Raw genomic sequence first — 121,896 nt, 5'->3', positions numbered from 1 at the left:
AAACAATTTAAGGTTATTGGCCAGCCCCATAATGTGTTTCTCAGGAGTCACTTCCTGCCAGATATGGTACATCCCTGTAATCTACGCACTTGGAAGACAGAGGCCGGAGAATTAATTCAAGCACATCCTTGGCTAGACAGTGACTCTGAGGTCAGCCTGAGGTACATGAGACTCTGTCTCAAAACACACACAAAAGTAAAATGTTTCTACCTGGAAAGAGCTTGTTTGTCTGAACTTCCTGTCAGTCCAGCCTCTGCTTCAGTGTTTAAATATTAATCCAGTTCAACAATTCTAACGTTCAGGGTGCAACAAAAATCTTGCAGTAAGGATGAGGCAGAAGGCAAGCACTCACAGTGTGCAAGTGTGCAAGGACTCACAGTGAGCAGCAGTGCACGAGCACTCAGTGTGCAACAGTGCGCGAGCACTCACAGTGTGCAACAGTGCGCGAGCACTCACAGTGTGCAACAGTGCACAGCACTCACAGTGTGCAACAGTGCGTGAGCACTCACAGTGTGCAAGTGTGCAAGGACTCACAGTGAGCAGCAGTGCACGAGCACTCAGTGTGCAACAGTGCGCGAGCACTCACAGTGTGCAAGTGTGCAAGGACTCACAGTGTGCAACAGTGCGCGAGCACTCAGTGTGCAACAGTGCACGAGCACTCAGTGTGCAACAGTGCGCGAGCACTCAGTGTGCAACAGTGCGCGAGCACTCAAAGTGTGCAACAGTGCGCGAGCACTCAGTGAGCAGCAGTGCGCGAGCACTCAGTGTGCAACAGTGCGCGAGCACTCACAGTGTGCAACAGTGCGCGAGCACTCAGTGTGCAACAGTGCGCGAGCACTCACAGTGTGCAACAGTGCGCGAGCACTCAGTGTGCAGCAGTGCGCGAGCACTCAGTGTGCAGCAGTGCACGAGCACTCACAGTGTGCAACAGTGCGCGAGCACTCACAGTGTTCAACAGTGCGCGAGCACTCACAGTGTTCAACAGTGCGCGAGCACTCACATTGTTCAACAGTGCGCGAGCACTCACATTGTTCAACAGTGCGCGAGCACTCACAGTGTGCAACAGTGCACGAGCACTCACAGTGAGCAGCAGTGCACGAGCACTCAGTGTGCAACAGCGCACGAGCACTCACAGTGAGCAGCAGTGCACGAGCACTCACAGTGTTCAACAGTGCGCGAGCACTCAGTGTGCAACAGTGCACGAGCACTCACAGTGTGCAACAGTGCGCGAGCACTCAGTGTGCAGCAGTGCGCGAGCACTCAGTGTGCAGCAGTGCGCGAGCACTCAGTGTGCAGCAGTGCGCGAGCACTCACAGTGTACAGCAGTGCGCGAGCACTCTGTGTGCAACCGTGCGCGAGCACTCAGTGTGCAGCAGTGCGCGAGCACTCACAGTGTGCAACAGTGCGCGAGCACTCACAGTGTGAAACAGTGCGCGAGCACTCAGTGTGCAACAGTGCGCGAGCACTCAGTGTGCAGCAGTGCGCGAGCACTCAGTGTGCAACAGTGCGCGAGCACTCACAGTGTCCAACAGTGCGCGAGCACTCAGTGTGCAGCAGTGCGCGAGCACTCACAGTGTGCAACAGTGCGCGAGCACTCAGTGTGCAACAGTGCGCGAGCACTCAGTGTGCAACAGTGCGCGAGCACTCACAGTGTGCAACAGTGCGCGAGCACTCAGTGTGCAGCAGTGCACGAGCACTCACAGTGTTCAACAGTGCGCGAGCACTCACAGTGTTCAACAGTGCGCGAGCACTCACAGTGTTCAACAGTGCGCGAGCACTCACAGTGTTCAACAGTGCGCGAGCACTCACAGTGTTCAACAGTGCGCGAGCACTCACAGTGTTCAACAGTGCGCGAGCACTCACAGTGTGCAGCAGTGCACGAGCACTCACAGTGTTCAACAGTGCGCGAGCACTCACAGTGTTCAACAGTGCGCGAGCACTCACAGTGTTCAACAGTGCGCGAGCACTCACATTGTTCAACAGTGCGCGAGCACTCACAGTGTGCAACAGTGCACGAGCACTCACAGTGAGCAGCAGTGCACGAGCACTCACAGTGTGCAACAGTGCACGAGCACTCAGTGTGCAACAGCGCACGAGCACTCACAGTGAGCAGCAGTGCACGAGCACTCACAGTGTTCAACAGTGCGCGAGCACTCAGTGTGCAACAGTGCACGAGCACTCAGTGTGCAACAGTGCGTGAACACTCAGTGTGCAGCAGTGCGCGAGCACTCAGTGTGCAGCAGTGCGCGAGCACTCAGTGTGCAGCAGTGCGCGAGCACTCACAGTGTACAGCAGTGCGCGAGCACTCTGTGTGCAACCGTGCGCGAGCACTCAGAGTGCAACAGTGCGCGAGCACTCACAGTGTGCAACAGTGCGCAAGGACTCAGTGTGCAGCAGTGCGCGAGCACTCAGTGTGCAACTGTGCGCGAGCACTCACAGTGAGCAGCAGTGCACGAGCACTCAGTGTTCAACAGTGCACGAGCACTCACAGTGTGCAACAGTGCGCGAGCACTCACAGTGTGCAACAGTGCACGAGCACTCAGTGTGCAACAGTGCGCGAGCACTCAGTGTGAAACACTATGCTTTCAGGCTTCCTATGCTGGGAAAGAACCCGATGGTCTGGGCACTGTCTGTGCACTCTAACCCAGCGTGTCTACACACCCTAAATGCTTCAAGGGTCTGACCTGGTGTCTACACACTTAGGACTCTAAAGGACACAATGGACATTTCAGTAGCACTTTCTATAAAAAGAATGCTTTATTCAAAAATAGGGTCTTTTCAAAAAAGAGAAAACTCTTATGTACAGTTCCTCGGCTTAGAAACAGTCAACAATACAGTAAGAGAGATGGGGATTCTAAAATTATGATTCTGAACATGCGGTACTGCAGTCTTTCCCCACCACACTCCAGTCATTCGCGTTTTTAAGGTCGTGGATTCCTTCCTCCCATATGCCACCCTTCCCGGGAGATACAGACATGGCGATGGTTTGGCAGTGCAAAGTTCACGATGTGACTTAAAGAAAACAACATGGTTACTGCCTCTTAAATTGGGGACTCTAGGTATTTTCTTACAGAGTCAATGTTTTTACAAAGATCTGAAAGGAAGTTTAATATTTTCTAACATTCAAAAGTTTTACTGTTTGTATTCACAAGCAAAATCAGAGTAATTAAAAAAACAAAACCAAAACGTGACTTCAAATAAATTGCAAGGCAGTATTTTGGACCATGCCTTCATGCTCGGCCAGAGGGGAGTCGTTGGTAGGGTGGTGGAGGAGAGCCCTCGGACCCTGGCTTCTGGGAGCGCAGCCAGGTCCGTACTGACAGTGATTTCAGGAAAATCCAAAGCCTTGGCTCCTTCACCAGAGTTCCACCTTCAGAGACACCTCACTTTCTGCTTTCATTTATACAGTCCTGGCCACCCTGATCAGGAAGAGAGCCAAGGGAGGAACTGCGGGCTGCTTTTTAATTTTACATTGCTTAATAATCAGAGAAATGCTGCAGCCAATAAAGGTCACTCATTTACAAGTAAAACTATACAACACAGGCCGTAAAAATAATGGAACTTGTGAAGCAGAAAGCCTTGAACTTGATTCAATGAAAATGATAGGAGCAGTAATTCTGAGTGTTTCCCGCCTTCTTGAGTAATCAAACTGCACCAGTCCTTTCTTTCCTTCCATTCCGGGTGGACTGGTAAGGGCTGGTACCTGAGTCATCAGCTACGTCATTTCCTCTAGGGTCCCCTATCCAGTAGGCCCCGAAATGGTCCTTTCAGTGATACCTCAGGGACAAATGCAAACTGCCTGCCAAGAGTAACTATCTGTCATTCTTCACATAAATAGCATCTGTAAAGAATAAAATGAAGTTGCCAACGGACTTATATGAGGCAAATTTACAGCGCTCTTAACAAAAACCATTGGCCAACTTCATAAGGCCATATATGGAAAGATTACCTATAAATCAAATTGTCATCCAACACATTTTAATAATTAAATAGTTAAATATGACACTGGATCAAAAATGATCCCAGACTGTGAAAGGACTAATCCCATTAGTCCCACAGTTTGATGAGGCCATCCCAGCCACACGTGATGACCTTGGACGTCTCATGGGGGTGCCACACCGCACCTATGCACACTTTATCGTGGGCTTTAAACCGACTGTAGAGTTTTGTGGTCTTCCAGTCCCAAATGTTTAGTTTTCCATTTCCGTCTCCTGAAATCACATAGCTGCAACAGAACGAAAACAAATCACAATTATTCGCCCACCTTAACCCGGTGAAACGATGGAGAGACACAGAGCCCGTGTTTTCACCCTAAGAAATGTGAAGGTACAGAGCTCAGGAGAACAAGCACACTCGCAGTCTGCCGCTGGCCATCTCCAGTCCCTCCCTCCGACAAGCTGCCAGCCTAAGAGCTAGGAAGTTATTTTTCACCAAGGAGACAGGGCGAGCGCACAGAGGAACGTGTTTCTCAGGCAGCCAGTGAGCATGTTAGGTACACTGTGCTGCAGTGGATTCTCAACAGTCTGAGCTTCAATATGCTCTGAACATGTCGGAGGCTGAGTCGGAAATAGGAATCTGAGGCCTAATTACCAAGCTAAATATAGAAAGTCACAGGATATCTCAATTCCTCTACCTATATATTTTTAACTAAGAGGAGGAAAGCGAATGCAGAAATTTCACTCTTGTGACCTAGAAATATCCAAAAGCTACATTTCTGTTTTCAGTGTAGTCAAATTGAAGTCTGTCCAACACTAATGGGGAATTCTCCTGGTATCCACTCAACCACAGTGACACAGAAAAACAGAGAGAAAATCACGGTGACGCAGGCAGGAATGGATTAGGTAACAGTTAAAGGCATAGGCCTAAGCAGTATTATAGACTGATGAAGACCCTGCAGAAAAGTCAAAATGTAATTTCCATAGCTTGTTCTTCCCTTTATGACTGCCCTGTCAGTTTGAAAGAGTACCCAGTCCTCGAGCACTGACGCAGGTCCCAGTGGTCTGTGAAGTATTGCTACTGAACAGCACTGTACCATCCTATCACATGTGAACAGGAAGGCTTAACTTACCTCATGTCCGGCGAGAAGTCGACCTGACAAGCATAGCCTGCTACCATGTGACCTTTGAAAATTTTCTTCTTATTTAATCTGAATCTGTTCTGGGCTCCAAAAATTAAGATTTGGTTATCCATTGACTGGCATGCGAGCCATTTCCCTGTAAAATGCAGTAAGTGGCATATTTTAGAGGAAGATTTAACTATTTTTTAAAGTTTATTTTACATATATTAGCTTTCATTACTTTTGTGCTCAAGTGCTTTCTAATAGCAGAAAAGCAATTTCTCTGGCACCGGGAGAGTGCACCAGTCAGGTATTGGCAAGAGGCATTTTTACCTACAGCACTGGACCCCACTCCCGTGTTCCCACTGTCTCGGAGAACTCCTCACATGGAGCTTCGACTGCTTAAGAACAAGGAAACAATTCCAGAGCTTGGTGCCAACAGAACTAAGTTACTAATAAAACATGCTAAGTGGAATTATTTTATAATAACTTCAGACAACAGAACTACAGAATAGAATACATCTATGGGAAGCATCAAATCAAAGAGGGTTAGCAAGACCGCAGTGACTGTTTCTCAGAGGGTGTGCTGCCTTATCTACCCTGGAGTCTGGAGCCCCAGGCCCTAAATACCATTTCCTAGCATCTCAGACACTTGTAAGGATTACCCAGGGGACAGTCCCAGCACTGCCTATGTGAGGGGAAGACTTGTCCAAGACTGGAATCCTAACGACAAACGTACATACGGGGACTGACAAAGTGCTATGTAGGGCTTGTTGTGTCTCTAAGAATGACAGGGTTCTTGCCAACCGTCACCAAAGAGGGGCAGACAGAGGGGCAGGTTCTTCCTGTCCTGGGTCTGCCCCCAGAATAGCTCTGAAAACACTCACTTTACATCCCCATCAGAGCTAGACAGTATCAGTATGCCTGCAGCACAATTACCTGCTACTTAAAAGACAATGGATTATCCAATAGGAAACTGTATTAATTTTTTGTTTTGTTTTGCTGAAGAAAATCTTTTGGAGATGCAGTTTTCCCTCCCACAATCCCCTGTATCCTTTCTTTTCAACTTGGGCCCTGCAAAATGGCTCCCACAAAGAGGAGTGGAGAGAAGGGCCTCTGCCATCAACAAGAATCCATCATTAGGGCTGGAGAGACCACTTGGTGGTCAAGAGCACTGCATGCTAAAGGCCCCGGTTCATTTCCCAGCACCCACATGGCAGCTCACAGCTGTCTGCAATTCCAGTTTCAGACATCCTCACACAGACATACATGTAGACAAAACACTAATACACACACACACACACGAACACACCATCAACACCCCCAAGTGCATCCATGCAGTGAGTGGGCTGCATCAAGTGTGAGCCCCTGGGCAGTCAAAGACAGAAACTTGCCATGAAGGAGACGGGGTTCCAGATGTGAGCCCCGACAGACACCAGCTCAACAAGGCCGTCTGAGCCAGAGGGATGAAGTTCTGTATCATATCTGCGCATGTTTATCCAGAGTGGAATGAGGACAAGGGCTCAGACAAGCTATCTACTGTGATAACCTATTTCTGCTACCCCAGTCAAACCCTAAAGGAAATGAGCTTGAGAACCAACCCTGAGTGTCAAACAGGGCTGTAAAACTGCTTTAAAAGCCCTATTATAGGATAATCACTAAAATGTTCTCATTTTGAAGAATCAGACCAAAATTTCCTATTCCCTTGAAAGAAAAGTTCTTATTAAATGATTTATTGAACCTGATTTGTGTTGGAAGGAAAATTATTAAAAACTAACAAACAAAAAACAACTGTCAGAAATCCTTAATGTTAACTGTAAATCACTGACTCTTTCATTTTTTTCAAAACAAGAGAGTGGGTGATGTGATTCACATATGAAAACCAGTAATTACTCCTGCTACAGAAAAGGTTTCCTTACACAAGTACGGCAACATCCTGATTCCCTGCACGGAGTTCTCCAGTTCCTATGAATCCAGCAATTACTCCGTGTCTTAGAAGCTCATTTTAGAACGCATTCTGTGTTCCAACTCACCATTTGGAGACAAAGTCACTGCAGGCATTGAGTGCATGCTGGGCTCTGCTATGTACTTAAAATCCACAGGGATATCCCTAAAAATTGAAAATAGCATACATGTTAGAATGAGTAATTCACCAAAGCACATTTAGAAGAATTACCCAAATGTACCCAAATACAAGCAACTTGCTTTTCATTGAACTTCCAGGATGGAGTTTATTATGAAAAAGTTTTTATTTTACAAATGACTTTCCATGAAAATTATAATGCTGTCAGTTCTAGTTTCTAGTAATGAGACTTAAACTTTGGCCCTTATTACTAAATATCTCTGAGTGATGAAGTCATCTTAGAAGGTACCACGGGAGGCAGAAGAGGGTGTCTGAGCAAGCCTATGAGGAGCGCTTTCATCTGCCAGCCGACCTCACCTCATTACCTCGTGAGCAGGTGGGAGTGAGTGTGGAGGACAGACAGAGCTGTAGGGACCCATGTGCTACCTTCATCCACCCAGAAAAATGACCCAGGCCGCAGAGATTAAGTGCTTGGTACCAAGCCTCTTTTCAGTTTACATGTAAAGTATTTCTAAAGTGTACAGTCCAGAGTATAGAACAGTGAAAACCTCATCTGATAAAAATGCCCCAATATAAAACAAAATTCTCAAGTATTCACTTAAATTGAGAACCAAATTGTACTAAGTACCTTTTCACTTTCATTATTTTTTTTAATAAAAATGACTTGGAAATTCTGAAAGGGGTTTTGGCATGCGGCTCCCTCTGCGTGTGGAGGAAAGCGACTGGGACATGGAGTCTGACAAGCAGCAAGGTGAAGAGCGAGGGCAGTCTTAGTACCGATCCAATACTGCCAATACTTTGCTTAACTGGGAAATAATCACACTTCACTTCATGTATGAATTTCTCTGCCATTTACCCAACATCCAGAAGGAACAGATGGCCAGAGGAAAAGGCTCTCCTGTAACCACGGAAGGACGGGAAGTGACATCACGTTTCTAAGCGCAGTGAGAAGCGACTTTCAGAATGATCCTCCAAGTTTTTAAAGACAATTCATGTCCCCCACCTTTGTATTTATCACTAGTATGTAGTGACTTTTATAAGATGGATTGAAAGAACACTTTCTAAATTAATCAACCATATTTTAGGTCCACATCTTTAGTAAATACAGCAAAAGTACTCATGCCCTATTTCAGGGACCCCAGGTACAATCAGCTCTAGAGCAGCGGCTCCTAAGGGTCAGAGAGCAAGTGACCCTTCACAGGGCCACATATCAGATATTTACATTATGATTCATATCAGCGGCAGAACTGCAGTGATGGAGTGGCAATGAAATAATTTTATGGTTGGGTCAGCACCACATGAGGAGCTGGGTTAAAGGGTCACAGCATTAGGAAGGTTGAGAACCACTGCTCAAGAACAGAACTGAATCTATACTACCCTTGGAACTTCATATTTCTGCAAAAATTCCTGCTAGGCATAGTTAAATGTCATAAACACAGAATCGCTTTCCTACTAGATACTGTGACTCAACTGTAACAAAGATGGAGCTGATTTCAGATCATCTGGTTTGGAAATGAACGGCTCAATACAGCTAACAAGTCTGGCATTTTAAAACTAAAAGATAAACAGCAATACAAAACATTTAACCAAAATAAATACTTTTCATTAAAGACAAAAACAAAACCGCCGTGCCTACTATCAGGCTTTCAACTGATTCTCAGGCCACAGTTGCTGGTATCTACCGTACCCCCAATTCTCCTTCTCAAGGACATTAGCGGTTGTTTGTATAGCACTGTGAAAGAAAGCCCAGCTTCCTTTGGTTGTTTTCTTTTAGGTCTTTATTTTTATGTGTGTGGGCGTCTTGTCTGCATGTATGTCTGAGCACCACATGTGTGCTTGCTGCTTATGGAAGACAGAAGAGGGCATCCAATCCCCTGGATCTAGATACAGACTATTCTGAGCTGCCATGTAGGCAGTGGGAATTGAACCTGGGTCCTCTGGAAGAGCAGCTGGTGCTCTCAACCACTGACCCATCCATCTGGTTCTTATACTCTATTATGGTGCTGTTCTACAATGAGGTGGAGGACATGTAAGTTTGGGAAAATGCCTCTTGTATAGAAAGCCCCAGTGCTGGGAACTTCCTGTGCCTGGGCTCAGTCCTGCTGTGAGCTTAAGGCCCTTTCTCCTGTGCTAGCGCCAGAATCCCCTGCGATTACTGCAGCAGAGGCTGCAGGAGATCCCGAGAGCCCCGAGTTGTTTGCTCTCTGTAGGCAGAGGCAAGTTACTCCTCTCCGCAAGTCTCCCCAGTCACTCTCCCAGCCACAGAGCCACACATCCAAGTTCTGGAATCAGTCTGGCCCGTCGTTTGAGTTTTCACGTCCTGTACCACCTTAGGCAGATCACTTAAACCATCTTAGTGTCCTTATACAGAAGGAAGGAGAAAAAGGCTCCCACCCCACATAAACACACCCATGAGACGGCTTTGCACAGGAAAGAGGTTGTATGACATGCGTATCCTAGTGACTGACACATAGGAAGTGCTAGCTCCACACCTGCATTGTCACCAATGATAATAACATTAATGTATAGTCAATATGATAACAGCTGGTGCCACGGCATCACTGGCAACAAGAGAGCAGTGTGCCTTTCAGCAGAGCTTCCTAGGACTTCAGAGGGAAACAAGATGCTAACATGGCCACCTTAAGTTAATCAAAGCATTTTGAGAAAATACAAGTACCCAAAGCCCTCTAACTGGTACAGCACCTCAATATTAACCACCTTCTTACACCACTCTGCTTTCAATGATGGAGCTGGAACAGCATTTAGAGATACAAATGTCTGGTTTTGTATCTGTTATTATTGTTATTAAATGTTTGTTTAAGCAAACTCAAACCACTGACATCTCCCTGTCTCTGTCTCTGTCTCTGTCTCTCTCTCTCTCTCTCTCACACACACACACACACACACACACACGCACACATACACACACACAATTTGATATCAGGCTGGGGAGACTGTTACTAAGAGTGCTTGCTGTACAGTGTGAGGACCTGAGTTCAAATCCCCAGCACCCATGTAACACAAGGCGTGACTGAGAGGAAGACAACCTGCCATCCTTCTCTGACCTCTGCACACAAGTGGACAGGATGTGCAAGTGCGCACACACCACGTGCATCTGCCCCAAACCAAGCTAAACCATCCAAACAAGAACACTGGTGTTTACATCATATTTTCTGTAGAAAACAGCCTCCCTCCTCCTTTCTTTCATTGTGGGTGTTACACTCTCCCACTGAGAGCTAAATCTCTTAAAAAGCACCATTTCCGATGACAGACTTTAGCTTCAAACCATGACCCCTAAGGATGAAGCTGAAGGTTAAGATTAGATACAAAGTAGTCAATGTCCTTGGGGGTAATCTTGAAGGATATACTGCTGGTGTGCAAGTTGCATTAAATCTGAAATTACCTCGATTGTCTTAACAATGCCGAGGGCCTACTCAGCCCACTCCGGTTTCCATGGGAGTCAGTCTGAACAGGAAACCCTGGCTGGGGCTCAAGGCTGCTGGCTTTCTCTTAAATCACAACTTCTAGGGGTGGGTGGGAAGGTGCACTTTTGAGTCCTTGAAAGGCTGTGGTCTCCACTGAGCTGTGCTTTGTGTCTATAAAGACAAGCCGGGTTCTACCCAAGGACTTTCTTATTAAAAGAAAGATTACCACTTACTTATTTGCAACTAAATCATAAAACAAACATAATACTTAATGAAATCAGCTTAAGTATTTTTTTTTTAATTAAGACAAACTTTTTTTTGGATAAAAGGAAAAAGTATTCAATACATTCTGATTATATTCAATAATCCAGAGGCCTGTTTAAAGCTGGTGAAAGGGGGCAACTTACAGCATGAATGATTACATGGCAGGCGGTAAAGCTTGGGTTTCTTCGGAGGCCAGGAGATTGTGTGACCCTCATATCATACACCTGCCTGTCATTCTGCAAAGACCAGTACGCTACCTCATAAAGAGTGTGAGGCCAGCGAGAAGACCTGGCAGGAAAGGCTGCTCTGCAAGCCTGAGCGTGAGCTCTAGACCCACCAGGGAAGAAGCCTCCGCAGAGCTGCCCTTGACCTGCAATGGATGCAGGGAAACAAAGCCAACACTCACACACACACACACACACACACACACACACACACACACACACAAGAAATAAGAAATAAAACGAAAAAAGAATGTGTAAAGCCATGCTAAGACAGTTATCACGACCACAAAACCGGCAGTTCAAATCCATGCACTTTGAAGGATTCTCCAAAGACTGTGAAGGACAGTATGTTTAGATTTCAATTTCCAAATTGTTGGTACTTAAATAATCAAAACACTTTGGCTGGAAAAATAAGCAAATAGCTGCATATTATCAGGCTTTGACTTCGGCTATAAATTTTATTTTTTTATGTATTTATTTATTTGTTTTATGAAAGTTAGACATTTTACCGATGGAAACTCACCATTCCCAAACTCTTAGGCTCTTATCGTCTGACGTACTCACAAATCTTCGATTCTCATCAACAAACACAATGGTGTTGACAGCTCCCAAATGCCGGTCGTACTCCTGGACAATCTCTCCGCTGCGGATGTCCCACTGTGCAGCGACAGCAGAGAAGGTACAGACAGGTGAGGACTCGTAACAACAGCAGACTATACTTGGGAACCTGAAGACTCTAGTGCCCCATGTTCATGAACTGACTGCTTCCTTCTAGGCACATGCGAGGACCCTCAAAGTAGCAAGCATCAGTGGTGGATGCTCTGTTCTCTTCACCAGTCCTAACAGATACACTAGAGAGAGGCGTACCTACCTGCACGATCTTTTTGTCAGACATCCCAGCTACAAAGAGATTTTGCTTGTCTTCATCAGGATTGAACTTGACACAATAGGGTACTTTTCGGTTTGTAAATCTTGATATACACTGCCCTAAACCAAAGAGTCAAATTAAACAAGAAAAATAAATTTCACTCCTAAAGGATGACAATGGCGTGAAGATCTACTTAGAAGTCATGACGTACTGAATTTTGAGGAAGGGCAGCTTGCTTGCTCTTAAAACCACTACAATGGTAGTTTTCATAGATTTTTAATGGTTAAAATTTCTTTTTTCAGGAGTTGGGGAATGGCTCAATCGGTAAGAATACTTTCTGTACAAGTGTAAGCGCTTGAGTTTTGATCACCAGCATCCTGTAAAGGGGCAGGCACGGCTCTGCACGTCTGTAAACCCAACACTGGGAGGCAAGGACACATGGATCCTGGGAGCTTGCCGGCCAGCCAGTGCGGCAAAACTGGTCAGCCCTCAGTTCAATTGAAAGAAATCAAAGAAATAAGGTGAACACACACATACACACACACACACACACACACACACACACTAGCATATACAATTTTCCCCAAAGTAATGTATCACTAGTTACAGAGATAGATCTAATTATATCAATGCATGGACTATTATGAGCAGCAGAAAACATTAAGGTATAAGCCAGGAGAGTGTGTATCAGATGTGAAGTTGGGTGAAGAGTTAGAAATGAAGAGAGATTATGGTGTGATCCTATCTACAAGGTTAAGAACAGGCATGGGGCCTGTGGTGACAGACACTCTGTGGTTGCTGGAAGTGGGTGCACACTAGGAAAGGGCATAAGACTCCACCACACGCTGCAGTGTTCTATGTCTTGATCTTGACGTGTCTAAAACAAATTTGCACAAGTTTATTATTTTAAAAAATTGCTGAACACCTGTGCACTTAACACTTTACGTGTATCTTAATTTTTAAGAGCTGTAGGATGGTTGCCTTTTAGCCGTGAGGTCACTAGCTCGGTCTACACACTGACGCGAGGGTGGAGCCCAGGCAGGAGCAGCTCCAGAGGATGGCAATGTGAAGTCAGAACTGAGAACCGCGACAAGCAAGGTGAGGAACCTGAGCTGGAGTCAGTACGACCTTGGATTGAACCAATTCTGCCACTTACTAGACCTGCTTCTGAGAAGCCTATGTTCATGGGCAGTTCCTCACCTGTAATGCAAGACTAGTACATACCTCGTAGGGGCATGCTAAAGTCAAATTACAGATACCAGCATATGCTCAGCACAGTCAGTGTCCAGTAAACATTATTTCTTATGATTAACTTGGCAAAAACCACAGGTTTTTTTTTTTTTAAATTTTCAGACTGGGTCATGCTCTGTAGCCCAGGCTGGTCTCTAGCTCAAGGTCTTCCAGCCTTAGCCTCCTGAATGCTGGGATTGTAGCTATGCACCTTCATTCCTGGTTCTACAAGATGTTTCCTAGTAATATACAATTACACCACCACAAAATACCGACATAATTAATATCACTGTATTAAGTAAAACCGGCCCATATGAGTTCAGATCTACATTATCAATTTGGGCAATTAAATTAAATTTGCTCCTGATCTATGCAATGCCTATACGAGGAGATGTGGGGGAATAAGGAGATCATTAGACAGTGGACAGAACTGTGTTTGTCCATCAACATGTCTGCAGGTGAAGATAATGCCTCCCAGGGAAAGCACCGGTTATACGGACGAGCCTCAATCTATACACACACTTGTGCTATCAGCTGACTTCTCAATAATGAGAGGCAGCAGCTGGAGAAGGCACCATTTCACCAGAGGACCAGTCGGCCGAGTCCACGGACTGTTAGCTCAGGAGAGTAAGCCGTGCGCACTTACCCGTCTCGGTGTCCCAGAGCTTCAGGTACCGGTCATAGGCCGCGCTGAGGAACTGGGTGCCTGCGGTGTTGAAGCAGATGTCTCTCACAGCCTTACTGTGACCTAGAAGCAGAGCCACAGAAGCTGTGGTGAGATCAGTGCTCCTGGCATAAGCACCACCGAGGAGCACGAGGCAGTGACCTCACGGAAGCTGCCAGCCTGCACCCCAGCCCCGTCTGTGCGCACAGGCTCTGGGGTGACAGTTCGTCTTCCATCACGAGGCTCTGCAGGTGGTTCTCACAGGTTACATTTTGCTAAGAACTCAGGGGAAAGTTGCAATTTTTAAAAATTTGTCGTGGCATCTTTTAATATGCAGTGCACACACTGACGACTAACCAGCAAACGATTTATTGAGATCTAAAGTTCTAATTACTGCCAGTGAAAGAAATAGCTAAGATTTTTTTTGGGGGGGGGGGTCCCTTCCATATTGCTCACCATGTTAGAAGTAAAAACAAAGTGTTCCAAACCTCAAGTGCAGGAGGTTGCAGCCCTTATCCAGTAACTGCCTATTTCTGAGATCACATTACTTAATTCCATAAAAATTGATCCCAAACCATGATGTTACCTCTATTTTTAAAAGACGTTATCCTGGCACTAAATTAATTTCAGGGCCCTAATTATGCTTTCTCTGGACGTCAAACCTTGCCAGACAAATGAATCTTTTCAAAGTTTTTGAGAGAACTAAGATGTCGTTAAGCAAAAGCAGAAACATGCCCGTTTCTCACTATGACCAAGACACAAATGATTTCACACAATGTACGAGACTCAAACTGTCACCTGAGGGCTGCCTCCCAGAACCACCCCTTCCACAGAACTCCAGCTAGGCGGGTGCAGCGGAAGCGCCATGGCAACAAGCAAGTGTGAGCATGGCAACGAGCAGTCCCCCCCCACCCCCCCACCCCCCCGCAGAGGGGCTGTCTGAAGAGAATCCCAGTTTCCCCCTGAATTCTGGCAGTATGGGTGAGGCAGAGGAGAGGAAACCCACTGCATCTGAGGGGCATTTTATTCCCCTGGACACAAGTGACGGTTTCCCTCAAAGTCCTGGGTGCTGGCGCGGTGTCTTGGTATCTGTTTGCACAGAGAGCCCACACCGTAGCAGAGCATGGGAGAAGAGACTCCCACTTTAATCTAAAAACAGAGCCACTGTGGCCCACAGCACTTCAGTGTGGTACAGTTAAATCTGGAAAAAGTAACAAGAGGCGACAAGGACAGAAGAGTTTGCCAGGCTCTGCTGGCACAGCTTGGCCTCCCTTTGGTCCACTTCTCCTCCTCAGTCCCACTGTTCCTCATGCTTCCGCTGCTAGCTCCCAACATCCTTCTAAAGCGTCAGCTATGGTACTGCGTACTGGACATCTTCACAGCTGCTCAGACTCAACAGTCCCAAACCTTATGTTCCCTTCCTTGCTGGACGGCACTACCGCTCATCTGGCCGGCCGCGAGGTGTCTCAGGTCCCCGCCGTCTATCACCATATCCTGCTGCTGAATCTTACTACATTCTTTCTTCTGTCTCGTGCTTTAGTTCAAACTCTCGCCATTTTGAAGAGAGACTAATAAAATAACTGTATAAATTTATTTTCTTACTTCTAGGCTTGCCTATCAAAGTCTACTCCAGATTGCCACATCATCTTTGTATAGTTCTGATCGCATTACTTTCCAGAAAGGGCTGTCCCATGCTCTTCCCTGCGGTCAGGATTCGGTCTCCTTCATTATCAGTTCAGCTGGTTCTCCACAGCCAGGTCCGCTGGAACAGTTACCGCACGCTCCCACACAATGCAGAACACGCTCTCATACCACTCTCACTTGCTCGTCCTCTCTGCCTACCTAAGAGTTTACGCCTTCGTGACTCAGCTCAGTAGACCTGAGAATGTTCGCCTTCACGTCAGGGCAGTAAAACTGCTGCTACTGATGTTATCTCTCTTGCAAAAGCTTTCCTAAACAGATTTATAGACAGGGAGAAAAAGAAATATTACCGATAAATGTTCTTAGACAGCGCCGGTCTCCATAAACTTCCCATAGCTGGAGAAAATAAAAAACACATGAAAATGTAAATATTTTCTATACGATGTTAGAAATGGAACCTATGACCTCATGTACTCTAAGCCACTAGCCCTAGGGTAGGGATATCAGTCTTAATGCAAGTTTTTATCAATAACAACAGTCCTGTGCTAGCTATGTGTGTATATACATCTTTTGTAGGCACAATGGATTTAATTACTAAATATTGACTAGTTTGCCATTTTGAGTTATACTTTTGGGATACACACACACTTTATACTTGAAGAGGTATTTACATCAAAGTATCAAGAGGATTTAGCTATATATGGAGTTTATCTGGGTATTTTTATTTTCTTACTTTTTTCTGTACTTTACATATTTTTCTATGAAGAATAGCTTTTACTTTTGTAACAAACTAATTGTAAAGGAATTAAGTGTTATAAGAACTGCTGTTATGTACCATTTTCATACTGAAGTATTTAAAAAGTACTATTCTGAAATGACATATAGAATCTATATGAAAATATTATCTATGGCTCATAATCCTCATCATATCTAAAGCAGAGAAATACAAAGACTTCAAAACTAGTATCACTCTTGTCTCCCTCAGTTCACCAATGCTGCTAGTGCTCTAAGATCGAAAGCATTTTCTGGTCCCCCAATGCCTCAGGTCCTGAACATGGCAGACAAGGACCTCTGGGACCTGCTCCCTTGCCTGGGACTGGAATTATTTTTTCCTCGTATATTTTATGCTCTGGTAACCACAACCCTGCTGTAGGTTTCAGAATTTATCATGCTGACTCCTTCTATTCATTTTCCCCAAGCAGACTCAACTCTCCCTGGCCCCTCCCTTCCTGGCCTTCCTGCTCAGGCATGCTTCCACTGAAGCCGGAATGTGCGCCTGTGCCTGCCTGCGTCAGGGTTACTTACATCAACGTGAGACAGTCGGGACTTTCAAACCTTCTACATTATAACCCCCCTGCATATCATAGGTACCTACTAAATGCCTACAGGTGTGAGCTACATTCAATTTTGCTTTGTTTCTTGATCCAAGGGATGATCATAATCTCAATGAAAGTTAAAGAAAATTAGGAGTTTTCTGAGAAACTGCTTTAGTCAGAGACAAAGCGTTTCTATTACAGACAAATGTCTAAATGACTGCTCCCAACAAATGCAGCGACTTTATATACTGGTAATACTTATCACTGTTTAAAAAGGATAAATAAAGCCTTAACAATTTGACGCTCCAAGCTACAAGAATACTACAGGGCTGGGATTTACTGAACCAGCACAATGATCCACAAAGATACCAACTATTCTTTAAACCGTAAGGTTTCAGAGAAGTTGACAAGAGGGGCAGCTTGTTGTTCCTGCCGTGCACTCCACAGCAGGGAAGAGGCTAAGATGGACGCCCGAGAACAGGGCGGGAGAGGCTGAGGGCGGTCGGGAGAAAAGGATAAATGACACTGTCTACTCTCTGGACATGGGGTTTCCATCGCAGCCTTTCTTTCCTCAGTCAGGCTGAGGAACAAACTCAGTTACATATCCATAACCTCGATAAAAAATGCATTATTCCTGATTCAATATTTATGTGCCCAGTGCCAAAGTGATTGGATTACATCCTAATCAGCTGTCTGAGCTTTAAAAAGAGCCCAGCCAATTGGACCACAGAGCCATGTCTGACTCTACAAGTTTGGAAGCAGGCCATAAACAGCTACATACATACATACATACATAGGGCTTAACAGAAAACAATTAGCTTCTAATTGCCTAACAATCCCAATTTATTTCTGATTACTCAGACAGACCTCCCCAAAGTTCTGGCTCTGCAGCATTCCCACTGGGTTCCTGAAAACTCACCTTAATTTTACAGTCCATGGAGCAAGACAGCAACAAATGTCCAGAAAGAGGAAACAGCCTGACCGCACTGACACCCTGGAAAAGAGACCTCATTACTGCCCTGAAGCATTCAAAGAGACAAGATAGTGCAAGTAACCTAATTTGTTATTTTTCTTTATTCCAAACATCATGTTCTGGAATAGCCTTTATCAGTGTTCCAAGAGGCCCTATCTTGACACTAAATTATTGAGGTCTTTTTATTTTAAACTTTAAATTTCACTTCCTTATGGTGAGCCAGTCAAAAATGCTACCTGCCCCACTTCTTGCCCTTCTCTGAGGCTCCTTGCTCTCGGCAAAGCTCTGGAAACCGACACCTGGGACCCTGCAGCTGACAAACAGTATCAGCCTCTAGAGTGTGCGAATATCCCACTTTGTGTTGTTCTAAAATAATTTAAATAAAATAATTTAAAATACAAACATTGCCTTGGATTAGGAAGCAAGGAGCACCTCCGGTCTGGTGCGGAGTCACTGGGGCTAAGCAGCAGACTCGCTGCCATCTGCCCTTCACTCACCGTGTGGTGCCAAGAGGAGGCAGATGGCACAGGAAGCTGGGGGAAGGAACAAGCAACAGGGTGGAGGACGGACACTGACCCACAGAGCTCACGTCACGAGCAACCTGGATGGCCTTGAAGACCGCTGGGTGGCCAATCCACGGAGGACTCTGCCAAGCCAATCTCACATTGACCCTGAGTTTGAGGCTCCTGTCCTGACTTTCCTGACTGACAGCTGAAGTTCCACATCGGCTTCCGTTTGTATTTTATTGTGGGAACACTCAGTTGCCTTACCTTTGTGTGTCCAGACCACACGTGAATTTGTTTTTTGGGAAGGTAACATTTTTCAGGTGGCACAGACGACCGTAGATTAACACCAACATCCTGAGGTATGTGAAGGTAGGACCTGCCTTGATAGTCATACATTTCTTTAACTAAAACAAAAAAAGTCAAAAGACAGCCATAAATAAACGTAAGTCATAGTCATGCAATCTGTACTCTTAAAGCAGTAGCAAATGCCAAGATCTAGCATTCTACTGAGACAGAGGGAATGCCACGCTGATGACGGTAAACACTAAGATCATGGGTTGGCGAAATCAAGCTCCTATATTCCCTGCTATCATTACCATGAAAGGCAGTGTATGAGGACCAGGAGGTATGAGACCGCTAATAAGATCTATAGCTCTCTCGCTTGGCTACACATTGCAGTAACAGAGACTTCACGGCAACACAATCACCACGAGGGATGGAAAGATAACCCTTAGGTCTTCAGAGTCACTGTTAAAGAACTGGAGCGAAAAAAGCCAAGGCAAAGCCAACAGAGAACAAGTGTTAGCTCTCCGTTCTCCACCTTCCCACTTTACCATCTGCTTCTATTCTATCTGCCTTTCTCCATTTTCACAGCAAACTTTACAAGAAAAGTTGCATGGGCGGCTTAGACCACTCATGGCCTGTTGTAAGGAGGGAAGCTGGGGTGTTTGCAGCGGAGCCTCCTGAGCTGCACTGTAGCACTCCAGCAGGTCCACTGCAGCCTGGGATGCACCACATGTGCGCTCTGCACTGTGCATGCTGTCTCCCCGGACATCACCGCGGCTGCCAGGACTCTCGGCTCTGCACTGTGCGTGCTGTCTCCCCGGACATCACCGCGGCTGCCAGGACTCTCGGCTCTGCACTGTGCGTGCTGTCTCCCCGGACATCACCGCGGCTGCCAGGCCTCTCGGCTCTGCACTGTGCGTGCTGTCTCCCCGGACATCACCGCGGCTGCCAGGACTCTCGGCTCTGCACTGTGCGTGCTGTCTCCCCGGACATCACCGCGGCTGCCAGGACTCTCGGCTCTGCACTGTGCGTGCTGTCTCCCCGGACATCACCGCAGCTGCCAGGACTCTCGGCTCCGATTTAACACTATCATATGCTATCATTGCAGTGTTTTTACTGCACAGAGCTTTGTGAGATTCTAGACACACAATAGTTTAATTTGGAAAACAAAGCTTTTCATTTTCCCTATGATCATCCTTACCGTGTATGCATCCAATTAGTATACCTTTGGACCATGTTTGTCTGGTTTAAAAAGCTGCTTTTCTGGTGGTTGGTTTGAGCGTCATTGGAAATTATTAAGTGACTTCTGGCTTAGAATTAGGACAGAATTTCAAATAATCTCTGCAATTGTCCTAAATATTCGCCTGTCATTTTGTACTAGGTATTCATGCAGAGTGGTGTTCTCAGCATTGATGACTATAAAGTTAAATATTGACCAAGTCTGAAAAACATTAAAATGCGTTCTACCTCCTGCAGTATCATTCAACCAAGATTTATTTCTTATGTAAAAATAAAGGAGAACATTGATTTCATTACTACGAAAACTTGTTTTCATCTTAAAAGAATGGTAAAATTTATATATCAAAATTTTAAATTTTCTGTAATGATCAGGTAAATGTTTCCTTTGTACGGCAGTCTCACATAACGACTGTATACACCACGGGTCACAGAGGGAGTTCTCAGGGGAAAAGGAGCCAGGAGTGGAACCAAATTTAAGTAGCCAACTTAAATTACAGAGTGTACCTACAGAAGCTGGCGGCGCGCCTGCACAGGCTAGGTGCTCAACAGCGCTGCCAGGCACTGCTTATGGCGGTCGTGGGATAAACACACAACGCTACCAGACTCCTTAGACATAAAACCCAAGTTTGTGAAGCTAAATGCGGCCTCCTGAACCCTAAGCACTTGGTGTGGCAAAGCAGCATGGCCAGGACTGAATCGTTCTCTAAGCTGGTCACCATGATGGAATTCCCCAACTGAAACTAATTCTTAATGAACAGATACATTAGGGGACATTCCTAAGTCTAGTGATCTCACATCTACTCCTATGGAAAACAGTTGGTTCTATGACAGTGATGATACAGGGACATTTATTTGGCTTGGGTTAAACGACTGGTGCATCTAAGGCATTATTTTAGGAAAAAACTGATGAACCATTCAAGTTTCTTCTTTACTCTTTTTTTTAAAATACCCACTGAGGGGCTGGAGAGATGGCTCAGAGTTTAAGAGCACTGACTGCTCTTCCAGAGGTCCTGAGTTCGATTCCCAGCAACCACGTGGTGGCTCACAGCCATCTGTAATGAGATCTGGTGCCCTCTTCTGGCCAGCAAGCATACAGACAGACAGAACACTGTATATATAATATATAAATAAAATGTTTAAAAAAATAAAAGTAAAATAAAATACCCACTGATACTTATACAAAAATTATCTTTGTTTATCTTTAATCATACTACATTTCCTCTTTCATTCATATAAAGTCTATGTTAATTTCTGTAGGATGCAAATTATTCTTAATATAATAGTCACATAATAGCAGCCAACAGTGAGAAGAACTGGCATTATACGGAACAAAAATAAACACAGTAGATTTTCATGACAGTACAGACGTGAGAACTTCATTACCATGTAAGATTGTCTTCTCCTCCCCAGGTTTCTCCTCTTCCTGTTTGCCTTTCTTCTGCCTCTTCGCTGTGATTTCATCCAATTCCTTTTGTTCCTCCTAAGGAAACAAAGATGAGAACTTTCGAATGAATGCCTGAATATGACTGTTGGTCATACACTCCCTATAAGGAGGTTTACAAATACTTCTAGGATAGAGATGGATTACCTCTTATACTGATCACAAGCTGACATTAGACACATGCCTAGCAATATTTTTAAACTGATTTTATACACATGTACATGTAAAGTTCATACTTCTGGAACACCCAGAAATAAATTTAATGTGTTATGCTAATTATGCAAATGAAAAGCCAAGCCATCAGAAAATCTGGTATCAGAGGTCATTGAGTTTAAGAAGACAGGGTTGTTTGCAGCGAGTTGCTTTTACATCGTCATGAGGACATAAGCAACATTACAGATTTCAGATCAACTTTTTTGGGGAGAGCTGGGAAGGGGAAGACAGGCAAACAGCAAATCCTATCTACATAAACAAGTCAAGATAAGGCACCTAAAGTAAGCTGGAAGCATACCCATGCTACTAATTTATATACGGGCGTAAGCAACAGCCAGAATACAAAGTCCTAAGGACAAGAGTTCCTTTATCTTGTCCATCACTGTGCTCCAGAACCAAGAACAGAGCCCAGCTCTCAGAGACTGGGCTATGGGCTAATTTTATTAAAAACTGGTTCCATAATCTATGTTAGTCAAAAGAGCACCGGGGAAAATACAGCAGGAAAAAAAAAAGGCAGATACAAATATTGTTGCAAAGAAAAGCAAAGAAATTTTATATTTTCTCAGTCAGCTAAGGCTGAGAAATTTTGATGAGTCATGGCTCCTCTAGGGAAATCTCACATTTACCAATACAGGTATGACTAACAAAAACAGAGCACACACTGGAACTGACGCTGAAAACATCAACGCTTACTTCTGAAGGTTTGGCCACATCTTTTTCATCCACATATTTTGCCCACGGTCCCAAGAAACCATCAATGTTAGATGCATCATTTTCTTTGAACTTTTTCCTCTTTTCTGTTTTCTTCTGACCAGTTTCAAATACAGTTAGACCTACATTAACAATAAACATGAACAGTAAGTGAGCAAGTCTATGTTCTTTAGACATACCAGTATATAAGATTTTACTTGGCTAAAGTAATTATGAGCAACCCAAACCAAACTCTGTCTGAAACTGCCATAGAGACCCACTCTTGCTGACAAGAAGAAATTCAGTATTTTGGGAAAAGATGTTGGGATGCCTTTCAAATTCTAACACTCTTTAAAGGACTTACAATGGCATAGCGACTCTGGTTTTGGTTTTAGTTTCAGAGAGAAGTTTATCATCATTTAGCTTAAGAAGTGCAGAGAACAGCTCCTGCTTGGCAGGAGAGGTCCCAGGCGGTAGGGGACCACCAGCTGGTCTTGGGCTTTTAAAGACTCATGACAGATCTGGGGAGAGTGATGTGTGGGGGAATTGGGAAGTTGGGGAGTTGCTGGGTCCAAAACCCTTTTTTTTTTCTTTTTGGTTTTTTTCAAGACATAGTTTCTCTGTAGTTTTTGGAGCCTGCCTTGGAACTAGCTCTTGTAGACCAGGCAGGTCTCGAACTCAAGAGATCCACTTGGCTCAGCCTCCCGAGTGCTGGGATTAAAAGAGTGTGCCACCACCACCTGGCTCAGGCACCTTCTTAATAAAAAAATAAAAAAAGAACAATATTTTTTTCAGTTTTGTTTTGTTAATGATCCAGTATTGTTTCGTTTTGTTCTCATGTAGCCCAGGATAGCCTTAACTGGAATTATAAGTGTGCATCATTACGCCCAGCAACTCTAAAAACAAAAATAAACTTTGATTTATCATTTTAAAATGGAATTAAACTACCATAGACATTTAATACTTTACTTTTATTTCATGTGTATACAACAATACAAATAAAACAATGCTTCATAGAATCTGGTATTCTTGGCCTCTAATGTCATCAACCTTAAACAGACTTACAAAAGATGATGCTTTTGATTTCATCAGTAGGTGAAGGCTGCATACTGTTTGTACCCACGTTTGAGTGTCGTGATCAAAAGCTGACTAAGAATCTAATTGTGTGTGCATGTGTGCACAGGGAGTAAAGGTCTAACTGAAGAAAAAGGTCCATCCATATGAACTCAAAGCAGTTTCCATTGGGCTTTGTGTTACAACAAAGCAAATTAAAATTCGACTACAGTACTAATTATCCCATACTAAGAAAGCAGCTTCATAATATAGGGTTATCCTCATGCAATGAGCACATTTTGTAAATAAGATATCAATAGTCTGATGAACTTTGTACTAAGGTGTCATTTAGGTTATGATGTTTGTCATGCTTACTAAGTGAATAGAAACATAAATATATTTTAAAAGACATTAAAAATCTGCTATCACAGCAATTTGTCAAAAATTATTTCAACAAACACTTAGTATGGAATTTTCCTGTTAAAAAGTAGCTTGACAGCTGAGAGGCCAGTTGCCAAGTTTACCTATGCATTAATTGTAATAGAATGATTTCTAGTGGTTGGCATGGTGCCAAGCACTTAAAATAACCAAAAAAGGTAAGTACTGTCATATTCCTGACAAGACGACACAACCAATGAGTGGCCAGCGTGAGCGGTGAACAGTAGCGGTTCTGAACTAGTGCTCTATCTAACCCTACAGCTCTGCTACTTCCACCTTAAAAAAAATCAGGAACTAAACAAAATACTAGTTTTCCCTACTGTTTGGTGACTGCAAGACACTCGTTATAATTACTACTTCAAATATATTACCTTGATTTTTTTCAGCTTCTTCTACAGACCCGATGTATTTAGCGGACACTTGGTGGCTATCCAGTGAAGGGTCCAGTGCGTAGCCTGAAAGCAGAAAGTGCAAATGGCCAACTCCCCTTTCATAGCTCGTTCACTGTAAGCACCCACTTCCTAGTTCCTTTCCCTAAGGACCAGGCCTTCCTTTCTGAGCTCCACTTCCATTTCCAACCCTTCCCCCACATGTCGGGCTGGATCACGAGAGACTAGAGCGAGCAGTATTTCACAGGGTGAATCTAGCAAGCAATCATTGCAGAACTAAGAGCTTTCCTAGCTGTGAACCCATAGTTCCGTTCACAATCTCGCAGAGGTTAAATTACAGTGCATTCTGTGTCCAGAAAGTTAGAAGCTATTTCCTTCTCCTTCTTGATAGTGGACACTACCGTTAGAACATTACTTATTAAACAGAAAAGAAACAGGATAAGATGCTATATATAAGCTACAGCTATTATTTGGAAGATATCCTTCTTAGTAAGGGCAGTTTCCAATCTTAAAACACTACTGTTAAAAGCAATTCCTGACGTTCCTGGTGAGAGCAGTAAGGCTATCTGCTGGCATAGGAATACGACCCTTCACTCAGTTACACCGTACACAGTTGCATGTATCTGCGTTCTTCATTGGTCAAAGGGGACCAAAAAAATATACACACTCAAATTAGAATTTTCGTGAGTGGATGTGTTATTACAAAAAGTGTTTGATAAAAATTGGTCTTCCTAATAATCCAGCATATTCATAAGGCCGAGCAAGATCATCAGGCTATGGCCTCCAACCACGTCGGCAGCCATGAAAAAGCACCACCGCACTTCTGAAAGGGCACAGACTGGTGGATGGATTTAATATTTATTTTTAACTTTGCAGCTGAAGACTAAATTTCTTTGGGGAAATATAAAAAAGAATTGTTATGAAGTATAACTTTAAAACAGGCCAAGGATGTAGGAGTTCAAATCATCCTTACAATATACCAGAATAGAACCAACCATCTGGCTATTAGCTCATTTGCATATAGTTTTCTTCTTCCACCATTATAGTCACAGGAGAGAGCTTGACGTCTCAAGAGTAGCTTTGGAGTTGAATCTCTGAAACCACAGGCTCAAACGCCATAAGTGACTTCAGGTTTTTAAGGGCATAAGGATAACATCAGTGTTATATCCATTTCAAGAATGACTACCAATGGGAAAAAAGTAAACTCCATTGAAAACTCAAGGAGAAAAAGAAGCTTCAAGACCTATGAGAATACTAGAGAACTTCAATGTTTGTGTAATAATTTATTTGAACTATGGGATAATAGAAGATGTTTTTGTAATCTTTGATATATAAAATGACTGTGAACACAGACTGATGATCTGGAATCTCCTGTGAATAAGCTGGACTATTATGAAGACTGATTAGACCAAGCGTTTACTGTAGTAGTGAACTTGGGAAAACTAATGTGAGCGCGTTTGGGTAGACCTCTTTTCCTGGGTCCCACCGGACCACGGAAGGCCATGGTACATGTAGTACATCAAGCATAAACTAAACGCACTATGGAGTAGAAACCTACCCCAGACATTCACTGAGATGGTAGGCCTGATACTGTTCTATATCCCAGTAGTAGCACTTCCTGTTTACTCAAGTAATATTGTTTCCCTTCTCAGATCTTTGATGGAGTTGAAGATTAGATAATTATAGTTACCTTCCTCATGATTTAGCCAAGCTTAATTTCAATACACTACTTAGACTCCTTGAAATAGAAAGTTTAGTAAAACTTTTGTTATGTGCTCCTTGCTTAATATTGTTTACTGTTTTTAATTTTATATTTGGTATCTGTTCCTATTGTATATAGTTATATTGGGTTTGGATCCATCTTGTTTAGACAAAAGGGGGAGATGATGGGGGAAACTCTGTTAACCAATCACAGCTAATTGGGGTGTGGTGAACTGGACTAGGAAGAAAAACTGAGAGATCCAGGTGCATGCTCTCTCTGCACGGTGCCCGCTGGACCGATTGGAAGTCGGACCTCCCACTCTTATAGTGTGAGTTTCCCCTCTTTAACCACTAAAGTATAACTGTTATTCTTGAGCTAGCCTGGTTTTTTATCGTACTGACCTAATTCCCTACACCTATCTGCTGTCTTAGTTTCCAGGCTCTTCCTATATTACAGCTGCACACCTCTTATGTCTTCAATGCTCTCACTAGCACAGTCTTTGACTTAATCCACTGCCTTCTCCACACAGAAGAAACTTAATGCCCTCCCCGTTTTGAGACAGTGTTTCTCTCTATAGTGCTGGCTGTCCCGTCCTCACTCTGTAGACCAGGCTACCCTTGAACTCAGAGAGATCCGCCTGCCTCTACTTCCCAAGTGCTGGGATTAAAGGCATGAACACACCACAATGGCTGTTTATTTTCAAACAAGTTCATTTCCAAACTAGGCAAACTTAATGGCTGCAAATGCTTATGCTTCCTATAAAGAAACTTGAAAAGTAGATGTTAATAAAAGCATAATTTATTATTATTTTTAATCCTGCTTTACTTTAAGGAGACTAAGCTATTTAAATTATTGAAATGGCCCCTTCTAAAATTTATGAAAACAAAAACTTTAAGTCTGTCTTAGTATAGGCTAGAATATATAAATTCCTAAGTTTTTGGGTTGTGTGTGTGTGTGTGTATGTGTGCGCGTGTGTGGGTATTTTGCCTGCATGTATGTTTACGCACCATGTGAGTGCCTGGTGCACAAAGGCAACAAGAGGGTTGTGGATCTAGACTTACAGACAACTGTGAACCACCATGTGGGCGCTGGGAATTGAACCCAGGTCCTCTGGGAGAACAGCCAGTGCTCTTAGCTGAGCCATATCCCCATCTCTCATGACTTAGTTTTTAGGGCGCACACATTACTGTAGACAAAGGGTACGAAGTGAATTTGTAACCCTTTACTGATACTAGAAGTATCAACGAAATCTTCTAGGTGATTATAGTAGTGTGCAGTCTTTTTGTTATTTTCTTGTTTGTTTTTGAGGCAGGATCTCATGGAACCCAGGTTGGCCTACACTCACTATGGGCCCAAGGATGACCTTGAACTGCAGATTCTTAGGCCTTGTACTTCTCGGGGCCTAAGTCACCACCACGTCTGAGTTGCGCTGCACTGGTGATTGAACCCAGAGCCTATAGGCTCAGCCAGTAACCTATCACCTGAGCTACATCCCCAGCTAGTGGCAGTTTTCACTGACTGCATCCCTGGCATGGTGATACATAACCCAACAATATAGGACAAATCCTTTTCACAACTATCTCTGTAACTGCTTAATTTTAAAAAATTCTATTACTGAGAGAATGAAGATATTTTATTCTATGGCTTTGTTACTATTCTACAGGCCTTTAGTAACTAAGAGAAAATATTTAAGAAATAAGATTTGAGAAACAGAATAAAGTTAAGTAGTATATAAGATAATGAATATAATTTTTCATACTATATTTTTACTTATCAACTTAATAATCATCTGCATGTGATAGACATTTAATAACAAATGTTCATCTCCAAGTACAATAACAAGGAACATCCTAGTCTTAGGACCACATACAATAGTATGAAAAAAATCATAGAGGATTAAAAATAAGAGTTCAATATTCAAAGTCACTTCCCATTCAGTATTTATAGGTGTGCATAAGAAAGTACACTACCTCTTTGGTGAAATCCAGATCCGTAAACTTAAAAAGCCAGAAGACAAAATGAATGATGGCATACACTACTCATGCTTTTTGTAAAGCCGAACTACAACTGCTGAAGTTTTATCCCCACCTTACCGTATGTGGCAAATGTTCTTCTCTGCTGTTCAAACATGAAGTCATTGATATGCGCCGGCTCGGCATATCCAGAAAGCATATTTCTAGGAGCAGCCATTTGCTGTGTTCTAAAGGGATTTTCTGGTCCAAACTGCAATGTTATAAGGAAGGGAGAGACAGTTACTGAAGTCACCTTATAACGCATTTTCAACTCTAAACCATCAGGGGCCATGCCAGCCTCACAGGCCAGGGGAATGAGGCAATGACTGATTAGCACTGTCTGTTAGCCCCTGGGACAGGAGGAGAGCGCAGCTCCCAGAAGTCCACATGTGTCTATTTATTTCAAGAGCTAGATGTTGGCACTGCAGGAAGTCTAACCTGAAGGCACATCTCTGGGTAACTGAGAATCACTATCGATTTTTCTAAATTGTGACTTGGGGTTTGGGGTGATCTTTTGTCAATGACTGCACTGGAAAACAATTTTTTTCTTTTAAAAGCATGTTTTTTCACTAATTATGAGTTCCTCAAAGGTAGAGACTCAGAATCCTCTACATTCGCCACCGTGCGTGGCAAACAGAAAATACAGATATCATTAATCAAATAAAGATCAATTAGAATCCTAGTGGAGGCACAGGATGGGAAACAAACTAAAAATGAAGTATTTGAAAGAGTCCCCCAGAAGACACACCACAAATGTAAATAGAACTTCTCCACTCAGAGAATTAACATTCTCAAACAAAACGGTGGCACTGTGACCTATTGGTTTAAAAGGCTGTTTCCAGAATGATTTTCCAAATGTTGATTTGTTTTTGAAAAGTCCGGCACTCTGCTCAGCTATACAACAGAAGCCTACAGTGGGGTCCATGCTTATCAACCGACTAGACCCAAGGCTAGACCAAGCCTGAGGCAATGCCTCACTACCTTAAAACTTTCCCTACCCGTGCAACTGTAAAGTCTAACTGTAAAATAGTTAAGAAATGCTACAATCTGTAGTGTTAACCCCTACTAAGTCATGCTATTATAAAAGATCCAGGAATATCAAACTCTGACACAAGTTTCACTCTATAGCCCAAGATGCTCTGGAACTCTTGCCAATCTTTTCAAAGTTCTTACTTTTTGCTTGTTTTTACGAAGAGTCAAATGAGTATTCACACTTAGGGAAGAATGAGTTTAATACTTTTCTCTTTATTATTCTTTTATTTGTTGCACAATATAGCCCAGGTTGACTTAGAACTTGCATGGAGCCCCACATTGACCTCAAATTAGCAATAATCCTGCCTTCACCTCCCGATTGCTGGGATTACCAGCACACACTATCACTCTCGGCACATAAAGGCATTTATCTGAACACTGGAACACTCAATTGATCCTGATGAAATATTTTGACATTAGAACATCAAGTTACTATCTTTAGAACCATCTTTTTCTATGATACATTTTCAAAGCCACAAATACAAATTCCTGCTTCTCCTTAACCAACACTGTGTCTTCTCTATACACCATGCATGAAAAACTATGAATTTAGCTGTCAGATTATTTGTCTAGTATATTTTTTTGCATTAGAGGAAAATAAACCAACACAAGTTTGCCACAGAATGAAAACTTTCATTTCTGCTTAAAATACCCAAATTTTCAACCAAGTTTTAAATTGTACTCATTGCAAACTATAAAGAACAATTATATGCACAACACAGGACTTTGTAGCCACATCTGCAGATCGGCAGAACCACAGGGAAGACAATGCAGTCTGCCGGAAGTTGCTGATAACTCCATTTACTCATGAAATTATTATAATGCACAGAAATAGCCATAAAATTAGAGATAATGAAACGATTAAGAGCTCCGAAGAGGTACCACCTGGACATTCCAGATACACCTCAAAGCGGCATGTGTGGGACAAGGGAATCTAAGACAGAATCCCACTGCCCTTGGTCCTCCGAGCATGTGATGAACAGGGGCTTACAGGTGCTCCCATTAGAAAAGGAGCACCTACTTTATAATAAGTGGGCTGAACTCAGTCCACTATATTTACAGACTGGCCTCAGCATCAATGACAGGGATTTATTAAACATGGTGGTTCCTCAAAAAATGGGAATCGATTACTTCAAGATCCAGCTATACCACTCTTGGGCATATACCCAAAGGATGCTCCATCCTATCCCAAGGACACTTGCTCAACTATGTTCATAGTGGCTTTATTCATAATAGCCAGAAACTGGAAACAACCTAGATGTCCCTCAACCAAAGACTAGATAAAGAAAATGTGGTACGTTTACACAATGGAGTATTACTCAGCAGTTAAAATAACAACATCATCAACAACAACAAAACAAAACCCCTTGACATCATGAAATTTGCAGCCAAATGGATGGAAGTAGAAAAAAAATCACCCTGAGGTAACCCAGATCCAGAAACACAAACATGTGTGCACTCACTTGTAAGTGGATATTAGCTGTTAAGTAACTGATAATCATGCTACAGTCCACAGATCCAGAAAGGCTAAGTAACAAGGAGGGCTCAAAGGGGCATGCATGGCTCTCCCTGGGAAGGAAAGCAGGATAGACACAGGTGGAGGGGCACGCAGAGGTGGGGACAGGAGGGGTCAGGCGGGGAAGGGGGACCACAGGGAGAGACTAGAATCGGAGGGCATTTGGAGGGTGATGTGGAACCTAATGCGGTGGAAACTACTGGAGTCTACAGGGTGACTTTAACAAAGACTCCTAGTAACGGAGGGTAAGGAGCCTGAGCCAGCCGTCCTCTTGGGACTGGGACACTAACTCAGCCACAAAACCTTCGACTTACAATCTGTCCTGCCTGCAAGATGTGCTGGGGCAACGGTGGCATAGAACTTGTAGGAGTGGCCAACCAATGACTAGACTAATTTGAGGCCCATGCCCTGAGAGGAAGTCCATGCCCAACACTGCCTGGATGACTAGAAATGAGAAGCTAGATATCCCAGAGACTTAGGGAAGGACCAAATAGGACTGGCAAAAATAGGTAGGTAGGTAGACAGACAGATTCACTGAATGATTCCTAATGATGCCCTGCTATACTCAGAGCTCAGTCCAGTCATCCTCCAGAAATAGATGGGAGCAGAGGCAGATACCCATAGCCAAACATTAGGTGGACAGAGAGCCCAGGCTGGAGATCTCTGTCAGGTCCCTCCCCTTGGGGTTCCTGGAGCCCCATGGAACTGTGGGAGCCAGAGGGGTCGAGGACACTGGGGAAGCATGGCCTACGGAATCAACTAAGCAGGGTTTATGGGGGTTCACAGAGACCGAAGTGGCAATCACAGAGCTTGCATTGGTCTGCATTAGGTCCTCTCCATGTTATGGTTGTCGAGTTGGTGTTCTGGGGGAACTCCTGACAGTGGGGGCGGGGCTGTCTCTGACTCTTTCCCCTTTTCTTGGGGCCCTTTCCCTCCTACTGACTAGCCTCACCCAGCCTTGATGTGAAAGTTTGTGTCTGGTCTTATTGTGTCTTGTTTAGTTGTTTCTGTAACTTTGTTTGTTTATTTGACACAGGGTTTCACTGTGTAGCCTTAGCTGTCCTCAAACTCAAGAGATCCAAGTGCTTCTACCTCCTGAGTTCTGGAATTAAGGGCATGGACCACCACTGCCTGGGACCGTCACTGGCTCAGTTGATGACCCTGGGAGACCTGCTCTTTTCTGGGGAGAGACAGGGATGTTGGTAGTGTTGGTAGACAGTCTGGGAAAGGGGGGAGGTAGGGAGAACTCGAAGGAGTGGAGGGAAGGAAAGCACCAGTGGGGATGAACTGTATGAGAGGATAAATAAATTTTTTTAAAAGACTTAATATATTCAATTGACTTACAGTAATATATACTAGTGAATGTACAATAAACATCTGTACATGAATATGTAATAAATTCACACATCAGGTTAATTAACAACGAGGGTTAAGTTTTCAGTTAAAATTATTGGAGTACACTATAGTTAGCTACAACTGTACTCTCCCTATATAACATTTATAGATGTAGGCAAGATACTACTCATATCTGCAAACATACAGTGATAAGGTTTTAATATCCCAAATATATAGAGATTTCAAACAGATCAACAGCAAGAAAACAAGTGATTAAAGCAACGGACTATAACAGCCATTTTAAAAAAAGACATAGCCAATAGGTAGATGAAAAAGTGTTCATCATCAGTAATCAGAGAAACGTAAATTAAAATCTCAATAAGAACCACCTCAGCGCTCTTTGCATCAAAAAGGCAGGAGTTCCTGCATGTTGGAAGATATGGGGAAAGGAATCCATGCACACGGAAGGAAGTACACATCAGCACCGATCCCATGCAATGCAACAAGGAGGGGCCTCAGACACCGAAAACTACAACTGTGAAGCGCTCTAGCAGAACTACTACTGGGCATGTATTCAAGAAAACGAATGAAATATGTCTCCCATGTTCACTGCAGGGTCACGCACAACAGCCAAAACATGGAATCAACTTAAGGGACCATCAGCTAGGCAGCACAAGAAAAAGGCTGTAGGCCAGAGAGTCGGGAGACAGAGGCAGAAGAATTAGAAGACTGGGGCCACACTCTCATCTGTGTAGTGAGTTCCAGGCCAGGCAGGGTTACACAGTAAAACTCCCCCATCTAACCTCCCCACAAACAAAACAAAAGAAGAAAAGGTATTTATAAACAATAGAAAACAATCCAACCTTAAAAATATAATTGTGACAACACAGATGAACCTGGAGAATACTGTGTTAAATGAGATAAACCTGAGCCAGAAAAATACATACTGTATATCGCTAATGTGTGAAACTGCAGAGTTGAATATTATGCCAGAGTTCTCTAGAGGAACAGAACTTATAGAATGAACACACACACACACATGAATTATTAGGATGGCTTACAGGCTGTGGTCAAGCTAGTACAACAATGGCTTTCCATCGAAAGAAGGTCAAAGAATAAAAGAGTTGTCTCAATGTCACCAGTATGCACAACAATCCCACAAAGGTAGGCTCTAATGACAATGAAGGAATGGACTTGCCAGCCAGAGTGTGCACATACAGGAAAAGAGAGCAAGTTAAGAAAAGCAAAAAACCCTGACAGCCACTTGTGTTTTAGTTAATTCTGATGTAGTCAAGTTGACACCAAGAGCAGCCACCAGACCAAAGAGAGCAGGACGCAGAACTAAGTACCAAGGGGAGCAGGGTGTGTGGGTGACTCACATCAGAGGTCAAGCACCCCATGGAGCTTTCTGAATGACAATGGCTTCTAAGAGAAGCAGCCCGACGTCTTCAACCACTGTGAGTGGTGACATATAGAGTGGGGGAGAAACATTTTTAATAAGAAGATGTTGGCATATCAGTCTCAGAGATCTGCTTATTACAAGAAGAGGTTCTCGAGCTAGGCGGTGGTGGTGCACGCCTTTAACCCCAGCACTTAGGAGGCAGGGGCAGGCGAATCTCTGAGTTCAAGGCTAGCCTGGTCTGCAAAGCTAGTTCCAGAACAGCCAGGGCTATACAGAAAAACCCTGTCAAAAAAGCCAAAAACTAAACCAAAACCCAAAACCAACCAAACAAACAACATGCCCCACACCCTGCCCAGAATAAAAAAAGAAAAAGAAAAGGAAGAGGTTCTCAGAAGTCTTCAGGAGACTCAATCACTGGAATTAAGAAAATGCATACTGGTAAAATTAGATTACATAAAGTCACAACTATAAGTATATATATATATATATATATGTATATATATATATATATATATATATATATATATAAACAAGGAAAACCCACATCACTGAACTAATATAGCCATTGCTAAATTTTTCATTAATACTCATGGTATCATTAATGCACAAAATTTATAAACATATTTTAAAGAATTTATTAACTGAATTGTTTTCTACAAACCTGGAAAAGATCATGACAGTTTTGTTGGCAGAATAATTTTGTGAGATGTAAGCGAAGTCTGACTACTACTTATATACACTTCGCTGCTGCTGACAACCTTGACGCAATCTTCTCGGAAGAGTGGGAAGCTGCAGTATTTGTAAAGCATTAATATTTAAGTAGTTCCTATTGTTAGATTTTTTAAAATAGCAACTAGCATTTGTTCTCTGAATTTAGATGTGTATATATATATATATATTTCCCCTAAAAGCATGGCTAGTTTAGGGGTCTGGAATTCTTTCTGAGTCCGGTGAATTTAATATAATTTTAAAGAAACTAATAAATAATTTATCTCTAAGAAGCTAAAAAGGGATTTATCTAGCTCAAGGCAGGAAGCTGCTGATATAAAACACTGTCCACTACATTTCAACTTCAGTCTATAATTTGAGGAAACAATTCTGTATTAATAGGCAGACCAGCTAGGAGAAGGTGTTGGTTGCAATGGAGGAATGGTATTTTACAAAATCAGCAATTTGGTTAACGTTTAGAATTAACAAACTCATAGGGCGTATCATGCAGATTACACGGGGGCCTTCAAATGGCTTCAAGGTACTGATGGACAGTTAATAGAGATCTGAGCGAGTCCCACAGAACGCTACATGACAGCTGTATATCACAGACTGGTTTCTGTTCTAGAAAAAAATAACACTTACTTCATAGGTTTAGTAAGAACAAAAGGAGCAAAAGTATATTAATACTTCTGTATATGAAAAAAATAAATGGTAGTTTTATCTCATCCATTAGTCTCTTTCTGCTTTTTTTATCGTTCAAGCCCTAACCAGACATCTTCTCTTAAAAATTCAATTTTCACACCATGCATTAACTCCTGTATTCTTATAATACAATAAAGTAGAGATAACATTTAACTGTGAGAAAACTAAGAACATCCAAGGTCTTACAAAAGCTAATAAATACATAGTCTCATTTCAAATCTCACCTTCTAAACCTAGACTGTACTGTCCACTTCAAATTTAAATTCCACAGAAATCTCCCCCCCTCCCCGCCCCGTAAACTTGTGAACAACACATTAAAGGCTCAGGGACCATTCCAGTGTCTGTCTGGTTAAGAAAACACAGAACACACCCTCTGCCAAGCACTAGGTGGGGGAGGGGTTATACACTGTTTCTACAACAGATCTTCAACATATATAGGGACTTGAACTGAATCTAGCAAAGTCCTCGGTGACACCTTCCTAGACCTGGTCAAGTGATTCAGATTCCAGTCATAAAACAGTTCACATTTGTTATAGCACACACAGATTACCGCTTCCTTGGAATTATTAAAGATTCTAAATTTGTTTCCAAGCATCACTCCTTTCTTAAACCATAACATATGTGGTTTTCCTAATATCAAACATTTACATGTTATTTAGTGGCAGCTCCTTAACACGAGGAAGGAAGGATGGATGTGTAAGACTTTAAGACAATCCTGAAGCCATTTTTGACAATTCTGAATCCTCTCAGCCTCTGTGCCATAGTGCTTCCCCTCCTCCCCTGGGAACCAAGGACCTAACAGCTACACTCGCACGTACTCAGTTCCTGAACAATTACCCATATACGTATGTTTTGGTTCGGTCCCCTGGAAAACGGGGTCAAAATGACCTCTTACCTCATCTGATCTGGCAACAGCTCTCCAGTCAATTATTGGTAATAGCCCTTTCAAATAAGCCAATCAGAATAGTCAAAGAACAACCCCCCTTGCTTCTGTGGCCCCTTTAAAAGTAGACTGTACCAGCTATTCGAAGTCCCTCGGCTTCCCGAATGCTGGGGGACCCTGTCATGACAGAATTAATAAAATCCGCATGCTTTTGCATCGGCTGTGGTGTGTGAGATGGTCTCTGGGGGCGACTCCTTCTCGGTGTTTGGACGCTAGAGTCCAACAGATGGAAAAAATGAGTGGACAATTGACTTGCCAATATTATCACAAAACTAATTCACATTTAGTCTTTTGATTGAAACTTTTGAAAATATAATCATATAGCAATATTGCAGTTAATAATAACTCAGAATTCAGGAAAACAGCAGATGTCATAGACAACAAACTGACATCGAAACGGTACACACCACACTGCGCTCAAATTTTCTCATCCTCTGAATGCAAATGAGCGCGACTTCACTGAGGTTCTTTTCATTTGCAAAACCATGAAGCATACATGAACAGCACTTTAATGGGCCGCTGAGTGCCACTCACAGAGAGGAGACAGCTTACAGAGTTCAGGAGGGCGGGACGAAGAGACAACAGAAGATGGTGCAGCACACACAAGGACCTGAACAGATGTTGGTGTACTGTGCTTTGACAGAACAGCTGGAGCACTGTGGTGTCTGAGGCAGACACCACGGCACTGACTGTGCTACGCATCTCAAGGGCAATTGTTCCGATGCCATGGGAACCGAGACAGGTGAAGCATGACACAGCTCTGGCACGCTGATGTGTCTGTGTGCCATGCAAAGAAAGCTACTAAAAGGACCTCATTTTCTACCAAAATACAAGAAGCTACAGCTCCCCATGTCTTCCTTTAAGATGTTTCTTCTTCTGTTTTGTTTTTTCAAGACAGGGTTTCTCTGTGAAGCTTTGGAGCCTGTCCTGGCACTGGCTCTGTAGACCAGGCTGGCCTTGAACTCACAGAGATCTGCCTGCCTCTGCCTCCCAAGTGCTAACATTAGAGGCGTGCGCCTTAAAGATCCTGCTATTCAAGTCTTTTTAGCAGAGGTAGAGGGCATACCTTACAAAAAGAAGTCAATCAAGTGCCTTTCTACTTTAATGTCTAAGGATATTAATTTTTAAAATAAGCTTTTCTTAATGGACATTGTTCAAAGACTTTGAGTGGACATGATGAATTCTTTCTTCGTTCTTCCCACTGTTTCTATTAGTATTTCTCACATTGTGAAAGGAGGAAGAATCCCGTGGAGCACGTGGCTTCCCTCAGCAGTGTGATGAGACTGTTACACTGGAGAGGCATTTGGAACAGTTTCAGGATACACTGGGTATTAACGATAAACCTTATCACTGCTGGGGAAGGCTATCAAGTGCACAGTGAAGACTTAAATATTTTCAGATTCCCGTTTTCAAAAGACAGTTGTGTGACCAGCCTTTTGCATGCAGGCAGATGTGCAGCCAGCAGACTTTTAAAAGAATTCTCAGGAAAACTACTTAGGTTTTTGGAGACTAGAAGGATATGTTCTCTAAAACTCAGAGTAGCACAGTTGGATAAGAAAAGTTTTTAAGAAGTCAACACCCACTTACCCATCTCTGCAAAATCACAATACTCAACACAAGGGAGAGCCTAGGCTTGCTGCTTACCTCGGGAGCAAACATGGTCTCATAGGTAGGATTATACTGAACTTCTTTGACAGCAGGGTCAAGGTGAACTCCAGTCTCCAAATCTTCCTAAAAGAAAGCCAAATGAACGTTACAAACTTGCTAAGTGAGGATATATTTTGTATATTACAGCGAAGTCACGTCAGCATTGTGAACACCTAAATACTGACTTTATGACTATTGCTTTAGATTCACAGCATTAATAATCATAACAATCAAAGAGCAATGAAACATATACGTAATACACACAATTTTAGACATAAAATACATAATTTTTCAACATACTAACTTTATTAACTAAATAAGTTAACACTACCCAAACACTTAAACTAAGAAGATCTAGCTTTCCTGTGCCATCACCTTGTGTCAGCGCCAACACCCAGAGGCACTCTCTACTTCAGAACTCACTGGCCTCTGCAGCCTGGTAATCAGGTAGACCATCTTCCCACTCCTTCCTGTCCTCCGTTTCCAGTCCCTAGTCTCATCTCCAGCCTTGTAGGAGACCGCCTGCAAGGTAGCCTGTCCGTTCTCTCTGCCTCTACTTCCTGGGGACTATGTTAAATGTGGCAGATCCAGTTTTCCTCACAGTGGACCCTCTCAGTCCCCATTTCTAGCCCAGCCTCATTCCTTCTGGTTAGTCCCCAATATCTAGAAACACCTTCTACCCAGGACTCCCAGAGGCCATCAGAAAGGGTCTCAGAAGCACCCCTACCAATCAACCCACAGCTGCCGTACTCTCCTCGAATCCAGAAAAGAAGGAATGGAACACCCACCTAGACTCCATTGAGAAGTCAGGTGTAATTCTAATAGCTCTACCTTTACATTACATGGTCTTTTCCCCTTGCAGGTTTTAACATTCTCTTTTTGTTCTGGACATCTGGAGTTTTATTATGTGCAGATATTAACACCTAGAATCACAATTATTCCAAACCCAGTTGGGTAAGCATCAGAGTAAACACACACACACACACACACACACACACACACACACACACACACACACACCAGCCAGTACAACGTCTCCACCAGAACCCAGCAACCCTACAACAGCAGCCCTAAGAAACTCAACAGAGCTGAAGCACAAGACAAGGACCTCAGAATAGCTTTTATGGATGTGTTAGAGGTCCTGAAAGACAATATGAAGAAATTGATTAATAAAATACATGAAAATACAACAAACACTGAATGAAACGAAGAAAGCACTACAAGACATGAAAGTAGAAATAGAATCACTGAAGAAAACTCAAACTGAGGTAAAACAGAAATGAAAAATTTAGGAACTCAAGCAAAAACCTCAGAGGTAGGCTTCACCAACAGCGTACAAGAGATGGAAGAGAGAATCTGAGATACTGAAGACAAGATAAAATAAATGGATACCTCAGTCAAAGAAAATGTTAAATCAAAAAAAAATATCCAGGAAATCTGGGACACTAAGGAAAAGACCAATTCTATAAATAACAAACAGGAATCAAGGAAGAAGAAACCCAGGTCAAAGGCACAGATAATATTTTCAGCAAAACCAAAGAAAATTTCCTTAACATATAGAAGAAGGTACCTATCAAGGTAAACAAACCTATCAAGGTAGAACACAAAAAAGACCGAGCCAGAAAAAGATCCTAATTATATACAATAATCAAAACTTTAAGCATATTCTTTTTAGGAGGCCATAATTTCCCTTATACCTAAACCACATAAAGACCCAACAAAGTGAATTACAAACTAATTTCCTTTATGAACAGAGATGCAAAAATTCTCAACAAAATACTTCCAAACCAAATACAAGAATACATAAAAAGATCATCTACAATGATAAAGTAGACTTCATACCAGAGATGTAGGGATGATTCAACATATACAAGCTGATAAATGTAATCCACAACATAAACAAACAGAAAGATAAAAATCTCATGATCATCTCATTAAATGCAGAAAAGGCCTTCGGTAAATTTCAACATCCCTTCATGATAAAAGTCCTGGAGAGACTAGGGATACAAGGGACACACTTCAACATAATAAAAAGCAATTTATAGAAAGCCAGAAGCCAGCATCAACCTAAATGGAGAGAAACTCAAAGCAATTCCACTAAAATCAGGAACAAAAAAAGGTTGTCCACTCTCTCCATATCTACTCAATATAGTACTTGAAGTTCTAGCTAGAGAGCAATAAGGCAACTGAAGGAGATTATGGGGACAAACCTGGAAGGGAAGAAGTCAAAGTAGATAATATGATTGTATACATAACTCTATCAGGAAACTTCTACAGCTGATAAACACTTTCAGCAAAGTAGCAGGGTACAAAACTAGTGCAAAAACCAGCTGGCCTTTCTACATACCAATGACAAATGGACCGAGTACGAGATCAGGGAAACTAGCTTTTACAAAAGCCTCAATAAAAACAGCTTGGGGGTAACTCCAACTAAACTAATGAGAGACTAGTGTGATAGAAACTTTAAGACGTTAAATCAAGAAATTGAAGAAGATGTCAGAAAATGGAAAGATCTCCCATGCTCATGGGGGGTAGCATTAACATAGTAAGAATAGCCATTAGCATTACCAAAAGCAATCACTCTATAGATTCAATGCATCCCCATCAAAGACCAACCCAGTTCTTCACAGAAATTGAAAGGCCAATTTTCAGCTTCACATGGAAGCACAAAACACTCAGGACAGCTAAAACAGTTTGGACAATACAGAATGGCTGCAGGGGTCACCATCCCTGATTTCAAATTGTCCTGACAACTACAGTAATAACAATGGTATTAACATAAACAATAAAATGAAGACACAGACATGTATCCACGCATGCAGGGACACACCTGATTTTTGATAAAGAAGTCAGAAATACACACGGGGGGGGGGGGGGGAGGAACAGCATCTTCAACAATTGGTGCTGGTCCGACTGTATTGAGGCATGTACAAGAATGTGGTATAGATCCACACTTATCATCATGCGCAAAACTCATTTCCAAAGGCATCAAAGACCTCAATGAAAGGCCAGATACACTGAATATGATAGAAGAGAAAATGGGAATAGTCTTGAACTCATTGGTACAGGAAAAAAACTTTCTGAAAAGAATAGCAGTAGCCCAGGCACTAAGAACAATTAACCAATGGGACTTCATAAAACTGAAAAGCTTCTTCTGTATGGCAAAGAGTACCATCATTAGGAGAGAGCAACAGCTTACAAAATGGGAAAAGATTCTTACCGACTACATATCCGCTAGAGGGTTAATAGTTAAACTATATAAAGAACTCAAAAAATTGAACATTAAGAAAACAACCCAATTAAAAATAAACAATGGGGTACAGACTTAAACAGAGTATTCTTAAAACACAAGACCTAAATGGCTAAGAATCATTGAAGAAATGTTCAGCATCTTGGTCATCAGGAAAATGCAAATCAAAATTACTCTGAGATTTCATCTTAGACCAGTCGGAATGGCCAATATCAATAAAGCAAATGACAGCCCTTGCTGGTGAAGATGTGAAGGGGAACACTCATTCATTGCTGGTGGGAGTACAAACCTGTACAGACACTATAGAAATTGGTATGGCGGTTCCTCAGGAAGCTGGGCATCTTAGCTACCTCCAGATGCAGCTACCCTTCTCTTGGACATATACTCAAAAGACTCAACATCCTATTACAGAGCCCCTTGCTCAACCAGGCTCATTGCTGCTCTATTCATCACAGCCAGAAACTGGACACAGATAGATGACTGACAATACAGTACATTTGTACAATGGAATATTACTCAACTGTTAAAAAAAATCAAGAAATTCATAGGAAAACGCATATAGCTAGAAAAAATTTAGACATCTCGAGCCACCAAAAGAAACCTCCAGTGCCAGGAATGGGCTAAATCTAATCAAGTTATTGGTGAAAGGAGCTTCATGAAATCCCCAAAAAACTCAGGCTATTGCCACGACTACTGGTTGCTCTCCATAAACTGGTGTAAGGCCCTATTGAGGAAGACAACAGCAAGGAAATCAGGACCGTGAGGGGTGCACCCACACACTGAGACAATGGGGATGTTCTATTGGGAACTCACCAAGGCCAGCTGGCCTGGGTCTGAAAAAGCATGGGATAAATCCAGACTTGTTGCGGGAGGTCCTCCCTCCTCCAGCCTATAGCTGCTGAGATACCAGCCCATTGGGGCGTGGTCTCTCTCCCTTTAAAAAAGTGGCCACTTCCCTCTCCTCTCTCTTCACTTCCTGCTCCGCCGGCGACTAGACTCCCTTCCTGGTTGCGCAGAGGGCTGACGGTGATCTGTAAGTTTTTTCCCCTTTAAATAAATACCACCCTATTAATCATAATTCCAAACTGGTGTGGCATTGTTTATGACTTACGCCTTCACAGACTCGCTGAACATAGCAGACAATGAGGAATACTGAGAACTCAAGATCAATTGCAGTGGGTTTCTGATCCTACTGCACGTACTGGCTTTGGGGGAGCCTAGGCAGTTTGGATGCTCACCTTACTATACCTGGATAGAGGTGGCCGGTCCTTGGGCTTCCCACAGGTCAGGGAACCCTGATTGCTCTTCAAGCAGATGAGGGAGGGGGATTTGATAGGGGGAGGGGGAGGGAAATGGGAGGCGGTGGCGGGGAGGAGTCAGAAATCCTTAATAAATAAATTTAAAAAAAAAACTCACTGTTTTAATAATTAAAAACATGGAGTCAGCTATTGGCGGTGAAAGCTCAGAGAGAGATTAGAGAAGCAGAGCAGCCAGCCACTAGAGAGGTCTTACTTCTACCAAAGTGCAGACCAAAGAGGCGATCCTGTCCTCAGACGGCTTCAGATTAACTGACTGCTCTGAGCGCCTATCTCCTCCTGCCTTATATTCCTCTCTCTGCCCAGCCATATCACTCCTGTCTCCACCTCCCAAGTGCTGGGATTAAAGGTGTGACATTCCCAGTGCTGGGATCACCTTTGTGTGAACTCTGTTTCTCTTTTAAACTGGATCAATTTCGTGTAGCACAGGGTGGCCTTGAACTAACAGAGATCCTCTGTCTCCTGAGTGCTGGGATAAAAGGTGAGTCCACCACTGCCTGGCCTCTACAGCTAACAGTGCCTCCGCACTCTGCACTTCAGGCAAGCTTTATTTGTTAGAGATCATAAACAAAATATCACCACAACTCACTGGACGGGTAGAAGCTGAGCTGGTGCCGACTTGGAGTCTTCACCCCTACTGGCTAGTGCTCATGGCATGGGAAGGTACTCCACAAGCTACCAGAGGAAAAAGGTACACACCAACCTAGCTACAAATCCTTCAATCTACAATAGTGACCTGTCTACAAGATACACTGTGTAAGTGTATCTTAAGACCCCCCCCCCAATATTAAATCCTTCCTTTCATTCAAATGAAGGCTACAATAATTTTTTAATAACTTTTTCCCACAAAGGTTATGGGAGTAACCAACCACTATCTCCTTGGTATTAAGGCCACTCTATGAGATGGGACGCATGCCTGGCAAAGCTTTGATAGCCAAAAACCTGAGCCTAGATAGGCCATGGCCATAGGGGAAACCCAAATACTACTGTTCTGCTAAAGGAATGTATCGGCATTCTGCTATACTCATAGACCAGTGTCTATCTAGCTCAGTCAACAGAGAAGTTTCCTTTTGCAGTAGATGGATCAAGTACAGAGACCCACGGCTGGACAATGTACAGATAGTGAGAAACTTTGGAACACTCAGTCCTAAATGTCTCCACCAAATCCCTCCCTTCAGGACTCAGAACGCTGAGGAAGAGGAGGTAGAAAGATGGGAAGAGCCAATGGGAATGGAAGACATCAAGGAATAATGGCCTTTTAGACACATCAGGATGGATGCACTATAAACTCTCAGAGAGCGTGGCAGCATGTGAAGGGCCTGCCAGGTCTAAGCCAGAGGAGAGGAGGCCCCAGTGCTGAGAAGGGACATGAGAAGCCCCCATCCCTAACCCAGACGCTATCTCCAACTGATAACCACTCACAAAAACTCGTTTTCTCCAATGAAGTCTCACTAGGCACACATGCCAATCTTAAGGGCAGGCCCATGCCCAGCAGTAGTTGGCCAACACAATAATAACAAAAACCTTACAGGTCTTTTACTTGTATATTATAGTTTCTGATCTTGTTTTTATGGGATTTCTGTGTGTGTGAATGTGTGTTTCTGGGTCTGTATGTTTCTTGTGTTTTTATTTATTTCATCCTATAGTGGTTTGTTTTTATATTATTTTATCTAATCTTATTATTATTATTTTACATGTATAGTGAGTCTTTCTCTGTTCCACCAGCCAGCTCCCAAATCACGACACAGAGATTTATTATTAATTCTGAAAGCTTGATCAATAGCCCAGGCTTGTTTCTAACTAGCTCCTATAATTTAAATTAACCCATTTCTTTTCTTCTGCGTGGTGCCACATGTCTCGTGGCTGCTACTTCTCCTCCTGCATGTCTTGCTTCCTCTGCATCCTGTGGCAGCCCCTTCTTCTTCCCAGCACCCCTCTGCCCCCAGAAATTCTGCCTAGCTATTGGCCATTCAGCTTTTTATTAAACCAATCAGAGTGACAAATATTTACTGTATATAAAAAGATTATTTCACAATGTAGATGCCTGTTTGTTTTTTAATGAGAGAGAGAAAGAAAGGGTGTGGATTTGAGTGGGTGGAGAGGATCTGGTTAGAGTAACTATAATCCATATATTGTATGAAAAATATTTTCCAATAAAAATAGAAAAGAGAAAAAAATTCTAACTTTTTTTGATTGTCTAGTTCCACATTCAAAAAAGACAAGAGACATACCTGTGGAATTTAGCAACCCTATTAGATGTGTAAACAAAGGAAACAATGTGGCTGTGTCTGGATTTTCCTAATGTAAAATTTTATAATCCACGTCAATATTTCTACCTTCTTTAGTAATTCACAGGTTAACGAGAATCACTAATAGTCTTTCTTTTTTAACTCCTCCACTTACAAACATATCAATTCTCACATTGCTACCTCTGCCTGGGCCCCCTCCCTTGAATTCTAGAGACTCGTATATCCAATCTTAGGTTTGGCATCTTTTCTCCTCAGGTGTCTTAACAGCCATCTCCTGTAAATCCTGGCCCCCCTGTCACAATGAGTCCTTCTCCTTCAGTTGTTCAGGAGTTACCCCAAACTCTCTCCTGTGTTCCACCCTCTGTATATAAAAAGCCCATCAACAAACTTCCCTCCACACACATCCAGAGTCCAAACAGCACCTTCCACCCACTTACCTGAGTGCTTCAACAGCCTCCACTTCCTGCCCTTGCCACTTACCGCCTCCATACAGAGGTCATACAGAGGAACTGCTGTTCCTCAAAATCGGGTCAGATTACGCTAGCCCATACTCCAGCAGCCTCCACTCTTAGAGAAAGTCCAGTAAAAGCTCAAGAGGGAGGCTGTGGATGTAGCTCAGTGGTAGGGCCTTGCTAGCACATGTAAGGCTCTCAGTTTTCCTCAGAAAGTTCCTCCCCTGGACGCCCACAAGGTTGTTCTCTTTTTTTACATCCTTTCCCTTCCATTGCTTTATCCCTCCCCATTACAGTTGCCATCACCTGGTATAAGCTTTCTTGCCATCTGCAACTAAAACATAAGCTACAAGGTGACTCTGTACATACAAACGCACAGGCAACCTAGGACCACGCCAATAGCATCATTTTTGTTCGGCTGGCCTCTTGATGAGGGTAGGATACGTTCATTCCCAAGACACACAGACAACACAAAGTCACAGCATAAATTCTGCAAACAGTGGGATTTTCTGAAGCTAACAATTATACTGTAGAAAAAACAACACTACTAGTTTTCATTTGAAACTCTTTAGTTTCAAAGTCCAGTTCTTTACCTTACCATTCTCATGACTTGCAGATGCCACCTCTCTATTTCCCTAGTCCAGACCCCACTCCTGGCCTTCACAACCTCTTATCGAAGCACCTAGAGATTTTTATTAAGTATAGATGTCAGCACACTGAATGCTCTGCTAAAGAGGTTTCCCCATGACCCATCTTCACTAACCAATCAGGCACCTAGAGCTACTCTTCCTCCCAGCGGACACTTCTCCAGCCGTCCCTCCTCATAGCCCTAGATATCTCACCTGGTCTAACGCCACCTAATAAACGCATACCCCTCTTCTGCTGTATTTCATTTATGGGTGCCTTTAAAACACAGCAAGTACTTTGATGCTTCCGGTCACCTGCACTGTGACCACCTGGTATCAGAGGCATTGCCTTGGTCATGTGCTAACAAGTCACATTCTCGTTACTCCCACCCATTCCCTCCTCCTGCCACAGGAAGGAAAATTGTCTTTTTCTGCCTGTAGTCTAATGGAATGTTTTATTTTTCACAGTATTTGTAATGCATTATTTATTGCAATTGGCTTTTAGCTACATTTTATACACTTACGGCCTTGTAAAAGTCCAGGGGAGGCAGCATATGTCAATAAATATTTGCTAAATTAAAATGATGAAAGAAAACGTAAATCCACAGAGAAATTATGTAGAATAAGGCTGAGTAACTGTCACTGGATCTGGTACCATCTCAGCCAGACTGATTCTGGTCCTGAGATGGACAGGGGAAGCCAGACAGAACATTGCTGAAGATGAGGGTTTACGAAGCAACACAGCCATGCGCTCACTCTTCTAGAGTTAAAAAAAAAAAACAAAAGAAAACCCCAAACAAGCAAACAACAATAAACCCCACAAGAGATGGGGTGTCAGGTGGAATGAGTTCCAGAAGACAATTTTTTTCCCTCCTTAAGAATAACCAAGTTGTTGGGTGGTAGGAGTGCACGCCTTTAATCCCAGCTCTGGGGAGGCAGAGACAGGCGGATCTCTGTGAGTTCAAGGCCAGCCTGGTCCACAAGAGCTAGTTCCAGGACAGGCTTCAAAGCTACAGAGAAACCTTGTCGAGAAACCTTGTCTCGAAAAACCAAACAAAACAAAAAGAATAACCAAGTCAAAAACAGTCCCAGTGCCAGAGGGAAGGAAGTGACAAAGGGGCCAGGCAGGACAATGTGGAATGGTGGGAGGGTGGAGGTAGCAGGACATAAGGCAGCAGCAGGAGGTGGGGCAGCTCTCCTGGATGCCCGCCACAGGGAAGCTGTGATGGCAAGATTGGGAGTTCAGTCTAACCTGTCTACATAGAAAAAAAAAAAAAAGAAGAGAAAAAAGAACAAGGGGCTAATCAATGGTATGGCTATCCAAGAAGAGGTAAGAGGGAGGCAGAATGCAGGGTACGGCTGGAAGCATTAGTGTCTTTGTTATTTTGGGTAATAGGTAAGACTCCCAGGAGATGCTGGCAATCAAAAACAATCTTCTTAATGTCTTTACGTAGTTAAGGTGGTAAGGCATGGGCGGCAGCTTCAGATTTACACTCAGCAGATCCTGACCGTGTGCCTGTTCCGCATCAGACACAGTCTAGGCCTAAGGAAACAGACAGAGTTGCCTGTCTATAGTTAGAGTTTTACAAAGTTGCCTGACTTTATGTCTAGTGGGTAAGAAAGACAACAACCCATACAATAAACAAATACGCAGTTTGCTATAAGAAGACAAATACCATGAAAATGGAATTTAACAACATTAAGGTGTTAATAATGGGGTAGACACATTATTTTTATAATCTTTTGGGGTGGGCGGCAGAATGCAACCTCCAGTTTCATTTCTTAGGTGCTGCTCATCTTTCCATTGTTTTGAGAAAGGGTCTAACAGGCCCACTGGCCTGGAGCTTGCCCATAGGCCAGGCTGGCGCTAGAGAGCCCCAGGGCCTCCTGTCTGTCCTTCCCTAGCCCTGTGCTTGACAGTAAGTGGCTTCTTTTGTGGTGAGTTCTGGGGCCCTAACTCAGGTCCTGTGCTTGTAAGGCAAGCACTTTACTAGCTGAGCGGTTTCCCCAGCTTATTTCATATGATCTTCATATCAATCCTGTGAGCTAAGTCATAAGCAAGACTAAGTCTCTCCCTCCAGCACATTACTAAAACTAAAACGAATGGGGGTGGGGTGGGTTTACAGTCATCATAGGGAGGCCAGGAAATGGTTCAGAAGGCAAAGGTGAGCTGAAGACCTGAGTGTGATCCTGAGTGAGGCCCTATGAGGTAGGAGGAGAGAACCGCGTCCCCAAGCCGTCCTCTAACTTCTCCACACGCACTTCCCCCAACGGACAGGCACAATAAACACCAATGTTAGCTAGAAAGAAAAAAGAGTAAAGTAACCATTAAAAACAAATCAACCCCCAGCCAAAAAGAAAGAAAAAGAGAAAGGAAGAAAGAAAAGTGACGGCTTACTAACTAGGTGTATTCGTCAGGGTTCTTAGCTGTAAGCAACAGAAATCTCAAACTAGAGAAACAGTCCTGAATTCTTAGGAGTTTCTAAAAGTTCTAGGAATTCAGCTTTGAGGAGCAGGCAGATGGAATCACAGTCCAAAGCCAATTATATTACAGGACCGACCCGGGGCGCACAACAATTTCCCGAGACTGAACATCACTAGGAAACAGCTGTGCTGTCGCGGGATGCTGGCTGGTGAACCGCTGGTCTGAGAAGCTAAGCGTTGGCCACTACTGTCACTCAAAACCCTCACTCCTTGTTCTGTTGTGGATGAGTTTCCCCTTAGAAAGGTCGGGTGGACCTTGAGAGCTTGTTTGGAGGTTCTGACAGGGAGCACAGCTACTCCTATAGCCTTGATCCAAGGTGGAGGGGGGATCTCTCCCAGCATGCAGCTGTGAGAGGGACAACTGCCTAGCCAGCCAGCTCAGCAGAGTCAACCCTGCCATCAATGAACCAACAAAGGACAGTCAGATTGCCCTTGCACAAAAAAAAAAAAAAGGAAAAAATTTAAATAATTAGAAGGTAGGTGGGTGCCTGTGGCTCAAGCCGGAGTCAGAGTGTTGACTGAAAGGGAGCTGGACGCTGGGGAGCTAGAAGTTCTCTTTTTGGAGGTGGGTGTGAGTGGGAATGTTCCTTACAACAAGACTCTTACAGGAGGGAGCTGAAGGCTAGAACTAAAGACATAACCATTTAATACCTATGCTGGCTGTTTTTATGTCAACTTGACACAAGCTAAAGTTGTCAGAGAGGAGGAGCCTCAGTTGAGAAAATGCCTCTATAACATCTGTAGGCATTTTCTTAATTAGTGATTGATGTGGGAGGGCCCAGCCCATTGTGGGTCTGTCACCTCTGGGCTGGTGATCCTGGGTTCTATAAGAAAGCAGGTTGAAAAAGCCATGGGGAACAAGCCAGTAAGTAGCATCCCTCCATGGCCTCTGCATCAGCTCCTGCCCCAGGTTCCTGCTCTGAATGAGTTCGTGCCCTCAATGCTTTAGATGATGAACTGTTATATGGGCCTATGAGTGAAATAAACTCTGTCCTCCTAAAGTTGCTTTCGGTCATGGTGTTTCGTCAGAGCTCCAGTAACTGCAGCAAAGACAATACTTTAGAACGCATACCAGTCTTTTCCCTGATTAGACTAACACTGAGACAATGTCAAACCCATTACTGTAAAGGTAAGGACATTGCTTAAATTGCACAAAACCAAAATTAAATACCATCCCCTCTTAACATTCAACCCCTAGAACAAACTATCTGAAAGAACAAGTGGCTTAGGCACATTCCCATCTCCTCGCTGGGCTTTAAATGGTATAGTTATTAAGACCACTTAATAGAAGATCCTAAACTTTAATTATTTTGAACACGGTATGGTGAGACAGTACCTTTTAAATACAAAGTGCAATTTTAAAAATTAACCTTTTATAATAACAACAATAAACATCACAAGTAAGATATAAGCTTTCATTATGGCTACATTTACATTACAGAATGAACTGAACAATCCTCCAGAGGAAAAAAGGTTTAAATTTAACTAGAAAAATGTGGACGGTCCCTCGGCCTTGTTTAAACCTCAGGAGGAGCCCAGTGCCAATTAGGCATGCAATTAGAATTACCATAGGATCACAAAGGATTTCCATCCAGTTTCAATTAGTCACAAAGATTTAACGTCAGTAACTGAGGGTGCCCTATGGGTCAAATAAATTTAAACAGTTTATCACTGTTGACGTAAACATTTCGGGCTAAACAAGTTTCCACTCATAGGTTCTCTTTACATTCCTTCCAGTGTATGTAAGAAGTCAGACATGAAAACACTATGTAAACGCATCAGAAATTTTAGTCATTATTATGGAGCTCTTATCAATTTATGACATATTTCTCTCTCAGAAATCGGAAATGACTAAATTTCCCAAAATGAAGAGTTTGGAAGGATGAAGTAAAAGAAAACAAATTTAGATATACAGATTTTCTGAACTTGGCCCTTAACAGATATAGAGGGAAGAGTAATTTAGTTGAAGTTCATGAATATAAGGAATTCTGCCCCAAAAGAAATTAAAGCTATGCTACAGATGTAAGAGGCAGAATTTGCATTTTACTCAAGTTGTCTATGCTAAACAGGGAATCCACTTGGGAAAAGTAATAGTCATTGTCTGAAATGTCTGTTTTTAATTTTTTTTTTACTATAAAGTAAGTAAATAAATAATTTTGTTGTTTTTTTCTGAAACTTGCCTCTGCCAGCATAATAATTCTCACAATACCATAAGGCTTATCACAATCTATGTTTTGTCTTTTGTCTGTCTATGAAGTCCAGGATGACCTTGAACCACGATTCTCCTATCTCGGTCTCAGATGTGGGAATTACAGATGTGTGCCACCACACCTAACCTAGCATAGCACATGTATAAAGTGGTGATTTCTAATATGCAAACAGAACAATGATATATTGGTTTTTCGAGACAGGGTTTCTCTGTAGCTTTGGAGCCTGTCCTGGAACTAGCTCTTGTAGACCAGGCTGGTCTCGAACTCACAGAGATCCGCCTGCCTCTACCTCCCGAGTGCTGGGATTAAAGGCGTGCGCTACCACCGCCTAGCTTCAGAACAAGGCTATATTAAAAGAAAAGTCTAACTGAAACAAACACTAAATCATTACTATATAATAGCGAACAAAAATATATGGAGATGGAGTTCCAGAACCAAAGGGGAATGCGGCTAAAGAAGTAAGTAGCAAAGAGTAAGTGAACTTCCCAGAAATACTGAAAGATTCACAATCTGAAGTAATCTATCTCCTGCTAAAGAAACTCAACAGAGTTATGAGTGGGAAAAAAAAGAAAGAAAAGAAATTGACATATCCATTCCACAAGAAACACAATGAAGCCGTACTTTAAATAAAACAAAAGGGGGTGGTGGATATCTACATGCTGTCAGAAGAAAAGAAAATCATTCTGGAAACCACTTTCAAGGAAAACTAGACTCGTTAGAAAGACAGCTGGTCTGTTATAACAACTGAGTAGGTAAAATGTCCTAAGTGAGGTAAGAGAAATTCCCAGCTAAGTAAACTAAACCTAGTAAAACACCCCCCAAGAAAGCATTAACTAGACGTGGACTCCCGTGCCACCACCAGCCACTGTATTAGAAGACAGTCTAGCAGGGATCTTTGCTGATAGGACGCAAGGACCACTGCCATCCAGGCTGCCCTGTGGGGTACACGCGTGCACACACCACACAACAGCATCTTAACAAGGGATGTGAGCAAAACTGAAGGTGTTGTGCTGCTTAGAAGGTGAGGGTGTAGTTCAGGTGGTAAGAGTGCTTCCTTAGCACACACAAAGTCAAGGTGTGGGTAGAAGGGTGGCAGTAAGTCTACAACCTCAGCACTGAGGGTCAGAAGTTCAAGGTCGTCTGTGGCTTCACAGTGAGACTGAGGTCGGCCTGGGATACTTGAGGTCCTGCCTACGAATAAACAAGCCCAAATATCTTATTGTAACTTTTTTCTTTGGCTCAAGGGCAAGTTCATAGTTACATGGAAATTTTATCTCTGTGCCTAACTTTTAATGAGGACGCACTGAAGTTAGGGACTGTTGTATCATGTGACTTTGTTACTGAGCACTGTGGTGTGGTCTAGAACCGGGGCTGGCAAACTCTAGTCTATGGGCTAAATTTAGCCTACAAGTTATATTTTGTACTAACAAAGAAAGAATGGCATTCACAGTCTTGAAGTGTTGATTACAAAGACGTGAAGGAAAAAGAAAGGCCTGTCAGAGAACATGTGGTCAATAATGTAAAAGACTTATAATTTGGCCCTTTATTGAAGTTTGTTAATCTCCAATTTATTACGCGACCATTTTTTTTAAACTTTTTTTTTTTTTTGGTTTTTCGAGACAGGGTTTCTCTGTGGTTTTGGAGCCTGTCCTGGAACTAGCTCTTGTAGACCAGGCTGGTCTCAAACTCACAGAGATCCGCCTGCCTCTGCCTCCCAAGTGCTGGGATTAAAGGCGTGCCCCACCACCGCCCGGCTAAACTTTAATTTCTTTGTGTGAGGTACATGCGCACACATTTGTGTGCAGGGGAACATGCCTGTGGAGACAAGAGGTTGGTGTCAAGTGTCTTCCTTAACCCTGCTTCACTTTATTTTCGGAGACAGGTTTTTCACTGAACCTGGAGCTTACTCGTTCAGCCAGAGTGGCGAGTTAGGGAGCCGGGGAATAAACTTGCTCTGATGTCACATGGGTTCTGTGATGTGCACCATCCTTCCCCTCCCTGGCCCAAAGAAGTGACACAGCAGGGCACACATTTATTTTTGGCCAAATACTCTTAGTCACTAGAAAAATCAGTTGAATGCAGATATGTGTATTTCATGCTTCCCAGTTCTTCCCCTGATCATTTGCTAATCATTTGCAGTTACATTTCCTACACGTCACCTTTTCTTTCCCCTGCATATAAGCAAATGCTGGTAGACAGAGCTCATCTCTTACGACAGAACCCAGATAGCCGGGGATCTAGCCCAGCTCGGACTGAACCTCTGAGGTTGAGTTCACCTGGTTTTTACTGAACCAGTTCCTTAGAGACTGAACTAAGCAAGCTCTCAAGACAACTTACTCCCTACCACTGCCTGCTCAACTCCAAATCCGATTCTCAATGTCTATACTTTGTCAAGACTTTTTTCTTTAGTTTTTACAGTCTCTTTCAAATTTCCCTTAATGCCGTGTCTAAGGCATTGGGGATACAACATTCTCTGGGCCCCAGAAACAAATTTAGAAACGTGTAAGTGATGCCAGTGGGATTAGGCAAAGGATATAGGACGATAAATCGATATACAGATTACAGATAGAAGACAGACAGACAGACAGACAGGTGAAGGAACATGTACACTGAGGCTGGGGGACCACAGTTCCGGAGATGAGAGGCCAGGGAATCTGGGAAAGAGAATTAGACTTGTGGGCTTCCTAGAGAACTCAGAACGGGAGGATGGCAGGCTTTGCAGGCTGTATAAAGAATTCAGTATTTACCTAAGAGACAACACGATGCTTTCGGACAGGGATGTGACACAGTGAAATCAGAATTTAGAATGAACATTCTAACTGTACTGTGGAAGAAAGACGGGGGTATGGAGCTAGAAGACAAAAAGAAAGAAGCACACAGAAAGTTATTCTTGTTTTAGAAGAAATGAGAATCTGAACTAAACGGTGGCATCGGCAGCAGAAAGAGAAATTTGATAAACATCACTCAGTTACAGCGGGGAAAGCAATGGCTGAAAAAGTCAAGGATGATTCCTAGGAGAAACAGGGGTGCTGTGGAGGCTGTGGAAGGAAATCAGAGAGGACGAAACTGATCCGAAAAACAGAACAGAAGCCTAATGAAGCGGAAGTACCAGCTGAACAACTAACCGGGATGTGGATCATCGAACTGAGAATGTAAAAGTGAACTCTTAGCACACCACTCAAGAGGAGCCTGAGAACCATCTTGGATGAGGGTTTTTTTAAATTTAGGGCTTAAGCTGGCAAGGAGTTTAGGATGGTTTACCAGGATGGCTGGCATTTAACCAGTGTGAATTTGGTACAGTTAAAATTGCTTCACATTCTTGAAAACTGGTAGCTAAAACTACTTGACAGATGAGTAATAACTGGCTCTGAGTTTTTAAGGAATGTATCCAAGTCGCCATGTGGGTAGACACGAATAATGCTGGAATCTTGATTCGTTTCATGCCTATGTCCTCTTCGTAATGGTTACCCATGAGCCGCAGGGAAGGAGCACATATTGTGGTTAAAAAAATATATGAGAATACGTGGAGGGAAACGTGAAATAAGGGCAGTAGAGCAGAAGGGGCTGGCGGAAGATCGGGGAGCCCAAAGGCTGAGGAGAGCACAGGGGAAAATGCATTGAGAGAGAGAGGGACTATAACAGTGTTACTGATGCAGAGATCCAAGCCCATAACAGGACCTGATGAATGGAAGGCCCAGGACATCATCCCAGCAAGTAGTTAATTAAGAAGCTGAGGCTAGACGGGTGCACTGAGCTGGGTGGGGGTGGTGTGTGCACTGAGCTGCGGGGGGGGGGGTGTGTGTGACAAAGATGGGGAGAAGGCACAGCACCCACAGTTGAGTTTTCTAAGGAACAGACCGGGGAGGCTGAAAAGCCCTCAGGAGAGCTTTGTTTTGCTCTAAAGATAGAATTCCCAGCATTTTTTTCATGCCAGATGTCCTTATTTAAAAAAAAAAAAACCAACAAAGTTTCATAAATGGTTTGTCAAAACTTGCAGAAGACTTAAGAGACAAACAAGACCTAGGGACATCTTATGAAGGAACTTTTGTACAGGTTCCCTCTCCCCACTTCGAGCATCCACATGGAGCTTACTTACTACTGATTGACGGATGCTCTCACTGGGTTTAAGACACATCAACCTCAGACACACCAAGTCTCTGCCTTCCTAGGTTTGCAAGTCACCTAAGCTTGGAAACTCTTGCTGTAGCTCACTTGACTTCACTTTCTTTGAACCGACCTCCCCCCCCCACCCCCCCCCCACCCCCACCCCCCCGCTCCGGACTTATCTGAGCATTCTACAAAAATCATATTTCTATCTTATTCTTTAAAATGTTTTTTTTTCCTTCCCAGTGTTCAATTCAATCTGTAATGACTTTAATTTGCTCACATTTAATTGGCTGCTTCACCCACTAGAGTAATTCCTGTGTGCACTGTTTTCTTGGCCTTTGGCGCTTTCAGGCCTGTTGTTTCTGGACAATAATACATACTCAGTCAAAAACTACATAGCTGGGTTTTTCCGTTTAGCTCTCCCTTCACTGTGCTCATCATGCACGCTAGCTACTTCCTAAAGTGTATGTCCTTTCTCCACTCACTGTGTATCACAATAGCTAGCATGTATTGCCATTATCTTAGATCATTAGGCTCGGTGCTATATAACCTTTACCCTATAACTTAATCTTTACAATAATCTCTCAATATAGTTAAGTTTTTAAACAGCTACCTCCCAAGAGAGGAAGCTGTGTCATCTGCAAGTGGTGAAGCCAGGACTCGAGACTAGTTTCTCATAACCAAAACAGTGCCTGATCACGGGCTCGCTTTCAGTGAGGGCACAAATTCTAGTTAGGAAGTCCTGACCCACTTTTAGCTATCTGAACTTACATCTGCTCTAACAAGGCTACGTCCTAGCCTTAAATTCAAACTTCCCTCCTCTACCGGACCACTTCTAAGTGATGGAGACACAAGAGGAAGAGGGTAGTGGAGGAAGATGTGGGAAGACGTGTAAGCGCTGGTAACTTACTTCTCAGCGCCCAGGCAAACCAGCACCTCGCCGGAGACAGGCCATTTGGAAGCTGAAACCAATTCCTGCACCCAGCAGTGGCTAAAACCCTTACCTTAACCGCCACCTCCGGAGCCGAGTCCACCGCCACTGTCAGAGAGGGCTTTGCTGAAGGTGATTTGGTCAAGTGCATGAGAGAGTCGGCGGCTGGCAGTGGACACCGACTGCCCTCACTGTCCGAGTCCGATTCGGACCCTGAACCCGAACCATACGAAGCAGCTAGAGCTGCAATCGCAGCGGACATGACTGCAACAGATCCTCTGTGCTGTGGTCAGGCCAGGGCGGAAGAAGCAGCGACTCCCAGGTCCTGACAGATTGCCAAAAAACACGTTGTTTACCTCCTTTAATAAAAAAAATCACTTATAACCTCTTTGAAAAAAACTTAATGATTATTACTATCACCGGGAAAGGACTTGAGTTTGCAAACATTTATCTAGAGAAGCACAAGGAAATTACAACTACATATAACTTTCAGGACCTCGTTGATTAAAGACCCTGTTCAGAGATACCTTTGAAGCCTCGAAGTCCTCCACTCCCGGCGTGCAGCGGGGCGGGAAGCGCAATGCACCATGGGAAATGTAGTTTGAAGGGAGGAGGCGGAGTCGGGCAGAGGGGGGTCAGCCTTCGACCCCGCCCCACAGAGGATGGTTCATTCAATTGGATAGCATCTTCCCCCATTCCCTAGCCCAGCACCGTTCTCTCCGGCCCCCTCCCCCAAAGTGCGGATTGGACAATACCACGGAGCCCGAGGACAGGGGGAAGCTCCGTCCTCTTGCCCACGGACGAGTAATTGCGCGGAGGGTGAATCTCCCGCCACGCCGCCCTACGACCTGCGGGGCTCAAGCGGAAAGTGCAAATCTTAAGTCCAGAGACCTGGGACCCGCCGGGCTCAGCTCCGGGGAAAGGTTGTGTGGATAGGCGGAGAGCGCCCCGCGGCTCCCCCTGCTGCAGGCGCGGGTCTCCGCGCCCGGTTGTGGAGCGTCGCGCGGGGAGGGGGCGGCGCAGGGCAGCGGCGGCTCGCGGTGTTGTTCGCTCGCGCGTCGCGCGCACCGCGGCTCGGGCGACCAGTGGGCGCCCCCGGTGGCATTCCCGGCGGCCCGGCGTCTCAGCCAGTGCCCGGCGCGGCTTCCACCCCGCAGCCCGACGCTCCCGAGGGGCTCTCGGTGAAGTCCCAGCGCGGAGCGGGACCGGCGACCGCCGCCGAAGCATGAAGAAGGGGTAAGGCGCGAGCCCCCCACGGTTTCACGGTGAGCACGAGTCTGTCAGGATTTTGTCCCTTTTCTTCCCCGGGTCCTGGCAAGGGAACTGTTCTCCACCGGCCGGAGCCGAGAGGGGCGTGCGTGTGAGCCCGGGTCTGCAGCGGCGGTGGCGTTGATGGGCGCGCCGCCCCCGCCCCCATCCCGGGCTCCCCCGCGCCCGCCGCCCAGCAGCCCGGGCTGCGCGTGGAGGACGAGGCGCGGGATCTCGGGTGCGGGGACCAGCCCGAGGGTGCTCCGGGTGCAGCGGCTGCGGCTCTCACCTGCGGCGCGGGGCTCGCGGCTCCCACCCTGCCGCTCCGCCCTCGAGCCTCGGCGCCGGCCAAGGCTGCAGCCCACCGCGGAGCCCCGGCTCGCCCTGCGTGCCAGCCGGTCTGGAAAGCGAGCTCTGGCTGCCGGTCTTTGCGCCTCAGCTCCCTGTGCACGACCACGGCAAAGCGAGTGCAGGCATCCCTTTATTTTCCCGTTTGAAAAGGAAGGCAAAGCGGTTGCCGGCTCTTCTCACTGGGAATCGGGAGGTTCCTCGGACAGAGTTAGGGAGACGCTCCCTGGGCTCTGATGTCGGCAGGACTCGCCCATTGTGCCACCCAGATAATTATTCAACTATGCAGCATCCATTGCACCTTTCCCATTTTTCTTTTCCCCTAGCTACAGCGTGCCCCCTAGCTTCCATACTCTGACACCTTCTCTCGCACTTGCGGATGATGAACTAGAATAATGGGGAAAAGAAAGCTCATCCGATCCGAACACTCTCTGCTCTGTGAACGACGAATTGATTAATACCTAGCTGGGATAGGTACTTAAATACAATTCATTCTAACCTTGTCCTTTACTATACAAAACGTGCCTAAGTCTATTTACATATTTTTCTTGACGTTCACGTATTAGCGAAGTCTTGTTTCTGTTCAGTAATCGGTGTGATTAATTTAATTACTTGTTCGCTGCGTTGATGTTTGTAAATTTAATTTGGTAAACTTTCATTTTTCTAATTGCTGATAGCGGCATAACACAGTTACAGATGCAGTCCCGATTGGAACTCGCCGGAGCAGTTTATCCCTGGTGATCCAAGTTTCTGTTAAAAAGCATTTTTATTTATTCTGAATATTTTTAATAAAACACTTAATACAAAATTTTGTTTTGAATAATAGAAGTTTTGTATTTCATATTTGTAGAATATTTTATTAACTATAGTCTTCATTTGAATGAAAGGAAGGATTTAAAATGGGGGGGGGGTCTTAACTCCCTGACTTACTTGTATTTTACTTTTCAGTTAGCTATTTTTACAGTATATTTTATTGCTAGTTATAAATTTTTTCCTTATTTTTTTCTAACTTTGATCATGGATAAGTAGATCCAGTTTTGCATACTTTACCTTAAGGATGAAATATGCTTTTGAAATGTAAGAAACAAACATTAGTTACCTTTTAAATGCTATTATTTAAAAATAAATTAGTTGCCAGAAACGTCTCTCTTTCCTTTTTTCTTTCCCATCTTTATGTGCTTAAGCTCATTTTGTTAATTCTTTTGATAAAACGGGGTTACACACAGACATGCAGGAATTTGAAGGTGCAGTGATTGTTTAATGGCACTCGCGATCAGCGGCATACATATATAAGTTGATGGTGTAGAATCATTACTTGACTAGGAAAGACCTTGCAGTTTACAAAATGGACATCTTTGCCTTGCTTTCCTTACATGTAGATGGGAGCAGTACTCAATCCCACAAGGTATTATGCATTAATTCGGAGACGATATTTTCATCGTACTTTTAAACTCATTTTAAGTATTTTCATTGCTGAATCATGAAAATGCCTCAGTATGTTTTTCCATGGCACCTGAGAATGGCTGGTTTACATTTGATTTTGCTTTGGCAAGATGGCTTTAACTTGGAAGAATTTCTTATTCTTTGTGGTCTTTAATTTTAGACTGCGTGCCTACATGTAATAATTACAGATGTACTGATAAAAGTGATTGGTAACAAGTAGAATATTGAATTAAATTCGCAGAGTCTAGGAAATGTTGACGATCTTTTGATTAGAAAATATTGGCTAACGATTCATAATTGTGATCACTTGTAAGATAACCTCCTGTAGGGCAGCTTTTTCACTAGGATTCATAAATATCCGTATATCAAGAGGCGATGCGTTACTATGGTATAATCTCTAGTTTTTGTTTAGTTTTAAGAATAATTTATCTTTTCCAAGGCTTGATCTTCATTTTAATAGTAGAGAATATATTTGATTTCCTTATTAAACGATTGACTCTTTCATTTTCACAGCAAAAACTGCTGTGGAAAGACTGTATCCTTAAAGCCTTTACTCCAATTGAGACTTTTGGTTACTTTGTGGGAGGAAGTTATATAGATGAAAAGTCTCTACAATCTTACAATTCATTTTACAGTTCATTGTATAGCTGATTTTATTTTTTGAAATTAATTTGATTTCATTTTTATCATGTTTTCTTAAATATAAAGAGCTGAAATTTAACTTTTTTCTTTTTTGAGGGGGGCTTTTTTTTTTGGATAAAGAAAAGCTCTCGTCTTTTTTGAGCTCTGGGGATAAGAACTACTCTGTGGCTTACCGTCACAAATCCAAAGGTGGTGGCTCTCTCTGCGTTTAACAAATAGCAGGGGATTCATCTGTGTTCAGCAAGCAAAAGGAGCAGCCACCAAATGCAGGATTTAGCAAATACTTTATTTAATAAAGCGGTGTTATCTCTAAAGAGAAAGATATGTTTGGAGGGTTTTGTAACATCCGCTATAGTCCCCATACCACATGTTCCAGAGCTAGCACTAGACACCGGATGATGTAGATCTTGGCACCCTACATGAAAAGATGCTAATGATCTTGCAGTGTGCTTCCTGAAAATGGACATTAACACGTTCGTTTCTGAAATTATCTTTCTTTATGACTTCAGTTTTCCAGTGAGGCTTAATTAAAAAGATGTACATAAATGAAGTCTTGTGCTTGCTTATGTAACAGATTTTAAAAATAAATGGCTTCAAGAGAGAACCTCATAAAACTAAGCATTATATGTTTTTATTTATTCCATGCAGATTATAATTTTTAAATTTTCTCTCTTCTCCATTATTTTATTTTCTTTTTTATCAGTGCTGAGGATAAAATCCAGGACCGCCTATGCGCCAGGCACTTCACTACTTCCTGTTCTTAATTTTGAATCTTGAATTTCTATGGGTTGGTAGTCTTAACTTTTCCTTGCATTATAAAGTCATATCATGCGGTAGGACTTTGTAGTAGTTCTCCTTCTCATTCCTGAGATAGAGTTTAAAGAATTAACCGAAAAAGCTTAAAAGATGGGAAGATGTATTCTGCTTAGTTTGAAGGGATGCTGTCCATGCAGGTGGCACGGTGGGGGCCAGACTGTGCAGCAGTTGACTGTAGGAACGAGAGGTGTAGAAGGAACCCCATATCAAAGAGGGAGGGAAATGTTGGTCTCCACTTGGTTTTTCTGTTTTATTCAGCCAGGAGCTGAGTGCCTGGAATGGAGTCACCGTCATGCAGGGTGGGTCTCAGTTGTCCATCTCTGGGCCCTCCAGAGGTCTGTGTCCTGGGTGATTACACAGCCAGTGAAGTTCCTGGTGAGGATTAATCACCACTGGCTTAAAACGCCTTTCTCAGAAGCCGTGTGCTTAGTGATGAGACACAGCCCACTAAGAGCCTATTCAGCGCCTAATATACTGCAGTTACATGATTATGCCAGTAGTTAGAAACTTCTAGGAAATTATAAAAATTATGCTTACCGCTACTATAAATACATGAAAATGTTTAAAGTATTTATAGTGATATTTGGCGATTCTTTGGTCTTGTTGCCTGTGACAGCATTTTCAGGAGCTTTCCTTCTTTCGTCCATCGAACAGGAAGAGGAAGATATTTCGTGATTTTCGTGTTGCTGCACCTCCTATGGGCCAAGATGTTAGGGCACGTGGAGGGGTGGAGGGTCTTCTTGTGATTTTTACTTCTTGAGAGTCCCTGCTGGTTTCTTCCCTAGAACAGAAGTCTAAGGTGCTTAAAGAATCTGGGGAACCCCCTTTCTCGTGAGACGTTTTCCCTTCCTAATATTTCTGCCTATGCTCTCGTCAGGGGCTTCTTCCTTCTAGACCTATTTCTGAAAATAACATAGTTCTAAACTTTTCTTCATACGTCTCCTTTTGGAAACACGATGTTTAGTTCTTACGTTTTTAATTTTGATAGGTTTTAAAGTAAGCTCTCAATATAATGGCATGGCGTGCCTTAATAGAGGTTTGGTAGGGTTGGAGGCAGACGATGCATTCTGTTGTTTGTCTGTCCGTCCCCACCACCCCTGCTTCATTCTTATGTTCCTAGTGCCTGTTTTTTGCTTTCAGCTCAGTGGCGTGAGTGGACGTGATTTCTGCAGACTGGTCTGCTGCGAGTGGAAAGCACCGGGTGTTGTGAGAAAAGGAATCACAGAGTATCTGTTTGTCACTTAAATGGGAGTATTTGTAGATTTTTAGTGAATTTACTTGGAGATTAATGATATTCAAAGGTAATATATAGCGTTTTCTCCGAAGAGGGAAGGAAGAACTTTATGCTTGCTTTATATGCAAGTCACTTCATGGAGCCTCTTACATTTGCTTTCTTAGATTGGTGCTCGTGAGGATTTTGTGGAAGAGTGAAGTCAGCTGAATCCCAGGTTGTCTTGGGAACTGCCTTTCCCCGTTCTTCCCAACTACGTCATTTGGACCTTTCTGCCTATCCTCTGCTCACTTGCAGTTGGTTAATCCGGTAGTGGCTGTCAGCCTTCTGCTAAACCAGTTATTTCTTCTTTATGTAAAACAAGGGCCGAGGGAGTGCTAAGCCCAGGCGTGTTGCTTGGTAGGAGCTAGTCTACAAGAGCCTGGTTCTACAAAGTAATGGACCTCGAGTCTGTTAAACCCATGGAAGTTTTAAGTTTAAACCCAAGGAAGGTTTAAGGCAGTCTGATGGCTGGATCCGACCTGACTGTTGAAGGAGGCCGTCCGAACACTAGTCACAATCTGTTGAGTTTGTTATCTAGTTACTTAGACCAGGTCACTTAGAGGTTTTTTCCTCTGTCCCTGATGCCCAAAGGGAGAGCAAATTTGTTTTCTCTCCAATTGTCCAGGCTATAAGATACAAACTCTTGGGACTCTTAATGACTGTTTTCTTGCCATGTAGACCAGGTAAGGCTCTTACCCAGGTCTTACAGGGGGCAGCTAGTTTCCTGTAGGAAAGTGTATTTGTCCATGGTCCTGAGATTAAATTCACCAAAGATGCTGTTTTTGTTCCATGTCTTTGTTATAGGTCTTCATTTTTGCATGAATTGGTTGGACTTGTACTTAAGATAGTTGCCAGCTACCCAAGTGTTCTGTCTTAGATAAGGTAGTTCGTTCGAGGTCACATGACTAATAAAAATAGAGTGGATTTCAACAGTCCCTTTCTTCCTACAACTCTAGACTGTCAGGAGTATCATTTCTTAGAGCAACTCTGCAGCGTGGAGCTAGATGTTTATGTCTCTTGAATTTGAATAATGAAGTCAGCAAAGCTCTTTTTCTTCTCTTTCTCCCCCCCCTTTCTTTCTTTCTTTTTTTTTTTTTGTTGTTGTTGTTTTTCTAGACAGGGTTTCTCTGTAGCTTTGGAGCCTGTCCTGGAACTAGCTCTTGTAGACCAGGCTGGCCTCTAACTCACAGAGTTCCTCCTGCCTCTGCCTCCAGAGTGCTGGGATTAAGGGTGTGGGCTACCACCACCCAGCAACAGATCTTTTTGAATGTATCAAATAGTCACCTGGCTTCTTGCTATTCTTTCTCTTGAGTACTCTAATTGACTGATGCTTCTGCATTGATTAAATCAGCTGAAAAGAAACTGCTTTTGTTTCAGAACATAGATTAGCTAGTTTAGTTCTTCTCACAGAGGTTAAGAAGGCTCTTGGGATTTTTGCTTGTTTGTTAGTTTTCAGATTTGTCTACGAAAATAAGGAGTTTTGTGTTTTAATTCTTAACAGAAATACATTTATTATATTTGTCCATGTTTGGTAATTTTTATAACATGCTTATGCCAAAAAATTAAGTAGAAAGTGAAAAGAAGTGAAGCATTTGTATCCTAGTGGAGAATAAAGACTAACCATTTCCTGAAACCAAAATAAATTTTTTCTGATAGACTTGGAAATCGACCAGGTTCATTGATGTTTTCAGACCGCGCTTCTGTGACCTCGCTGATTCCTGTCTCTTTGGTTTCCCGTTTTTAATTGTATTGATTTCTGTCCTCTTCACTAGTTTCTTTCGCTTTACTGCAGGCACGTTTACTTAGTTGCCAGAGTTGGAAGTTTGAGTTAAGATCCTCCTTTCCCACTTCTCCTTCTCCCTGAGCTCCCAACCCTCCTGCCTCCTCTTCCAAGATGTTAGAATTACGGGTGTAGCCTCCAGGCCGGACTCCCTGTATTTCCCGGTTATCATTGTTTGGGGGGTCTCTCAAAAGATTTTTGAAAACATAGTTTCCTTTAGTTCTGAATATTTAAAGACTTCATTTGAGACTTGAACTACGGTATTCAATCTCCAAATATTTTTGTATTTTCTGTCTATCTTTATGCTCTCTTTAATCTGATTTGTTTTCTGAGAACATATATTGTGTAGTTCAGATTTGAAGTTTTCCCAAGTGTACTTGGGACCTAAAACATTATCTCTCTCAGTGAATGAACCACGTGAGCTAGAGAAGAATGTATATTCTGTTCGCAAATCGAAGTACTTTACACATGACATTTTGATTCAGTTGATTGATGTTATTTATTTAGTTTAACCATATCTTGACTTATTTTTCTGCCTATTGGGTCTGTTCATGACTAAGTGAGGCATGCTGAAGTTCCTACTATGCTGGTATATCCAACCCTTTCTGCTGGCATTCTGTCAGTTTTGCTACATGGATTTTGATGGTCTGTTCTGAAGAACACGTACATTAAAAAGATTGTTGTATTGTTTTAGTAAAGGTACCCCTTTATCTTATGATGGTACGTTTTAGAATTCCGGAGGGTCCCCCTCATGCAGAGGTGTCCTTTGTTAAGTCTAGCACTTCAGGCCTCCTTTTGGCGCAGCTGGCGTCCAGGCCATGCTTAGTGCTTTCCTTCCCCCAAAGAACTTGTCCTGTCACGTCTATCAAGTCTATCACGGGGACCAGATTCCATTCGTCTTTATTTGTCTGAAAAAGTCCTTTGTTCACTTTTGAATAAGTAAATACAAAATTTTAGGTTGGTGAGTTTGTTTTTCTTCCAAATTTTTCTCCATCCTTCCTTTTTTTTGGGGGGGGGTTTCGAGACAGGGTTTCTCTGTGGCTTTGGAGCCTGTCCTGGAACTAGCTCTGTAGACCAGGCTGGCCTCGAACTCACAGAGATCCGCCTGCCTCTGCCTCCCGAGTGTTGGGATTAAAGGCGTGCGCCACCACCACCCGGCTCCATCCTTCCATTTTTAACCTATGCCTTTCTATGTAAAGTACATTTCTTGTTGAGAGTTTGTAGTTGGACCTTACTTTTTATTCTGTGAACATCTCCTTTAGTTGGTGTATTTGAAGCATTCATGTTAACTTAAAGTAATTAGTGACCGTTGGATTAATGGCTATCATATTTTTAACTTATGTTCATTGCTCTTATACTTTGCTTTTTAAAAATCTTACTCTTTATATTTCCTGACATTAAATGAACATTTTATTTGGTTCTATTTTTCTCTCCATTCTTAACATATCAGTTATATTTTTTAAAGCTTTCTTTTAATGGTTGCCGAGATTTTTTGGATACATCTACAGGTACTCTAAGTCGACATATAAATACAATTATGCTGCTTAACAGTTGGTTTAGATACCTTCTGTTTCCAGTTCCTCTCTCCTATCTTTTATAATGGTGGTGCCATTCATTTCCTCTAATGAGATCGCACGATATCTTGATGTATTATTTTGAAAGAATAATTATCTTTATAAAGATTTTATTTTGCCGGGCAGTGGTGGCACACACCTTTAATCTCAGCACTCAGGAAATAGAGGCAGACGAATCTCTGTGAGTTTGAGGTCAGCTTTACAAGAGCTAATTCCAAGACAGCTAGTACAGTTACACAGAGAAACCCTGCCTGGAAAAAAAACAAGATGTAAATAAAGATTTATTTATTCCTATAGTCTCTATCTATGTAAATCTGGCCTGTTTTAATGTTTTCTTTCCCTCTGCAGAAATGCTTTGTCATTTCTTGATGGGCATGTTCACTGGTGGCATATTCCCTTGGTTTTTATTTGTCTGAGAAAATAATTGATTCACTTTGGAATGACTGAATACAAAGTTTCAAGTTGGTAGCTTTGTTCTTTCAGAACTTGAAGTGTGTGATTCTGCCCCTTGTTTGAATGGCTAACAATGAGACATGTCCAGTGTAAGTCGAACCTGTCTGTCTAAAGTCAAATAGTTTTCCTCTTCAGGATTTTTTCCATGCCTTTCAGATTTTAATTTAGTTAATTAATGAGTGCTCAGGGTCCACCCGAAGGCTTACCGGGGTAGGTAAGCGCTCTAGCACTGAGCTGCGCTCTGGCTTCTTGTTGCCTTCTGCAGTTTGAGGACCACATGCTTAGGTGTAGATTTCCTGGTACCTGGTGTTCTTCATGGGTCTGCATTTGGTCCCCGCCACTGATTCTAGAAAAATTGTGTTTTGATATGTGCTGAATATCTTACATGGCTGATGTAATCCTCACAACAACTTTGAAAAGATGGAACTCTTACCTTTCCAGGCAGGAACTAAATTTTAAATATAGACCATGACAGAAGTTTCATAATTCTTGCCAAATATCAATGCCTTATATCTATTTCTGACTCAGGCTTTCTGTCAACATAGAGAAGAAAACAGAATTATTTTAATTTCCTTACTCAGTTGCAATATTGGAAATGGTTGTTAGGAATTAGTTCCAGGGTTTAGGTTATATGCAGCATACCAGGTCAGTTTACCATTAAAAGATTTAAATGAGAATGTCACTTGAGTTCTGGAGAAATGTAAACAGTTATTCACCCCAGGAGAGCCCTGACAGACCAAAGAATGGGTTCCAATTAAATTTCCTTTCTGTGATCGTTGGGGTTACTTACTGGAAAGCGGGTGACAAACCGTAAGTTTATGAAACTGATCCCCAGTCCCAGTGCCCAGTCGGCCTTCCATTTCCTATATACTCCAGGACACCCAGGACCAACCGCAGCTAGGGAAGGAAGAAGTGGTGACTGGCGTCTCTCAGGTGAGGGTCTTCTGAGTTTCTCCCCACAAGTTTCCTCCCCCCAAGATGACGCTAACAGCTTCTTTATTGTAGCCTAGCACGCATGGGCCATCACTGTTGTTCTCCGTATTTTGTTGACCTGACTGTGGGCTCAGGTGTTCTGTAGATCATCAGAGCAACTCCAGTTCACACTGTGATGGCAATAATCCTGTCACAGAGGAAATACCACACAGTGACAGACTGCAGCTATTTTACCAGTGGTTTGCACAGTCAGGAGCTGACTGACGGCCGGTGTGACAGTTCGGTGGGAAAGTCCTTGCCTTATGAGCCTGACAGCCCGAGTTTGATCTGGACTCTGCACTGGAAGGAGAGAACCCACTCCCAGAAGTTCTCTGACCTTCACGTGTGCAGTACACACATGCCAGCCCTGTCTCTCTCACGTACACATCACAGACCGGAAGCTTGAGTGAATTGATTAATAGGAGGATCTAATATTTGCTTTAATTTAAATTTGCTTTAAAGATAATCATAGCCTAAACGATATGGTATTGTTACTATAAATAGTTAATGCCAAAGGAAGAATAGTAAGTTTCCTTTGGGGAGAGAGTGGAAAGTCATGGATGGTGAATTTGGAATTTGGTTTGGGGTCTATTCATTTGGAATAATGGCATGTCTTTTTTTGAGCTGTTTGTTTGAGTTTCTACAAATAATTTAGAGCTGGTAGTTCAAGATCTGGGAAAAGATAGACTCCCAGAGAGAAGGGAAGAGTATGAAGACCTGGCATGTAATAAAATTTGCCTCCGGGAGTAAATGGTTAAAACATGGGAGGAGGAGAGAAAAAGGGATCTTGAAGAGGTTGGAGAAGATGTGACGTGTTACGTTGTGATTGACTGCTCTCACGTAAACCCAGGCTAAGGCCCCATGTCCATCTTTGAAGAGAACCCCAAAAGTAGGGAGTAGGAAGCAAAGCAGAGGAAACTCTGCCGGTGTTTTGAAAATGAGATTGAAAGGAGCACAGGAAAGCCAGATGTTTAACGACGAGGAAACAGGGATAGTGTCGAATATTTAGGTTGAAAGGGGCCAGTTCTAAGATGGAAATCTGGAAAGTAGAATTGTTCAAGCATGTACACAGGAACTGGGCATGCTGAGTGGGGGAAAGGTGCTATTCTGTCTTTAGAACCGAAAGTGGTGCTCATAGAGCCGCAGGGAGAAGGGTTACATCTGAATGCTAAAACGTGTGCTCTAGTCAGCAAATAGCTCCAGCCGTGTTGAGGTACGAGAGTCATGGAGGATGAAGAGCATCGCGCATTGCTATGGATTGCTCTGCTAGAAATATATTCTCTCTGCTTGTAAAAATAAACTTTGAATATCATATATAGTAATCGAGTATCATAAAAGTCACCGTTTTATTGTCACAGAAGGACATGAACCAGAGTGTGTCTCTTAGTAGATTCCTCCCTCCCTCCCTCCTTCCCTCTCTCTCTCTCTCTCTCTTTCTTTCTTTTTTGTTTGTTTTTCGAGACAGGGTTTCTCTGTAGCTTTGGAGCCTGTCCTGGAACTAGCTTTTGTAGACCAGACTGGCCTCAAACTCACAGAGATTCACCTGCCTCTGCCTCTCAAGTGCTGGGATTAAAGGTGTGTGCCACCACCACCACCCAGCTCTCAGTAGATTTCTACATAAAGACTTTTATTTCTTTCTTAGCGTTAAAAAGAAAATGTACAAGCTGGAAAGATGACTTAGCACGGGTCTTGCAGACCACCTAGTTCATGAGTTTGGTTCCCAGCATCCATAGACCCAGTAGGATCCAAGGCCTTTAGCCCCTCTGGGCACCTGCACTCATGTGCACATATTCCTACAGATCACATTTTTTTTAAGTGTTAAAAAAAATGTTAAGTACAGACAAATATTACTCTTTCATAAATTGAACATGAAATTTAGCATATATTCCATATAATAGAGATAAATTTCTGAATTCCCTAATTTGTGTGTGTGTGTGTGTATGTGTGGTCTTGCTTGCCCTTGTGTGCTCCTGTGGAGACCAGATGTTGACATTGGGTATTTTCCTTTATCATTCCCTGCCTTTTGTGGAGGGAGTAGAGTCTCACTGGCCCTGGAACGAACCATTTCAGCAAGACTAGCTGGCTAGCTAGTACCATCACCTCCTGGAGTTCCAGGCTTACAGACACACCTCCGTGCTTGGCTTTAGGGTCCTGGGGACCTGTCAGATGCAAGCACTTCCCCCACGGAGCCATCACCCCAGTCCTCTAATTTTACTTTTCGACAGCCTGGCTGTGTTGCCAGACTCGCACCGGACTCCTTGACTCCTCTTACCTCAACCTCCTGCGTAGGGGCAAGTGTTGGCCCACTCATTAAATTCCCTCTCTGAACACCTGCTATGGGCTGGGCGTGTTGTCTCAAACCTGTAATTGCAGCATGTGTAATCCCAGCCTCAGGCATAGCCACTGAAGTTGAGCGCTGGCTGGGCTGCTGTGTGAGAGGGTGGTGTGTGAGAACGACAAGACAGTAAGCCTGCGAGAGAGGATTAGGTCCAGAAACTTATCGGTTTAAAAAGAAAGAGTATTTATTTTGCTTTTCATTACTTAACTGTAATATTTTAAGTTTGTGTGACTTTGTACTAGTCATGTAAAACTTAAAAGAAAAGGTGGTAATAGTATTGAAAGTTGTAATGGAATTTCATTTGTATCTTAATAAATAAAGATTACCCGAAAATCAGAGAGTAAAACAGCCCCAGTGGTCAGCCTTACAGACCAGGCAGTGGTGGCACCCACCTTTAATCCCAAAAAACACGCTAGTTTTCCAAAGAAACCAGGTGGTGCATGCCTTTAATCCCAGTGGTACACGCCCTTAATCCCAGCCCTGGAGAGGAATGTAAAATGGGAAGAGACAGCTCTCAGTCTCATTCTGAGATTCCCAGAGGCGGGATCGCTGCCATTTTGGACTGAGGTAGAGGTAAGAGCCAGTGACTGACTGCTTTGCTTTTCTGACCTTCGGGTTGAACCCCAGTTTCTCTCTCTGAGTTTTTTATTAATTGTGCTTCAAAAAATTAAGACACTTAATTTGATTTTTCTGTTTGTATTTGTACCTGATTTTCATTTTCATCTGTCTTACGAACACTACATAAGATACCGTTAACTGATACTTGAGGATGAGCGGAAAGCATGGAGGTCCTTTAATGTTGGGTTGAAGTGTATCTGATGGTAAGAAAACCGGGAAGTGGGTATTGCTAAGGATAAAATATCTAGATCATGTCTGAGGGATGGAGCCTTGAGATCGGGGTGGGAGGACAGCATGCAGTGTCCCGGAGGAGTGAGCAGCTACTCCTATCTCAAATGAGAAGAAGCTAAATCAGCTCGGTCATGATGGACCCCGCGACACGATCTCTTACAGTCCTGGGAATCAGAGTCGGAATGGACAGATTTAAGTCAGAACTGGAGAAGTCAAGTGACTTGCAAAGGAATTTTGCCGCTCAGGAGAACAGATGAGGTGTGGCTAGAGGGACAGATGTCAGCCCCAAAGAAGTCTCGTTTTCTTGTTTTGAGAGGGGTGAAATTATCACTTAAGCACTATGCTGATGGCAGTGATTGAGAAAAGGGGCAGCGGTGCAGAAGAAAGGATAATTAATCCTTGCTGCTTAGATAGGTGTGGGGAACTGCCCTGAAATTTAACCACCACAAGAAATGGCGTCTGAGGAGAAATGTTGTGCTTTCGAAATAAGTGTGTCATGAGAGATCAGCAACTTACCCACTATTTTATACATAGATTATTTTTAGTAATGATAACAAAGGCTTTAACCGCACCGTTTTCCACTGTACAGCCACACGTGTTCTCAAGCCAGGCCTAGGATTGTAATGTGTTGACAGAAGGTGGAGAGCAAAGCTCTGGTTGGCTTGTGCTTCTCTGAATTTGCTTCAGTCTGTTTGTGTCCAAGATTTTATGCTTGCATTTCTAGAGTTTCTTTAAAAACCATTGTGCATGCTTATACGCTGTCAACTTGACATTTAACAGTACTAACCTTAGATCACTTTTATTTGTAGATAATAGGAAGTAGTATTTCATAGCATGACTGTTTTCCTTAGTTGGAGTGATTGATTGTATTTGATAAGACGGATTTTTGAGAGTTCTGCTGAAATGTAATTGACACAATAACTGAACAGTCGGATACGTGTTAGCTTAGAGGTTCATGTCGGAGTCCATCCTCGTGATCGCGCTAGGCACCGTCGGAACTTTGCAGTCGTTGTGTTCCCTACTCTTCCCACCAGTCCCACCCCTTCCCTAAGCAGAGTTAACCTGTTTGCTGCTGCTACCAGCTTGATTATTTAGAAGAAATGCATAGCATGCATAGCTTTGTGTTTGGCTTCTTTCATTTAACAAAACGATTAGAAGAGTTACTGTGTTGTTACTCCTATCCGTAGTCCTTAGTTTGACTCTTTAAGGTGTATCTAACCTGGAATGGTGGCCTGTATATGTCTGAGGAGGTGGATGCAGGAGCAGTTCAGGCCCAGCCTGATCTAATTGGGGAGCTCTAGGCCATTTTGAGCAACATGAGACCACACCTTCAAAGAAAACAAAAGAGATAAAGGTAGGATGTGTTGGGAGGTGGGGGATTGATGGAAGGTTGAAGTTTGGGGTGACTATGATCAGGTTATATTATATACTGATATAAAATTACCAAAGTTTAAAAGTATTCCAAAACAACCCCAAGATTCCCATGGAATACAAATATCTAAATAGTAATATAGCCAACCTACAACACTTGTCAGATAAACTGTAAACTGTTAATCTCTGAGTTGCTAGAAATATGAGATGTTTTTACTTTTACTACATGTAAATGTGTATTTTCCAAAAAAAAATACATATAGAATCAACAGCAATCAATATCTCATAAGATTAAAAGATATACCTTTCTGAATAAAGTTAAGAAAGTACCTCATTTTCCGAGAAAAATAGATATAATCAGTAATCAATAATATTTCAAGATTAAAAAATACACATTTCTGAATAAAGTTAGGAAAATATCCCATTTTATGCTATTTTTTGATAAGTTTCTAAAATTAGCTATTTTGGCTTATTAAACTAGTTTCATTTCATAAAAACTTGCTTTTCTTTCATAGACCTTAGAAATTCTCTCTTTTCACTGCCTGGAAACAACCATTCTTAAAATTTTTGTTTTAGTATAGTTACTACTTTCCTGCTAGAAGTAGGATGTAACTCTGTCTTTGAAACTACACTTTCTGTCTTTAAATGATTGCATCAATCCCATTTCTGCACACTGGAACAAACTCTGTGGAGAAGCAGCAGGATGAGCCCCAGGTCTCAGGAGCGAACTGCTATTCGGATGCCTCAGTCAGGTCATTGCCCAGACCGACAGGCGCAGGCACTTGTAATAAATAGCTTCGTGGTTGCAATTTAACCCGGTAACTTTCCTTTTCATTTTCTTTGATAAATTTAGTTTTCTCTTCTTTCGCTGTGCACTCTTCTTGGAGAATAAACTATGTGATGCTGCCCAAAAAGTGAATGCGAATTATTTTTACACTATCCATTGTACACACAGAAAGACACAGCGCACACAGTCAAACCGTGCTTCACTGTTGGGATAGGAATGAATGAGACGTGATTTCTACCCGTTTAGAACTTACACTCTAATGAAGATAGAACAACAAAGAAAGCCACATAACAACAACAACAAAGGATTACATTCACGTTAACAATGCAGCCAAGAGCTGTATAATTTTAAACACAGGTCTTAGGGTTACCATTGCTGTAATTAAACATCATGACCGAAAGCAACTTGGGGAGGAAAGGGTTCCTTACATACACCCTGAATCACTGCCCATTGAGGGAAGCCAAGATGTGAACCTGGAGGCAGGAGCTGACGCAGAGGCAATGGAGGGGTGTGGCTTACTGGCTTGCCTTTCTTGGCTTGCTCAGCTTGCTTTCTTAACAGCGCCCAGGACCACCAGCTGAGGGGTGTCCTTACCCACAATGAGCTGGGTGCTCATTTAGTTCAGTCACTAAATAGAAAGTGCCCTATAGGCTTTTTTCAGTTGAGATTCCCTCCTTGCAGATGACTTTGGTTTGTGCCATGTTGGCATAAAATTAGCCAGGACAACAGGGAAAACACGATCAAACTAGCATGTTAAGACTACTAGTAGCCACTCTAGGAAGGCAAGAATGGACTCAGGGAGGCCAAATGGGCACTGATTCTAGTCTGAGCAAGAAATAGTGACTTGATCCAGGGTAGTTGATTGTGGCGATGAGAGAGAGTAATAAAGGAATTTGATACTGACTTTGAAGGTACAGTCAACCTAAGGGTACCTAAATGTGGATAATGAGTAGAAGGGAGAATCAAGAATAACTAGTATGTCCCCACAGGTAATACATTTGTGGATTATGTTATATATACAGCAGGTGATTAAATGTTTTTAGATTGCTGTTCTTGATGGCTCAGTGGTTGAGAGTACTTACTTACTGTTCTTGCTGAGGTCCCAAGTTTGGTTCCTAGCACCCACCCAGTGGCTCACATTAATCTGTAACTCTGTATTGAGGGATCTAGCACCCTCTCTGGCCTCCATGGGCACCACATGATGGGGTGCACATGCATACATGTAGGTAAGACACTTACAAAAAGTAAATAAATCAAGTTAAAATGGCTATTGTTATTAGCATTTACAGATTTTAAATGCAGAAATAAAATACTTCAACTGAAATATTAAAATCCGGAAATTGTTCTGGAATTATATTATTAATATTTCCTTATATTATGATTTAAGGAGGCAGTCTTGTGAAAAAAATTTTCATGAGACAAGATTATCCTTTTGCGTCTTCAGTATTTAGCAGTGACTAACACAATAGGCATTCAGTGGAGATTTGCTGAATTATATTCACTGAAAAGCCAGTACACTTTCCATAGTCGGGCTTGGGCAAGGTGATTCCTGTGGCATATAAGCAGCTTCTCATTTAAGTTGATCATGTGTGGTTTGTAAGACAAGGAGGCTACTCCAAAGTAATCAAGCAAATTTGATGTAAACTTATCTCCCAAAGTAACATTGAGAAGCCGCTTTATGGAATTACTAAAAGAATTGAATTGCAAAGCTAAGGTATATGACTGCCAGGATCTTGCAGAAATAAATTGATGTCATGGACAAATACTGACCTAAGTAAGACCTAGAAAATACAATTTTCAGTTTTAATTCTGATACGTAATGTTATTTGGGGGTTAGTTACTAGCTTTAGAAACGTCCATTTCTAGCCTGGCAGGTTGGGTCACATCTTTAATCGTAGCACTCAGGAGGAAGAGGCAGGCAGATCTCTGTGAGTTTAAGGACAGCCTGGTCTACGTAGTGAGTTCCAGGATGGTCAGGGCTTTTGCACAGAGAAACCCTGTCTCAAAAGCAGAAAAGAAACTCCCATTGCCCTACATGTAAAGTAGTAGGGATAGTCTTTCTTTCCTGAGCACTTTGTGTAACAATTAAATGTGATATAATAATTAAATGCATAAGATTACACAACCCTATGTATATAGTACAGTACTTAGAAGAGTGGCTGGGACACAATAAGAATTTTATTTTCCTTGCATATTAACACGGTACGTGATACAGACGTCTATGGAGATTGTAAAACCACAATAAGCAGATTAATGACTGCTTCTCCGTTCTTTAAGTCTTGGTCCTTCCTGTCACAGGGCTTTGGTCAGCAGGCTCAGTGAAGCTTACGTTTTCCGACTCTGAGCTTGGGCTTTATGCCTTACATGTTTTTACATGCTTCAGGTCTCAGCCAAGTAGATGATACACAGTCATGGAGAATGATAATGGCCATGCTACCTGGGCCATTATAGATTCTCCAGTTACCACCTGCTTGGCAGCTGGCCGTGAGCACAGGCGGTCCTCACCAAAACTGTTGATCCGTAGAATCAGTTGTTACTCTACCACACATTTGGTAGTGGTTTTTGGTAGTGTTTTTTTTGCATAACCGTAAGAACTGGTGAAATAGGGGGCCATTATTAGAAGAAAAGAACTTTTAGAATGCTGTATTTATTACTTGTGATATTCTATTGGTAAATCAGGATATCGTGTAGCCCAAACTGGCTTTAGCATTTCTTTTTCATAAAGAACGAAGTCATGTTATTTGTAGGGAAATATGAGCACTTGGAGACAATCACAAATGAATTAAACTAGTCTTGGAAAAGAAATGTGTTTTCTGATGGTCTTAGACAACCCAGGTTATTTGACCTGAAAGGAGTTGTGGCCCACAGGTTGAGAACTGTTGCTCCAGGGATCCCCTGACTAATACAGTTGTATTAGTATCCATAGTATGGTTTGTCATGAGATCTCTGCCTGGTGAATAGATTTGTGTGTGTGTGTGTGTCCGTCCCTGGGAGAAGTTTCAGACGGTGCTTCTGGTTCATGAATGTAGTTGGTGGAATTGATGGGGTGAGGGAGACAGAGGGGGGTAGTGTAGGTGGAGGCTAGAAAACAGTCTTGGGCATTACTTCTTAGACATGCCTTTTTCCTAAAACATAGTTCTTCGCTGGCCCCAGCTTCCCCAGCACTGGGATTACAAAATCATGCCACCACTCCTAGGTTGTTTGGCTCTTCCGCTCAAGCCCACTCCCATTGACACACTTTCTCCTACAAGGCTGCACCCAGCTCCTACGAGGCCACACCTCCTGGTTCTTCTACTTTCTCAAATAGTGCCACTCCCCTGATGAGTAAGAATTCATATATATTAACCTGTAGGAGCCATTTCTTTCAAACCACTGCACATACATAGAGGGCTGCTCCCAGATGCCTGTGACCCATTAAAACAAGTCCCAGTACCAGTGTGTGTACCTCTCGGTAAGACCCCCAAAATAATACAGGTTATTGCTATTGCTCTTGGTTATGCATCAGAACTGTGTAAGATCATATTGCTGACGACACTCCGTTTAAAGAGATAGACCCCTCCCCGAGTGTACGTGCCCTTGTAAATAATGGTACTTACTCACTTACCAGGCTCTACTCAGTACCATCTGGTGTCACTAGGAATCAATGTTTGAAGTCCCTTATCAAGTGCCCAAAGGAACCGAGGCTGTGGAAAGGATCTTGTAAGGTCACCACCCTTCACGGATAGCAGGCCTTCCCTGGGCTCTGGCGGTGGCCTGTGGCCGCCCCGGTATCAGCGGTTCTCATCTTCATCATGCAGCTCGGCCAAGAACTGGACAGGATCCATCCGTGTGTGTGTGTCTGTCTGTCTGTCTGTCCGTCTGTTGTGCTCCCACCCACCCCCACCCCCCGTGCACAGGCACTCCACCTTGGTTGCTCTTCTGCCTTACTAATTGAAACACTCTCGCAACCAAACTCAGACGTCACTCACACGGCTAGTGCTTGCTGAGGACACCCCCTCTCTTCCTTCCGAAGCTGGAATTACAAGTAGGTAGCCATGCTCACCCGGTGTCTATATACACCAGTCCTCGTCCTCTCACTTGCTTAGTCACCGAGCCGCCTCCCCGGCCTGCAATAAAGGCTTCTGCAGGCTAGGTGAAACTTTGTAATAAGGTGAAGTGGGCCTTGCTTGACTGGCCAGACTGTTAGCGTCCATCAGGTGTGAGCAGGGGTGTCAGCAGACTCTTGCTGGGGTGCTGGTAGGATATAAACTGGTGATTTTTACTAAAACTGTGCGTATGTGTTTGTGTGTACGGACCCTGTGACTCAGTGAGTCTCCCTCATTCTTCATTAATTCTGTGACTCTTCTAATGATTAGTTCTTCGTTGAAAGCCACAGATTACAGTGTACAGTTTCAGTACGTTTTTGTTTTTTTCTTTTTCTTCCGCTTCTATGTTCTTTTTAAATAAATTTCTGTGTTTTACGTTTCTTTTTTTGTTTTTTAGCAGACTGGATGTGAGATTTATTACTGAACATGATTTGGTAGGGTACAGGAGAACACCGTGAAAGCCCTCAGGAGTGTAGGGCTCGCCACTTGTCCAGGGGACCACGATTAGGAATATATTTGACCCCACAGTCATCAGGAATGAGTCGCTTCTCAGCAACCATGTCTTCAAATTCATCTGCATTAAACTTAGTAAAGCCCCATTTCTTTGAGATGTGGATCTTCTGGCGGCCAGGGAATTTGAACTTGGCTCTACGAAGAGCCTCAATCACATGTTCCTTATTCTGCAGCTTAGTGCGGATGGACATGATGACCTGGCCAATGTGAACCCTGGCCACTGTGCCCTGGGGCTTCCCAAAGGCACCACGCATGCCTGTCTGGAGCCTACATTGGAGACAGCATTGAGATCAGACTTGAATAAGTGTTTTACGTTTCTTGTGCTTGGTTTAAAATATCCTCCCCTCTGCCATTCTGCTACCATGAGACATCAGTGCTGTCCCATGGAGCTTTCTCCAGAGAGTTCTGTAAGTACCAGGATGAGTGGCAGCCACAGTCATCTGAGAACTGGGAAGTGTTGTTTGCAGCTCCAAATACTGGAATCTTCAGGTATTTGGGGGGGGGGGGGGGCTGGCTGGTCAGAAATGCAAAGCGGGTCTGAACCGGTCGTCATTTAAGAGCAGAACAACCAGATGTGCAGCTGTGGAAACCTGTGTCTCAGCTCTGCCGCGGCTTTTATGAACTTTGACGATTTTCTTAACTTCCCCAGGAGAGTCTAGTAGTCTGCAGAAGTTAATTATCTGCCCTAGCTTTTCATGTTTCTTCCTGTCCTGAAAGAGATGGATATAATGGCTGGGCGGTGGTGGCACTCGCCTTTAATCCCAGCACTCTGGAGACAGAGGCAGGCGGATCTCTGAGTTTGAGGCCAGCCTGGTCTACAAGAGCTAGTTCCAGGACAGGCTCCAACAGCTACAGAGAAACCCTGTCTCGAAAAACCAACCAAACAACAACAACAAAAGAGAGAGAGAGAGAGAGAGAGAGAGAGACAGAGAGACAGAGAGAGAGATGGATGGACTTTTCTAAACTGGAAACTATTAACAGTGAGGGTTATAGCTGGTAGTACTTTTCTCTTGTGTTTTGGAAGTGTCCAGGAAGAGAAGTGCATGTTGGAATGCCCAGACTTCTATAGGAGAAAATACTGTACTGTAGTGAAATGCCAAGGTGACAGATTATGTCAGGAACATATAATAGGCAGGAAGATAGCGAAGGAGTGTCTCTGTAGCACTGCATAAAACCATCCTTACGTGATCATGTCTTCCTGGTAATTAGCAAGTCCAGGAATGACAATTAGGAGGAAGTCAGCATGGTTATAGTGAAATGAATCAACGGTGAGTTGGAATTTGGAGCAGAGAGCACGAACCCTGTAATGCCAATCATTAAATATGTTCTTTGTGTGCAATAAGGTTAGAGAGGGTGTTTATTGCCCTAGCTATAGCGTGTACCTTCAGACCCTAACATAAACACGAGTATCCTTTTGCTGTCAAAATATCCAGAACTAATTCTCGTGACTCATCTTACTGTTTATCTGAGTCAGCCAGCAGAACAAGCCTTTGCCTTCTACACTCATGAATGCTCACTCCTTTGAGCCTCCTTATTTGACCTATTTCTCCGGTCCCCCTAGACCCCTCTGCTCTATTCTTGAGAATTTTCTGCCTCTGTGACCAGCAGACATCCCTCACATGTAGTTATGTTCAATCTTTTCTCTACAGTTTAGCGTTCCGTCTTGTCATAACTGAAATCTAACCTCAATTCCTTTTACCTCTGCCCTCTTCTGTGAGAGAGCTAAGTATACCCGTGTACACCCGACATGCTGCGTTTGGAAGCCATCTTTGCCCTGTGATGTGTCCACACATTTTCTCATTTAAGAACAGAGGTCAGAGAGACTACCAGTTCTATCTCCTAACATCAGGGTGACTCTTATTAGTGAGCGAGGAGACGGTGCTTACTGGGTTCGCACTGTGCGCTAAGGACTTTTCCGCATCTGTACGTGTGATAACTGTTTTAATTATCCTGTCAAACCCCTTGAGGGAGATGATGACATCCTCATTTTGAAGGTAAGAAATGGAGTCCAAAGAAGTTAACTTGTCTTGGTTCTTAGAGAGCTGAGAAAACAGTAAAATGCTCTCAGGTGAGGGCTGAAAACTGTATTATCCCATAAGGACCTATTATGAAAACAAGTGTTTCAAAGGCTGGAGGGTTTTTGTTTGTTTTGTTTTGTTTTGTTTTTGTTTTGGGGGAGGCGGGGGTTGAGACAGGGTTTCTCTGTAGCTTTGGTTCCTGTCCTGGAACTAGCTCTGTAGACCAGGCTGGCCTCGAACTCACAGAGATCCGCCCGCCTCAGCTTCCAGAGTGCTGGGATTAAAGGCGTGCGCCACCACCTCCCAGCCAAGTTTTTTTTTTATATTTAAATCAATAGAAACTTGGGCCGTGGCAAAAGCATCTTTCAGTGTTAATTTTTGCGAAAGTATTTGAAAGTCGTAAATTTGTTCCACACTAGAGGAAAGTTAAATTACAACCTATAAAGCAGGGATCAAAATGTGTTCCCAGTGTTTGTGAGGGAGGTGGGAATATAAATTTGTAGAAAATGGAAGATTGTCAGCTAAAAACAAAGTTTTGATGTGTGCACTTTGAGTATGCATGTAGGTCTGAGGACCTCAGGTGTCAGTTCTCACCTCCCACAGGGCCTTGGTGTGTAGTCCGCTGGTGGACCGGCAGCTTGTGGGGACTCCCTGCCTCTGCTCCTGTCTCACTCGAGGAGCACAGGGTACAGAGGCACCAGCTCTGTGTGAATTCTAGAGATTGGAACTCGGGTCCTCAGACTTGCACAGCAGGCGCCTTTCCCACTGAGCGCCTCTCCAGCCCTAGCTGTGGAAAAGTTGTAAGGGCTGTGCCAGCTTTAATGCCACCAGTTCTAGAAAGGTGGAGAGTTTTGTACAAATCGGACACGGCATTTCTGCCTTGGCTGTTGTTTGACAGAGCTGTTAACAAAAGACCAGACTTTTTGTGTTTTCTGGAGGAAAATAGGGCTCATGATATTGAGTTTTCTTAGTAGAGACTTGAAAGAGGAGATCTGGCCTGAAGGTGACAGACTGTTTGGATCAAGTGTAAATTTCTCATGTCCAGGCAGAAGTCACGTGCCAGGAGGCTGTGGGCAGTCTGTACTCTGTGATATCGAGGGCACACTCTGCTGCTTTTAGAGTTACATGTTTTTCCATTTGGCTTGGGAAAAAGAATAATTATGTTTCTTCAATGAAATTTGACTTATTCTCTGAATAAAGAACTGTGAAAATGTCTTTGTAAAGCACACACTGTATGAGTCCTCTTACTATGAAGAACTGGAGCGTGGTCAGAAGAACACAGAGAAGCGGATTGTGCTCCCGGCCCCTCCTCATCTCCAGGGGCGCAGCTCCGCTCTTTGAGCACATACACTTAGCTTGGCCTAGAATGGTTCTCACCCAGGACATCTTCGTAGATGCTCAAGGGTTTCTATTTTAATTATTGTTTTGTTTGAGTGTTTACTTTGACAGGAGTTGTAAAAGCGTATTCTGAACCTTTTAGAAGGTTGCATGTCACGTGACTGTAGTGTTTTATGATTATGGTAACGTACTTTGGTGGAATATGGTCTAACTGGAACCTTTCAGTTTGATGATGGCAAGCTTCCTATGTTAATATTTTCACACTGTAAGACTAGCATCAACTGGGTGTTTTATAAATCGAATTTCTTCAGAGAAATGGCTGTGATCATACAACATAACAAAGTAAAGCGTACTTCTGAAGCAGTACACACTTCTTCTAGCAGGCAGTGCTTTAAGAGCTCAAGAATCTCTTCATACTAAGCAATATTATTTAGAATTTCTTGGCTTTGTAGTTTCCTCCTTTTCGTGTTGTATAAGGAGTTACAAAGATATTTGCATATATCTAAGTAACATAAAATGTTAGTATCAGAAGTCTGAAAGACGTTTTTGCTCTTTAAAAAGTGATAATACATCATGCAATTTTCTACCCTGGGGCGGATGAGATGACTCCCAGGTTAAGAGTACTGGCTGCTCTTCCAGAGGTCCTGAGTTCAATTCCCAGCACCCACGCAGTGGATCACAAACGTCTGTAATGAGATCTGGTGCCCTCTTCTGGCCTGCAGGCAGAACTCTATATACATAATAAATAAATCTTTTTTAAAAAATTAGATCAGCCAGAGAGCAATCGCGCACACCTGTAATCCCAGCACTCCTGAGGCAGAGACAGGCAGATCTCTGTGAGTTCGAGACCAGCTTGGTCTACAAGAAGTAGCTCCAGAATAGCTAAGACTGTTACACAGAGAAACTCTGTCTCAAGATATCAAAAAGAAAGAAAGAAATATATCTTACATAGCTAGATACTAGATCCTATCAATCCAAAGAGAGCCTGTGTTTTTCTTGCCCCTAGTCATTGGTGTTCAATAATCTGTGAGTTGTTGAGCCATCTGTCGGTGCCATAATAAATAAATAAATTTACTCAGGTAAATCCTGACAAGGCTCATCTCTGAGAGAAATCTTTTTGTCCCTCAGGCTGGCCTTGAACTCACCATGGTCCTACCTGCCTTATCCTTTTCAGTGCAGGGGTTGCAATATCTCAAATGCCTCAAGATGCTACTTTTTATTATAGAGTGCTTGATCTTGTTTCTCAGGTGGTGCAGACATCTCAAGTTTCTAACTAACATCTCTTAAGCTACTGAAAATAACATTTCTGTAATAACATAGACTTGTAAAGTTTCGGTACTGGTTTATTAACCTAAGAAATACATGTTTTCTTGAAGAGTAACATGGAATCAATAAAGTTGGATCTGGTGATCTAATTCTGCTTGTCTGCCCTGCCTCTTTCAGCTCTCTTGAATTGGTTGAGACTGTCAGTGTTATGACTGCTGTGTAGCCTGTTTTATTTGCTTTTTCTTTATTTCATTTAACAAATTATTTCATTATTTTATTGCATGTAATTAAATCCATTCTAATCTCCAGGTTTTCTTAGGTGGGGAGATGGCTCAGAGATAAATAAAGCAAATTAAGTCTGTTTATAATGCTAATTTTTTTTAACTAAGAAACACCTGAAATGGTCATTGTCTGTTTGACTGACATGATCACTGATGGAGTCCTAGAACTTAGTCGCTGACGGCTGATGCCATAGTAAATGCTGGTGATCCTTATGCTCCGCGTGTAATTGGGTTAGACGGACGGGTTGGGTACTTTCTCATTGCTCTAACAAAGTATTGACAGAAGTAACCTACAGGAGGTTGGGGGTTTGGGGCGTTGTTTTTGTCTGGTGGGGCAGGGAAGACAGCAGTTCTGTGACTGAAGAAATACGTGGTGGAGGACTAAGAAGCAGAGAGGACCAGGATCAGGCAGACTATAGACCCACCTCTGCCAGCAGGGCCTGTTCCAATGTTCTGTGGCCTCCCAAATACTGTCACCAGCTGGGGGCTCTTTAAATATATGGCTATATGCATGACCTTTTGCATTTAAACTAAAAAATAGTTGTTGGTTCTAATTATTTTGTAGTCATTAAGCAGTGATATTTTTGCATTGTGCTCCTTTCAGCATTTTAAATAATTTTATGTTGGGGAATGTCATTTTAAGGTATGTGACTTTTGTTTATGCTGCGTTTGTTTAACGCTGCGAAGCCGCTGTGATTCTTTACCTGCCTAAAAACCCTGATGATCTAATAAAGAACTAAATGGCCAATAGCGAGGCAGGAGCAAGGATGGGTTGGGCTGGCAGGCAGAGAGGATAAATAGGAGAAACGAGGAAGAGGAGGAGCAAGAGAACAAGAAGAGGAGGATGTCAGGGGACAGCCACCCACGCAGCCACAGAGTAAGAAGGAAAGTAAGAGGTACAGAAGGAAGAAAGATAAACACCCAGAGGGAAAATGTATCAGGATAATTTAAAGAAACGCTGACAAGAAACAAGCCAAGCTAAGGCCGGGCATTCATAACTAAGAATAAGCCTCTGTGTGATTTATTTGGGAACTGGGTAGTGGGCCCCTTAAAAGTCCCAAAGAATAAAACAGTGCACAGCAATTTTATAGGCTATTTTTAAATAATTTTTTAATTGATTCTTTGGGAATTTGACACCATGCACCCCAATCCTACTTATTTCCCAGTCCTTCCATGTCTGCCCTCCACTCTTGTAGCCTCCCCCCAAAAAAGAAAATTAAATAAAACAAAACACTCAGCTCCTCTGTCTTTTCCACCTCTCTCTCACTTATTCATTTATCCTAATGGCCTTGGGAGCTGCAGTATGACCTGCAACATACCCTTTGCTCCAAACAGCTCTGCTTGCAAAGTTGTTGGTCTGGTTCAAGGCCTGTGACTTTTGGCACACTATCAATACTGGACCCTCATCAAGACTCCTCTCGGGTATCCTGCTGCTGCCCTGAGTCCTGTAGATCCTGTGGCTATGGTCCCACAGAACTGGTCCCTTCACGGGATCCAGCGGCTCATGGATGGGGTAGGTGTTGGGGTGTGCCAACTCAAACCCAGGATGTGGGCCTGTGTGCCAGTTGAGTTGGTCAGTTTGGGCCTCTGCTGGGACCACCCCTCAGGCAAGGGTTAGGGCCAGCTCTCCCCAGAGGATGGGGCAGCTCTCCCATGGGCCCTGGTAAGAACATGGCCCACAGACCTCAACACAGACCCAGGTTCCAGTAAGGCTACAGATCCACACATGGCCCTTGGCTGCAGCTTGGGCTTTAATGTCAGCATGGCCTCGGGTAGCAGCTCAGACCACTCAGATCAGTGTGGCCCTAGCAGCAGCATGCCCTTTAGACATCACCGTGGCCATAGGCATCTGCATAGCCCTCAGAAGTATCACAAGCCATGGACATCAACACAGACCTGGTCTGTGGTAGGGCCACAGATCCAGACGACATCACATGAGCCCCAGGTGACAGCACCTATCAGCCAGTTCTTCCCCAGTGTTATGTCTTCAGTTCTGCTTATCTCCACTGGGCTCGAATCGCTCTGTTCCTTCTTAGCTACCATTTCCCCAATACATACCTGTTCACTGTAGTGACACCTGTTAGTGGAGGCTGCTCAGCTGTTCCCGGCCACCCAAACCCGAAATAATTACACAGAAACTAATTATTACAACACTGCTTGACCTATTAGCTCATGTTTCTTATTGGCTAGCTCTTATATCTTAAATTAACTCATTTCTTTTCATCTTTGTATATCGCCATGTGGTTGTGACCTACCAGTAAGGTTCTGTCTGGCATCTGTCTCCTAAGGTGGCTACATGGCTTTTCTTTGAATCCACCTACTCTCTCCTCCTCTGTTTTTTTTTTAAATTCCCACCTTGCCTTATTCTGCTAAGCCACTGGCCAAAACAGCTTTATTCATTAACCAATAAAAGCAACACATAATCAGAAGGACTTCCCACACCATTTCCCCTTTTCTGTTCAAATTTAAAAGGAAGGTTTTAACTTATAGCGTCCATCTTCAGGCACCCAGCTGCCTGGCTGGGCCTGTGGCTGGCTTCTCTATAAGCTAGTTTTTTTGAATTCTGAGTTTGTATAGCTTGTTTTTGTGTTTTTTTTCTAAAGTTTCACCATCATTGTGTTATCTCATCTTTGTATATTTCCACGCTTATATATTGCTTCATGCTTTTATACATAGGTGTGCCTCATTAAAAGTCAACAGAAAACAGACATAAAAGAACTTAGTAAATTAGTAATGTAGTCACCAGAGTGCAGCTTTAGTTTTGAATGCTGTCAGACATTTTGCTGAGGTTGGGTTTCTGTAGTTGTGCTTTCTTTGATCTACTACTTTAGTAAACCTGTTATCTTCAGCATTATTGCGGCTAAATTAAAATTTTAAATTACAGCCTGCAACAAGGTTTAGAAACATGTCCATAAAAGGTGTGTTTTTCTAATTAAAAACATTGCTTAGATTTTAGCTAAAATTTCTATCTTAAAATTTTAAGAAGTTAAGATTTTTTAAGAATTGGTCAATTTAGGTATCATATCATTAAGTTTGCATCAGTAGTTGATAATTTATTTGCCAAGAACATTGGAGATATATCTGAAAAACCTGAGATTTGTTTTAGGTTTTTATATCTCCAATAGACTGATTATCTTTAGAACCGTGTGGGTTATATAATAGTGAGAAAGTAGGGGTTGCTATGGTAGTGTGTTTACCTGTGATGTAGGGGAAGAGTGTAACAATTTCAGAAATGAATTGTTTTATGTTATTGCACAATGTATTTTGACTTTCTTGTTAGATAAAAGATCCCCTTCAGAGTCAAGTCAAACATTGTTAAAAGACATTGTAGTCATTCTATGTAATTTTGTATTGCTTTTAAATAAAATATCTTTTGCAATATATTAAAAACAAATAAATTTGATCTCATATTTGCTTGGTAATTAATGTTTTAATGAATATAATTTTTATTCTTTTTAATCTGACAGAAGGTGCTATGTTGAAAGTGGTGCAGGGATTTCTAAAACTAGGAATCTGACATTTTCATAGCCTTTATTTACATTTTCATCGCTACGATTCAGATAGCTGAATTAGATAGATGGTCAGTGCAGTTTAGACAGGGAAATGAAGAATGAGTATGGCGTGAAAAGTGCAGTAGAGGGAAGGGACAAGGCTTCTTTGCTGTATGCAAGGACGCCATTTCCCTTGTGTTATCACAGTAGCGTTGGAAACTACCTCATAACCCTTCCTGCATCTTCCATCGGAAGGTATGTGTTTGCGGTCCCTCAGCCTCTGATCTGGAGTGTAAAGGTGTCTGAAAAATGAGTCACATCCCTGCTTTATCGCTGCCAAACAAGCAAACATTGATCCCATGGTGCAGCTGTGGGACATTTTCCTCAATATATCCCTTTCCTATGCACATAAAACCCCTCAGCTCTTTAAATGGTAATTGCTGTAGGAAGGTCTGTGTGCTTGTGTGCCTTCTCAATGACCCAAGGAGTTTATTGTTTCTGCACTTACGTGCCATGACTTTGCTTTTTCTTCCAATCATATATTGATCATCTGATCATCACCTGTTTAGATAGTAGGAATACAAGTTGGATAAGGCAAGATTTTGGTTCGCTCAAATTTTTCATTTAAGTCTTAATACGTAACCCAATCTAATAAATAGCATATACTTCATAGAATTCTGTGAAATGTAAATATGGGTCAAAGTTGAGGACACCAAAAGTAGGTGGTCACTTCCTGGGGAGTTCAGTGAGATTTCAGAGGAGGTGCTGTGAGGATGAGAGAGGAAAGGCACCCTAGTCAGAGGAGCATATGAAGACAGGACTGTCAGAGGGTGGATAGAGTGTCGGGAATACAGTGAGGAGGGACCGAGGAGGAGAGTTGGGGGCTGAGTCATGTGTGCACGCGCACACACACACACACACACACACACACACAAATGTTTAAAAAAATGGGGCTGGAGTGATGTTCAGTCTGTAAAGTTCTTTCTCGGTGAGCACAAGGACCTATGTTCAGCTCCCTGTCATCTCCATAAAACAGTGTAGCTGGCACACCAGCTGGGAGCCACCGACAGGAGTCCCTGGGGCTAGAGTACCTGGTGGCCTTGAGTCTTCAGGCTCTAGGTTTAGGGAGAGACCGTGTCTCAAAACCACAAGGTGGAGAGTGATTAAGGAAGACAGTATTGACCTCTGGCCTACACGTACACACAGATAACACACAACAGAGACTATAGGAAATGATCTTAATCCGAGGGAGAATTATACTCTTTATGATGTTTTAATGTTCCCTGGTTTTTGTTTTTGTTTTCTTCGAAGCGGTATCTTGAAGGCAAGATGACTCAGCAGGTAAAAGTGCTTTGCTCTGAAAACCTGAACTTGATCTCCATAGCCCTTGCTTGAAGGAGAGAAGAGACTCCCAAGAAGTTCTTTGCTGGCCACATGTGCATGTCTGCGTCCCTACACACATCACCCACACATTAAAAACAGCCAGAAAGCATTAAGAACTCTTTTGCTGTTTAAAAAGTATAAGGATTTTTTTTTTACAAAGTAAAATTGACTGGATGTAAGTAAAGTGTAACTTAAACCATTAGAATCACTAAAGATTTCCTGCTAAAGAACGTGCGAGTGTTTTGAACAGTGTGAGCCTTGTGCAGCTCACAAAAGCACAGTTAGCAGAGTGAGCGTCTTTCTCTGCGCCTTGGCAAATGCTCAGCTTCTCTCTGCTGCATTTGAATCAGCCTCCCGTGGATGATCCTTTCCCTCAGTGCCACAGCGCTGAGACCTCCCTTAATGTGAAATTCTTCTCCGGGAGTCTGCTCTCTGCAGAACATACTCCCCTTTGTCACAGGGACATTTCTCATTTGTGACCATAAATTGACCTTTGCTAAGTTCTTCCAGTTGCAGGGTCTCTCAGGCAGTGGCAGTAGTGGCATTTCAAGTCGGCCATTGGTTCTTTTGTGCCATTTAGATTATATTTGAATTGCGTTTTCAGCATTATCTTCTTTCGTGTTGTTTGCTGCTCCTCTGTCTTTGTCACCTCCCCTTTTCCGCCACCGTTTTGTAAAACTTTGTGTGCGTTTAAGATGGCAGGCAAGAAGGCATCATAGTTAAAAGCTTTGCTGTCCATGAGTGAACAATATTCACAGCACAACAAACTGGCATCGGTTGCTCACACTGATCACGATGCATCTCGTAGTGACTGATTTGTAACCTAGACCCTGCATAATGATGCTCGAGTTTTATACATTCATAGTTAATATTCTCTGGTCAGTGAAATACGAACCACGGTATCGGGAGACGCGATGTTTGACTAGCCCTTACATGCTAAATTTATGCGCCACATAGGAGTCAGCCAAGTGAGGACAGACTGTGATTCAAAGAAGCAGAACTTTAATTAAGATTTGGTAGGTTTGATGAGATTTCAGGTAGTGAGCTGTTGAGCACAGCTGCAGTATGTGGAAATATAAACTTGGTGCTCCGTTCTCAGCTTTTTTAGACTTCCTTAGCAAAGACCTTATACCATTTACATAGTACAGATGGTAGATAACAACAGTATGAATTCCTGCGGGGCGGGCGTTGATCTGAGGATTTAAAAGGATGCTGTCTCTGTGTATGTGTTTGTTCTAATAATTAGAAAGAAATAGTTAACAGATGAGTTTGGTGTCTTCAGGTCAGGTGACCTATTACGTTGTCTTCATACAGTGCCTAACTTCATTCTTAAATGTGTCGCTTGCAGCTGAATAATACCAATTTCTCTTCCTGTGTTTCACAGGTGAGCTGGTACAGCGGTTGATCTCAAGATGCCACTGGTGAAAAGAAACATTGATCCTAGGCACTTGTGCCACACAGCGCTGCCCAGGGGCATTAAGAATGAACTGGAATGTGTAACCAACATTTCCCTGGCAAATATAATTAGACAACTGAGCAGCCTAAGTAAGTATTTATATCAACTTCAAAACTGCAGACCAGAATTTGCTTCGGACTCAACCATGTTAAGGAAATGTACTTGTGTAGGAAGGATGCTTCATAGAAAGATCCTAACGTTACTGTGAGAATTTAGTTACTGTGTAAAGTCAAGAGTTTTAATGGTAATTTCTTCTTCCTATTAACAGAATCTCTCAAAACAATATATCACATGGTGATTAGAATTATTGAAAGTGATGTGAAAATGTGACTTGATGGGCGGAAGGTAGAGCCAGGGTCGGACTTTGCTTGGTTGTTGCTTCTCTTTCCTATTTCTGGGGCGTTCAGCTGTTTATGTTTTGGGACTTTAGAATCTCTTTTAAAATATATTTTGCTAACATAAGAAAATATTTTCGTATTATCAGAGGTATAGAGAGCAAGGTAAGGCTGTCACCAGCGATAGGATTAGGCCAGTATTGTGAGTTTTGTGTTAGGGACGTCAGAATGTGGGACCAAGATCTAAACATGCCATGATGTGAAAACCGTGAGAGAACTCGGCTTCTGGTAGGCAGACAAACATACAAAAAGCAACTAAAATAGCTCTTGACAATTCTGATTTTCCATTTTACACCACTGATATCGCAAAAACTGCTTGTGAACACAGCAATGACCATAAATTACAGTGTTCCACGTGGTTTAGGGACATCCCCTGGCTTCTCAATGAAAGTACATCTCTATTCCAATAAACAGTGTATACTTTCCTATTAGAAAATAATTATGCTTTGTAATAGATAATTAATGAAAATTTAAAATTCACTTGTTCTCTGTTTTGCTGTCTCCTAGCCGTTGCCGTTCTAATCACCTAAGAGGTGTCTTGCTCTCCTTCCTGTGGTTCAGTATAAACAGTCTGTCCATACTGCTGAGATGAGCTAATAAAGTCTAGATTTTGCTCTCACATGTAAATAAGTTAACAGAGTGTATTATTTCTTTTCCTGTTGCTATAACAAAATACTTGAATCTGGATACCTATAAGGAAAGATCTATTTAGGTCATACCTTTTAAAGTTGAAAGTTAAGCTTGAGCAGCCTTGTGCTCAGCCCCTGGTGAGGACCACTTGATTGTGTCCGAATATGATAGAGAAACGGAAGGTACCAGCTGGCTGAAGAAGAGGTCGCTAACATGGGGTATTTATCTTATCCTGCTCTCTCAGAACTAATTCAGCCTTCTGAAAGATGGCTCCATGACTTAATCACCTGTACCCGTCTCCAGTTTGTAGTGATCCACCATCTCACTGCCGCTGCAGACCTTCAGCAGTAAACCTCCAGGGAGCCATCTGTCTAAACCACAGACTCTAGGTAGATAATATAGGCTAGAAAGTAGGAGAGGGACTGGGTAGGCTGGATTTGTGAGACAAAGTAAGTAGACATACATTGGAAGATGAAGTTGAATGCTCCGTTTAATGTTAAAGATTTGTGGCTGTTGTCCCAAAATAACATCTCATTTAGTTGAAGAATCTCAAATATGTATAGGAACCATTCTGAGTAGAAGGACCAGGCATATATATAATTAACGTTCAGTTGAACTGTAGATTGCAGGAACTGTCTTTAAAAAGCAATCATAGGTGGGTTATGATTTAAGACGGCCTCCCAATTAAAGTACGGATTGAAATGGGTCGTTAAAGAATGAAATATTTTGAGAAGGAAAAGACTAGAGGCAAAAACCCTGTGTTCGTGGGGAGAGTTGAAGTGACTTGACATCGGTGACTCAAGACTGACTGGGGTCAGAGTCCAAGTTTGTGCTTAGTTTCCTAGATAATGACATTGCAGAGACACACCAGCTTCACATCAGATCTGTCACCTCTTCGGAGCGGAAGGGATGTAGATACGAGATGTGAGGAATATAGAGAATGGATAGGATGCTATCAACCAGTGTTACGGCATTTAAGCTTCTCGGGGAGAGTGTCATGTACTCTTTAATGTTGAAAAGCTACGGATCCTTTCTCCAGGAAAATGTGAATGTATCTGTTGTAGTTAGGTTTTCTGTTGCTCTGGTAAAACACCATGGTCATAAGCAACTTTGGGGAAGAAAGGGTCCGTTGCAACCCACAACTCTACCAGATAGCATCAGACTTTATCCATCACTCAAGGCAGGAAGCTGGAGGCAGGAGTCGATGCAGAGCCCCTAGAATTGCTCTCTTTGCTTGCCGAGCCCACGTTCTTAGAGCACCCAGGACCGCCAAGCCCACAGGTGGTACCACCCAGAGTGTGGCCCTCCCCTGTTGATCATCAGTCAAGAAAATGTCCCGCAGCCAATCTGGTAGGGGGGAGGCGTTTTGAGGCTCCCTCTTTCCAAATGACTGCCTTGCCTCAAGCTAGCATGAAACTGGCCAGCATAACATCCAGAAACCTGCTTATAATTTCAGGTGTGTAATCTACGAAATTCCTGGTTTTAAACTGATGGCTTTCAGAGATGAAGTAGTGAGTCACATCTCTGTGTCCCTAACATTTGCATCTCTATCCCATTGGTGATGCTTCTCTCACCTGCAGGACGCTGTCTGGGGACACCTTGAGCACTGTCCCACCCCACAGTTAGCCGCCTTTCTCATTCTAGGCTCTTAAACCAATGCTGCGGAATCTTACTTGTGCCGGGTTACTGTTGGTGCCTGTGTCGTCTTTCCTTAAAACTTCTTTGCAACTAGGTTTTTTAAAATTTATTTTTAATATTTATTTATACTTATGTACTTATAAATATAACTACTATGTAATAACATATATCTTATTATTTATTATTCCAATTTGACAGTTGAGGGAATTGATATGAGTGCCTCACTGTAAATGAAGGACAGATTTGAGCTTACTCTGCATTTTAAATTGCTTTTCATATTTGTTAAAATATCATCCTCTGTTTAAAATTTGTGAACTTCAGAGGATTTCTGGTTATCATTTGGCCTCTAGTTTTTGGTAATAAGGATATATATGACTAGAAAAGTTAAAGAATTTCAGCTTTTTGCTGATTTTTAGAAGACTTTAAAATAAGAGAAGATAACGTGTCTCTCCAAGGTGTTGCTTCTGTGTTTCCTAAGGCTTGTATTCTGCCTGTGGCTTGAAATCCCACTCTAGCAGAGTGTGTATATTTACCCTGATTATGGAGTGAAAACATACCTTATTTGTATGTATTTTTGCATAATAGTCTTCCCTAACCCTCATCTGGAAGTTAAGTGTGAAGCATATAAAGTCTTCCTATTTTAGACTCAAATCACCAAGCATATGTAGTAAGGCCGGGTTTAGAATCAGTTGTCCCAGCCCCTCCCCCGCATTGCTGGGCCTTAGGGTAGGGCTGATGGTGTGAGGCAGCTCCAGATAAAGGCCCTGTGTCACAGGACAGCACTTTTAACTCTTAAACTGCTTGTTGTGAATGAGATCACAGTTTGTTACATTGCGGTGTGTTTCATATTTGCTTAGGTAAGTATGCGGAAGACATATTTGGAGAATTATTCAATGAAGCACATAGTTTTTCGTTCAGAGTTAACTCGTTGCAAGAGCGCGTGGACCGTCTGTCTGTCAGTGTCACTCAGCTGGACCCTAAAGAAGAAGAGTGTAAGTCTGCTCTTGGTGCATTTCCTTTACGTTGTGTGGAAGCCGAGGAGATGAGTGCGAACCTATTAGTCTATCCCTGACCTTCACTGTCGCTCTGTCAGCTTGACTTCCATTTCTACAAATAAATAAATAAATAGATATAAAACACTTTTTGGGACATACTATTTATCTCTTGATTTTTGACACGAAGCTATTTTGATCAGACTTTGTTAAGTTCTTTCTCCCTTATTTTTTGTGTGCTTTTTGTCTGAGAAACTAAAATTATTTGAAAAGTATCTGAAATCTTTTTTTTTTTTAATTATTTTTTGGCTTTGTGTTTTGAGACAGGGTTTCTCTGTGTAGCTTTGGAGCCTGTCCTGGCACTAGCTCCTTAGACTAGGCTGGCCTTGAGCTCGCAGAGATCCACCTGCCTCTGTCCCCAAGGACTGGGATTAAAGGTGTACACCACCACCATTGGGCAAAAAGTTTCTGAAATCTAAAGGTTTAGATGTAACTTCTTTTACTGTGCCTTTTTGTAGGATTGCTGAACTATGACCTTGATATTTAGTTGGCTGCTACTGTCTGCTTTAAATGAACATTCCCCAAATTGTTCTATGCCAAGAATAGAATGGAAATATAGGTTTATTTTAAGAAAAAAAAACCACATTGCTATTTAGTATGGTAGAAATTTTAGTGGTTTAACAAAAAATGCTTTATGCTTCTGTAGATACCTTGCATGTTAATTTTTAAAATGCCTCAAAACACTGAAAATTCACAAGTTCCTTTGCTGGTGGTGGTGGTAGTTGTACACTCACTTTGTAGACCAGGCTGGCCTTGAACTCAGCGCGCTCCGCCTGCCTGTCTCTTGAATGCTTGAGTGCTGGGTTTAAAGGAGTGCGCCACCACTGCACAGATTGCTCTTTTTTTAATCCATAAAAAGAAATGAAACTGAGAATATAATTTTCATTTATATACTATAGAGAGTTGTTTATGTGATTTTTTTCATAATATACTCACAAAACTTTGCTGAACAACATTTTTAAAATCAATTCAAGTTATAGATCTAAATGTAAACATTGGGAACATTAAATATTTTTAAAGCAAAGAGTAGAATGTTAGGATGAATATCTTGAACAACTCCTTTTGGCATGCTGTAATGAGTATTCATTACTCTTAACGTACATCATTCATTAAAACCGAGATACAGTTCAGCAAGGTCTGTTTAGCATATTTAACCAGGCTCTGGTACTGCAGCCAGTTTTAGGCCATTCTTACCTTCCATAAAGAGGCCCCACTCCACATCCCTTCTCCACGCTGCCTGAGTCTCATCACTAATCTACCGTATCCGTGGATTCTCCTATTCCAGGCATGTCCTGTGAGTGGATGGCATAGTAAGTGGTCTCTAGTGACCAGCGTCTTCCGCTGTGTTCTTAGATCTGTTTGTATTCCGCTGAGGACTGATGACACCGAGCTTAGAGCCCTGTGTGTATTTTCTTGGAGGAATAACCATTCATTTCTTTGCCCCTATTTGTTTTCCTTCAACTCCTCATTTTAAAATTGGATGATCTTTTTATTGTGAAGTTGTAAGAGTGTTCCTATGTTCTTGGTTCAAATTCTCTGTCCCATGTGTGTTTTGCACATAGGTTGTCTTTCTTAGAGCTTTTTTAAAAAAGTATATTTGTGTATATTAATCACACTTCATGAAATTCTTGAAATATATCTAATTGTTAGTGTAGAGAAATCCATTATAATCATACATACTTTCAAGTATAATTTATATCAACATTTTCTTTTTAGCATTTAGTTACAAATGTATGTCATGTCATAATTCCTGTATAAGTTCTGTTTTCATGTGTAGCAAAAATTAACATTTAATTTCAAAATGCTATTTATTTTTAAATATAGCATTTATTAATTTTCTTCCCGGACAGTTTGTTGCATGTATTATTGCATTCTGGTTACTCTCCTGCTGTTAAATGTTAATAAATATCTGAACACCATCATTAAGTAAAAGTCCCAATGCCAGTATGTGACTGAGAGTGCCAGCATGGCAGGATTATACATGGCTTCCTTTATTTTTTCTGTAGCTCCTTTAAAATATGTGAAGCATGGAAAATAATTCTAAATCTTAAGCCGAACACTTAACTGTTTTGAATGTGAATAATTGGGATTGTTTTGTGGAGATTTGTGATTCAATCTGGGCTTTGAAATTCAATGGGAATTCAAAGAAAATAACATTATGAACATATAATTAAACTACAGAGTATGATAAAAAGTATTTTCAATTATCTTTAAGTGGTAGCAGCCATGAAACTGCCAAGTAATTAAGAAAATGTCTAAAAAGCTATAAAAATGAATGCAATTATATTTAATCCAATTTTGTTTACAAACACGTTGAGCTGACATACTTACTGTGTCTATAACACTGTTGAGGTAGTCTAAGATACTGACATTGTCCCAGCGGAGTGTTTGTCGGGACGGTGTGACAGGGAAGAGTTGGGGGTAGGAAGGGACTTCCTGTTGTGCATGGTTTTTATAGCCCTTACCAGAATGGCTCTGGGCGTTTGCCATTGCTAGTTAGAACTGATGAATTGAGTGAGGGAGCAGCAGCAATCATCCCTGTTCCTTGCCCTGCTTGGAAACAGTGTGCGGATTGTGGGAAGTTAGCCTCGAAACCAGATCAGTCCTGTTTCTGCTTAGCCTCATTTGCTGAGCCTGTTGTGTGTTTTCTGGCTTTGGCTGTTTGTATTTAAAGATGGAAAAGCAATTTTGGGTTCACTGAAATGGCAAGGTTGACTGAAATGAATATTAGTGGCAGCCTCCATCCCACACAGGATCTACTCTCTGAGGCAGGAGGGGAAGCTTCTTTCCCCTGTCTCTAAATTGTATTCTGATGTTTATAAATGCATCTGTTGCAAACTGGGACTGTGGACTTGTTGAAAACACAGTCCCTCTGTGACCGCAGACCGCTGCTGTACAAATCCAAATGTTCTTAGATTTTATTTGTAAGAAACAGTATGGTATTTTAGGGACGATAGTTGTAAATTGTGATTGCTTACTGGCATTGCTGTGGTGTACAGCATTTGTACCCTCACGGTCACACATAATCAGTATATCAGATATCTTCATCTTTTGTTTCTAGTTTTGATTTGTGATAGAATCTCACTCTATAAACTACACTGTCTCGGAACTTGGGGCAAATCTCCTGCCTTCACCTACCAAGTGCTGAGTGATATCATACTGGCTTTGCCCAGCTTTTTAATGTGAAGAAATCACTCTAAGTGTCAGAACTGCAGTATTTTGGTGCATACCTTATTTTAATATGCTGGGCCGCACAAAAGTAAATGAAATTAGCTTTAAATCATCATGTGTGTGATTGTGCTGTACCAATTACTGGGGGCACTAAGGTACAAGAGAGTCTTAAATCTTCCAAAAATTTATGCGTAGGTAGAAATCATTATAGTACAAATAAGACTAAAGTCAAACTAATATAGACGACACACGTGTGATATTACAGTATGCATAGCAAGAAGTCAACACGGTTCAGCCTGGACTGTCACTGGGTATTAGTTCCTTCACTAATTAGTACTTCTGACTGTAAGCTAGTGAGGAATAGAACAGATTGGAAAGATGACAGAGAAAAGGAAAGAGTTTAAGTTGGGTGAGGGTGGGCAGGAACGGCCAGCAAAGAAAAAGAAATACTGGAAATTTATCATTAGGACTCTCCGAGCTTGAGAAAACAAAAGTTGTGTCCAGACTCCCCTAGAAGGTCAGGCAGAGCAAGCTATGGCTAAATATAATGATAGAATATTTAGACTGACTCCTGACTGATGACGTCACTAAAGGCACACAATAAACATGCAGTATTGAGACGTCATTCAGCTGAGTTGTCTTAGGAAAGTAAAATGAATTTGGGATTTTTGTTTTAGTATCTCTGCAAGATATCACGATGAGAAAAGCTTTCCGAAGTTCCACAATTCAAGATCAGCAGCTTTTCGACCGCAAGACTTTGCCCATCCCATTGCAGGAGACTTACGATGTCTGTGAGCAGCCTCCACCGCTCAATATCCTCACTCCTTACAGGTCAGTAGAATATCAGTCAGAAGCCCCACCGTCTCTCTCCTACTTCAGATTTAAATGCTGGATTCTCACGGTTTTAATCTCACTTGGTTCGAGTCAACAGAATGGCCGCCCTACCTGTTACTTTCAGAAAACCTTTATTTATTCTTTAGATGAGCTTCACGGGTTCTGACATACAAAAGACAGGACCTGTTCAAGTAATTGTTATGAAGAGCTGCTAGCAAAGTGATTCCCGTGGAATTGTGTCAGTAAAGTTGCCGTTGTCTTTCTCGTTTTATTTTTAATCTTACGAAAAAGAAGCTAAAAATTCCGCAGTACTCACAACCATGCTTGTTGCATTCCTTGTTCTTGATATGTCTATCTTCATTTCCTGTATCTGTTTAATGCTTTCCACCACGTACTCCGGTGAAGTCCACAATTAGTGTTTCTTGGAAATTCTCTCACAGGATTTTTTAACTCGGCAGTTTGAGATGTACAGCATGTTCTGAGAAAATGACATTCAAGTTGTCATTTGAAGCGGTTCAGTAGGCAGGTTGACGGATATAAGTGAGTGCTCATGTCGAACTGGAAACTGAGAAACAGCTTTTGGGTTTAGTAAGGTGCTAACTTCGATAGAACACTGGTGGACATGCAGAGGTCTCTGTTCTAAGCGATGCGCCTGCTTTCCAGACTTAGCTTTCCGGCAGAACCATTTCTGATTATTAACCTTTCTCAAAGGACTTAGGAGTCTCTAACTCAGCAAAGGCGGCCTTGCTGTTGCACAGCAACACTTTAAACTACAGTATCAGCTCTGGAAAGCTGTGCTTTTTCATCTTCCATGCTTTCGTTTCTGATTTATTTATAAAAATATATATATACAGTGCTCTGTTTTGGCAATGTTTATTCATTTTGAGACACGATCTCCTTGTACAATTCAGAGTGGCCTTGAACTCGTGACCCTGTTGCTTCGAGTGTCAAGATCACTGCACTATGCCTAAGACAGAAACCTGCTATGTGTCACAGTCTGGATAATGGGTGTGGTGTGAGGGGAAGCACGTTTCAGTGATAAATTTGTCTCATTGTCTTCTCTCTCACCTAACACATGGTGTTGGACATATTGTATTCCAGGGACGATGGGAAAGAAGGGCTGAAGTTTTATACCAATCCTTCGTATTTCTTTGATCTGTGGAAAGAAAAGATGTTGCAAGATACAGAGGATAAGAGGAAGGAAAAGAGAAAGCAGAAGGTATTAAAGAGATTCAAAAGCTTGGCATTACGTTTATGTATTCGTGTGTTGCTGCACATGGGAAACCTGGTTAACCCACACTTTGATGGTCTTGTTCCGTTGGGCCCTTGCCTTAAGTCCTTCACCTCACAGGTAACAAAGGAATATTATGTAGATGTGAGTAAAGGCGGGAAATCAAGCCAGCACTTTCTGCAACACCATGTGTCCTAGCTGTTTTCAACAGGTTGTTGAGCCCTCACTAAATTCCTTTGCCAGGCTGTTTTGCTGCCGTCTTCCTGGTAAAATTTTCCTGAATCTGCCTTATTTCCTGCTAATGACTTTTAAAGTAATAGAAGGAAGAAACAAGTTGTATTTTGGCACAGTGGAAGCACAGGCTGTCTTCATTATGCCTTTGTTTATCTCTGCTTTCCTCCGTTTCTATAATACTCTCTTGTTAGATTCTTATGTGCTGGACAGTGCCCTTGTGTTCGAGCTGGAGTTTGCAGTCCGGTGACTGGCAAGCTAAAGTGCACCCGAACACAGGTTTTGTTTGCTAAGCACAAGGGTTGTGAATCATTGTTTGAAGTAGAATCCCTTAGACGGCCATGCTTATTCTGCTTCACAGCAAGCCCCGTCTTACACCTGACAGGCTTCGTCATACATGTTACCTGCTTTGTCCCTTTGGGCGTTTGATATTTGTTGTACCTTTTCCTATGCTGTCTCCCCTGACTGTAATTTTTGTCCACTTCCCATAAAGATAATTTAGTGTCTTAGTTATTTGACCACGAGTTGATAGTTCTGTCGTCCATGGTAAACTTTGACCCTTGTTAATGGTAGGTATGGGAGTAAGGGTTAGGGACTTGTCTGCACCCAGAGGATTTTCTCCCTTAAATCTAGGCACACCATTTTGTATCTAATCCCTCGACTTGAAATTGAGTTGTAAAACTGTGGTGAGAAACTGGGATGACAGCGAAATCTGGTCAGTTTTAACTCAGAACGTATATGTGGAACGGCTCTAGATTTGCTATATCATGTTGGCGTTGCCTTTTTAAGCATTGACCCTAGAATTTCATCTGGATTACTATAACCCCTTTTTAAGTATTTGGCATTTCACCACTTGGCTTTGTCTCATTACTTCTGTTATAGCAGAAAAATCTAGATCGTCCTCATGAACCCGAAAAAGTGCCAAGAGCTCCTCATGACAGGCGGAGAGAATGGCAGAAGCTGGCCCAGGGTCCGGAGCTGGCTGAAGATGATGCTGATCTCTTACACAAGCATATTGAAGTTGCAAATGGCCCAGCCTCTCATTTTGAGACAAGGTTTCTTTTATTTTGTTTCTGAATGAATGCTAAACATTGGATTTACTTATAATATCTCTCTGTATGTCTAAGTCTTGGCTCCCAAGCTATGGAGTTGGAAGAAGTCCCTGTTGTAATAGAAATGTTTTCAACCCTAACCACTGAACCTGCTGAAACCCAACCCCCTTCAGCAGGTCCTGTTCACATTTGAACTTTGTGTTGCCATTTATAGAAAGAAATGTCTAAAGAAGATAGTTTTATGATTTGTTTTAGATTTTATCTGAGACTTTCTCCCAATATTTCAGGTAGACTGTGTTGAATGCCATAGTAAAGTGTGTCTGCAATATTTCTGAAGTATTGATTTATCGCATATGAAACTTCAGTTCTGTTTTTTTCCAAGTCCCCAAATTCAGATATATCAGGAATTTCAGACAGAATTGCTACCTTCTCTTACAGACATGTGCACTAGGTCCTGTTCCTTTCTCAGTAGCCAGGGGTCCTATCTAAGTGACGAGCTATAACACACTGCTTTCAAGTTTCAGAATTTATATATGTATTATCATTCTCATTTTATTAGAAATGAGCAACACATGGACAGTATTAGAGGCATAACTGAAATATTAGCTATATTACTAAAAGACACTGAAAGAAAGGAAATTAAACAAACAAAAATCTGTAGGTACACATTTCTGCTCCAGTTAAACATAGGCGTTTGTCTGGCCTGTTTACCAGTGTAAGTGGACTAATTTGTGACACGCTCTGCACACCTGTTAATCTAGTTCTGTTCCCAGAATGCTCTGCAGTTGGTACATACAGATCTTTGGTTGCTCAGCTAAGATTTTGTCTAAATCTCATGTTGCTGAACGCTAAAACCAGAGAAAGATTTTGTTCACAAAACCTTTGGAAGCCATTAGTTTAAGAAAACCAGTGTCCAAGTGTTAATAAATTCCAGTTTTTATATTTTACTTGTCAATCATTGGTTAAAAATTATTCACAGAAATAAACTACTGGCACTCCAAAGAAAAACCATTCGGGTAACATTTCATTTCTCTAACAGAGCACTGTTCTTATGTCTCGTTCTTTAAGGCCTCAGACATACGTGGATCACATGGACGGATCTTACTCTCTCTCTGCCTTGCCGTTCAGCCAGATGAGTGAACTTCTGACCAGAGCGGAGGAAAGGGTCTTAGTCAGACCCCATGAGCCACCTCCGCCTCCGCCAATGCACGGGGCAGGAGATGCAAAACCCATACCCACCTGTATCAGGTATGCGGGACAACCTCTTCATACTTTGTCTTGGACACCAGTGGCCCTTTTTCTTTAATGGATCAATGGTAAACATTTCGGGCTTTGTGGACAAGTAGTCTCTGTCACAAGAGCTCCAGTCTGCTGTCATTGTGTGGAAGCAGCCAGAGACTGGCCATAAATGACCGCTTGAAACAAAACAAGTCCATAAACAAGGAGCCTTTGGCATAGAAAATGTGTTTGCTTTCCTCTGATGAGAACAGGTTCATTCTCCTGGGGACATTTAGCTAATTGCTTTAAAGATTCATGTTTTCATGTAGTTACAGCTTTGTTAACTAGCGTTACCTTACACAGTTTATTAAGAAAAAAGGAATTTTTACAACGTCATAAAATAAAGGTCTAAAATATGGAGGCCAAAGATGTTAGTTTGATATTAAGGAAAATATTTTATTAACTTCAGAGAGAATAGGCAGTTTCTTACAGCAATATTTCAGTAAAGCTATTTTGAACTTGAATGTGGTCAGTTAGACACTTAGACATTTTTAACATGGGCATATTAAAGAAGTTTTCTAATCGAAATACAGCCCAGCTTTACCATTTTTAGTTTAAAATAGAACAGACCACAAAAGCCTCGTATCTTCACTGACTTCTTTGGTATACCAGCCTCAGGAAGAAAAGGGACTGTAAATTTTCTTTTGTGGGTTTTAATGAGCTGGCATTGGCTTCAGTGAAATGACATACAACGAGCCTTAGCAGCTTCCGTACAAACGCACCATCATCACGTTAGCCAATATTGCAGTATGCATGCAGACCCCGAGCGTGGAAGGGTTGCATCATCGTAGACTCACAATGCTGCTGTCACAGTGCAGCGTTGGACACTAGAGTAGGCATGAAACTCCCGAGTGGATGTGAAAGTCACGTACAGTGTTGAGGTGTTCAGAAAGTTGGGTTATTATAAGCTAAAACTCCATTTCTCTAATAGATACACTATGTACATTCTTGTACACTTTTAGCTTTTAGCTCTCAGTCTTTAGAAATAGTGTTAAATAGTGTAAAATTTCTGTAGGGACGTGAAAATGGGGCCCATTGGTGGAGCTGCTGGTGTTCATGTACAGTTCCTACAGCTGTTTTCCTTTTAGCTTCCTGCTCAGTAACTTTGAGGATCTCTTTGTCATTTCAGCTCGGCCACAGGTCTTATAGAGAATCGCCCCCAGTCACCAGCTGCAGGCAGAACACCCGTGTTTGTGAGCCCCACTCCCCCACCTCCTCCACCACCTCTTCCATCCGCCTTGTCAACTTCTTCCTTGAGAGCCTCGATGACCTCAACTCCTCCCCCCCCAGTCCCTCCCCCACCTCCACCTCCAGCCACTGCTCTGCCAGCCCCAGCAGTGCCCCCACCGCCAGCTCCTCTACAGATCGCCCCTGGCGTTCTTCACCCAGCTCCTCCTCCCATTGCTCCTCCTCTAGTCCAGCCTTCTCCACCAGTAGCTAGAGCTGCCCCAGTATGTGAGACTGTACCGGTTCATCCACTCCCACAAGGCGAAGTCCAGGGGCTGCCTCCACCCCCACCACCGCCTCCTCTACCACCACCTGGCATTCGGCCATCCTCACCTGTCACAGTTGCAGCTCTTGCTCATCCTCCCTCTGGGCTACATCCAGCTCCATCTACTGCCCCAGGTCCCCATGCTCCATTAATGCCCCCGTCTCCTCCATCACAAGTTATACCTGCTTCTGAGCCAAAGCGTCATCCATCCACCCTACCTGTGATCAGTGACGCAAGGAGTGTGCTGCTGGAAGCAATACGGAAAGGTAATCTCCTCAGAGCCGTGGGAAGCATTGTCACGGTAGCACTGGAACTCTTCTGGATGCTTAGAACAATGTTGTGTTCCTCGTTTATACACTTTTAGGAGGCCGTGTTTTTGTACAAATGGGATTTTAGAAGCAGGACTTCCATATTTTAAGTGACTTTTCAGGATAAAACATTTAACTATTTTATTTTGATACTTGGAAAGGTTTCTTAAGATGAACGAGAAGTAGAAAGCATGGAGTTGGGAATGTGGTTCGGTTGATAGAGGGCTTGCCTAGCGTGCACAGAGCGTTGGCCCTGGTGCCACACAAGACTGAACACGGTGGCGCACACGTGTACCCCAGCACTGGGGAGCTAGAGGTGTGAGGAGCGTCAGAAGTTCTAGGTCATTCTTGGCTGTGGCTAGTCCTGTGCCAGCCTGGGCTACATGAGGCTGTCTGAAAAAGAAAGAAGAAACTTACAGCACTGGACTTCTGTGATATAGAAATTTTAATAAACATTCCCCCTCTGTATATTAATAACTTCCTTAAAATATTTTCAGTGCAGAAGTTTTTTATTTGGGGTGTAATTGACATCTGTTTCGCCAGATACCGCTAAAGGATTAAGGGTCTTCACTTAGAAGCAGGAACGACCATGTTTATTCATTTGTTAATTCAGCGTTTCCTAAGTGGGGAATCAAGAATATAGAGAATGATAGCGCCTTTCCTTCAGGTACAGGGGACAGACTGCAGAAGACATATTCAGCTGGTGATTTGCCCCTCGAGGTGGTAGAAGTGTGTCATCTGGTTACAGATGAGCGTGAAGTACGACAGAGCATGATAGATAGATACAGCTATCCCCGGGAATAGCTGGGGGTTCAGGACCTGATTTACAGATGAAGACTTAAAGCTCCAACCCAGTTCCTTCAGATTCATTTTCAGTGGAGTTTGCTTTTTCTTTTCTCATTAGTATTCCTCAGACGCCTTTAGTTTTAATGGCTAAGGACTGTGTCTGGTTTCCACACTCTGATTTTAAATGACTGGTCCGGCTTTGCTGTTTCAGGTATTCAGCTACGCAAAGTCGAAGAACAGCGTGAGCAGGAAGCCAAGCATGAGCGGATTGAGAACGATGTCGCCACCATCCTGTCTCGCCGCATTGCCGTGGAGTACAGTGACTCGGAAGACGACTCGGAGTTCGACGAAGTAGACTGGCTGGAGTAAGAAGGTCGCATTGCTGTGACTGCCGGACTGAATGCACATGTCCTTGTGGCGCCTGTTCTTTGAAAATGTTTGGTCATTCTAGTGTTTTGCTTCCCCTTCCTCATAATGAATAACCCTTTTCCTCCATAACTTTTGATTTTATGAAAAGTATTAGCATATATTTCAAACTAAATATTTTACAGTGGCTTATCTTCTCCCCCCCCGGAAAAAATATAATTTGGTCTAATAAACCACTAAGTATTAAGCATGGGCAGCCGTTGTTAGAGTAGCTGATTCAGTTTTTGATATACCTTAATTGTGCACTTTGTGATTTGTTTTTTAAATTTGAAGAAAGCACCTGAGAAGGAAGCCTCGAGGGCAGCTGTGTCTGCTGATGAGCCTTATTCCGTTTCCTGATGTTCTCAGTGAAGAACACTGCCTCGATTACATGGATACACAGAACATTTAGCTTGTAGTGTTGAATTCTCTTAAGGAATGGTTAATTTTTTTTGTTATCATTTTATTGTTTTAAATACTTGCCTTATTTGAACGTTTAGCAGAACCCCTTTCCCACTTATATATTGTGTGGTACAGTTTTGCTTGCCTATAGAAGTTTAAATTTTTTCCATGTGAGATACTCAGAATAAGCATACGTGTAACTTACATAATGTGAGAATAACAATCTGATGTAATAAATGGTTCATTTTAAAGGTTCCCAGTGTCGCTCTGTGAATGCATCTGTTGATAAATGCATAGGTGGTGTACGAAAGAGTTCACAGACAATTTCAGCTGTGTACGACCTCTGGGTTTTTCTAAAATATAACTTGTCTCTTACGCAAGGGCACTTTTATGCCATACTTTTCTGAAGTTATACAATTATATTTCAGCTCATTTTTACCTTAACATTCCTACTGCTGTTTGCCCCCTGCATGCCTTATTGTCGGTTTATCACCACGCTTGATAGGTTTGTGTAAGGATGAGTTGCTTGTGTTTGCAGCAGTTCAAGGTGACAGGGAGGCACGGTAATGTCTTAAAGATGCTTAGAGAACCAGCTGTGACTGCTTGGCTGCAGCGCAGTCCAGCACTTGAAGACTGGCAAGGGTGAGGGTTTGAAGTCAGCCTGGGCTGCATGGTAAGGTCTGATCTCAAAAACACAAACAAACAAAACCAAACAGAAACTTTAAACTAATTGGAGTTAAGGCAAGTCAGTTATTTTGTTTAAGTGGCTTAACTCTTGGGCCTTGCTTGTATCCACATTTTGCAGTTCAGTTTCCAGATCTTTATCAAGTGGTGCTTTGTGTTCCTTGAGTCTGGGAGTCTCAAAGACTTGCTTTGACAAGGTGCATGTGGCTAAAGTGAAGTTACCAATCCTACACCTCGACCTCCTTCCCATGCCCGTCCCCCCTCCCTCCCAGGACATCTCTGGGCTGTCCTGCGGATCAGCAACCTTGTAGATAATGACACCAAGGAGAGACCATGGTAAAGCAGCTGAGCCCAGGGTCGCTTGCTTCCTGGCACATTGTAAGCAGGCAAACAAGCCTGACCGCAGACACGAGCTTGTGAGCAAACAGTGAGTGCTGGTTGTCTTGCATCTAAGTTTTTACGTGAGTTATTTCATGATGCGCTTTGGGAAATAAGTGGTGATTCGTAGTCACTCGCTAGCGGGATAATATGGGAGGTATATAACAACCAGTGACCTGTGATGTTTATAAAACAAAAATGATGAACTAAATTTATCATTTTATATTGATATTGCAGTGCAATTTGTGTATAAAAAATTCCCAATGGTTTAAATAAAAAATTTGATTCAGTCTTTTTGATAGCTTTGTTTAGAACAGTGGTTCTCAACCCTCCTAATGCTGTAACCCTTTAATACAGTTCTCATGTTGTGGTGACCCCCAACCATAAAATTATTTTCTTTGCTACTGTTATGCATCCTAATGTAAATCGTAAATATCTGATACGCAAAATCTGTGGGGGGTTCGTTCAACAACCCCACCCAAAGGAGTCGTGACTCATGGATTGAGAACCACAGGTTTTGGGACAAGAGTTTAAACCATTGAAGATACCTTTCCAGCCTTAGGAAAATATAGTATCAAATTTAACTTAAAATATGGCAGTTAAAGTCTGTCTTCTTAAGTGTGATTATAATGAAAAAATTAGAACTTGCATTTAAAAAAAAATAGTGTTTGTATATGTTTGCACATGTGTATGGGGGGGGGGGGACTCATGCCGTGGAGTACATGGAGTTCAAGCCAGAAGATGGCTTGAGGTGTCTGTCTCTTCTTTCACCTTGTTTAGAAGACAGGTTCTTGTTGCTTGCCCCTACATGTGCCAGGTTCACTGGGCTGTAAGTTTCCAGAGTTTCTCCCATCTTCATATCGAAGTGCTAGGGTCACCGATGAGCACCACGGCATCAAGGTTTACATAGGTTCTTGGCACCAAACTCAGTTCAACTATAGCTGGCTAACCAAAACATAATGGTGTGGGCTTTGAACAGTTAAGGGAAACTCAACAGAAACTTGGTGATTTTTTTAGTAGTAGAGTGGATACCATGCTTGTCAGTAAAGCCGAGAGGTATTTGATCATAGTTATAGAGTCTCCTCTTTTATTTTTGAGACTATTTCTGGGAGATACTCTGACAGAAGAAGCCAGGTATAGCTTCTATTGTAGAGTCAAAGCAAACTTTTAGTGTAGGGCATTCGGCTTACTTAACTGAGGAGTGTTTTAAGCAGATTGTCTGAGGTCAGCTCTGTCTCCGTAAGAAGAGTGAAAGCTACTAAGGACCACCTTGTTATGGCTGAACTGTTCTCCATATTCAGCAGGGCTATCCACAGACAGAATGAGGTGTGTTGGGGGTACCCATTTCCCACAATGTCACCAAATCCAGCCAACAGTTTTAGTTACCTGCTTCAAACTTGAGCTCTCTTTGGCAGCTGTGGGCTCCCCCTCCTCTTCCCAGGAATGGTGAGTCGGGAGGTGGGGAGAAATGCTGCCTTGCAGTGGTGACGTTGGCATGAGGGCAGCCATTGTCCCTAGAGCGGAGGGGGCTTCCCCTCTAGCTCTTCATAAGTGCAAAGGTACTAGCTTCAGGCTTACAAGGCATGTCAAGCTGTCACCGTAGTCCTCCATAACTTACAGTAACGTTAGCAGACGAGATGAATCCCAAGGACAAACGGTGTTGATGTGGGTTGTGTTGTGTGAGTGATGAAGTGCCTCCCCTGAGCTTCTCTTTGGGAAGTCCTACCCTTTCTTGCACATCCATCTCACGTCCTGTTTCTATGAACTCTCTGGTTGTCACAACTAGAGCTATATTCCTCTTTTGGTTCCTCTGATTCTTTAATTGTGGCTCTCCTCAACAGTCATTACACTTTGCATAGCAGGTTCTTACCTATTGAGCCTGTCAAATAGACTGCTCACAGGACAGCTGGGTGCCAATAGGCAACTCAAATTATTATTATAAACGATTTCAGAACTGCCCTCATTTTTGTTCTGTTACCCACGACTCTTAAAGTATTCCTTCCTGTTAAAATTTCTTTCTCTGTTAATCTCAGTAACAGTTGGTGGGAAACTGTGTCTTGATGTCATCAGTGTGTGTGTGTGTGTGTCTGTGTGTGTGTATTCTGGTAAATGAATTCTGGTATAGGAGTGGCTCTGGCCAAAAGCTGGCAGTCATTAATGTTTCTGAAGTCTTTTTTAAGTGTAGAAAGCAAAATTGACTGTGTTTTCGTGGGAATTCTCTTGAGTTACTTTCAAAGTGCAGCTTTGACTTCATCTTCAGTAAACGTGGCACTGTTGCTCTTGTTTTTATTAAAGATATTTTTTTATGCATATGGGCTTTTTGCCTGTAGTTTTGTATGTGTACCACTTGTGTGCATGGTGCCCACAGAGGACAGAAGAGGCCGTCGGATCCCCTGAAACTAGAGTTACAGTTGCGAGCTGCTATGTGGGTGCTGGGAACTGAGCCTGGATCTTCTGCAAGAACTTGAGGTGCCATCTCGCCAGCTCAAACCACTTAGCCATCTCTGCCACCCCCACTACGTTTCCTTTTGATGATCCCAGCTGTTTTCAAGACCACCTTCCTAAAGTGAAGTAACTATAAGATAAATTACTTCAAGCTTCTCTTTCAAATAGTTAAATTCCTTATTGAGCCCATTACCTGCTAAGTTTACTTGGTAAGAACTGCATATATACCAGTATATATATACTGTATATATACCAATAAAAACAACAAAAAAGCACTGTGCAAATCGATTGAAAGATAGGGTTTTGTGTTGCACTGATAAAATGCCAAATAGGGAATTTCCTAGTTGGATATAAATAATTGTAATTAATTAAAGGCAACTTAATGAAGTCAAGAATGCATAGGCCCCTGTAATACATATAATGCACCCTATTTATTCACTGCTGTATGAAGAACACATTATTTATGTTCTCCATGACTGGACTGTAGAATGCGGCCATAATCGCTGCCGCTTTTCAGCCTGACAGCCAGGCTCTGAGTGAAGAATGAATAGAGTCTTGGATGAGCATTTGAGACCCTTTTTTAAGACTAGTTATCAATACCTTTTTCTCATTATTGTAAGGCCAGCTGCTCTGGCTTTTTTTTTTTTTACTTTAAGAGGAAATACACATACACAACTGAGCATGTCTTGAAGTCTCTTTTCGGGGGTATACTTTCTTTTTTGTAAACCTGTAATGATTTTGAATATTTTATTGTGTGTACGTGTGTGTCCTTATGGAATGCTGTGTGTGTGTTATACTCAGAAGACTTTGATAGTTTTCTTGTTTATCCATCCTGCCTTTAGGCTAGCTTTTCTAATACTATGTTCTTTGATATGGAACACAGATATTTTCATGACTAATAAAATTCCCCATCTACCTCTCTGACCTGAAACAACAAAAAAGATACAAGAGTTACTCAATCACAAGGTTTTCTATTTTAACATCTTCCAGTACTCCTTAGTGTATATTTTATTTGTATTCATTAAGGACATGAAGTATACTTCTAATTTTAATGAAAATACATAGGAGATACTTAGTCACTCTAAAAAGGAGTACATTCCTGTGAGAGATGTTTTTATTTTATATATTATTTTTATTCTGTTTCTGTTTATTGAATGACTTATTTTTATGCAGCAGGGTTGATGCCTGGGTACTGGGGCCATAACAGTGAATAAACAGAGCCCTCCTTTCTGAGCATACAAATAAATTGACAAAGCACAATGAACATTATATTAGCGAAGCTTGCAGCACAGAGACTAGCTTACTTTTCAATTACTGTAACAGAACACCATGACCAAGGCTACTTGTAGAAGAAGTTTACTGGGGGCTTCTGTCTCAGAAGCGAGACCACAACCATCGTGGCAATGAGTGGCTGCAGAAGGGCAAGGCATGATGCTGGAGCTGTAGCTGAAGCTTGTATCCCGATGTGCAAGAATGAGGCAGAGATCGCAAGACTGGGAGTGCTGTGGGCTTTTGAAACCACACAGCCCACCCCCAGAGACAGGCGTCCTCCAGTAAGGCCACACCTCCTAATCCTTCCTGAACAGTTTCACCGAGGGAGTACTTGAGTATTCAGACTTGAGCCTGTGGGTGCCCCCTGTAAAATAAAAAAGCAGACCACATACTTCTAGCATACAATGGCATAGAATATACATTACCATTCCAAAAAGAAGGAAATGGGACATAGTGAGGGAACACTGGATTGAAGCAAGACCAAAATCCAGTAGGGCAAACTCCAAATTCTGAAGCTCCATGTCTGATGTCGGGAAGAGGGGGGGTTGGTTAGATGCTTCCACCCTTGCAGTCTTGCTGACTGCAACATACTTTTCTTCCTTGGGCTGCTTCCATTCCCTGTCTGCAGCTCCTCTTGGCCGTCCCACCTCTCTAGCATCTCCAACATCTGGAGTTTGCAACGCAACCCAGGCTTCACTGTCACAGCATTACGTGGTGACCTCTCAGGGACTCCCCTGCCACAGGCCTGGCCTCAGAGGCTTTTCTTTAACATTGGAGGAAAAAAGCCGGGCAGTGGTGGCGCACGCCTTTAATCCCAGCACTCAGAGGCAGGCGGATCTCTGTGAGTTCGAGGCCAGCCTGGTCTACAAGAGCTAGTTCCAGGACAGGAACCAAAAAGCTACAGAGAAACCCTGTCTCGAAAATCAAAAACAAAAACATTGGAGGAAGAGGTCACTACCCTTCTCCCTCTGCATCATGAGGCTAAAGTCAGACCATGAAGCAGATGCTACCCAGTTTATCTGCTGACTTGAGGGAGAAACTGGGCCCCCTCCTTGTGTTACGATTTGCAAAAACTTGGATTTTTGTTGTTGTTGTTGCTTTTTTTTGTTGCATAAGGTTTTTTTTTTTTTTTGCAAGTTGGAAACTTAACTGGATGGAATCTTGCCCTGAAGGTGCCACCCCCTTTCTTCCCTTTCTCTTTTTCTCTTTCATCACAAACCTTGACACAACATTAAAGTTCCTGGTGCTCTTTTTCTCCTCAAACTGTACGTTTTGTGTTTCTTTGTGCCCTGCTCGCTCTTCACCTGTGTAAGGATGGTTACTCATAACCAAGTGATGAAGTCAGTATTAGGCTATCTTGAAATCTCTTCTGCCAGCAAAATTAGTTCAAAGCTCTTCAGTTTAGCCTCAGGCAGATTCTTAGGACAAAAGCAAAAGGCAACCATATTCTTTGCCAGAATATCACAAGAATGGTCTCTAACTGAGTTGCCAGTGTTCCCCTCAAACCTCTTAGCTGGGCCTCCATAGACCACATTAATCTTAGTACTACTGTCTTCCAAGCTCCTACTAGGATGGCCCTTTAAGCCCCTAATTAACAGCATTCCAATACTTTCCTAGAAAAAAGTCCCAAAGTTTTTGACGTTCTTCCAAAAAGCCACATACATGATCAGGCCAGTTACAGTAATAGCCCACCCACTCGCTGGTCCCAACTTCTGTCTTTGCTACTTTTCTTTTTTTTTTAATTTATTTATTTATTAAAGATTTCTGCCTCCTCCCCGCCACCGCCTCCCATTTCCCTCCCCCCTATCAAGTCCCCCTCCCTCATCAGCCCGAAGAGCAATCAGGGTTCCCTGACCTGTGGGAAGTCCAAGGACCACCCACCTCCATCCAGGTCTAGTAAGGTGAGCATCCAAACTGCCTAGGCTCCCCCAAAGCCAGTACGTGCAGTAGGATCAAAAACCCATTGCCATTGTTCTTGAGTTCTCAGTAATCCTCATTGTCCGCTATGTTCAGAGAGTCCAGTTTTATCCCATGCTTTTTCAGACCCAGGCCAGCTGGCCTTGGTGAGTTCCCGATAGAACATCCCATTGTCTCAGTGTGTGGGTGCACCCCTCGCAGTCCTGAGTTCCTTGCTCGTACTCTCTCTCCTTCTGCCCCTGATTTGGACTTTTAGATTTCAGTTCGGTGCTCCAATGTGGGTCTCTGTCTCTGTCTCCTTTCATCATCTGATGAAGGTTAATATTCAGGAGGATGCCTATATGTTTTTCTGTTGCTGTGACAAACCATCATAAAGAAGGCAGCTGTCTATCACTGTGAGGAAACACTATGAGCAAAAAGCAAGTACGGAAGGGAAGTGTTGATTTGACTTACACTTCCACAGCACTGTTGATCCAAGGAAGTCGGAACAGGAACCTGGAGGCAGGAGCTGATACAGAGACCATGGAGGGGTGCTGCTTACCGGCTTGCTTCTCATGGCTTGCTAGCCCACTTTCTTTTAGCACCCAGGGCCACCAAACCAGGGATGGCACCACCTGCAATGGGCTGGCCCCTCCCCATCGATCTCTAATTGAGAAAATTCCCTGCTACTGAATCTTATTTTTTTAATTGAGGTTCCCTCCACTCAGGTGACTTTAGCTTGTGTCAAGTTGACATAAAACTATCCAGCTCAGCAACTTCTAAAAGAAAGCATTGAATTTGGGCCTCGTGGCTCCAGAGGGTTAGAGTCCATGTTCACCATGGCGGGGGGGGGGGGGGGGGGGGGGGGGCATAGCTGTAGGTAGGCAAGCATGGCGCTGGAACCGTAACTAAGAGCTTACATCTGGAGCCACAAACAGAAAGCAGAGAGCTAACTGGGAATGGCTTTTAAAACCTCAAAGCTCTCACCAGTGATACGCTTCCTCTAAGACCACGCTTTGAGGTTCTTCTCAAACAGTTCCACCAACTGAGAACTTTGTAGTCAGTATGGGAACCACCAGAGAAACCAAACTAAAGAAGTCAGGACAAGCATCCAGAGAGAAGAAAGAAAGCATTGAAGGTTGGAGGTAAACCTTGGCAGACAAGTGTGGGAAGAAAGAGAGGGGTCTCCCCTGCACCTGAAAGGTCTCAGTGAATGGCAGGAAAGGTTTGAAGCATGGGATGCAATGGTCAAAAACAGAGTGGGAGGGGTGAGCCATGAGGGGTCTTCAGAACTACTTCTCAGAAGAGTTTGCGATTTGCTCCTTGGGCAATGAAACTGGAGAGGTGACATTAGAATATAATTTTAAAACCTGCCCGGTGAATATAAGTGTGAATGAGCTAGCAATGTGTGTGCAGATAAACTCGAACCACTCCTGGTTAGCATATGTGACAGACAATGGGCGGTTGGCAGGAGAGATGGGGCTGCTTAGAGCAGCGGTTCTCAACCTTCCTACCGCTGTGGCCCTTGAGTGCAGCTCCTCATGTTGTGGTGACCCCCCACTATAAAATTATTTTCATTGCTACTTCATAACTAATTTTGCTAGGAAATCATAATGTAAATATGTGATATACAGGCTATCTGATATCTGTGAAAAGGCTCTCAGAGGTTCGTGACCCACAGGCTGAGAACTACAGGCTATACTAGACGGGTTTATTGAAGAGGAAAGAGTCAAGGCGACTTCTAGGGTCCAGGCTATAAGGGAGTATCAAGGGAGAGGCAGGTTTGGAGGGATGTGTAAGTTCCAGGTAGATCAGGGATTCATTCAGGATGGGTTTGAACAGAGTGAGAGCTTTGTAGAGAAATTATCAATACGAAGTTATCAGCAAGCAATTGTTGAGGTTGCTAGTCACCAGCGTATAGTGGCTCCAGTATGCAGCCTGTACAGGAGCTGGGTTGTTTTGCTTCCCAGCAGCCTGACCTAATTCCATGGTTACATTTCCACGTTGAAGCTTCCACACACTCCGCTGCAGTGCTGTTTTGATTTCCTCTCGTCACTGAGTGCATCCCCGGGCACTTTGGAGTTGTCAGATCGTGCCAGTCAATCATCTTCCATTGGAAGACTTCGTTCCTGCCCAGTTCTGCAATCGCCCCAGCTTCCTTCTCTTAAGTTAGGAGACAGACCCCCTTTTCCCATCTCACCTGCAGAATTTTCTTATTTTCAGATTAAACAGCTCTAACTGCCCTTTCCATGGTCATCTTTCCAGTCTAGAGTCTTCCTTCTCAGTCCTGTCGGAGATGATCCTGCTCTGATGATGTCATTTAGAAAAGAGCAGAGGGAATCCCTTCAGGATTTGGTGGTTGCCTCTTTCCTGTCTGAGTTACCTTGTCTGCCCAATTTACTCTGTTTTCTCTGATGGCGTCTCCTTGGCTCGGGTAATAACTTAGGTGTGGTCCTATTAATTTTACCTTTTAGAACCTTTTGAGATGGGACCAAAGTTTTAGCTATTGAATTGGTGGGAGACTCATATTCAGTAAGGTTGTGTAGCCATCTTCACAAGACCTATCTTCGGGATCAGTGGCATTCCCGTAGATTCGCCCTTTAGAGTCTCAGCCTAAAATAGGGAAGTTGGCTTGGCTTCTCCCTCAGCTGGCGCCTCCTCACACCATGAGGCTGGCAGAAGTACCGCTTTTTCTCACGACAGAGAAATGGCTCCTTTTAATGGCTCCTCAGGAGCCATTAGGGTCACTTTTCACTTTTATGCATGGAATCATCAACAACCCCCCACCTCCCGCCTTGACCTGATAATTCTTTATTATCCTACCTCCCAGGTAACTTCTAGTATTTTTAATGTTTTGTCCACTGTTTGTAGTTGTCCATAGCAAGAGGTTAGCACTCCCAACCCCACGATTATCCGAAGACATTGGCTAGCTCAGTTATCAACATTGAAATTAAAATCAAGCCCATCTCGTTACTTACAAAAACAGTTAGCCATTTTTCATTTTGAGTGCGAGTAACCCAAAATGCAGTTTCCACAGAGTTTTTTAAACTTACAATTAAACTGTTTGTTGCATGCAGCTGCATTTTAAGACATGTCAAAACAACAGCAACAGAAAAGAGGCTGTGAACATCTAGGCTATTTTTAACTCGCGAAGGGGAATGCTCCAAAGCATAGATACAGAGGCTTACTTGAGAGATGGAGGGAGTGTGCCCAATATTATGAGGACTGAGAAAACTGTATAGTTCTGTCAGGGGACTAGTTTATTGTTCAGGTCTTCGAGGGCACTGTTTGGACTGTACAGCCTTATAACTAAATTCCAAAGGCACTTGTATGTTTGACACATATTTTGGAGTTCAGTGCTATTTTAACTTGAGTAACGATAACATCTTTGGAGCTCACAAATGCTGTCCTCGTGGCCGTCCCCTCCAGTAATATTCTGTTAACTCATCGACCATGTCTGTCCCATCTTTCTCCTACTTCCTGGTCCAGTGCATATTTGATAAAAATATCAATGATCTAGAATCCTTCCCCTTGCGGATATAGCTCCTTTAAGGTTTCTGGAACCTAAAATTATACATGCTGTCCTCATGACCCACCAGCCGGCTCTTATTTTGGTGGCAGGTGCTGTTCTGAGCAGTTTGCATGACTTCTTTCTGTTGATTTGTCTCATGATAGAACAGGGTGGGACATTCATTATCCCCATGTCATAGATGAAGGAGTTGAGGCTCCGAGCTGCAACTTGGCCTGCGTCTTATTACAGTTCATGTGCTGTAACGACTAGGTTGCACCTCATCCAGTTCCACAACTTGGCTAAAATCCTTGTTCTTGCTGGAAGATACTATGCATTTACTTGCCCTAAATGTGGGCAACATCACATCCATTTGAAATATTAGTGTATCATCTGTCAGAGTATATTATAATTACCTGCTTAAGTTACTATCCTTCTGTTGAACTCTGAGAATCTTAATCTGTGTGAGTGTATGTGTGTGCACCTGCCTGCATGCGTGCGTGTGTGCAGTCGTGCATGCTTCAAGGGACAACTTTAGGGATTGGTCCTCATCTTCCACTCTAAGGTGGGGCTCTCATTTTGCTGCTTTGTAAGACAGGATATCTGATCCTCAAGCTTTTGTGGATTTTCCTGACTCCACCTCCTGTAATCCCTTTCTGGGATTACAGATGTTCACTATCATATCTTTAACACGATTATTAAAAACCTAGAGACAGAGATATTGGTGTTTGAGCTGAAGATCAAAAAAGCAAATCAACCAGCCACTAGAGAAGTCTTACCTCTACCAAGGCTGGGCAACTGCAGACTAAGCCCTGAGCCTCGGTCTCCTCCCATCTTAAATGTTTTATAGTCCCCTATGGTGCTGGGATTAAAGGCATGTGACTCCCTAGTACTGGGATTAAAGATGTGAGCTGCCACCAGCTGGATCTGTTTCTGCATTGATCTTGTGTAGTCCAGGGTGTCCTTGAACTCACAGAGATCCTTCTTCCTCTGTCTCCCAAATCCTGGGGTTGAAGGTGTGTAACACCACTGCCTGGTGGCTTTTTTTACCCTCTGATCTTCAGTCAAGCTTTATTAAAACATAAATAAAATACCACTATAATATCCAGTCTTCTTATTTGCCTTGCAGGCACCAGCTGAACCATCTCCCCACCCCAGAACCTTAAGAACTATATATCCTGTTAACTTTGGTATCCTGAGCCTCTCTAGATTGAAGTTCATAGGCCGTCAGTAAATGACTGCTAAAATAACTTTTTAAATGCATGAATTAACGTCATTATTATCGGAATTAGTTACTGTGAAATGCTGAAAGTACAGAAGCAGAAATCGAGGGGGCTTATTACACTATGAAGTTAACGGGACAGCGCTGGCGGGCCTTACACTTGAATGTTGTTTTCTTGTTCATTGCTTCATCGCCCAGTTAAGATTTACTGACATACCAGACAGAAGACAGCTTGTAGATGCAAAGAATGGCAGAGCTGAGGTAGCTCCCGTTTTCCTGTGAAGTGTGTATAGCGAGCAGGTCCTTCTTTGGAAGGTCACTTCTGGAAGCTTCTGACACTGAACAAAGTATCTTTTATGCATCCTGTTTCTGTTGCTCTTGATAGACTTGCCCCTCTCCAGGCTTTAGTTGCTTTCATTGTTCACGGAGTGAGGAGGAAGATCCTACCGATTACCCAGTGCTTATCAAATCTGGCTGGTCCTCGGTCCCTTCTGACACTTCACAACCTTTATCATCTCCTCAGATTTTTCTTCTTTGGTGTTCTCCTGGGATCACAGTTGTCTGTATGCTCCAGAACAGGATGTGGTCTCGGTTTTAGATCCTCTGGTCTGCCTCTCAGCTCCATCCCACACCCCCTGTTCTCTGTTTCAGTTTGGGATGATTCCTGTTGCTGTCTCTGAAGCTCACTGGGGATCTTTTGTTTGCGTTTCGGCTGTAGCAAATCTACTTTCAGAAGTTCATTAGCTCTCTTGCTAGACTTCTTACTTGTAGCGATTCTGTTTCTTTCTTGTAGTTCTCTCTCTGCTGGAATTCCTTGTCTGTTCATGCATGCCGCCTGTCTTTTCCACTGGAGCCTTTAAATAGAAGTCCTTCTGAAAATTCCTTTCATGATAGTTCCCACAAATACAGGCACTGCCTGATAATCCTTACAAGTCTCTTGACCATGAAATAATCTGTCTTTATTTATTTTTCCACACGTTTGCTGGCCCCTTCAGTTTCCCTATGTATTGTGTTAATGTCCTTTGCCATTTTCTTACAGAACATTTCTTGTTCTTGCTGATTTATGTCGCCTAATGATACGAGCTGTAAATGCAGTCTCCTAATCTGTAGCTTGCCTTTTCACTTTGAGCGTGATGAGTTTCATCATCGAATTCTAATAGTCAGATTTACTGTTATTTTCATTTCTGGCCTGTGCTTGGCATCTCTTATACCCCGAGGTCATAAAGATGCTCTTATCCAATTACTCTAGGAAGCTCTACAGCTTAGCTTTGCATATGAAGTCGGCTAGGTCTTTAACCATCTGGAATTTAGTTTTGTGTGGGTATTAAGTAGGGAATCTAGCCGTTGTCCCTATGAATAAAAACGATCTTATCTCCACCGAATCATAATGCCACTCTCCCATCCGTCACATTCCCACGCGTGAATGTGCACTGGGGGTAGTTTCATGTACTTCTGCAGCAGCAGGATGTTTTCCTCGGTATTATTTTACCCCATTGATGTAAACTGCAAGGATAGTAACATATAAAGTTATCCGGGTCCATTAAAAAAAACCTTAAGAAAGTTATTACTCATGGTGTTTGTTAGACTCATCCTAAAATTCATTTAGAAAAATAAAGAACTAAGAATAGCCAAGGTTGGGTGGGCGAGATGGTTGAGTGGGTGAAGGTGCCTGCTACCAAGCCTGAAAACCTGAGTTTAATTCCATGGCCCCTCATGAGGGAAGGAGAGAGCTGGGTCCTGCAGATCATCCTCTGACCTGCACATTCGTGCCCTCGTGCGGTCAATAAATAGATAAACGCAATAAAGACATGTACATTCAAAGCATTATACCATGGCTTGACTCTTAGAACCTTGGCTTTTAAAGTGGACTTTAAGTTTTGTCGACGTGGAACTGTCGGTAAAGCCTCGCATGCAATGGGAGGGGCGAGGTGTAAATGGCCACCCCCTAGCACAGGAAAACATGTGAAGGAGAAGGGCAAGCAGCCCAACCAGCCAGGAGTGTGCCACGAGAGGGCAAGAGAAAAGGACAGACACAGCTGCAAGGGGGACACCAGACGACACCGTCAGGAGAGCCCTTCCCCATGCCCCATGTTCCTTCGGGAGTCCAGTCTCACTTTGGAAGGGACCTGCTTATTCCTGTACCCTCTACTTAAGCAATAATGAGATTTTTGAATGAGCTACTGTTCCCTACCCACCCATCTGTTCCTAACTGCTGTTTTCCTATGCAACCCGCCCACGTTCGATACATGCCCGAGTGTTTGGATTATGATTGGCAGCCTGCACGAAACCGCTCGCTAGGCATGGCACTACCAGGACTCACCGGGTGAGTCCTCCCTGACTCCGGGTCTTGACCACTGTTCATTCTGGTCATTTTCCACTGATGTTTTTACAGCGGGTGACACGAGGAAAGGAGATAAGAATCTCCAGCCGCAGCAAAGGATTTGCTAATTTCCTGCTCTAAGCGGCAGGTACCCAAAGTGTCATTCTCCTGTAACAGCTCGCTGGTGCGTGCAGCTCACTAACGTGCTAATCCATCTGTATCTGTGTCCCCACTCATCTGCAGCCTGGAGCTCAGGAAACCATCACAGTCATCTGCCAGTAGCTGCTGCTTTTACTGTAAGTAGCCCTTTGCATCCCAGGTATCTCAGGATCTTCTTTTAGCTCGTGGAGTTCAGCCTGCAAGCAGAATAAAATCTCACACCCAGTTTGGGCAGACTGAATCTGAGCATGGTCAGATCTGTCCCACTGATCAGTTGTCTGGGGTTTGCTCTGTGCTGCATTCATCTGAGAGGCAAACTCCTCCCTTTGACTCTCAGGCTCACGGGAGCGTTCCTTGTGATTCTGGATGCTGGGTGTGTCTTAGCAGGAGGCCTTGCTCTCAGAACCCAGACCAGAAAGGGGCACCTTCCGCACTGGAAACACGGTATAATTAATGAAAGAGGACATTAACCAGTGTCAGAAGTGAAACTTGTCCTAGGCCCTGGGGAGCTCCTGTGTGCTTGGCTAGGAATTTCACTTCTGCCCCTTTGATGCCCTGCCTTCTGCCCTCCATCAGTTCCGAACAATGGCCACTGACTTTGCTTCTTAATGTTCCTTACAGAAAAGTTGACAGAATAGGAGAGACACCCAACCAGTCTGTTCCAAATATCCCAGTAACTTTCTGCTTTGTATCGTTTACTGTTTTCTCTGAGGTTGTATGTATATTGTGAATGTGCACTTTTTGATGTATGTGGTCATGTGATGTGTGTATGCATGTCTGTGCATATAATCATTGTGTGTGTATGTATATGTGGGGTGTACCTATGTGCATGCATATTCATGTGTATGTGGCCATGTGTTATGTATGTGTGTATGCATATCTGTGCATGTAACTGTGTGTGTGTGATGTACATGTGTGCACGCATATCCATGTGTATTTAGCAGTGTGGGTTATGTGTACATATCCCTGTGTATATAGCAGTGTGGGTTATGTGTGGTGTACATATCCATGTGTATATAGCAGTGTGGGTTATGTGTGGTGTACATATCCCTGTGTATATAGCAGTGTGGGTTATGTGTACATATCCCTGTGTATATAGCAGTGTGGGTTATGTGTGGTGTACATATCCCTGTGTATATAGCAGTGTGGGTTATGTGTGGTGTACATATCCATGTGTATATAGCAGTGTGGGTTATGTGTACATATCCCTGTGTATATAGCAGTGTGGGTTATGTGTGGTGTACATATCCCTGTGTATATAGCAGTGTGGGTTATGTGTGGTGTACATATCCCTGTGTATATAGCAGTGTGGGTTATGTGTGGTGTACATATCCCTGTGTATATAGCAGTGTGGGTTATGTGTGGTGTACATATCCCTGTGTATATAGCAGTGTGGGTTATGTGTGGTGTACATATCCATGTGTATATAGCAGTGTGGGTTATGTGTACATATCCCTGTGTATATAGCAGTGTGGGTTATGTGTGGTGTACATATCCCTGTGTATATAGCAGTGTGGGTTATGTGTGGTGTACATATCCCTGTGTATATAGCAGTGTGGGTTATGTGTGGTGTATATATCCCTGTGTATATAGCAGTGTGGGTTATGTGTGGTGTACATATCCATGTGTATAGGCCTGAGGTAGATGTCAGTGTCTTCGTCAGCTGCTCTTCACCTTTCTGTATCAGAACTCCCGCTAGTCGCCTTGCTCTGGAGATGTGCTGCCCACTGGGATTATAAACAATCTGGTATATCCATGCAGCATCTATGTGGTACTGGGAATCCCAAACCCTGGGTATTTGAACTCCTGTCTCCAGGCCCTAGCATTTCCCTGCTGAGCCTTCTTGGCCGCCCTGCATGTACACTTTTAATCAAACTGTTGGAGGGCACCTGATGGACATCAGTCCATCTGTTCTTAGGCATACGCCCGCACCAAGGTCCACCTTTCCCCAAGTCCAGTTCTGTTGGGAATAACATTAGCCTGGAAGTGTGTGTACGTGATAGTTGAGAGTTTGAATGCCTGCTATTTTTCTAAGGAAATGGTTATTTCATCTCATGGGAATACTGATATATCACGATTCTGCATGAATATAATGTGTTACTATCTCCAAAGCATGGCTATTAGAGATACAGTTTAAAATGTATTATTTTGCTCCTTCCCTGGTATAGGATATAATAAAGTTTTATGACTTCTATGGTTATTTGGAACAAATCATTTAAAAATATTGTCACAAAGACTTTATATATGTTGGTAATTGCCTTCATCATTGTTCTATTGCTACAAAGAGACATCATGACCAAGGCAACTCTTATAAAAGAAAGCATTTAATCATGGGCCTTGCTTATAGTTTCAGAGGTTTGGTCCATTATCATCATGGCAGAGAAAATGGGGGCATGCAGGCAAGCATGGTACTGGAGCTTTTATATCCTGATCCACGGGAAGAGAGAGAGAAAGAGAGAGAGAAAGAGAGAGAGAAAGAGAGAGAGAGAGAGAGAGAGAGAGAGAGAGACCAGGCTTTTTGAAACCTCAAAGCCCACCCCAGTGACACACTCCTCCAACAAGGCCACACCTCCTAATCCTTCTAATCCTTGAAAACAGCTTCACTTCCTAGTGACTAAGCATTCAAATATGTGAGCCGCTTCAGGCCATTCTAATTCAGAAGTCACTTATAAAAAGAAGTTGATAATGCCGGGCGATGGTGGCGCACGCCTTTAATCCCAGCACTCGGGAGGCAGAGGCTGACGGATCTCTGTGAGTTCGAGACCAGCCTGGTCTACAGAGCGAGTTCTAGGACAGGCTCCAAAGCCACAGAGAAACCCTGTCTTGAAAAACCAAAAAAAAAAAAAAAAAGTTGATAAAAGGTTTATTTTCCAATTATCTGAAATTCTTTGTGTGTGGTCTTGGTACCACTTTGATGCCAAGTAGATAAGGCAGAAGATACTTCTGAGTGTTTTAATAATAACAAAGTAAAAAAGTTCAAAACAGTACTGATAATTTACACTTGACTAACACACAATTTTATTATGGTTCAATCATAACTTCTAACAGTAAAACCTCAACAGAGGTGGTCAGAAATTGTAGTTCTCCTATTTGTGCTGGTCTATAGGCATCAGATCTACATGTCCCAGATCCACGGTTGATGTTTAAGGACATGAAGAGAACTGGTTTTCCTTAGGATTTCCCTTTCCTGTGGTAGGTCCTGAAGACAGTGTCAGGTTAACTGAGATCATGCAGAGACATCTTCCTCAGAACACTGAGCCTGCAGCCCCTTGCCGTAACTTTACCTGTGAGAAGGCAAGTGATGACTGGCTCTGTCATAGCTTAGCTTGCATAGAAGACCAGAATTACAGTTATAGAAATCTTTCAATTGGTTCTGTAGGAATTAAAGCTTATAAACACCCACATCTGTCTTCATTCCGAGAAATAAGTGCCAGCCAGTCCAGTCGGAGGTTCTTCCCAGCACTGGAAACAGCTTTGCAAATAGAATTCTCAAATTATGTTTTTATGTAGAGACCTGCAATTCAAGTTGTAGGAAAAAGAATAATTTCATAATCAAGATATTGTGATATATTTAAGTATTTAAATTTGCATGATTTAGGTCATGCCTGTAAGGATTTTAAGACTGTTTTCTCGACTCCTAAAAAGAAATCATTATGTTGTCTAGGTAAGCAAGGGGTTTGCGGTCCTCCCCCAGGCGGGGTTTGAGGGCCTTCTCAAGGATTTTCTTTGCCTTGAGAGAAAAGTTCAGAGCTGTTTGCCTTGAGAGAAAAGTTCAGAGCTGCTGTCCACACAGCCTCCTTTCCCCAAGCCCCAGCCCTGGGCCACTACCTCCTCTTCCTACTTTAATTACTGTATTGATTATAACTAACCAGCCCCTCTCCCTCCTACAGAGTGGAAACTTCCTCCACAGAAAACTACCTTGGGCTCGTCTATCTTCCCTGAACCCCACCCTTTCTCTCACCTGTAACCCAGCAGAGGGTAAAGCCATGGTTAGTGTGCATGCTACTGCTGCCTCAGACAGTTTCCAGCTCTGTGGGTGGGGGTGCGAGAGAGCGGAAAGGCTGCTTGGCAGCCCTGATGGCTTTCTGGCACTGTGCTGGGACAAGTCCCCCCTTCCAGACAGGCTCTTCCTTTCTCTGTGGAGGGGAAAAAAGGATATTTATCTGTCTGGGCCCAAGTTCACCACCTTTGACATCAAAACTGTTCTAGGTTGTTAGACCTGCCTGCTGTCTTCTAGGCTCTGCTAGGAAATTAGGCAGACTGACCCCTCCTGGCCCATGACCCCCAGCTCCGTGTCTGAGAACTATTAAAGCCACCCTTAGCAGATGCCAGCCCGTCCTGGCTCTTCCATTCTGACAGTGGCTAGCAGAGTGTCCCTAGCCTCTCGGAGGGAATCCTTGGTCCACATCTCACTGCTGGGCATGCTGTCTCTGTCCTTGGAAGTTCTAAGGTGCACTGGGGAGGACATCCTGCACGTCAGCTGAAAGATTTAGCTATACTTGAAAGTGTTAAGCAGCCTTTCCTGTTCCGAGAAGACAAAAATCTTCATATGTGCTATCTGGGAAATGCCATCAACAAGATGTTGAGAGAGAGGCAGGGTTGCATCCTGTCACCCAGCCGCCAGCACGGCTAGCTTTATACCCGAAATAATTACACGGAAACTGTATTCTTTTAAGCACTGCTTGGCCCATTAGTTTATAACCTCTTTTTGGCTAGCTCTTACATATTGATCTAACCCATTTCTAATAATCTGTGTAGCCCACGAGGTGGCTTACCAGGGAAGATCTTAACCTGCGTCTGTGTCGGGTGGGAGAATCATGGCGACTGCCTGACTCAGCTTTCTTTCATTCAGAATTCTGTTCTGTCTACTCCACCCACCAAATGGGCCAAGGCAGTTTCTTTATTAATTAACCAATGAAAGCAACAGATTAGAAAGAAATCACGCCCACATCAACAAGAAACCAGGCAAGTCAGTTATGTCTGCTCCCACTCTGGCAATAACAGGGCAGCAGCTAAAGCAGCACACACTATCGTGGCTGGAATTCACAAATACTGCATGGAGACGCACAAGCTGCAGAAAAATGGTATACCAAGTGTTTGCAGTCTGAAAGCTATAAAATGAGAGCACGCCATGTACTTTTTAGGGATATACACATCTTCTGGACATATATGTACACATAAAACAAATATGAGTAGATATATGTGTTCACATATACACTTGTAATATAAATACAAATAAATTCACGGAAAAGATAAATACAGAATATATGGTAGTAGTTCCAATGGGCAAGTGCTGGCCTGTGAGGGGTAGACAAATGCTCTCAACTGAACTGTGCCCCTGACTCGAGACCATAGTCATGCTAAGAGTCACTAGCGAGGCCTAAACTAGGGTAAGAAGGAAAGAAAGAAAGCCAGACTGTACATGTCACATATACTAGAATATATTTGTTGAAAGACGCCATCACGAGGAGATATTAATTTCGATGGTTGCTATTCTCTGCAATTGCTCCCTCACTCGTAGGACTTTCTCCTGTGACCCCCACATTTGCCTTTCCTCACTACGTAGTCTCTGTCCAAGGTGCTGGGAGAGTCTGTTGTCTGTGGCACCCGTGAACCCACCCCACCTCCTGCTTGCCTTTGCAGAGACAGATGCTTCACCCCATCTCATCAGCAGCATTCTCCATATCTCCAGGGCTTTGGTATATACCAGTGAGCTAATGAGCAAGTGCGGAAGAGCCTGTCTCTAGCCACGCATTCTGTTAGCTACAGGATCTGTTAGAGGCGATGTCCAAGATGTCCAAGATGGGAAGGCTTACACAAAGCGAGCGGTAAGGAACAAGTGACTGGTCATACTGAGAAGGTTTGGGCCCCCTGTTTCTTGGAGGACTTTATGATAAGCCTGAGGGTCTTGTCTGTACTGAGAGTCTGTAAACGGCCTTTGGACAAACTTGAAAGGCACGTGTGTTTGTCCCTGCCTGCCGTGGGCTGGCTGAGCTCCTCCTGTCCCTTGCTGCATAGTCTCTGCCTCTGAAGAACCCTGTGCTTTTCTTTGCTAAGCTTACAGTATTCTAGATGTGGCCTTCAAGATCGTTAGAGAAATAGCACGTGGCAGGCCATTGCCCAAAGAGCTCTGCTTCTTCCAGAGCTCGAGGAAAAGAACGGAAGAAAAAGAAGTCAGGTGGCACAGGGTATGGAGCCATCCCCAGGCTGGCTTGAAGTTAATACTTCTATGAGTTTCTTGAAAAGTTGATTTAGAGAAGATTTACATACTAAATTATTAGTTTATTTATTTCCTATATTTATTTATTTCCACTAATTTATTTCTTATATTTTAACATGAACTATCTTGCAGGCATTTGTGTTTCTGTGATTTGTCAATAGAGAGTTTATTAGGCTTGGTTTAGACCTTTTATCTCCAAGAAAGAGTTACTGTCTTTCAAGGAAAATGTACAGTCCACAGTTCTTTCAGAATACTATATTTTTAAAGCTATCAAAGTGAATTTTTTTAGAAATCTTAGTAGCGACAACTGCCTTACGATAACCTATGACTTCAGGCCAAAAGGCAGAAGTCCTAAACTCACTCTGCTCCTTTAATGGAATCTTTTATTTTATAACTTTTAAGTGATTCTCTGTGAATTTCACATCATGCATCCTAATCCCATTTACCTCCCTGTCCCCTCACTTCTGTCCCCTGCCCTTGCAACCCCCCCCCCCCACACAAAGAAACAAAATAAAATTTAATAGGAAAGCCTAAAAC

The 121,896-nt window shown here is 42.9% G+C and overlaps 2 protein-coding genes across 5 annotated transcripts; one reads left to right on the top strand and one right to left on the bottom strand.

Annotated features, from left to right (window-relative positions):
• Positions 1 to 2,735: 2,735 nt before the first annotated feature.
• Cdc40 (cell division cycle 40) lies at positions 2,736 to 55,195 on the bottom strand. Of its 2 annotated transcripts, XM_075945009.1 has the most exons (16): positions 55,153 to 55,195; positions 54,699 to 54,950; positions 36,998 to 37,084; positions 27,794 to 27,923; positions 23,981 to 24,064; positions 22,122 to 22,261; positions 21,158 to 21,254; positions 18,515 to 18,654; positions 17,691 to 17,765; positions 15,806 to 15,851; positions 13,797 to 13,898; positions 11,924 to 12,039; positions 11,576 to 11,709; positions 7,090 to 7,166; positions 5,069 to 5,213; positions 2,736 to 4,225 (listed from the first exon to the last, which is right to left on the bottom strand). In XM_075945009.1, exons 2-16 carry the CDS (start codon positions 54,885 to 54,887, stop codon positions 4,048 to 4,050), a joined length of 1,740 nt encoding a protein of 579 aa, XP_075801124.1. In that variant the 5' UTR covers positions 54,888 to 54,950; positions 55,153 to 55,195; the 3' UTR covers positions 2,736 to 4,047. The 2 variants fall into 2 exon arrangements, with proteins under 2 accessions (XP_075801124.1, XP_075801134.1); XM_075945019.1 differs by lacking the exon at positions 55,153 to 55,195 and having other exon boundaries at positions 54,699 to 54,988.
• A 501-nt stretch (positions 55,196 to 55,696) lies between these two features.
• Positions 55,697 to 101,510, top strand: Wasf1 (WASP family member 1). Of its 3 annotated transcripts, none has more exons than XM_075944996.1 (9): positions 55,697 to 55,890; positions 86,279 to 86,439; positions 89,871 to 90,005; positions 93,914 to 94,067; positions 95,172 to 95,289; positions 96,418 to 96,587; positions 97,653 to 97,832; positions 98,992 to 99,620; positions 100,660 to 101,510. In XM_075944996.1, the coding sequence occupies exons 2-9, from the start codon at positions 86,307 to 86,309 to the stop codon at positions 100,815 to 100,817; spliced, it is 1,677 nt and encodes a 558-aa protein (XP_075801111.1). In that variant the 5' UTR covers positions 55,697 to 55,890; positions 86,279 to 86,306; the 3' UTR covers positions 100,818 to 101,510. The 3 variants fall into 3 exon arrangements, with proteins under 3 accessions (XP_075801111.1, XP_075801092.1, XP_075801102.1); XM_075944977.1 differs by having other exon boundaries at positions 55,702 to 55,890; positions 96,415 to 96,587; XM_075944987.1 differs by lacking the exon at positions 55,697 to 55,890 and adding an exon at positions 56,311 to 56,695 and having other exon boundaries at positions 96,415 to 96,587.
• Positions 101,511 to 121,896: the final 20,386 nt, after the last annotated feature.

The sequence above is a fragment of the Microtus pennsylvanicus genome, chromosome 1, assembly GCF_037038515.1.
Source record: "Microtus pennsylvanicus isolate mMicPen1 chromosome 1, mMicPen1.hap1, whole genome shotgun sequence".
Lineage (NCBI taxonomy): Eukaryota > Metazoa > Chordata > Mammalia > Rodentia > Cricetidae > Microtus > Microtus pennsylvanicus.
Note: the sequence above shows the minus strand (reverse complement) of the source record. Positions and strands in the feature narration are given on the sequence as shown.

What these genes read in the sequence shown, in the direction of transcription:
- Cdc40 (XM_075945009.1), bottom strand. Translation starts at nt 54,887, where the DNA reads ATGTCCGCTGCGATTGCAGCTCTAGCTGCTTCGTATGGTTCGGGTTCA. An exon ending in GGAGAAGACAATCTTACATG is followed by an intron (nt 18,655 to 21,157) that starts GTAATGAAGTTC and finishes TTTTTGTTTTAG; the next exon opens with TTAAAGAAATGTATGACTAT. An exon ending in AGCCTAAGAGTTTGGGAATG is followed by an intron (nt 7,167 to 11,575) that starts GTGAGTTTCCAT and finishes TTCAATTTTTAG; the next exon opens with GGATATCCCTGTGGATTTTA.
- Wasf1 (XM_075944977.1), top strand. Translation starts at nt 86,307, where the DNA reads ATGCCACTGGTGAAAAGAAACATTGATCCTAGGCACTTGTGCCACACA. An exon ending in GGACCCTAAAGAAGAAGAGT is followed by an intron (nt 90,006 to 93,913) that starts GTAAGTCTGCTC and finishes TTTTTGTTTTAG; the next exon opens with TATCTCTGCAAGATATCACG. An exon ending in CCCATACCCACCTGTATCAG is followed by an intron (nt 97,833 to 98,991) that starts GTATGCGGGACA and finishes TTGTCATTTCAG; the next exon opens with CTCGGCCACAGGTCTTATAG.